Below are 144179 nucleotides of genomic sequence, written 5' to 3' on the forward strand. Positions count from 1 at the left end.
GCGTATGTGCGTGTTTGAGGGGGTCGTGTTTGGATCTGAGTGTGACAGTGTATACTTAGTCAGCCGGAGGATACTTAGATTGAGTGCGTACAGTCCTCTTTTTGGCGAGAGCGCACATATGTGTTTGTGCGAAGACCCGGTCCTATGTGGGTGTGTGTTTGATAAACTGTGAGAGCATGTGGGAGACTGTTTGTCTATTCATCTGGGTGAGAGCGGGAGAGAGAGAGCAGAATGAGGAGGTGGAGGAGATCTGCTATCCAGCCTCTATCTTCAAGTCAATCTGCTCACAGTAACACAAACCTCTTTATCTCTGCCTTAAACAGAAGGGAGGGAGACAGGCAGAGAGACAGACAGAGGGACAGACTCAAAATAAATGCTTTTAGAAGGAGGAAAAATACAGAGAGAAGGAGACAGAGATTCAATCAAACAGCCTTAAGAAGATCAAGCAGATAATCATATAAGAGGAGCGTGTTTTTAGCATTCGTCATTAAAGATGTTTGTTCTGTTGTAGTGAGCCACAATTGTTCTATTTAGAGGCCTCTTCTGGTTAGGTAGATAAAATACATGGCAGTACCTCTGTTATTTCAGTGCTTGTTATTTCCAATGTTACAATTGATTGGAATAGTAACAAAAAAAAAAAAGAAAAAAAGGATAACCGACTGGCTTTACTGCTACGGTGTCTTGCAGAACTATTTACGTCTCTAAATGTTTTTACAAATTGTGTCACATTCCAACCGCAAATTTTAATGCATTTTATTGAAGTTTTATGTTAGAGACTAAAACAAAGTTGTACATAATTGCAAAGTGTTAAACCATAAACCATGGTTTATTTATTTTTTCTTTTTTTGCAAGTAAAATTGTGTTGCAGCTTCCAACAGACTTTCCTTTAGATTCATCCGAACCACCATAAACATGATCTCCATATAGCTCCTTTCTCCACATTTTTCATCTCCTCCATTACTTGCAGCAAGACTGCAAATAGGTCTTTGTGTGTGCTTTTTTTTCCAACAGTGTTTTTCTTTAATCTATTTTTTCAGAAGGACCAAATTTACGGTGGACACAAGTGATAGTTGTTCCTGGGCAGTGGATCAATGCAACATGCAGTTTAAACTCTGATTTATATATATTTTTAACTTCACCAACGTGCATTGCTTCATCCCAATACAATACATGAAATTATAGATTGTAAAGTGAGAAACTTTTCAAAAGTTCCATCGGTGTAAATACTTTTTTAATGCCACTATTCGTTTCTTAGCCAATATATGGACTTCTGTTTTTTTTCCCCATGCATTTGCAGCAAACGAAAAGTCACACACATAAGCAGACACTTCCTCACATAACCATGACCGATGCCAAAGATAAGAATCATCTTCCAGGCCTGAAACAGGGAAAACCACACAGTTTTATCTCTGTCTTGACGAGTGTATGTCTGCCCGCAGAGCAAGCATGACCAGCCAAAATAAAAAATAAAAAAACAAAGGAGATGGAAAGCGATAAGAAAAAAGGAATCATTATAAACTCCTAATTGTAATTTAAAGACGAGTGGGCGGGGGGGTGGGTCATTCACCGCTCGGCTTTTGCATCCGACCGGATTAGGAGGACGGCCAGTGGGAGTTCTGCAGGCACAGAGATCACATCTGGTCACAGGGCGTTGTGTACGTGTTTATGTGTGGGTTCAAGGCAGACGTGGCCCCGGCCCGTTGTTGCAGTATCATGCCCCATTGGCTGATGTGTTGCTATGCTCATCTGTTGGTTCTCTCAGCCCCGATCAAACCTGTCACAATCTGAGTCACTGTGTCCGTAAGTGGGGAAAGATGCCTCTTACGATTACATCAATCACTTATCAGGCGCATCAATCAAGCCACGTCCACTGAGGGGCCACGTCTGGAAAGGGATCGGCCGTGTCATGTGCTTGTGAAGTGAATGGAAGACTGGGATGGAGGGGGCTTGAGGGGGTAGGGGGGAAACTGAACTAACCCATACGGCTGAAATCTCATTTTCTCCACGGCCTTGAGAGTGGAGCATGCCCAGTACTGATGTTTGTCATGTCTCCTCTCTCTGAGATGCTGCTGCAGTGCTTCCCAGCAAGCTTGGCACAGGCTTACCCATAGACATTTCTCTTATTGGACAGATTCGGCGCAGCAGCCTAGTAGATACCTCTCTCTCTCTCTCTCTCTCTCTCTCTCTGTGTTTCAGCATTGCACTTCCAGCTCTTCACTGCTCCCCTGTCTTTGCTTTTCTCGCTCTTCCTCTCGCTGTATTTCTCACACGTTATCTCCTATTTTGTCTCTTATCCTCACTCAGCCCTTTCTCCCCCCCCCCCTCTCTCTCTTTCTCTCTTACATACTCTCGCTGCTACCCTTAAGACTGTGGTTGCCATGGTGACAGCTTTGTGCTGCAGGAAACGTCAAAGAGCCGAATCCGCCCAGCATCACTTCCTCGTTTAACACATAAATTCTGCTTCATTGTTTCCTCCTTGCTGTGATTTCTGTAACATGACAAATAGCTGAACTTGAGTTGTATGATTTAATTTAAATTTATTCGTGCAGGTGTGAGTGTTGTCAGTGAGTCAGCAACTCTGAATTTGACATACCAGATCTCCACTCTTTCACCTTTAGATTTGGCACAATTGACCTTGGGGAAAAAAAAGAAACAAGTTCTTTCGACTCTCGGGTGTCACCGACATACATTTTTGTCTGGTCTTCCCCCGAGGGGGCGACACTCGCTTAGTCTACAAAGAATGCTCAGTGTTTTCCCCCAGGAACCTGGAACATGTGGAGGGGTGCTAAAAATGACTTCTTTTTTTTCAGATTGATTGATTGATTTAATTTTGGGTGATCAGAGTTCAGCTGAAACTTGCATGTGAAGCTTATCTTATCCACTGATCCAATATACCTCCATAAAGGTCTTGAAATTAGCCACTGTCCCCTTTTCCTCTCCCGTGACAGAGAGCTGGTCAATTCTGCGGGTGCACGTCACAGTCAACTGACTGTTGCCAACTTAGCAACTTTTTTTTGTTGCTATAATTAGACCAAAACAAAAAACAAAAGAAAATCTGTGTCAGCAGGTCAGACTTTTTAAATATCGTAATCAACCAGAAAACTGCAATCGGTCCATCCCTGCTTTCTTTTATTAGCAGCAGTCTGTAGAAAAACTGATTACTGTAAGACGTGACAGTCATTAATACAAATGAATATATTTCACAGTTGTTGAATGTCTTGAATATATGCACATATTCAACAGAGCAGTCCTAGTAAAAGGAAATAGAAAATGTCCTTTATTTCTCTGCAATGTGCTATATTGATATAATTTTTAATAGTCTCTCTCCATTTTTCAGTCTTTATTTACTGTATGTTTGTCTTCCAGCCGTTGTGTTGCTGTCCGGTCAGTTCTCATCTCCCTTCAACGCTCAGTCTGGAATTTCTCCCATTGAACTTGATTTCTCCAGTTGAATTTCAACCAAGCCAATTAGCAGACAGAAGAAGGAGTTGTGAACAATGTAAATGCAATGAACATGTGTAATGTAGGGGGATATTGCAATGACAACACAACATAATGGACAAGTTTCAGCTTGTTCATATATTTCAGTTTTGGAAATGAAAACAAAGTACCACCAGTACTACTCATCCCACGGGTTAGGAATCAGGGCTCTTGAAGTGAGGAAAAATCTAAAACTCAAACTACATATGAATAATCAGAATAATCAGTTCTCACAGAGTTGACTATAAACCGTGTGCTTTTTTTGTGTCTCCCGAAACCGTCACTAAAGCCAAATGAGCAGCTTTTTATCTCTGCAGTCAGACTGCCTGCATTTATGTTTTGCTACCACAGCATGGTTCAGTGCATGGCCAAGGAGGCAGATGCCTTATTAAAAAAGGTGAAAATCAGCAGGTGGGGCTTTTTCTGCCATATGATGTAGAGGTCTTTATCGTTCAGCTCTCAAATCCCTCAGTCACGCTTTTTACATTTCCCCCCCCCCTCTTTAATTTTTTTTTGTGTTAATTCCGTTTGATCTCTCTTTAATTTCTATCTCCTGCTGCGGTTTTACGCCCCTCTTCCCTCCTCCCTCACCACAGAGAATTAAACCTGCAGATGGGTGTTAAAAGCAAGTGCCATACGGTACTCCAACTCCCTCAACCCCCTCTGCAACCACCACCACCACAACCACCATCACCACACATGCAAGCACACCCATGTCCACTCTATTGGAGTAAAAGAAAGACAGAAAAAAAGTCCAGACAGATGTAAACAACAAAACCTAATGGCTGTTTAAAGCCATTATGTCGAAAAAGATAAACTCTCCTGGCTGTGAAAGGGCAGGAGTGCTGTTGAGCGGTATCAGTGTGATGATGTGCAGGTATGCTGCTGTTAGGAGTGAACTGCTCGGCTCCACAGTACAGGAAAGCTGTCTCTCTCTTTTTTTTTTTTCTGGGAGCAGCAAAAAGAGGGATTAGGAGGCAGGCAGAGATGGGTTCTGTGAGGCATTTATGGCAAGCGCACACAGTATCAATCAAAAGTTTGGACCTATTTTCTTCAGGCTTTATAAATATGATCCCCATAAAATCGTTTCATTAATACCGTTCCACATTTTTGCTGATTTTTTTTTGAAATAGTAACGGAAAATCTCACAATTTAATGATATATTATTTTATCTGAAAACTTTGTTTCACACTTTGTGCCTTTGTGATCTCAAAAAGCTCAGTCATAAAGTTGGGAGGAAGGGATCTCCAGTTTTATTGATTATCATTATCAAATTTCCAACTGTATTTAAAAATGGAAAAACCGTTATTTCTTTTTTGTTGCTGTTTTTCTGTGGGTTTTTAAAATAGTTCAACTCATTTTCAGTGACCAGATGCTCCAGTGTTTGTATCCTGGCCCGGGGTGTTTCTGCATTGAGTTTGCATGTTTTCCTCATGCATTCTCTCCAGATACTCGGCTTCCACCCACGGCCCGAAAATATGACTGTTAAGGGGCACTGTTATGTATTTTCCAGGCATTTAGTGCCAAGGAGAAGCTTTTGCAAATAGGCAGCACTTTGGATGAGCTGGCATTTACGAATGGCTGCCCTGGGAGATTCAAGTGTTTCTCAAATATCCATGAAATAATAAAAATATTGGAATTTGGAAATATTTCTGTTTGAAAAAAAAAAAAAAAAACTGACACAGTGTGATGCGAAAGGAGCACCACCCATTATTCTGACAAAGGTCACAGCTTTAGAAATAAAGTTGGCAGGTGGCTTTAAATCAAAGTACTGAGAGTGTAGAATGCATTTTTATTTTGAATCTTCGTGTCAATATGTGGATTCTGTGGAACCATGAGGATGCGCAGCTCTTGTGCATTCTCGTAATTCTGACCTCGCTTCATCTGCATTGTCTCATAAATTTGCTTCAAAACATGCTTACTATGTTGAAAACAACAGATGACAAACATTTCCACAGAAAAATCTCTTCCCAAATCTGCATACTGTCATCCTCAAAGGCATTTTTTTTTGTTTTTTTTTTGCAACTTGACGTCATGTGTGTTCACATAAACTGCGTGCCCACCCAGAAACGTGCAATCCTGGCTACAAGTCCCATCTTGTCAAACGGCAAGTGGAGGAAGTGAGCGTTGAGATTGGGAAGATAGGGCGTTACGAGGCGGCAGGAGCATATCCCCGTCACACCGCGGCCCCTGCCAGCTCTTACTCCGTCCTCCGTTGATAGATTAGATCATGGAGAACTACCACAGGAGGAGAGAGCAGAGGAAAGAGCAATTTGTTTTTCTGAACTCGGGGAAAAGCACTGCGTCGGAGCCGGTTGGTGTTTCAAACCTTGGCCTTGTTTTGACCCCTTTAGCCCATAGATAAGGATTATGCTACTGAGTGCAGTGACCTGTTAAGACATGACCCATGAGCTGCCCCTCTCAATCCCTGCCGATACCGCCTACTCGAAAGAAACGTCAAGAATCCTCCAAGGGCTTGACAGAGACAAACCCCGGGATGGCCCCACAGATGACTCATCGATGAGTTTCATTCAGAGTAACTGTTGTTGTTCTTGTGTTTCTTTTTGTCTAAAATCTTTTGGCACTTTTACCAGGGCATCGAATTGCAGGAAGCCTAATTTCAGGAAACCTTGCTTTAATATGTAGTGCCTTGTCAAAGTATTTACAACTCTAGAAGTTTTTCCACATTTTCTCATATTATAACTACAACTTATGCTTTTGGAGTTTTTATGGGAGTTTTTGTGTGATTGAGCCACACAAAGCAGGACATAATTCAACAGAGAAAGAAGGTGATGCAGGCTCACCATTTCTTTTCACAAATAAAAATCTGAAAAGTGTGACTTCACGTCGACTTTGGACCCGTTGTGGAGAAGCTTAAAGCAGGTTTCTAGTAACTTTCACCAAAGACAAAGTAGAAATGAGCTATGTTTTAATTTATAAAGGCAGTATAATTTCTACACCAGGGTTATAGATCAGGTTTTTTTAAAGTCATTTTTGGTCATTTATTGTGTACTTTTTGATGGGTTATGTGTTTTTATATCCTTTATATATATAAAAAAATATAGCATAATTTTTTTAAAACCTAACTCTAAATAAATAAAATGAAGTGGTATTGTTTGGTTTTGCTTCACTAGACTAATTGTACTTTGGAGGAATGTGGGCAAAAATGGCAGTTAACACATATTCATGTTTTAGAATTGCCTAGTCAAAGTCTGTGGCAAGAATTGTTGCTCAGTGGCTCCTCATCTAATCTGACTGATTACTCTATGAGCAAAGCTGATTGTGCCCTGGCCAGAAGAGGTGTATCGTACAAAGTACAAAGTACAAAGTATTGATTCGGAGGGGCCAAATACAAACATGCATGCCACACTTTTCAGATTTTTATTTGAAAACCAAAATTGGTTTTGTGAAGTATTATTCTTCCACTTCATAACTATTTTGCTATTAGTCTGCTATATAAATCTTAGTAAAGTATATTGAAGTCTGTGGTTGTAAGTGACACTGTAAAGAAATCTTTCCTTTTACAAGACACTGCGGTAGGTTGAAATAAGACTTGGAAGGAAGCCGTCACTGCTGCGGACACGTCAGATGGACCTGAGAGGAAAAGTTGTCCCTCTTTTATAGTGTCACCATACTGTCTTTTGGAGCCACGGATGTAATTGTCCTGATCGTCATCTTGGTCCTGTCTGCCTTTTATCCAAAGTGTCTCCTTTGCTCTGTTTTTTTTTTTTTTTTTCAATGTTCCAAACTGTCTAGACAAAACATCAAGGCTAATAACGCTTTTTAGATTCAAGAAAGATACAGAAAAATATCACAATATCAGTGTAAAACATGCTGTACCTGTTTTGCACTCTTATTGCCGCTTGGACAATAACGACAACTGGCCAGAGGCGTCAGTGAACAGAGAACCTCGGCGTGCTGAAACTTGCCCATCGTACCAGCGGAGGTACTGACAGATGAGCGAGGAGGTGAGGAAGTGCAATTTTGAGCAGCAGTCCTTCATAGATTGTGATCTGACATTCAGCACCTCGCACACGCATATCCGCAGAATCTGCGCTCCGCAAATCGGAACCAGCTGTGAGGCTGCTCTGGGACCCCGACATCATCCTGGCAAGGGCAGGTCGTCTGCAGGCTTATCTGGGTGGGGTGAACAGCGCTAAGAGGAGCGCGGGGGGATAACTTAACTGGTCTCATTTCGCTTTTCTTCTATGGGTCAGTAGAGGGGAGAAGATGCTGCCCAGGATGGCGAAACGGAGCTCTCCGGAAGCGCTGTTGTGAAGTTGAAGATTTATGATCAGATTCCTTGGGACACCCTCTCCATCTCTGTCTCCACGCACGGCTTCAGGGTCTAGAAGATTCAGTAATAGGAGGGTTGATTGCCATCATGCAATGGGAAATGCTTTTCTTGTTCCCACCCTCGTCCCTCCCTCTCTGTCAGAGTTGCTATCCTTGATCAGTGCAAGTCTATATAGGAGCAGAGAGACGCTCTCACAGCTTCAGAGTCTGGTGGTGCCCATTTGCCACACGTTTCCAAAAAGGACTACCATTTGACTGCAGCATGACAGAACCCAAGAAGAAAGACAGGAAAGGGAAAAAGAATGGGGGTAAGAGAGGACGAAAAGACAACGATCCCACGAGAGGTAAATAAAATTTAGTTTCTGTGTTACATGTTTAAACTTGTGTATGTTTACAGCAGAGAGGAACAGTGACGCAGAAATAGACTCGGACAAACAAAAGGGCAAGATTAGGATTGAATTACTGTATTAAGAAGGGGAAATTATAGCCTTGCTTTGTAAAAGTTGCAGCCAAGTTGTCACATGAACTTACCTTCCAGTAGCCAAAGACACACAGAGGCACTTGTTTTGGCAACTCTTTATTTCAGCAAAAATTATAGACCAAGTTCTAAAAGAAATTCAGATTTTAAAACGGCTGAACAGGAGAGTTTGAGCAGCCCACGTGTTTTATCCCCTATCACAGGGTATTAATTGAAAAGTAATGTCTGTGTGACAGCAAACCCTGCGTCATAATGTGCTGTTTGACAGGGTTAATATTTCAAAGGTTGCTAAAGTGTTTTCACTTCTCATTTTAATATTGAGTCTGCCGTGACTCATCCAGCATAAGAGTCGGCACTTTTCTTTTTTGTGCATGTGCCCTAAGCTGATTTTAGTTTTACAAAAAAAAAAAAAAAAGAAAAGAAAAAGAGCCTGGAGACCTGTTTGTATTTCACACACACACAAGAGGTAGAAATGTGGTTGCTCTGTAGTGAGTTCAACAAGCTGCAGCACGTCACTTTAGTTTGACCTCGGGTCATGGGGAGGCCCAGCCCCCTTTTTAGTGACACTTTAAGGACAATGGCTTGATTTTTACTGTAGTTTCTCCACATGTCATTCCTTGCTTGATCAGATACTGTCTCTTTGAGGGTTCATCTTGATAGACATTTTGTACCTGGTGATGTCACCCCCGTCAGCCTCCAGCAGATAAAGCCAGAGATTAAATGGGATGTTTTTCTCTAAATCCAACTTTTTTTCTGTCGCTCTTCTTTTTTTGTCTTCTTCTTCTTTTTTTTTTTTTTTTTAGCCTGCTAGATGTTTCAGTTTCCTTCCATTATGTAAGCCAACTACTGGTGATCTGGCTTGTTTTATTGTTTTAAACAAAGTGTTGAAATACTTGCTGGCTGTCGGGCTAGATTTGAGTGTAGCTTCTAAACTTGTGAAATACACAGCTTACAAAATTCATCCTTTTACACACAGCCTGAGAAAGGTCAATGAGTTTATGATCAAAGTGGTTTATTTTATGGAAGTCTTATCTTGCAAGAAAAAGTTACTTATGGCAAACCATCATTGGGTGTCCTTATAGGGGCCTATTGTTTAAAACAAAAAGTATGACAGGAAACACTTTTTCCAAAGCTCAATGACATTTCTTCAGCTCTTCATTAAACATCTGACTCTTGATTAAACATGGTAATTAAAGCTGAGTTATTTGGACAACCTTATTGGTGTTGGTTCACGAAAACTTCTATATGTCATTGCATGAGTAGCCACCTGGGGGCAGTATAGCGACCTTGTTGAACAATCTGGATGTCTTGTGCAAATGAAATGAAAAAAGAAAAAAAAAAAACAGTATTCGCGCAATGTATTTCCTTTCCCTGGTCTAAGTGCACCGCAGTCTGGACAATGCATGTTTATTCTGCTGCATCAAGTTCTCAAATAATAGTTTATCGAGACACATTTTGGTGCATAAGCATTGTGATTTTTTTTTTTCCGGTAAGTTGATGAACCTTAAAATAGCAATGTATAAGTGTGAATTCTAGCTGTGCATGGTGTAAGTAACAGGGCTTTCACATATCCGGATTCTTATAATTTTCTCATATTAGCGTTTCAATTTTTACCTAACTTTGTTGGAGAAAGGTCACAAGTCAGTTTGACTTCGTAGCGGAGCGCAATATTAAACATTAATCAAGTTTAGTTTTGATTATTTTACACGTCTTTGTTCTGTGAAATCACATCATATGGCACATGCCGTTTTAAGATTGCAGTATTAATGAAAACTGCATGCAACCCTTTGTGTTCTTTTTAATCTGACTTAAACAGCTCATGATTTATTTTAGCAGCTGGTTTAGGATGACAGCGAGACATAAAAATACCAATTAATTAGTAACTCCAACTTAGACTGGCACGATGAAGGTGTATAGCCTTCCTCCTCTGCAGTTAGCCCATGAACACTTTGGTCTTCAAAGTTGTTCAGGTTATGTGTAAAAAGTTATTTTACAAATAAACATAACTGTAATTTGACTGTGACTTATCTTACTTCTTACCTCTGAAAAGTAAGGCCATCATTCATTTCCTCCTTGTTTACTATTTTTGGTCTTATTCAAATTTTAAACTACATGTGCTCTTTATTTTCATAACAGCCCTTTTCACTATTGTGCTTGTGGTTTTATTTAATAATAATCTTGGAGTCTTGCTGGTAAAAGGTCAGAACGAGCCAAAACTAAGCCTGGTTTTCTTATTTGATCTAAAAAAAAAAAAAAAAGATATAAAGACATAGATGTAAAACATACCTATGTTAATTATTTACATGTAATTTTCACTTAATATATAAATAATAAAGTTTATTTATTGCCTTCTAAATTTCACACAAATTATACGTTATAATAGTTTCAAACCCGGTGGATCCCTTGCACTTTGCCCATTTAGCTCCTCTGGCAGTAGCAATTAGCAAACAACATGGTGGAACTGTGCATCTGCTGAGCTTATCATACAAAATACTCCTCAATCTGATGTTCCTCAGAACGTTGCAAACGTCAAAATGGCTCAACATTGTTGTGATAATGTCCTGAGAACATAAAGAGCAGGAACTTCTTAAAGAGATAGAGGCCAACTTCAAGGTGTCAAATTTCTCTTGTTATGTTTAATATATACATCATTTTTATAAGAGAAGGTAACTTGATTGTGGTATAAAATGGCCGAATGACTTTAAAATACATAATTCTGTCCCTTTAAGTAAAGTGAATAATTCAAATGAGGAATAATCCGACAGGATTAGAACATGCTCACATTCACAAACCATTATGCCTCTTTGATCGTTTCATACCTTTGTGGTTTTTGTTGTTTTGTAACCACATTTTTTGAGATACAAAATGTATTGAATATTGTTTAAGGCAAACAATACTGTGCTAGCTGGGGAACATCATTTCCAACTTTTATTATCAGTCATAAGAGAAAACATTCTCCTTAAGTGTGTTTTTAAGCATCACATGTGTTGTATTGTATTAGCACTTAAAGTGATATATTCGATCACTGATGATGGTTTTTGAAGATATATTGTTGTTAAGTTTACACTGGTGAAAGAGGATAATGTAAATGTACAAAATTTTGCTTATTGTAACCTGGGCTGGATTTTCACTGCTGAAAAAAAAAAATCGATATGAACAACTTGTGAAAATAAGCAGACTGAGTATGAATATGTGTAATTTTTTTTTATTTCATTCGTGGATTGTTGCTTTTCGTTAGTTCACACTATCTACTTTTAACTAATTAGTCAACAAGCTAGCTAAAACTAGCTAACTCATTAAAAAAATAACACGAGTTATCTATTTACTTCAGCCAATACTGCAGTGCTCAATTGAAGTTATATTTGAACAATTTTCCTTCACATGTTTCCAAATTGGCTAGCCACATGCTAAAGATGTAATTTCAGGATGACTTTTGCATAGATGCTGCGGTATGCGGCGTAATTTGAAGTTATACAATATGCTGTGTGGGCATGTGCATGTGTACACGTGCCTGTCTGAGTTAGGTGTGTCGACCCATAATTGTATGTAAACAGGAACGTTCTGCTGAAGCTGTCAGTCGGTGATCAAAGAGATCAATGTGGCGATGGGGGCGTCAGACAGGTTGGTCTTCTGTTTGTTTGGGTTTCTTTTTTTTTTTTCCTTTTTTGGTGAAAATCTTTTTTCACATTAATTTCAATACATCCTCTTACTGCAGGTGTTTCTTGAAGTAAACGCCCTTTCATTCAAGCTGATATCTTTGAACCAAAAAGTGTTGATGTGTGTCATTTTACGTCTGATCTGTTGTTACATGAGTATTTGCTGCCTCATCTATCTACTTTAACTAGTGAGGTAGCTGCAAAGCTGGTAGTTTTTAGAAAATGTCAATGGAAGGCCTTCATTTTTTAATACTAGTTAGTGGAAGAAAATTGCACCTCAGCAGAAGAAAAATTAAGCACCAACTGTAATGGATATCTTTGCAGTCTTCCTGACCTATATAAATACGCTGCTCCTGTTCGTGATGTTATAATTCATAATCGTGCACCTCCCACCTATCATATGTCAAGACAAAACACAACAAGTTTCTTTCTGCGTGGATGGGTTTGCGTGTGTAGCCAAGGATTGCAATAATTACTCAAGGAAGTAAGGACATGGCTGTTCATTTTGCGCTTGTTGCTTTTCATCATGTAGTAACAAATACTGCACCTTTAAATTTATGGTGGTGCTGTTTGAATTATTCAGCAACAAGTCAGTGGAGGCAGGAGGGATTGCTTCCAACTATTTCTCAGTGACCTTACATTTGTTTCTCACAAGAAGAGGATTCTCCACAAAGAAAACAAACCTAGTCCATCATTATGCCTTCACTCTGTGACACTTTCTAATTTGTTTTGATTTTTATTTATTCTTTCGAATGCCACTTAGGTGTGTTCATTAAAAGAGACGGAGGTTGAAATGTGTCCTATCAAAAAGTCTTTTTCAGGCTGATTTATGTGAAATATTCAGATTAATTCTGATCAAATCTTAACTTGAACAGACATTTTAGATAACAGCAGAATATGTAACATTTACTCCTTTTTCTTTATGACAATACATAATTCATATAGCGTCTGTTTTTAGCAGGATTTAAGTGTGACTACTGTCAACACTACCACACTGTCAGCAAAGACACGCTAATTGTAATTACACAAGGACTGGCAATATAGAGTTTAAATACAACGACAGAACATTATCACCACCCAAAGTTTAAAACAAAAGTGTAAATAATTATATAATTTCTTTCCAATCAACAAAGCAATAGCTTTTGCATTGCTGCTGCTAAATAATATTGAATATTACAGATAATGTTGTCTGTGACATTTATTATTTATTGACAAACCAGCTGAGGATGTTGACAGTCAGTTGTTTCATGTGTGACAATAATAAAAAAGAAATAAAGTTTTTCTTCAGTTGCAAGCACCCAAATAGTCAGTTGCAGGTAAAAACTGCAGATGATTTTAAAGGTGAGCTAGCCTGCAGTCTGCTTAACATACAAACTGCTGCAGAATTATGGAACAATATCTGTAAATTCAGAACAGCATTATCTTATGGTAGCAAGTAATGTGTGGCGTCCTTTAATTTCCAGTGCGTAACTTCCCAAGTAGCTGTGGCTTTCCCCCAGACTCCACCCACTCCAGAACTGCTTGCCAAAGTAATAACTAATGGTTTGTGAGCTGCTGGGTGGCCGGCACTGTTCTTTTTGGATCTGAAACGTCCTGAGTTGAAATTCTTTCCAGACTTTATTTTATTTTATTTTTTGTATGGCATTTGCATGAAATCTCTGTGGCATGGATACGTTTTCTCTGGGTACACCAGTTTCCTCCCAGTATCCAAAAACATTCATGTCTGGCTATTGGTCACAACCTCTTGCTGACTGATCACTTGAGCTGGGAACCAAACTGTTAGTTAAAATGAATACATTTAGTTACTTTTTGTGGTTTCCTGTCTGTAATTTATAATTCAAATTTGTAATGCACAACATAGAAACATTAATGTCAGGATTGACCGATGTTAGTCATATTTGAACTAATTGGTATTGGCCTCATAAGGAAAATGTGTAACAGTGCTGGTGATGCAGAGTAAGATTTGGACTGGTTTTTGACCATGTGCAATTTCCTGTGCAATATCACAGCAATATCAATGTCAGACCAAAATGGTATGTTGGTGCATCCCTAGTTATACTCCAAGTGAAGAACCTGGATTTCAGTCACTGAAGTAGATTATTAAATCTGATTTCAGTTTAAAGCCTGATAAACTGAGTTTCATGCAGACTGTTTCAACACCGCCGAGGTTTCAGCGAGGTAATATTGGCATCATGCAAGTGCAAACAAACAAAGATGTTTATCCCCTGAAAACATCAAGTAACCATATTCATTACCAGCTGAAGTTTGTGCCGACATGTTTTGAGTACTGTGGACCGTTGCAAACAGCACGTCAATAGTTATTTGAAATACAACGAGTGAAATGGTCTGATTCAATTAAACATCGTCCAACACGACTTGTCAAGATTTTTGGCTCCAAACAGCTTCTTATAAACAAATATAACTCGGCTGGCCTCTTTTTGATCTGAGATCACAAAGTGAAGGAGATTATTATTTAGCTTTTCCTGTTGACTTTTTCAGTTTTTATGGGGTGATTCATCTCTCTTTGGCATCATGAGTGAGGTGTTGAACACAGGGAGGGTTTTAAAGAGACAAACTAAAACTGTAGACTGAGAACTATGACTTTCAAGCAACAGTTCAGACCTTACAACCCCTCAACACATGATATATTCACATTCTCTGTTAAAACCTAGAATTGTCCTTTAGACACGAAGGACAATTGTCCATCATGTAACAAAAAATGTACTAGAGAAATGATGCATGTATAGTCTGATAATGTATGAATAGTTAGACAATTTATTGATTGTTAAGCTTGTCTACCTGGCTCAAACGTGCAAAAATCTCAACTAAGATGGTGTTGGCAATGAAGTATCCAATACAATTTTACTTCCAAAGGTTAGAAGTAGGTTTGCTGTTTGAATTTGTCCACAGCTGAAAAGTTTCAGTACAGGATTGATAGTAATTTGGGGGATCTCCGGATGGTAGGTAAAACAATCCCAAGAATGTACAAGGTCCTCACTTTGTAAAAGCAGATTTGGCTGGACGCTATTAAACTGATCTTTTTGAACAGATGTTGTGTTACAGTAACTAGTGTATGGCATCTGAGGAGCATTTCCACATGCAAACGGCATACCTCTGGCTGCCTTGCAATGCGGTTTGTCTTTTGACAACGTGCAGCGAGGTGACATAACACCGCAGTAATCAGGGATACTTTGTATGGGGGGGAAAAGGAAAAACACAAAGGCATGCCTTAGATTCCTTTCCTAAGCTCCTGGAAATGAAACAGAAATGTTAACTCGATAATAAGGGTAAGGCATTGTTAATATATCAAATAACTTTGTTTTTGAACAGCTATGTGGGCTGAGATCTCCAACTGTTACCCAAGGCATGAGCTGTTGACACGCCAGATAGGCTTCTATTCTCAAATTGGGTTTTTATAGTCCATGTCTGCAGCTGCCCCTGTGCTTCAAAAAGAGAGGAGCAGGCTGTTCTTGGGGCCACGGTTTATCATCACTCCTGCACAGTTTTTTCGTTGAGGATATGGAAAAGGACTTTGTGGTTACATTGACAACTGGTTTTCATCAAGAGTTGATCATAGCATAGTGCAGAAACCTTAAAGGTTATTTCAGACATTTTAAGAGTGAGGTTCTGCGACATTATTAACCGGGATTGTTCATTTATCTGCAGTATGAAGATATCGGTGAATAAATCCTCAAATTGGCAGAAGATTAGTAATTGACAGAATCTGATAATTTGTTTAAAAATGGAAAATGTTTACATCTATAGAATGTATTGCTAAATTAATGAATATTTACATTCTGCTTTTACAACTGTTATTATGTTTATCACTGCTGTCTCAGTTAAACAGCTTTCTATGCTAAAGATGGTTGACTTTATGTAGTTTGTTGTCTTCATATTACTATTTTAAGGTGACATTGTGTGAAGTTGTCACCATCAATTTTTTGTTTTTAAGATGTCTACAACACCTATAAAATTATCATTAAGATCCATCTTTGAAGACGCTGCATAAATTAGAGTCTTATTAACTATGTAAATTTTACTTACAGATTTAGATTGGAGTGATTTTAAGGATTAATGGAGTGTTAATCCGGTTAAATATGAAAAACCAGATATGAGAACAGAGGTACGTCCCACTAAAATAACATACCCTGTCTTGATAGAGTGGAGCACTGTGAAATCCACACCCTTGATCCCAATACTCATGCTTGATTCAAACTGGGAGGAGATTAAAACCAGCACTCGCACTTCAAAGACCTGATGTTTCACAAAATCCGTTTCATTTCATGACATTTATACCTGCGGAACATGTTTTTTTTTTTTTTTTTTTTTTTTTTTTTTTTAAATGGCCACATTGCCAGAAAGAAAATAGCATGAAAGCATCATCTAAGCTGTCTTGCTATCTTGGTGTTAATGGTTTTCATCTGTTGGAAGAGAGCATTTTCAGTCTGAGTTGTGTTAAGTTGCTAAAATACAGAATCTGTCTGATTACTTCTTAGCCCTCCACAACTTATTATGAGGGTCAATTTTCATCTTTCTACTATAAGGACGGGAATATTTTGATAATTCCACAGAACTTCACCTAAAAACCTTCACCTATTCTTTTATTTTGTTAGATATGTGTACAAGGGGGATTAATTTAATGATACTGATCAGCATCTGAAAGCTGAGCAGATGAAGCAGACCCTCCAGCACATCTGGCTAACTGGACTGATGAAAAGTAGAGTCCTGTGTTTCTGTTGCTTCTCTTGCCAAGGACAAATCTTTGCTAATTCTCTTGGCAAGGACAGACTCATGTCCAGACATTTTTTTTTCTTTTCCGTATAGTCGGTGCAACCTCATTCTTGCAGCTCCCTGACTGACGAGGCTTTCCTCAGGCAGTATGCACGGGTTCAGTCTGGCACAGTTCAGTGTGTATAGATATCATAAGCAGAGGTTCAGTTTCTCAGACTTGGGTCGGCTCACGCAGGCATTTCTAAGTTCTGCTCTCTGTGTTTTAAATATCTGCAGAAGACGGTGACTTTTGTAAGCTTTTCAAACTCCAGACATTTGCAGATGCTCTTACACAGTTACAGTGCGACTAATACAGTGCTGGTATATTCCTTTGGTGAGAGTAATGTAAAAATTAGGGGTGGGTCAGTAGGGTAGACCACAGGACGTTGAGCACTGTTTAACATCAGCTCCCATGTAGTGCATTAAATTGTTAAACGGCTAAAAATCTTTATGGCTCAGTATTAGACCTCGCTTCTAGCTATCAATAAACCTGAAGCACTTGCAGAGTTGATGTCAAATGGCAATATGTCGTATATGTTCAGCCCATATAATGTTATGACTTTGAGCAGATCTGCAGTTATGCTGTGCTGAATTAATGGGGGTTTTATATTTCCAAACTCTTGGGACTTCAAAATCTTGAAGCAATTCCTCGAGCAATTGCACCACCAATATCTATCTCGAGACCGAAAGCTCATTAAAGTTTCAAAGTGCTACATTACAAAAGTACATCTTGCCTTTTCCCTGCCTTGTTAGATTCTTTGTCTTTGTTTTCCCAAATGCTACAAATATCATCAGCCACATTTCCCAGATGCATGCTGTTTGTAGATGAAAGGCCCTTGTCTTAATGAAAACAGGATAATTTTAGTAACAAAGTGACCGCTATAAAGCTAAAAATGGCTATGTTTTCATTGATCTGCGTGCTATTTTGAATTTTTTGATTTGCAAACTGTTCTATTTTAAACAGAGGATGTGCTATCTTCATTAATATACCAGTCTTCCTTGGATATATCCAGGCTGGTTTGCATTTAAAGGTGTAATGCATATTACTTTTCAAACTTTGTGAATTACATTAAACACAAATACTTTTTGAAGCTTTTGCTGGGGTTTAAGTTTTTGCAGACCATGTTATTTGCATTATCAAATAACATGGTAATTTCTTTTATCAGGAATCAAAGAGCTTTTCTCTGGTACTGAAAGCAAAGAGATGCTTCTCTCGTTAATATTAGTGCTAAATGCAAAACATGAGACATACTTAGAAACTTATACACTGCTTTACAAAATATTTTATTCTCCTTAAACTTTTCTACATTTTGATATTACCCCTATTTCTACTAATTACTATCAGAACTCTCAATAATTACTTGTAGGACTTCTGAATGCCAAATGTGTTGGAAAAGCAACACTGTTGCCATAATAAACACACCACCTCCACAGTCAAATGAGGTGGTGGCAGCTTCATGCTGTAGGATTGCTTTTCCTCAGCAGGAGCAGAGAAACTGGTCAGAGTTTGGTTGATATGGATTGAGTTAAACACAAAAAAAAGCACAGCTGGTAAGATGTCACCCATAAGAGTTGCAGCTCTAATTGCAGTGACAGATGGTTCTATAAGTGTTGACACAGGAAGGTTGTAAACTTATGAATGTCTCACCTCTCAGATTTCTGTTTGTGAAAAGTTTTAATAACTCAGTAAAGTATTATCCAGGTGCCCTGGTCAGATCAAATCAAAACGGAAACGTTTGGTATACATGTAAAACGTATAACTGCGAACATGCCACCCGCACTATGAAATATGGTGGTGGCAGCATGATGCTGTGGTCATACTTGCCTTTTTGCAGGGACAAGTTCCCAGCAGCCCAGTGACCCCATCCAAACAAACAAAGTCTTCAGTGCAAATCCATGTGATAAAATGAACTCAGTCAGTATTTACTCAGGGGGCTAAACACAAATGTAAGCCTCACTTTTCAGATGCCGATCTACAAAACATTTAAAAGACAAGCATCATTTTCCTCTCAGCAATTATCTTTGTCTGTCATATGAAATATGTTGATATTTGTGGTTACAACAAGGCAAAATGGGAATAGCATAAGGGGATTAAATACTTTTGGAAAGCACAATAGTTCACTGTTGTAAGAGTTCCTGGCATTTACATTTGCAAAAGTCTCCCAGGTATGTGACCTCTCGAGAACTGATGATTTCTTCAAATCCAGTAGAAAATTATCATAATGGCTGTTTTGTCATAACTCACTTAAGTGTTTAAAATTTTCTCTGACGGAGGGGGAAAAAGTGTCTGAATACCTCTGTGAATGCTAACTGAACATTACCCTAAATCCATCACAACTGTCAACCTAAATCCACCAAAACGTCTTAAAAACTGCAACATCATTGGATTTGTTTTTTGTTTTTTTTTTTCCTCTTTTTTTTGGCTCTGCGCAGACATGTCTTCTTTTAATAGGTCAGTGAAGTAGGACAGTCTCTTAAAAACAGAGGGCAAGACGGGATAAATTTGGTGCAATGCTATTTCGGTGCCCAGTTGTTACCTGCATGAACTTCATTTTGCTTGTCATGGTTTGTTCGTCTTCATTCAAATGTCGTCTCAGGGAGGCAACTGCAGCGAGCAGCTGTAATTTTGCAGGACAGCACGGTGCGGATTGTGCATGAAATCGTGAATGTTACTCATGGTTATTGGAGGCGATGGAGGATGTGTGTGTGTGTACCAGGGGCCATCCCCGGGCTGACCCTTGCTCACCCCTTTTCTTACCCCACCTAAACATGTGTGCAGCTGTCTGCTGACATGTTGCTGTGTCCTTCGTACGTATTTCATGATTTATGTTGTGCGATCATCACAAATATGGTTATCATAGAACGAAAGCACAGAATGAGTGTTATGATTTAGCGTGTTTTCTTTTCGCTCTCACAAACACAACAGGCCAGTTTTACAATGTTATAACTTTTCTTATTTCCAGATTGACTTTAATTGTGCGTGATATTTGTGGTTGCATATTCTCCCTCCTCAGCTGGTGGATGTTTGCTAAATACTGCCTCAGGTGTTTTTGTAGCAGCAAAGCCAGAGTGAATATGAGCATGTTTATTAGTCCAAGGCGAAGTTGATGATGTCTCCAGTGACCACATCTGGAGGTCACCTGAGAGAGCTGTTGGCTCACTCCATTAAGAGGGGTTACTGGCTCAGCTCCTGTTTCTCCTCTCTCCCCCGTCTCGTTTTGTAGCAAACCATGATGCATAAACCAGAAATATGTTTTCTTTTTGTTACATTGCATTAACACTGAGGTTTTCTTTTTCTTCTTTTTATTCCATTTTAGTTGCTGCTCCAAAGATAAAACCAATCAAGAATCCCATTGTCGTTGGTGAGGGAAGGAAGCTTATAGTGAAGTGTGAGGCCACAGGAAAGCCTGCCCCAACCTACAGATGGTTTAAAGATGGTAATGAGCTGAATAGTCGAAAAGTCAAGCCCGGCAAGTGAGTACAAAGAATCGTTTTCTCGTAAGCCAAACACTGTCAAGAATGTTGTGCGTTGTCTAAAAATGATCTTCTTGTAGTCGGCCACCATCTAGTGAAGAACTTAGACAATGAAAGAATCAATACAATAGCCCATAGACTGTGATATTTCACTTTTTACACCACAGTTTAATCTGCAGTAACCTTCATATTTTTCGTTCATAGCTTCTGTTTATACACCAGTGGTGTTGCACCACCACCTACGTCCATTTCCGATTAAAAAAACTTTCAGCTTCTATGTAAATAGAAATAAGTGTGACAACAGCGTTTGCAAAATAGTGTTCTCATAAATGGCTAAGAGGTTTTTGAGATTGGAGCGTTATTTTTAAAACACTCATTGTCTTTGCTCTTGGTTCCTCCTAGGCCAACCATTAGCTTGAATCCATTAGCTTTGCTTAGCCTCTCTTGGACTAGCCATTCACTTCAGACTCAGCCTCTTAGATAAGTCTTTAGATTCAGATAATTAGTTTGACCCCTTTTTGATTAGCTGTTAGCTTCATTCTTTAAAACTAACTAATCTGGATTTATACAAAATAAAGAGCACCAGGCTAGTTATGCGCTAAAGGATGTTAGGACCTACTCTGAGGATTATGACTTAACCTCACTTCAACAATCCTGAACTATGTCTTTCAGACCACATTTTGCAGTTAGTTAAAGGCTGAGTAACTAGTTTAATTAGCTCGTACAAAGAAGTCTTACCAAGACTTAAATTAGTGTAGAGGCCATATAATGTTACTGTCGCCAGCATCTTTTTTTGTAATAAGCTTACATAACTAAGAGAAGCAGCTCAAAGCATTTAGCATAAAGATAAAGGAAGAAAGACAGCTTTTCATTGTGCTTAAATCCTGTAATTTCTCCTTTTTGACAAAGTGGCTAATGGTGAGCTGAAGTTAAACATACTCACTTTGAGGAGAAAATACCCAAAATAAGAGCTTATGTTGACAATATAATAGCAAAGTCTTTATTGATAGTAGAAATGTAAATAAGTTGAGCTGCAAAGGAACATGTTAGGTAACCTGGATGCCATACAGAAGCATCAGACGTTAGAGATGAGCGTGTGCCATGATCGCTCTTCGGCCTCTTTGTCTCTCCGTGTTCCCACTTGTTGTATTTCCATACCTTTTTTTTTCTTTTCCTCCCTGCCCTGATTCCCCTGACTCAGCTGCGCAAGTGTTGTCACCCGCAGGAAATCCTCCAGAGTCCAGATCACCAGAGCGAAACTGGAGGATTCTGGGAATTACACGTGTGTGGTGGAGAACACGCTGGGGAAGGACAACTCCACTGGCACCGTCAACGTACAAAGCAGTGAGTACCGACTCCCGAGCAACAGGCAGAGCAGCGCAGATGCGCTGGCGTTGTTGTTGTTGTTGTTGCGACTGTTCTCTTGCCAATTGAGAGATCTGACAGAGTCCTCTCAAACAGGCATGAAGGGATAGTAACAGGCATGGAGAGCAACTGTCCACACATGTGGTTTTGGCCTACTATTCAGTGGAAAGGCGCATTATAGTTGGCAGTGAGCAACAGTGAAATGTATCGGAAGGTTTGTCTGTTTCAAACAAGAACACCAACTAATTAAAATGGGAAGTTTCAAAAAGGAGTATGGGATAGAAGTTAATGGGATTGTTTGGTCGAGATTGATGTCTGTGAGTTACAGATTTTCGCAAAGCGCTGCATCAGATGAAAGAGTTTTGATAACAGCTGCTTCCATTTGGTGAGGTGGTGAGTTTGCCTTTGGTCCAAGAAGTGTCGGGAAAGTTCAAGGCTGCTCTTGGTAGCTTTTATTTTTATGTGGACTGGCCCAAAACAAACATAAGAGTTGAAGGAGTCTCACCTATAGATCTTCATCTGCTTCTTATCAAGAAAGAACATGATGGGTATTGGATGCAGACTGTTCAAAAAAAGATGCTGCATTGAACTTTCTGCGCAAGATGAAAACGTATCTGTACATGTTCTGGGAAATGCACAGAATATCCACATTGCCTTAGAAAATATCCATATTTATTCATTTTATAACTACAGACTTTATTGCGTTTTAATGGGATTTTCTCTGACGTGCATAATTATGAAGTTAAAACAAAATAGTCAAATCTAAAATATGTGGTAAACAATTTCATTCAGACTTGTTTACTTTGTTACCACTGAAGAATTCCCATGCAACAAATTGCGCATGCAATCAAGCTTTTGGACGCCTTCCGACTGTGGTTTTATGTCGGTCTAAATAAATTTTCTCTGAAGGGTTAAGTGGTTTGTTAGAAAACATTAGTGAAGATCAAGTAACACAAGATGGGTCAGAAAGAAATTTGTAGTTTGGGTAAAGCCATGTAGAAGACACAGCAAACATCTGGAAGAAGGTGTCGTCTAAAACTGAACTTTTTGACCTACAGGCATGGTTATGTATTACATATTGTTGATCTATTACATAAAATCCCAGTATTACACATCCAAGTCTTTGGCTGACTTTGGTTGACATTCCACACACCTAGAGATATAGCTGCTGGAAAAAAAGACGTAAAGCGACCGGGGGCTCTTGAGTTACACTTAGTGTCCTTGTAATCACTTTCAGGCTCAATATTCACTCCCCCTTCTTTCTTTACATTAGTCAAGGCCACCGTTTTAGAGCTTTTGTTTAGCGTTTGCAGTCTTAAGCTTGAGCTGCATTATTAGAGTATAGCTGCTCTTCTCAGAGAAAGAAAAGCGCCCATTGTGTTTGGGAAAAACAGAGAAGGCTTGATATCCAGCAAACAATTTTTGCAGAAAAGAAGCCATCCATCTTGTGTTTTTAAATCGGCTGCAGATTGCCTCTTTTATTTCTCTGACATCTAAAAAGCTTTAGCTGAGTTTTATGAGCGGATCATGTGACTCCTACTTTATGCGTACAGTGCGACACTCGGCTTTGTCCAGACACGGTGTCTTATTTCTCTTTCCCCAAATCAATGCAATATTTATGCATCCTTCTAAGACATACTGTGCTGACATTTATTAAATCTTAATGTCATACAGGTAAGTAACTGCACAACAACCATGTTTATTGGCAATTAAAACAAAATGGGTTGGATCATGCTCTGAAGCCTCAGAGGTTGGAGGATCCCTGGTGGCAGCACCTGCTTGTCTTCATATTGAGTGAAAGCTCAAGAGCATGTGATTGGTGGCCCATGAAACTCTATATATGATGACCTTAGCAGGCTGAAATCCTGGCGATGCAGAAATATCACAGAAAATCTAAAATTACAAAGCAGTGAGCATGTGGGCTTATTCCCACAGTAGCCATAATGGAGAAAACATGACAGAGCAGCATTATGCTGTGTTTTCACTTGCAGTGCAGACGATTTAAAACAAGTCGAACAGGATATCCTTACGTGTAGCGCAATGTATGATAAACAAGAGCTGGCAACTGGTAGAGCAGACGCCAAAACAAAGAAAACAATTATATTTCATCTTTCTTATTCACCATCTACAGCATATCTTTGTGTGAAAGCATCCCTGTGCTTTTCCATCTGTCAGCATGGACGTCGCTCAACGGCGGCAGAGCTGTCCTTCCTGTAGTGCGCCCGAGATCACTGGTTGTATGTCACGGTTTGGTTTGTTTGTGTCGGTTCACCGTTCCTTAAAAACATCCCATTGTACTCCAACAACACGCCCACTTCTGTCATGCTTCAGGGAAGAAGGCAAGACGGGGCGAATCGGGGGAGACACGTCTATAGGCAGGTCTGAAGACTTTGCTGAGATGTACGTTAATTATCCATAACATTATAACTACCCAGCAAATATTAAGACAGGCTCGCTTTTTGACTTTTAAGCATCACTGACTCGATGAGACAAGGACTCCATTAATCCTCTGAAGCTTTGTATTCGTCTCCAGCTCCCGTTTAGCCCGATTTCCTTAAATTGGAGTAAATCCAGCGTAGCCTAATGAAATCAGAAGTTATCTAATTCATAAATTAGATAACTTCAATTTGTGTATAGTAGTGAACAAATGCCATCAAGAAGACAAAGGAATGCAGCAAACTGATTAGTGATAATGTTCTGGTAGATGAATAAACAGTAGCCCAAGGTGTCGAGTCGACCGTATTCATGCGTATTAGTGGCCCAGTCAAGGTCTGCATTTAAATCCCACTGAGAATCTGTGCAAAAAATTACAATGTACAACAACAGGACTCTCCATTCAAAGTAATTTCTGTTTCTAGATGTATGAAACAGGTGGAGACGTACCTAAATGAAATGCAGCTACACATGCAGCGATATTACAAGGCTTTGACTTGGGGAGGTGAATACAAATGGACAACACTTTAAACCTTGCATCACCTAAGTGATCTACTTTGTGTTAGTCTGTCACATAAAATCTTGTTAAAACGCACTGACATTTCTGGTTGTAATATGAGATACTTAAGTACGTTTGTACGGCACTGTAGCATGAACTTTTTCAGTACTTCATTTACATTAGCTATGCTACTGAGTACAATAACGTGGGCCAATGGAGGCTTTGTTCAGCCTGTTGCCAGCTTTCATTTCTTAAACAAAAATCTTCTTCTTTCGATGGCTTTAGGTAAGCCCAGGCCTTCGCAGGCCGGAAACATCCCACAACAGCTGCAGATGTTGAGATGCTATGACTCAGCTCTTTAGGCATCAAATTTTGGCTGTTGCAAAAGTCTCCCCTGTAATCCTTAGCCATTTTTTTTTTCTGCTTTCAGCATATCATCTTCACGGACAAAATGTCCACAATGTGCCTAAACATATCTGTGGTTCTACTGTAACAAAACATTTCTTTTTCACTGTCTGCTTTCACAACGTTGTGGCTAAATATTGTATTTCTTCAAAAGAGGAATGTCGCTGCGATTACAACATGTGGTTGCGAGACTTGGGGCAGTTGTTTAGGGAAAATGACACATTGTCGTTAAAGCAAATTTGATCAAAGAAAGGTCTGTTGGAAGCTAAAAGCATGGATTTATTAAAGACGACACGTAATTGATTAAGGGAGTTTCTTTCCATCCTGTTGGGTCAGGAGAGAACCGGCTGTTGTGTTAAAGGGCTGCAGTGGAGCGCGCTTTCCTGCTGCAGTATGTTGCCAAAGCAGCATGTAGCTGCAGTATTATCTGTGTATGTGTGCCTTCAAGTGAGGGAGAGCAGAAGGAGGGAGGGGGGTGCAGATGTAGATGGACAGGGGGAGCAAAAGAAGAAGAAGAAGAACAGAGCGTGGATAAAGGGAGGGGGAAAACATGTAAAACGAGGGAATGCATGACAGAAAACAGACAAAGCTATTAGTAAGAGCAAGAGAGATATTTATTACTTGTGGAAGGAGAATAGCAGAGCAAGAAAAAAAAAGGGTGAAGAGGAGGAAGATGTGTTACAGTGCGGTTAGCGGTTGCAAGATTTTCTTTCTGCTGTATCTGATGTCTGCATTAGGGTGCAACAGTGTACCTCTTTTCAGAGTGTGATGTGTGTTTTAGCCAAACCTGAGCAAAAAGAAAATGTTAAAAATCTCCTTTGTTTTTTTTTGTTTTTTTTTTTCAATAAAAAAATAAATAAATAAAGAGAGAGAGATCACAGATCAATTTTAAAGCAGCTTGGTGCAGCAGCACCAGTTCGACTCGCAGCGTTACCTACAGTGTAGCACATGGCTGTGCCTGCATGCTGCCTGAAACCAGCACTCAGCTCCACCACATGGCGAATTCAGGCCACCACAACCTACTTCTGCAGAATGCACAGACTTCCTCAGACTAGCATTTGTGTGCGTTTTCACTTCCATATTTGATAGTTATTATAGAAATATATGTCCATAGATTTTTGCAAAGGTATTAGGCGGTAAAACAATACGCGTCTGGCACGGTGAACATGGCAAAAACATTTTTATCAGCGTGTCTGAGTAGCTCTGAAGGGTGATGACATCTCAGTTGCCTTAAAAAAAAAAATTCCAAAAGTGAAAGTGATAGTTGGATTTGGTGCAGAAGCTTCTAACTAAAAAAAACATATAAGACGTTTTCACTGATACAACACTTTACAGCTGGCCACTGTAACAATATTTGTGCAGCAAGACAAATGTAACCAAGTCTGCCTCGGACAAGAAAAACATGCCAGTTTTCCTCAGAGCGAACCCCATCTCAGCATTTGAAGGCATGCAGTATGCAGTGGCTTCATGCCAGCGGATGGAGTTTGCCAATAATATTGATTGATTGGACTTGTGTGGGGATTTTGCTCATGCCTCTCTGTTGGACGAGTGGAAGAGAAACATACAGTGATTAAGTGCCAGTTACTGAATATTCTACACAGATGGCTGAGATAAGGGTTTGAGTTTCTTTCTTTTTTTGTGTGCGTGTTTCATATTTAAAGGTACATTTATTCCGGATTTTCCCCAGTGGGCGGTCCACTGTGTTTTTGTATTAAAACATGTTAAATTGACATTAAATGTAAAATGTGAATTGGTAATTATACGTTGCTGGAAGTCATTGTTGACTCCCAATAGGCTAGTGGATCTAATACTGTTCACATTTGTAACAGACCCACTGCATATGTGAACTAAGTAGCTGATTTAGGCCCCCCAGACCTTCAGGGGCCCCACAAATGCTAACATTTTAACTCAAACCACATATATAGAATTTTAACATTTGTTTACTGAGAATGTCAACACTGTTAAATTTAATCTAATGATTTCAGCATAGATGAATTAAAAGAATTTAAATTTAAGATTTCACAAAAGATCTTTGTGAAAGTGTAAAGAATGTTTTTTTCGTAGTTAGATTAATTGTTGTTAAACTCACAGCATTGGTGAAAGCCTAATGCTGTGAGTTTAGTCTTTGAGTTTGAGCTCTGTTTGTTCACTAATTCATCTCAGTAAGTTACAATTATCACTGATTGCTTTTAAACTTGGCCAAAGCAAAGACGCATGCAATCTGGGGTCACTGGTCTATAAAATAAGCTATTTTAAGCAATTATTCTTTTTTTTTTTCCATAAAAACCAGCGATGCTTAGTCTGGCAGGGCCAAGTTGAGCCTGGCGACCCGCCAGGTTTATAATACATTGGATGAAACCTTGTTTATTCATTTGAAATGAGGTCCCTTATTATTATCAGTAGTTCCCTACCAGTAGTTTAGATGTCGTGTTTTAGTGAGTTTGTAGAAAATTGAACACATCCTCTAAGAGGTAGAAGACTAACAGCAAGTAAAATAAACTGTTATTTTAAAGTAGGAAGTTTATTTTCTATCTACTAAAGGTCTTTGATGTTATTTTTTAAATTGCTATTTGTTGCGATCCCAAACAGTAGGACTAAATAATCTTTGAGAGGTGTAATAGTACACTTTTACAGTTTGATATTGGTTCAAACTTTCTTTTCTCCAGTTGTGATTTTAAGGATTTTGCAAAAAAGGAAGACATTTGTTCTTTCACTCAAGGTCGCAAGGACACATTTCTTTCATATTTCACAAGAACTCACATTCAGAGACCCGGGGAAGTCCTCAAAAGTCCCTCCCACTGCAAAATTTGTCAGTCTAGTTACCACACCAACTTTAAACTTCTAACTAAATGTGATACTCAAATGTTGGGGAAGTGTAGATTTTTGAAAGTGTAGCAATACATCTCTTGAATAGGTAGCATTTTAGTTTGAAATCTTTGAACTGCTGAAACAAGACAAAACTCAGGTCTGACAACCTTTCAACATTTAAGCTCTCTAAAGATTGAATCGCTTTTCTTTAAAGTTTCTTTCATTAAACCGTGAAACACCAGACGCTGTTGTCAGAGTACATTAGAAATTTCCTTTCAGGTAAACGGAACGTTGTTTGTCCTCTCCAGACATCTCAGTAACAATTGCTGCCATTTAGCAAGTGCTGGCTTAAACTTCATCCACGACCCCCAGTGTAGACGCCCGGGGACCATTTGTTGTCCATGTGGTCTGACCTCTACCCTGTAATCAGTCTGGCATGGTGAGACCTGCTGGCCCTCTGCAGCGCGGTGTAGTATATCATCAACTGTTTTCTACAGGGCCAGCTTTGAGAGGCAGCAGCAGTCAGAGTTTGCTTGTTTCCACGTGGCTTCAGATTAAGGCCTCCATTTATCCTGCAGGCCGCCGTGTTGTGATAAGCGCTTGCGAGGCAGCCATGTGTCTGCAGGCTGCAGGTCACATCCTTGGGGGGTGCTGCACACAGCTCCACAGAGAGGCTGTGTGAGCGTCCAGGAATGTGTTGATGGAAATCACAGCTGAACATATGATTGCTCCAACCTCAGTAGTCATGCTGAGGCCCACTAGAAACAATTTGCACGCACCGGGACCCTCCTCTTTACCCCCAGTCACATACACACATAGATGTGCACATGTATGTTTTCCCTCTGCGTCCTGAAGTAATGATTAACTAATTCACAATGTCTTAATAGTTTTACGGTTGAGTGGAAGGAAGCTCTTTAGCGTCTTTTCCACGCCGCAGTTTGGTTTATTTGGCAAGCTCACTGTGTCATATAGCGTCACACGTCAGTAATATTTGAACTTTATTCGCGGGTTTATTGTTGAGATTCTGGAATGTTTTTGTGTAACATGATTAAAACCAAATACAGGAATAACTTTTGTCATCAAGCAAAACCAAAGCTGAATTTTTTTCCTGTTTTCTTCCAGTAAATCTGAAGATCTGTTTTACGTAAGCGAAACTGTAAGCACTTTGACTAGGATAAACAACAACTTCCTTCGTACCTACTATGTCACCCTTTAGCCTGCGTGCGTAAAACGAAACTTACTCACTTGTACCACGCAAACAACAAGATAAACTCGACTCCAGTGACGCTAAAGGATGTTAGTTGTGGCCTTGTCATAAGCCAGTCAATTGTATTGATCGCTGTGTGTAAGAAGAAGAAGAAGAAGCAGCAGCAGCAGCAGCTGGACCGCCTATATCTAAGAAGAGCAGCTCTTTGCATCTGCCAAATGATTTGTATTTACAGCCCACCAGAGGACACCTCGTCAGGCTCTGTGGACGAAGCTGCCGTGCTATTAGTCATACCCACTTTTTCCAAATAATCCTAACTCTTGAGTTCTGGATAAGAATTCCTGTTTGTGCCAGAATCCTAGGTCTTTTTCAGTTTTAGTCTATACACAGAGGCAGAATCCGGTCCAGGAGAGATGTTGTAATCTAACCGACAACATTGCAACAAAAAGATTGTTTTTACATGGGTCACTTTACCTTTAGAATCCTCCTGATTATCCTTACTTTGTTGAATAAATAGAAATGAATGGAACTGATCATAATCTGAGCATTTAGGACTAAAAATAACAAACGTCCAAAAGAACTTTTTTTTTACCATATTTAGTTTTCTGTGATTACCAAAGCAAGCTGCGTCAAAGATATCGTCCCTAGCATCAGCTGACTGGCCGAGGGTGTTTTGTTTCCGATAGAGTCATGACAGTTTGCACTTATCAGAGTTCAAGCCCTTTTTTTTTGTTCCCTCTCTCGAGATTCTCAAATCCAGCCGTTTCACCCACGCCGGCGTTTGTTTTTGTTTACCGTTTGGACCTTTCTGGAAATCTGGGCAGTTTCCAGAAGTGTGGGAGGATCGAGAGTAAGTGGAAAAATTTATGTTTTGAGCAGATGAACACCTCCAGTATTATAAGTACCAATCATGCACTGGAGCAACATCGCCGAGCTGGCAGGCTACAGATTTAAACTAAGGTGACTTGATATTAAACCTCAACCTTAAAAAAAATGCAAAGTCTTCAGAACTTCTCATACACATTAAACTTTTTCAATTTTTTTCACATTATGTCAAACTAATGCATTTTAGTGTGATTTTCTGTGACTGGGCAGCAAAGGCAGCGAAGACTGCGAAGTGAAAGAAAAATGTTTTTGAGTTTCTTTCTCTTTTTACAAATAAAGATCAAAAATAACACACTGTTTTATGTTTATGTACTCATCTGCCTCTACTCTAAATATTTCAAGCAAAACCCAGCACAACTGTTTACTTTCAGAAGTTATCCAAAAGTGGCAGAAAGCTAAAAGTTCACATCATCCTCATGGGGAAACATGGTGGTAGAAGGGTCACAATATAAAAGTGCTTTCTCTTCCTACTGTGTATAATGTTCCTTCTAGCTTAAGTGGAACACAATAGATAGACCTGCAACATAACCCAATAAAAACACAAACACAGGAGTTCAAAAACTCTGAATTGGGTTAAACCTCCTTCAAGGAATTGAAATATTTTCCATTTTTGTGCTTCTTCTTTGATGCTTTCCAGTTTACTCTGAGAAACAAATAGTAATGTTTGACTAATAAAACATAATTAAGCGCTTTAATGTGGCGTGTCCTCCTTCTGATCGCAGCCTTTTATATGCTGTATAAGCTAAAGAAGCATAATTGGACAAATAGAATAAAGCGGCTTCTAAATGTCTCCCTGAAACTTTTTGTTTTCTCTCTCAGCTCAGTCTCATCCGGTCATTTTGCCGTTCTAATGTTATAAATAATCAAAGCACGACTCATTTCAGAAGATATCCAGTAATCTCTGTGTGTTATTTGGGTCAGTTAAGCCATCAGTTTGAATGGATGAGGATACGGCTATGAATGCAGGAGGAAGCAGCTGTTACACTTGAAAAGCTGAGTGATGTGAGCAGGAGGTGACACAAGGTTTTCGCTGTGTGCAGGGGCTTTGTTAACCCTTCCAGTACTCCTGGACAGAATGTATCAGGGCCTTAATTTGATAGCATAATAAAAAAAATCCCTCTCAGCCCCCTCTCAGCTGTCCTGGTGGTCTTCTCGCTGCTGGTGACCCCAGCTGCGGCTGGCTGTGCTCTGGGTCCTGTTTTAACTTGCCAAATAACTAACAAACACAGCCGTGTTTGTTACTGTTTTCAAAGAGGAGAATTATGGCCTAAAATGTTTCGTTGCATCATAAAGGCTTGTTTGTACTGAGGCCGTAATAATTCGCAGTTGCTTGGATGTTTTGTGAACAGAGCAAGAACATTGAAAAGGGGCTTGCCAGAAAACTATTGTTCCCTCACATCAAACAAAATCGAGGCTCCTCCTGTTACCTTGCATTTTTCAGAACGGGGCCGTGACTAATTCTAGGTGTCTTTGTGCTTTTTAACGTTTTCCTTGTGCGCCAGGGGAACATATACTTACCATTCCATTGCTTAAAGCTCAGCAGTTCAGTGTTGTAGTTGAGTTGCCACAGATGTCTGTTATCCTAAACCTCCCATTACTCCATCACGCCGTTTCCGTTGGTGATTTGGCACCTGTACTCATCGTCACATCATGTTTGTGAGGGTGAGCAGGATTTTGTATGACTGGTGGGCACCTGTAAGTTTACGCCATCCACGTTTAAGTGTTAAGGCACCACTTGTGGATGAAACTGTGATACACTCACGGTGAAGTCGACGTGTAGTACACAGAGGCCCGAAAGCCTAACAAATACCCTTGCTACATGGCCTGTTTTTAGGGTGTAAGACAAGTGTAGGTGGTGTGTGTATGCTAGTATGTTTATAGGCATAAGAGGGCTGTACTCACACACGCGCGCACACACACATGCACACTCATAGACGGAAATACACATAGGCTATGTACAAATAGGCTGAGTGCTTTTTGGCTTTCGGGGAATAGCAGTGGGAAAATCTTTGGTCTGAACAGCTGGCCATTACAATAACTGTGAGTATGAGACCCAAATTTGGAGTAGGGGTTAAAGGGTTTCCTTTTAGCTCACTAAATCTACTTCTCCTCAGTGAAAAGAGCATCTCGCAAATAAACTGGCATTCCCCATTTATAATTAACTCCAAAATTACTGAAAGTTGATATCCGGATTTAAAGTGAAGTTTTAATGTTATCGACATATTTACAGGCTACTGACTGGAGGTAATATTTTTGAGTGACCCAGCTAGACCCACCACAGATAAATCGTGAAACCCAATAGAGCTCTGGTTTTTGATTTTTGGCAAGTGTGTAAATATTTTTGACAAGCCGTTTTTTTTAAAATAAATGCAATAAAAGTTTTAATTAAAAATCGAAATTAATTTTACATTTTTATAGTCTTTACAGAGATGTCAGAAATCTGCTTATAGGTTGAGACATTTTGTCATTTTGTCCTCATCATCAAGGCTTCTCTTTAGCAACACATTACCTCGTATGAGCAAGAAGACTGAATACTGAAAAATGAGTTGACCAAAGCTGCAGTGTGTAATTTTATTTTGACCAGTGCGTAGCTCCAACAAAAGTGTCCACTTCGCCTGTTACTTTTTACTTGAGTCACCTTCAGTTAACCTTGCTTAAGACTTAAAACGAAAAGTGTGGAGGCAAAAACATCCTCATCTTGCTGAGTGACACATTGTATTCTACACATGCTGAAGGAATTTCCACACAACTTCCCATTTGGCCTTTAAGTTCAAATGTGTCACCTTATGGCCGCAAATCTACTTTGTTGACATAACTATCAGAAGCTCTGCCTGTCGGGGGGCTTTGACCAAAGATGTTGGCAAATTTCGAGGATGGGCCTCGAGGTCAGTGGTTAGTCTAGATTTTACCTTTCCACATCGGTGAGTTAGTGTTTCAAATCTTTCCCAAAAGATTTCAAACACACTTCTTAGACTTCTTGCTCGGAAGATTTATTTCTCAACCAAAAAAAGATTCAAGGCTGTATTTTTTTCTTTTTTATATATTATTGTTTTTATATTTCAATATTTAACATGTGGCAAATAGTTTGAACAACAGAAAAGACCAAGCAGAGAGCAAAACTGCCTGGAACTGAGCTGCAGAAAACACAGTTTGGCCATTAGTTGCCTATTTCACTCAAACTGGTGTCCGACAGCAGCCATAACAGCGCCCAGCCACGCTTGTGTGTGTGTGTGTGTGTGTCGTGCCATTTCCCGCCCTGCCAAAGACTCACTTTGCTTCCTTGCAGTGCCTGAACAGCTGTTGTGCAATCACACACTGGGTTGCTCTTTGATTTCACTTCAGCGCTAAGACGATTGAGGCAGACAAGACCAGGCATATCAGCTATGTGACTGAAAAATGGCAATAGGAGACAAGAATATAAAAGAAGACGCACTGGTTGTGGTGGTCTTACTGACGAGTGGGTGGTAGATTAATGTTGCGGGCAGGCTCCATTTTGTTCATTTTCTAAACATTCCTGTTTTCATTTCAGAGGCGTTTGAATTGTGGATAATTTTCTATTGGAAAGAAGCTTTGAAGGAACTCTTATTCATAAAGGTTTTTTCCTTTTTTTTTTCTTTTTCGTGCATCACACCGAGAGTAAATAGTAATTTAATTCCTCTGGTTATTTGACATGAAATCTCCCTCGCTTGAAGGCACAGATGCTGGATGCAGCTATTGATTGGGTGTGGTTTAACTCTACGTTCGGTATTTGGTTTTTGTTAGTTTTGGCACGCTTTGATATTTTCCTTCTGATCGTGTCAACACACCATCTTTTCTCTTCCGTCGTCTTCCAAGCATTCAGTCTGTATCTTGCGCTTTCTTTTAAACTACCTTTTTATTTGTTACTGTTTTTTTTATTATTAATCTTACTTTGGCGACAGCTTTATCTCGGTCTCGGCTTCTGTCAACATTAGTTGTAATTCCGAATCTGGAAATAAAAACATGTTTTATGCGTCAGCGTTCATATTGCCACATAAAAATGTCAGTGCTCGCTAATATCTAAAGCACAAAGAGCCTTCATGTAACTTCTGCTTCATCTTTTGCTTTGTTTCATGTTTAATTTGTGTTCAGCTGGATAAACGGAGTCATTTTTTTCCCCCCTTTCTTTCATGCACTTTGTTTAAACCGCAGAACTTAAGCCCACAAACTTACATCTAAAACTCTCTGCACATCCTCTGCAACCACATCAGACCCAGCTGTCAGCGACTTTATATTCAACCAAAGGCACACTTCCCACTTTGGTCTTTTGTGCTGCCAACTTATCAAGTCCACTGTATTAAGCCCATTTAGAGAAGACAGCCTTTGCACAATAGCATAAAAGAACATGCAGCACGCAAAAGTGCAGCAAGAATGCTTGCAGCTTGAACTGAACCTAAGTTGAAAGATCCTGGTCCCAGCTGTAACAGGAGACATGTCAGACATTCTCTGCCAAGAAGTAAGGAGGTGAAGGGAGGTGAAGGGTGTGCGAGTCTGAAGAGGGGGGGGGCAATCTGATTTTTTTTTTTTTTTTCCCGGTTCATAAAAGTGAGTTGTGGAAAAGCATGTACGGGTGACAGAGATTACAGGTACCACCACCCTCTTTATTTATATGATTAATATCCTGTACTTGTGACATTTATAACGTTCTTCTGTCTGGTTTTCACAGCCCAACAAGGACATTTGTTTTTTTGTTTTAATTGTGACGGATATTTACTGGATCTCGCATCTATGTGTTTTTGCAGCACGAAGCCGAATGTCTTGAATGAAGGCCTGTGGACTGTTTCTCTTGCGACTGTGATTTACTCCTGAATCAGAGACAAGATTTATATGTTTTATCTTGACAACATTGCTTTTAGGAGCAAAAGTAAAAAAAAAAAGCCTTAACAAAGTCCAGATGGATGCTGGTCCAGCAGTGTTTAAATAACCGCCTTGACGTTCGCCCTACGCAGATTCAGATTCTGTCTCATGCTTTGAGATGCGTTTCTGTTCAACGGCGCGCCACAGAAGTAAAACAGATTAAGCAAAGCTGAAGAAAATTATCAACATTTGTCATGAATTAGCAGAACATGTGTATAGCTTTGCACCGTCGTCGGGCCAAACTGAAAACTGATTTCATTACACAATTCTGGATAAATGGGCTGAACTGTGAGGTGCAGTTCAGGGCTATGATTCGGTGCAAGCAGTTTTCTGTTTGCTGCATATGCAGAGGGTGCCTCAGGAGAAGGAAGAAGAAAAGAAAAAAAAAAAGAAACGTGCAAAAGGGACCTCTCTTTTCACTTTTACGATTTTCCTAGAATCCTTTGGAGAGCGTGGAGAGACAGGCATGTTTATGAAGGTTTCCAGATGGTCCGGCTTGCACCCCCAGCTTTTCCTTTTCAGTTCTTGGGCCATGAAGGATTAATCAAAGTCAGTGGCAAAAGCTGATGCCTAAACACTGTGGCTTTCACTAACCCAGGAGGAAACCTCTTCTCAGCTCTCTTCACATTCAAACCCCCGGGCTATACTGCTTTGGAAAACTGAGACGCGAGGTTAAGAAACCAAGCAAACTTATCAAAACCTTGGCTACATGAGTGCATATAAACAACACAGGGAAAAAAAAAATCCTCTTACTTCAACCCTCATCAACCCAGCAGCCAATCTCCTATTTGGGGTAAAAGGGAATTGTCCCCAACGTTCGGCCAAGAATTAATGAACTTACCTAAACTCTGGTCTCCTTGGCTTTCGAAGGTGCCTAAAGCGCAATATATGGAATGCAGCTGAACTATTTACTCTGCAAAACACAGATCGTTAAGAAAGTAGGAAGTTTAGATGCCAATGATTCAATGTGACTAGTTTCTACATCGTTGGGAGCTACATATAAAATAGTTGGATGTGAGAGGAAGCAACGTTAAAAGGGTGCATTTCCGTTCAGTTACTTGGGTTGGGATCTGACAAACAAGTTGAAGGTTTCAGAGGAAGTTCATTTTAAAACCTCAGAACTAAACCTCATAAAAAATACTTTAAAAAAAAATAAGGGTTCAGAGACATTTCTAAAGCAGTATTGTTTAATGTTCTTACTAGGTCACTTAAACAGTTCATCGCTATTGAGAACTAAAGGAACGCACGACTCAACAGAGCATTGGCTCTGCATCAGTCTGGATATTTTCGGAGGAAAACTTTACATTTTTTTTAAAGAATACATTTAACTCATAATCACCCAAATTCAATGACTCAATAAAGCTGTGACTTTGCATTACATTTGAACTATTTATATGTATAAATAGATTACACGGATAACCATACCTGATGCAGTTGTATGAAAATAGTGGAGTCAATCTGTAAGTTTAAAAAAAAATAATAAAAAATAAATTTTTGTAGGTGGCTCACTTTTTCTATATTAAAAATGGATCTAAACTGGGTGAACTTCAAACACCAGAAATAAATATGCACCTGATTTACCAAACACATTAAAAGTTGTATATTTTAGAATAAAACCTTCACTGCATTATGAGAAAATAATGTAAAGAATATCAAACCCACCATCGAGAATCGAGTGCTATTTATTAGCAGTGGCTGAATGAAAAGAATAAAGGAATGCAATGAGACTAAAGGTGTTGTAAGTAAAATATGTGCTTTCGCTGTGATTATTTTCATTTGCTTCATGTTCAGACATTATTTTGAGAAAGATTTAACCCACTTAAACCTAATCTTCCTCTCGAGACAAACACTCGTCTGATGTAAAACTGATGTGACTGAACGCAATTAAAGAAATCCAAACACACACACAAAAAAGAATAGCTACTCAACATTACAAACCCACACTGCGTCTATCTCGCAGGTTATGAATGTGTACGTAAGCCGAGTTTACGAAGCGTGAAAAATGAACCTCTTCTTTAAGCTGTGAACTGAACCATCACAACATATTGAAAATAAGTGAGCCGGTATAATACTTGAAAATGTATTTCCACACACTTACTGCCGGGAAATTTGTAGAAAAAGAAGAAAAAAAAAGTATGAATGAGCAACGGAGGAAAACAATATCTGTTATAATCACAGAAAAGAAATGCGCCGGCAGACCGGATGAATGTGCTGTGTTGTCAGAGTTTGCAACGACTCTGAAAGAATATTCAGTCTGTGAAGAAAATCTGGCGAAAATGTTCTGTCAAGTCACTGATTTAAGCGATTGTGTACGTTTTGCTGCATCACATTTACACGAGAGATGCTCTGGCGATGTGTCAATGTTAATCTCTAAACAATTCAATAAATACTTAGGCTTTATCGTGACGTTTAATCTCGAGCTAATATGTTGTTGAGCCTGAACAAACATCAGCACAAACAAATTAGAGCAGAAACACAAAGGGATGGTGTATAGGAAGACATGTGAGAAATCAGCAGCCTCATCTGTAGCATTTCTGCAGTCAGGTCTCACTAGGTCACTGATTAGTAGTAAGAAACTTTTTTTTTTTTTGTCTAAAGGGAATAAGAAAAACTGAAATGCTCAAACATATCCAAACTTTTTTTCTTTGATAAAGAGGGAAACTTGAGACTTTTTTTTTTTAACACTCTTATTTTGATTTTTATCGTTAGCCTAATTGTGAGCTTTCCAAGTGATTTAACTGCATAGGCTGCGAACAAATGTTGTAGTTCTTGTAATCTTATCATATTTTGTGGTGGTGTGACAAAAGAAAATGCGTCAAAAAAGAGAAAAAAAAAAGGCAGTTAGGGAGAAAAACAGCTTTGTTTATGACATGCAATACAGACAAATTGCAAAACATTAGTACCAGAGATGATTTTATTCCAAACATGTGCCCCCTTTTCAGTTGTGGTTGGATGAGACACGCTGGGTTGCATAACAATAAAAAAAAATAAAAAAAAAAGACCTTCATTTAATTAGGTAAGAGCCAGCAAATCGATCCGTTTATTTTTGCAGCTTGTTGCAAAATGTCGAAGCGAGTTATGGTATTTATACGTGTTTGTAGCCTGATAAAATCTCCTGCAGATGTGCAACTTGCACTGAAAAGTTTCCAGAGGATACTTAATGTGTATTAAGTTTTCCGAACTAAGTGGACGGACTTTTTTTTGAGCTTTCATCAGTGCTTCTGCAATCCACAGTGACAAAGCACTAAGGAGAATTTCTATCTGTGCATTAAATCCTTGCATAGATGCATCACTGAACCCTTAGATCTTTTACTGTCCAACGTGGTTCTTTTATTTCATGGTTATTTTCACAGAATTTCATATTTAGATATCTCTTAGTGCATGTGAGAAATACGCCTTTATTTTCGTCAAGCATCAGTTTTAAAGTTGTGCAAAAGTGGAGGGAGAAAAGAAAAAATGGATTTTTTTCCTGTGTAATCCCATAAACATTACATATAATAACATTAATTTTTATCGTTGCATTTAGTGAAAATGTGTACATACACCACTGAGAGGGCTGAAAAAATGTACGATATCCTAATTTTCATACACCTGTTGTTTCTATTTACACCTTTCACACACGTCGATCTATAATTATTTGTTAAAAGTCATAATTGATCAAATCAAGACTAACCACTGTCCTCATCTTCCAGTCATCAGCAGTTGTCTCACCAAAAGGCTCGTTAAGCTTGAATTTGACCTCGGTAGCTTTGAAGGCGCTCTGAGACTTCATACAGATCATCGACGCTCATTTATGCATTTATGAAAATATTGTTCGTAGAAAAGCTATTTCAACAGTTTAGGGGGGGGGGGGGGAGTTCTTGAATTGTCTAGGAAGGACTGCGTTTAGTTTTTTTTTTTTCCTTTTCATTTCACTGTTAGGAGGGTAAAGCCACGCTTCTGCTTCTTAGAAAAAGCCCTTGAAGACAAACAGATGGGATTTGTTGTTTGGCTAAATGAATCCTGTGTACTGAGTGTAGATGTGTGGGCTCCACCTGCAAGTACTCAGCTGGATGTCAACACAAGACCAACCTGCTGCTACGGCTGTTTAGCAGAGGTTCCCATTTTAAGGACGTTTGACGAAAAACCTGTTGGCTTCACTTTAGCCTCTGCTCTTCATTTTTACAATGTATTGATTTTGAACTTCGTGTTTAGATTTTAAATGATCAGCAAGTGAATCATAACCTACTTAATATCCAACTAATGTCTCTCACAGTGATCACCAGAATTAATGCCAACCAAAGAAAATGACTGAGTTGAGCAGTTTGTTTCTAATGCACTCCAGGTTTTTGTGTCTTGAAGAAATGCCTGTAATGTACCAAGCTGATTGGATTTGACAGGACTTGTCAACAAATATAGCTGAGCACGAAGAAGCATAAAAATGGAAATCAATCCCATGCTTATGTTATCTATTCCTTTAGAAATGCTCAGATGCTGCAGACATTAAGAAAACAGCACTAGTCTGTTTTAGACATGTTTAAACCATGTCTAAAAAGGCATATATATATATATATATATATATATACATATATATATATATATATATACACCCATTGTCTTATATCAATAAAGGATTGTTGCATGTCAGTCAAAAATCTTGCCACGTTTGAGTGGAATAAGTTCAATAAAGGATCACTGCACCAAACACGGCTGGTGTTATTTTACAGAAAATAATAGGGGGTGATGTTTATTCATCTGTGACCAAAGCAAGCTTGGCTGCTTTACCCACCCTCATCACATTTTAAAGTAAAACTTTCCCCATACTTTTAGCAGCTGATCTATTTTCCAAGAATTGTTATTCACTAAAAATAATAGACTTCAGCAGTTAAAATATTGCTACAAAAAAAGAAAAATCACAAACTACTTACACGAATGAATTGCAGAATATTATAATACATTATAGTGTTATAATGTACTATCTTGTCATTCTCATTATATTATAGCAGTACAAGTATAACAAACTCAACTAGTAATTGTTTTGGCAGACTGCTTGAGTAGATCCCACAGTCAGTTATAATCAGATGTAAGTTTCATTTTCCAAGCAAACAGTTTTCCTCTTTCTTGTAATCAACAAAAGCAGTATGGTACGCCTCTGTCAGGCAGCTGACTGGCAGTGTGCAGCATTATGACGGGAAGGAGCAACTCTCGAAGCGACTTCGAAACTTTATGAAAACTTTGTAACTCCCTCCCTCCCCGTGCTCTGCCCCATCCCAACATCCACAGCTGCTGCTCTGTTTAATGATTCACCCAGCTTGTTTTGCTGTCTTTCCACTAACACATTTTAGAGCCAAACCCCTAGGAAAGCTTTCCAAATTTAGCATTGGAGGGTGCGTGCAGTCCTTCGAGGTGTCTCAGTCCTTACCTGATCTTTTTATCAGGAGTTTTACCTGGCAGGACGCAAACCGAACGAGTCAGGTGAAAGTGAAGCTAGCTCCAATCTGCTGCCGAAGCTGAAAGTGTTTTCCCATGGAAGTGGCAGCGGATAATGCCGAGGGGTGTGCTGGTATGAAAATATTATTTTGTTTTGTTAAACCCTGGAATATGGGTGACAGTGAAGCTTAGGAGTTTAGACATGTAATCCAGCTGCAGCTGAGATGTTGGCCATGAATCACACATTAACTAATCTAATCAGATCAAACCTGCCGTAAACGTATACCTTGGTTTATTATTTGGGTGGATGTTTATTGGAGTTAAACCTGAGATTCTTTGAGTGTGGCCTGCTCTGCATTTTGAGAGTTGAGCAGAGACAACCTTACTGCTTTGCAAGGCAGTTGTACTTTTTAAATTTTCTTTTTTACAAAAGTTCTGTGTTTTCTGACTAGAAACAAGAGCATTGACTTAGTATAAGTTTGATTTACTTTGCTTACTAATACAAGAACAAACCTTTCTAGTTTTTTTTTTTTTTGTCAAAGCAAAACATCTCTACCTTCTTCTTGAAATAATAAAGAACGAGAAGCAAGAGTTGTGAAACCTCGCCGTGGAGGCAAACAGACCCAGAGGCCTCGCTGAAGAAATTCCTTGAGCGATTTCTTGTCACAGCACTTTGCACGGCATGAGTATCAGACTACAGATATGTTGGAGCTATTGACATTTTTTTTTTCTCGGTGCAAAGCATCAGTATCTCCACCAGCAAACTGCAGCATCGAACTTCAGGTACAATCACATGTCAGCATCTGATATGCGAAGCACAGCCCTCTCTCCTCAAGCCCAATCCTGCCATGTTTTACCTGTCCCCGTGTTTTGATAAGCAGACTTCATCCCAGGCATGTTATGTCAGCTCAGTCAGAGGAAGGGGGATTAAGTTCAGATGCATGACATTTTGGGCCATTCCAGCGAATTGAGTCAGTGCATAAACAACTCCTACGTTATGTCAGGGAAATATTTATATTTCTTCGTAGAAGCTTCTTGAGATAGTGTCAACACTGCTTAGAGACACAATTACATCTGAGGCTGAGCATCAAAGAGTCCCTTTGGAGATAAAAGTGTGGTTTATAAGTAAATCACAGAATACTTGTAGATATACAGGACTGTCACTCTGATAAAACTGTCCCAGAAGTGCATATTTAAAGAAATACTAAGCATGACCATTAATCATATCTTTTATTCATATTTTGACTTGGAGAGATTGCATTAGGGTAATCTTTTTGGTGACTATTAGGAAAAAGAATTCAGCTTCATAAATACAGCAGCCTTTATGCTTTTGTCACCACAAATAAACACGAGTTAAAAGCCTTAATATAAGTCGCAGTGGCATGAATTTTACTTCCCGGCGTTCAGTTTAATTAACTGATATCGCTGTTCTTGCTACCTCTACTATCAACAATGTTTTCCTTTTTGGCGCCTAACTCCACAGTACAGCCTCCCACACGCCACAGCTGCGTGCACACAGACTTGGCAGAGGTTTAACGTCGGCTGCCCGGCCTGACACCCCCGGGAAGGGAGGGGACTAGGTTGAATGCGAGAACCTCCAGGCCTACAACAAACCTGCTCTACCACCTGAGCCACTTGGCTCTTCTTCCATCTGCTCTAAAAATTATTGCAACTAAGCCAATTTTTTATTTCAAATCTATTCTTTTCTATTTGTCATGGTTGGTTGTAGCTTTTTTTTTTAACAGAATCACTCAGACATGTTAATAAGTTTATTGTACATGTTGTAAAATTCTGGTTTCTTTGTTATCTTTCAGGCGTGGATTGTACAATGAGCAACTTCTCTTGCAGCACCACGACAGAAAGGACAAAAGGAACAGGTGAGTACATGGAGTAATGTACAGCAAGTATGAAAATCTTTGGTTAATGAAGGACAGAAAGGTTAGACTGACAGGAACAAGAAGGTCGGCTTCGGAGGAGGATGCTCGTGGAGGTAAGTGTTCCAGGTTTGTTCTTCGAAACCCTCTTAGAACTTGGACGATTTACGAGGAAGTTACTTCAGAGAACGCAAAAGGAGAAACTCAGCTGGGTTTCTACAGGAAGACAAGTATACACAAAAGTATACTAGTAGACTAGTAACATAGAGGGCAACAGAACTGCATCATTCCCTTCCTGAGAAAAGAGCCAGGAAAAGCCATGGACCCCAGATCTGTGCTGGCGCCCTGCCTTTACAGATGCCTCTTGGTGGCTCAGAAGATCCAGATGGTGGAGAAACCGTGCAGCTGGTGATCATGGAGTCATCTCTGCTTGATTTTGGGCAAACAGAAGGTCGTGCTCTTAGCTTTGGAGAAAAAAGCAAATGGATAGCAATGGGACTGAGGTTGGATTTTATTAAGGCAAGTTGAATATCTTAGAATGGTACTTGAAGGGGAAGTCTTTTGCAGAAAACCATGCCTTCTGGCCGAGTTAATAATTTGGGTCTGGAGTTCTGTTATGCTTGTTAATTTTGTTCAGTGGTTCCTTGGAGAGGTGAAGTAGTTTAGTTCCACATCTTTCAGTCCATTTGCTGGTGAACTATATGTACGTTGGCGTGGGATTTATGTGCATCTTCAATCAATGGAAAACGTTGACTCCGTGAATAAGGATTAGAATTGGTTATGAACCTAATTGTGACTTCCATTTCCTGACTGAGTTGTTCGTTTTCACCATTACTTTGAGGATGGAAACCTGAACTAAGCATAACTTTTCCCATTGGGGGACACCATGAAATCTACACACATTTTGGACGAAAAGGTTGGTTATCTTGCTGCCGGATGGGAGTATTTTTCTTCTTGAGAAATGAACCAACAAGACTTGGAGAAGCAATTATTCATAGATAGGATTATTTTTGAAGAACCCAGTAAAACGTATCAAGACATCATTGACCAGGACTTGGAATACAGCAAGGGCATATCTGAGTTTGAAGCATGTCGCTGTCTGAGTTTCAGACATGCAAGTGAGGTGATAAGTTTTGTGGAGGTCTTTGTTGGAGAATGTAGTGGTGCAATGTACTGATCCGAATGCTGTGGAAATGAGAGGCAGTGATTTGGTTGAGACCGTGGTAATCAGTAGACTTGGGGAGCAATCTTTCTTTAAAGCAGACCTAATTTCAGATCTTGAAAACTTCAGATCTAATCTCAAGTTTTGAGAAACTTTATAATTATCAATTCATACCCAGTTTCCTTAGGACATAAATACAACGTGACACGGGTTGAAGGCTTTTCTCACATCTTTGCCAACATGTGTGGGGTTTCTGTGTTTATTAAACTGAATCATTTTTCATGTAAATATTTAAAGATCATTATTTATGGTCAAAATATGGACAAAACCTATGACAAATGGCCATGCTTAGTTCTTATTTAACTTTATACTTGTGATACATTTATTAAAAAAAAAGATTTTCGTAGAAAATACACTATTATTTCCTAAAGAACTCTTCCACGGTGTCTGGATCACATGACTTTTTGCGCATCTTTACAAGTTTTAACAATATTTCTTGCGGTCTGGGAATGCATGTGAAAAAGTCTTAACGTTGTCTTTTGTTTCTTTTTGTTCTTTTTTTTCTACTAGTAACCACAACGCTATCTCCAGGCTCAGGCCATGCCCGAAAATGCAATGACACAGAGAAGGCCTTCTGTGTGAATGGCGGCGACTGTTACTTCATCCCTGGTATAAATAAGATGTCCTGCAAGTGAGTTTTCTTCCTGGTGATATTGATATTCCCCGTTTTTATTGTCAGAGTTTGATCTTTACAAGATGTTTTGCTGTATAATAACATTCTTGCATCATATTAAAAATTGTTTTCATCGTTAGGTTGCAGTTTTCTTTCAGCAGCAGTAGTTACACATCAAAAAAAACAAAACTCAGTTCCTCTAATCTGCCACCTGTTGTGTATTTTAACGCTAATAATGGAGTGAGGCGGTGTGTGCTTACTCTTTTAAGTCTTGTTTAGTGTAGAGAAGGGCTGCACATTGAAAGCCCTTTTAAAATGTCATGAGTCACTGGTTTAGTAGTGAGCAAATATTTATGCCTGTTCGAGGCCCCCAATGAGATAAATACAATCATTGCTTACATTTGAGAGAAGGGATCAAGGCCAGTGTGCAAGGATGTGTTTAACTCTGTATCATTGCTTTTTAAGTGGAAAACGGGTTGACTTTTTCTAAGAAACAACCGGTTTTTTTTTTCCTCCCTCTGACGTTTAGATTTGAGTCTGTCTGATGCTTACGGTCAAGAAACATTAGTAAGGATGGTGTGTAGGAGAACATAAACAAGGAGTTTTCTGATTGTTTTCATCAGACATTTTTATTTTTCAGCAGCTGTTTACTCATTCAGGTGATCCTCAAATGTTTTCTCTAAACTTTAATACATTTTCTAATTTCAGGTTCTGAGTTGGTTAATCTTGGCTGGATGTCTTCTGATCTGTTGCAGCACCTTTAAAAAAAGAAAAAAGAAAAAAAAAAAACTACTCCAAAACTATTTGCTTATTCCATGATGAAGTTTTGCTGTCAAGCCTGTGATTTTAATTTAAGTTTTTGTTTAGATATATTTGCACAATGTGGCTAGATGCAAATGCATGCTTTTTATTTTCAGATTTTTAAGTAAAAATATATTCTATCAGATGCAATTTTACTTCCACTTCTCCAGTACCCAATATATTTGTTTACCACATAAAATGAAAAATAAATAAATAAAAAACACAAAAGCTTGTGGTTGTAAAGTCACAAACTATGAAATGATTCTAACAAGGCATTGTGTTTTTACTTGGAAAAAATTCAGATTTTTATTATTTCTAGTTCATGAACTGGTTAAATGAAAACAATATACAATCCAATGTGAGTTGCATGGAACATCTGTTTAAAATCCGAGAAAAACTATATGTCTTTTCTTCTGGTTAGATTCTTGAAAGAACAATGCAAACCGTTCCAAATTTTGACGAAAAGCAAAAACAGTCAGTGAATACGATATTGCTAGTTTGACTTTATAAAGTAGAAACTAATATCAGAAAACAAATTAATCTCCCTCCAAAGGTTGTCGGCCCTTACCGTGCAGATCTTTTCGGGAGCAAAAACTGTCACATAAGTTTGTCAGTCGGTTTGACGTGAAGTCGAAATATTAGCAAGGCTCTGCTGCCAAGTCGGCCAGAGGAAGAACGTCTAAACAACCAGCGAGGACACGGCTGCAACAGAAGTTTGATGGGCTGTGTACAAATCAGAGGCGGCCATAACTCAGCCGCTGCAGCTAATTCACTCACGGCCGGGGCATAGGTCCAGAAACGTTGGATAATGCAGGGAAGGCCTGCAGCAATTTGTTGTCCCACCGCCACTTCACTCGATACCGACCACGTTTCTCTTTGGTTATAACTGAGAGGCCAAACAATCAAGTAGACAAGTCTGTTTTTTTTTTTACACTCCTCTCCTTCTCATTGATGTGTAAGGTTTGAAAAAGTGAGGTTAATTAATAAACTAAATATATTTATGTCTAATCAGAGAGTTTTAAAATTGAATTTTTGAAAAGTGTGGCTGGCATTTTGTATTCATCTCCCTTTGCTCTAGTAAAGGTTTAGGTTAGGTTTCAGCCTCATGCCACATTTATGCTCTATTTGTAATCTATAAACGTGACACAGGAGGTTTTACTCTTAGGTTCAGCTCATTACAGTGAGCTTGACACAAATTAACACATTTGTACCATCAACTTTGTCTTCCTTTTTCTTCCAAAATATGTTTAAAATCTATTAGAACAAAAAAAAAATAACTGTACATATTTCTACCTCACTCTGGGACTGAAGTATCTGCAAACAGCAGATCCTTCCAGACAAGTCCAAACCCATGCTAATTTGCTTATTTCGTTCTGCATGTAACAAGTTTGGTTTTGGTCCCGTCCCAGAACACCGTTTCTGTTTTCTCTTCTAATTTTTTCTTAATTACTCAGCAGGTCTTTTTGTTTTTTTTCTAACTTTCAGCCAAGTTTCCTCAGCGTCGGATTGGCCAGTCTTTTGTTACTTGTCGGTAAAATGTTGGTGGCCCTTTGAGAGGCCCGCTGACTTATCCTAATGGGATTATAATGAGGAAGTATGGTCAACACCCTTGATCCTGGAGATAGTCTGTCTTCAGCTACAAAAACATTAAGCTACATGCTATCATCATAAACCATGTAAAATAAACAGTCCAATATTAGGAAGCATCTATGTTTTCACAAATTCCAGTGAGAAATTTAGAGTTTACTTTCGTCTGATTTGTTGTTACAATAATAAAACTCTCACATTTGCAGGTTGTGAGCACAGCTACTGGGATTCCAAGAGGCTTTACAAAGGAATACCTCATTAATCCATTTTCAGCTTTGTTGCACAGGTTTCCTCCGGTTGATTTATGGATGAAGACTTGCATGGGGATAAACGGGGGACTATCAGAAATCAGCTTTTGTTTAATAATAGCCATTTGTTGAGTATTTTGTAAAATATTTGTGTTTGTTTTATTGATATGCAGAGGCTCCAATAAGTATCCAGAGGCCCTTTTATATGTGTCGGGTTTTTGAGATGGAAAAAAAGTCAGACCATGATAATGTCACTATCAGGAAAAAAAGTTTAAATTGGCATTTTAGTTTTCTTGTAGGAAAAAAAGCCTCTATCCCTCACCTCTGACTGGGTTTTATTAATGTATACATTTTCTATAAATGTATCAAAAAGCACAAAACTTTAATTAAAGAGCATGAGTTTATATTTAGAAGAAATATGCTTTTCTTTTTTTTTAAATAATGTCACTTATTAGGTCTCAAAAGCCCGGCTTTAAAACTGGATATGATCTTGAGAGCCCTTCTTTTTATTTTTTCCCATACATGTTGTGACATGTTATGCTGCACAAATGAATGCCTTGAAATGTGAAAATGCACCCCACTCCCTGTGTTTTCCTTTTTTCATAACACATGTCTGCTCTTTCCCAGTTGTCTGGCCGGATTCTTCGGTCCTCGATGCTCGCAGAACGAGCCCCTGCGGTCGTACATGCCCTATCCTAATAAAAGTATGTCCACCTGATATTGAGCAGCTGAGAACAGAGATGCAGTTGTCCCTGGATTCTTCCAGTGGACTCCTGTCACCCCGACCGTCTCGCTCTTTCTCCTTCTCCTCCTCCCTCTTAGGTCAACTTCGCAATGAGCTGTGCACAGCACCATGCACACAGTGGTTTCGTCCATGGGGAACACTCTCCCTTTGCTGTCTATAGTTTTGCTGTTGTTCTAATTCTGTGTCTCTCTCCCTCTCTCCCACCCCTCCCCCTGATTTCCCCCCTTTTTTTTTCCATACACATGCTCTTCCTTTTCACTCCACTGTCCCTCTGTTTTCTTCCTTTTTTTTCCTCACTGATCTCCTCCCTCTGTTCCTTTGGCTTTCTTCCCATCAGGTGTCCAAATGACTTTACTGGTGATCGCTGTCAAACCTACGTTATGGCCAGTTTCTACCGTATGTCAACTTGTCTCTTCTGTCTCTGTGTCAGACTGTCCTCGTGTGATGCATGTGCGCTGGGTGTAGAGAGATTGCGCTCATTTCCTGTTCTTACCTAATAATTATATCTGTGTCTCCTTTGATGACTCATTCACAAGCTGGCACAGATTAGTAGAGCGTGTTTCTGTGGTTGGTCAGCATGTGATTCCATGTGTGTGTGTGTGTGTGTGTGCGCGCTTCTCCTGCAGCTCAAAGAGCTTTGCATGTGCTTTCCCGTGGTAGATTTGCCTGCGACCTGTTGTGAAGTGAAGTGATTTTGTTTTAGATGCTGCCCTGGAAGATAATTGTTTGCACATAATGAGCTGCATGTAACAACACCGGCAGGATAAACGCTAAAACACGCCTCTTTATGCAATCGGTCGCAGACATGCAAGAATGTGCAATATTACCCGAGACGGTGCATTAATGCAGAACCAGATCTGAACAAAACTTATCAATGAAAAGGCATGTGAGATTCTATGTTCAGCGTGTTTCAGCCTAGTGAAAGAGGGAAAACGCAGCATCTCTACTGCATTATGTCTCTCACAGAATTCCTTTGAATTTACGATTTTAATTAGCTGTATTGTCAGATGCAACATGAACCAACGTGACAGAACACTTCCCAATACTTGTTTAATTCTTGACTAATTGTACCTGCATGCATCTGAAAGCCAAGCATCGCATCCCTTCAAGCTGTGACAAGAAGCCCCCGCTCATTTCACTTTCCAGACCAGTTGATCGCATGCCGAGTTCCTCAATTACAGCCATGAGAAAATTAAAGGTTAGGGCTCCATCAATAAAAAAATACAGCTAGTTTTTGTATCTGCTAACATGCAGCACTTCAGGGGAAAAAAATGCAACAAAAAAGTGCTCATAATTGGAACAGCCCCATTGCACAAAGTGCCTTGCAAAAATATTCAACTCTTCTCATTTTGTCATGTCACATCTGCAAACATCAATGTAATTCATTGGAATTTTATGTGATAAATCAACAGGAAATAATGAAAAAGTGTGAAGTGGAGGGGGGGAAATTACACATTTTCACTTAAACAAAAACTGTAAGATGTTTCACACATTGGAAATGACGAATTTTAATATCTCAACTCTGCAACGTGACATTGGCAAAAACAGCCATCAACTGAAAGATTATCCCAAAATTATTGGAAGATCTGCTGAGGACTCTCCTGGATGGATCCTGCCCTCCAGGCGTTTTCCTATGAAAACAGTCTGGAGACGAACTTCTCCTTCAGTCTCTCTGCCTTTAAAGCCGCTGAAGTGCTTTCAAGTATCACAAAAGTATTCGACAACGTTAATAAGTGATGCTGCATTACTGTTACAAACCCATGCAGCTACAGAAAACATTCTTAAGTTTTCTACGACGATGAAAACAAGATTCCTTTCTGTTTTAAAAAAAATAAATAAATAAAATTACCTCCTGCTAATCCCATTGCATACTTGCAGTCACCATGTGTTTGCAAGATCATACAGTTTCAATTTAAAGTACACAGCAGTGAGTGCATCTGCTCTTGTTAATCTGCCTGCTGATTACAGAGACCCGTCTCTGCAGTCCACGTTACACAACTCGCATATGCCGTTTGTTGTATGTTGGCAAAGAATGAATTGCAAACATCCCATCTCTCCCCCCATTGTCTCTCTTCTCCATCCTAACTACAAGTAATTTCACCTCACACTAAGCAGCAATGCACTGCGGTGGAATTACTTGTCTTTTTGGCAAAGTATTGTTGTGTTTTTTCCCCCGACTCTCGCTCACTTTGGTGCAGCTGTTCGTCTGCGTCAAGGTCGGCGTCTATTTCCTGTTGCTGTGTAGTCGTATGGAGACGGGCCAGCCACTCTTTGCTTTGTTCCTTTGTACAACATCTTGTCAGCATAAAGAGAGACCAAAAAGATAAAAGACGAGTTGATATGAGTCTTAATAAAGTGATTTTATTCACACTTATTGAACACTTCCATGTTTGGTCGCATTGTAGCCACAAACTTTGCATGTGACTGTGGAATGGAAGCTGTTTTAGAAAAATAAAAAAAAAAGTTTAAAATTTCAATTTTAAGCAAAGATGGGAAGGGCATTGTTTTCAAACTTGTATCTGTAAAAGATTCTGATAACCATGCATCATGCTCCTTCCACATCGAAATGAGGGTGTTTCATATAAGAGCCCAATAAAACACACTACGTTAAAGTCTGTGATTGTAACAAGAGAAGATGTGACAAAGTTCTCTGGATATGACATTTTTGCAAGGCACAGTCAAAACATTTTAATTTTACCCTAAATTAAGGTTAAAAGAAAACATATTTGAAAGTGCATGAACAAAAAAACTCCCGTTTTGTGCCTACTGAGCCTTCTCACAGATGAAGGGTGCATCTCTCCTCATGAGATACAGCAGAGAAGGAGGACGGTTTCTTCTGCTCAGCCGTGAGGGCCTGAATTAATAAGGCATGTTGTCATGAGGACAGCTGGGACTCGCCTAAGCCCAAGTAAACCAACAGAGTTGCCAGAGTTATGGACTCGGCTAGTTGGTGCAACATCCCAGTGGCCTCGCGCTGCCAGAAAGCTTAGGCCCGGCAATAATTCAACGATATTATTCCAATATTGAGTACAGCTGTATTGAAGCAACCGCTGTTCTAACAGCAGCCCTTTAACTTGCCTGTTCATGTGATGGGTGTGTCGGGGAGCTGACAGTGTAGCAGTTCTGCACGGCAGAACAGTGAAAAGCACGGGTAATCTTCTGCATATGACACATATTTTCCCCAAACAGCAGCAATGAGGGTTACTATGCAACCGAAATTCAATTCCCATTCACACAGTTTGTTTATGTAACAACTTGAAACATCTCTGCAGAACGGAATTGTGAGAAATATAAAGCGGTGCCGCTTTCACTTGGTTGTACGACAAACGGTGCCTCGGAGAGTATTCAGGCAAAGTGAGATAACTAAAACTAAAAAAAAAAAAAAAAAAAAAAAGATGTGGCTCATTCTGTTAGGAGTTAATACAAGACGGTGGCACCATCATCCTGAGGGATGCTATTCTCAAAACGGTGTATTCTTTTCCTCCAACTTCACAATTATTCTCGATGTTGTGTTGATTTGTCCCTTAAAACACAATCAAACACATTAATGTTTGTGGTCGTGACAAAGTTAAAGATTGTTGGGTTGAGACGTGCAGCTACCAGAACACGCTTCACCTCTCCAAACTGAGAGCCCCACTCGTGAATGTGAAGTTAGCATTGTTGGTTTGTTTTGTGCGGTGTTGTATAGTTTAAGTTTAAAGTGTGTGCTGCACGCTTTTGTCTTGTCTTGCACAATTTCTGACATGTTTGTTGTTTCAGTTGGCTGTGTTGTCAAGTTACTTATCCGCCACTATGTACATGTATGCTCCGAGGTGCCACTGCCTTAATCTGCTCTCTTGTTTCTTGTTTTTGTTCTCGTTTCTCCTTCCATCTGTCAACCCTCTGCAATGGCAGAGCATCTTGGGATTGAATTTATGGGTATGAAACAATCCATTTTGACTCTCAGTCCTAGCCTAGCTCCCATAGTGTCCGTCAATGTGACATGCTTGTTGATTTGTAAAACACATCGTCCCCTCCCTTTTTTTTTTTTTTTTATTAACCAATCAACCTCTGGAGTGATCATAACTCATACGAATGACGAGCTCACATGTCCTCCGCCCGGCATCATTAACATGGATTCAAAACGTCCCTCCGTACATGTGATCAGAAGTTTCCACCTTATACTCACGACAGTTAGTTTTCCCTTTTAGAAGCTTGGATTTTAATTTCATTCATAACAAGCATGATGTCTCATGTTTGTCCCTACCCGATGATTTGACTCCGTTTTCAGTCCAAGTCGTTTTTCCTTCATCTCTATCTTTTTTTTTTCCTGACATGCCTTGTCTCACTTTTGATTTACATGTGATCTCCTCTATTTTTTTCATTGCAATACTCTGTTGTTAGCCCCGCAGAAATGCAATGTTGAAGTCTGAATCATGATATGTGTGTTCCTGGCTCAAATCCTCCGTTTTCTAATGCATGATATTTTAATGTTTGACAGCCTTCCCTTTCCTTTCTGTCAGCTTCTGTCTCTTTTTCATTGTTGGCTTTTGTCTTCTGACACTTTTTTTTTTCTTTTACCAGAAAAGAGCTTCAGTGTGAGATTTTAGAATAATGGCTGGAGGCATCCTTTCAGACATCGTGCAATTATACAAGTGCATTCACGCACTGGAACAGAGGAACACTGTGTTATTGCAGAAACACCAGTATCATTTCCTCTGTGTAAAGTCATTATCAGCAGATGACATGCACCGTGAAATATTTCCCACTTTACTCCTATAGATAAACTAACTTTATTTACGGTGCCATAAACTTCTCACAAATTGGCATGATGACGAACATGGCTGCCGGAGAATGAAAGACGGAGCCTCCTATGGGAGGAGATGTGAGAAATCTATCACATCACTTATCAAAGCCCCCCGTCAGCGCAGCATTTTCTGCCTCAGCCACGCCGCACTGGAGCTCTTTTTTTTGTTGTTCAAACACAAATCACTCTTCAAAATAATCATATTTAACTTTTAAATTAACTGGTTCCTATAATGTTGTGATAACATGTTTCGTTCCTTTCTAAATTCTTGAGTAGCTGTGTAGTTTTGTAAAGTTTAGCACTGCTACATGTATGATAGACATTTTAGATTTTATTGCCGCTTAGAGTATATTGTGTTTGTGTTGCTGGGAGGATGAAGATTTAGCCGACACAGGATTTAGATCTGGAAAGTACTTTGGGAAGCATCGCCTCCTTTGTGAAGCTAATTGTTTCCTGTCTTTTCTCTCTGTTGTCTCGTGGGTTTAATTTTGACAGAGGCAGAAGAACTCTACCAGAAAAGAGTCCTGACAATCACGGGTATCTGTGTGGCTCTGTTGGTGGTGGGCATCCTGTGTGTGGTTGCCTACTGTAAAACCAAGTAAGTTCTGCAGATGACATGTTAATGGGCCTATGTGTAATCTGTGTAATTCAGCCAATGGGTTTTAGTGAAAAGATTATAAAAGCTTATCATAGGATTAAGTTTATATTCTAAAGGATATATATCATCACTTTTTTTTCCTTCAGTAATGCACATGCTTACAACTGAAAATAATTGAAGATGGTTATATCTACTTTATGCTAAGAAATTGAGAAAAATGTTTTCTAGAAAAAAAAATATATCTGGCATTAGGCTGACTAGAATGCAATAGAAAGTAAAGACTTCATGTTTGACATGCCAAGAATTTTTTTTAATTTTTTTTTTTGACAAAATGTGTTTTTAAAGTAACCAGTCTGATTTGAAAAACAATGAGTAGGTCACTATAAACATTTTTTTTCATTTATGTCATACTAATAAGCTTTAAAATATAATATGATCCCTCTACTATGCAGTTTTATGAATAATTGGTTCTTTTGTTAAATTGCAAGCTTAACATAAAAAAAATAATAATAAAAAATCGTTCAACAGGAAACAAAGAAAGAAGATGCACAATCATATGCGACAGAACATGTGTCCCGAACATCCCAATCGTAACCTTGCTAACGGACCTAATCACCCAGGACCTGGCCCGGAGGAAATCCCTATGGTGGATGTGCGTTGCTATGACAACATAAACACGTCGAACCAAAGTTTTCTCTCTTTTGCACTTCTTAATCTTTTGATTCTATTTTCACAGTACATATCAAAGAATGTCCCTGCAACTGAGCGAGTCATACGGCCCGCGACAGAGCGATCGTTCCCAGCCAGTCACGCCTCTTCCAGATCTCACAACTCTTCCACACGGGCCCATTCATCAACTCAAAGGTAAGCAGTCATTATGTGTCACGCTGTGTGTGTGTCATGTTATGCCTTCTTGGACTGATGTGATGTACTGCAACAAAAATTCATCCTTTGTGACTAATTTTTGTTGGTCCACTCTTTCTCACTGTATTTCTGACTACTTGGGTTAGGTGTTATTTCAAATTTGTTTCGATAAAATCTTCTTACTGGCCTGTCTCTGTTGTGTGAGAGCCTTAGACTTTCTCTTGTCCCAGAGTCTCTGTTTGGAGACTTTTGTTGCCTGTAATCGTCACTAGGTGTCCTCGGTTTCCCTCGGGTTCTCTCAATCTGTTTCCTTCGTGTTGTCTTTCCACCCGTCGGCTGTTTCTGCCAAACTCTTTTCTCTGCTCTCCCAGCATCTCAACTCAGAGGAAGTCTGAATCGGGAAAAACAGAGGATGCTTTTCAGATTTCCATTTTTCACAATGTCCCTTTGATTTTTGGCGTTTTTGTGGTTTTCAGTTTGTTTGGTTAGTTGTTGCTCATCCTGCTTTGTTGAGATTTTGGCTAGTTTTGGTCAAATAAAGGTTTTCAGTTGTTTATCTGCCTATGCGTCAACATGCCATTCATGAAATAATTAATATGATGAAGTGTTTGCCAACATACAAAATGCATAAAGTGTTGAAATGATTATCTAATTTATTATAGAAAAAATGCCATCCAACCAGCTTGAAAAAATAAACTCTTGGATTATGCCAGACATTGATCCAAAACACACCAACACGCTATCAACTCAGTTTCTGACAGGGTAGGGAGAAAACAAGTTAAATGATGGTTTGGTGTTGGCCTAGTCAACACCCTGAGTTAAACAAGCTGTAAACAGGCAATCCTTGTTTGAAAATCTTCATTTTTTATCGAAGCAACAAGCTATTGTTTAGACGAGTGGGCCAAAATTCGCCCACAGCAATGTAAGACCGATTTCCATTTATGGTAACGTTTTCGTCCCAAATACATGAAATCACCATTTGAGAAATGACTTTCGTGTATATATTCTGGTTATCGATGTCTGAAATTTATGTGACAATCAAAAAACTGTGATTCATTTGTTGTGATTTAGGATAATATAAAACAAAATTGTTTACTTGGTTGGTGAATTCAATTGATTAGAAATATATTTTTTTAGACAATAATAAAATTGTGAGTTAAGCTTTTAATGTTCATAAGAGATAAAAATTTTTAAACTTTTAGAAAACACTACAGATAAATTTTTGCAGCGTTGAAATAAGCCCATCTTGTTTAGCCTACAGGAATATCACCACCATTAGTTTCTACTGGTCAGATCAACTGCAAGGGAGGAGATTACGAAATCAAATCTTTGGTTTTAACACACATGAATTAAACCGAAACACTTGCGCCTGTGCAAACAGTAAAACGGTTCCCTTTGTTCTCCAAAGACATTCTTCAGCGTCTACAAAGAGAGAGAAATATATCTCGGGGACACTTCAGGGTGTGTGTATGTTAACACCTATTTTATTTGACAGACATGAGGAACGGACATGGAGCCTGGAACGCTCTGAAAGTTTCCTCTCTGACTCGCCGGGAATGATGTCATCGTCCGTGGGGACCAGTAAATGCAGCAGTCCTGCGTGCATGGAAGCGCGGGCGCGGCGAGCTGCTCACTGTGGTTACACTGATCCCCATCGGCCGGGGCTGCGGTACGGGGACTCGTTCGACTCGCTGGGAGACTCTCCGCACAGCGACAGGTGGGAAAGCGAGGCCTGCCCGGCCGATTTGGCTCTCGGTCTGCAATAAACCCGCTGAAAAGTTTCCCCTCTCTGCTGGCTCCGGGTCCACCTCGAGAGGCCAGCGAGGGCAATCAGTGGAAACTGACACACAGCAGGCATGATGTTCAAATATGCAAAGGAAGGCAGAAGTTAGGAAAAGTGCTTATGTCAGTGGGAACTCTGCTCTTGCAGCTATAGGACCACTATTCCTTTTCTAATATGTTGCTCTTGAGGCTGTTTTTCACTTGCTGCTTTCGTTTTCTTTTTTTTTCTTCTTATTTTTCAGTAAGCCACGTGCCAGTCACAAAAGACGATAATTCTGCCATAAAAATAGATGAAGCTCAAGTTAGCACAAAGGGAAAACCTGACAAGGGAGGAAATTTGGCTTTCATCAACTCTGCTGTAGTCTATATTTATCCTGTGCATATTTCTTTATATTGTAGGCACCAAGATACCAATCTTCTTATGCAGCTCTGGGCATGACAGACAGTAACAGCCTTATCTTCTAAAACACCAGGCTAGTCGCCTTAGCATGAACGTTCTGCACAGCTGCTCATACACAATGGACTTTCTAAAGTATTATGCTTTCATGTCTGCCGTATACATTTTATTCAAAAAATCTGGTTTTTATGTACAGTAAGTCACTTTTTATGGTTTTTGCTGTAAGCTGAATTTAAATTTGCTAGCAGTGTCAATGACAAAAGAGCCAAGCAACAAAAAAGGCCCTCTTCTTCGCTATGTTCTGATGTCTGAAATTCTAGTGGGAAAATGTCCATTATTGCTTCCAAATGCAAATTTACAGCTGTTTGGCTGTACGTTTTCATCCAAGTATCTGACTTTTTGAAGAATCAGGTATCAGTAACATCAATGTATATATTTCAACTCTTTCCATATCTTGCAACCTGCCATGAAAACCTGATGCATGCACTTTTAAGGTATATCAAAGTTTTAAAACCTTGCGAGTTTCAAACAGTATGTTGTTGTTGTTTTTTTTTTTTTGTTTTTTTTTTATCTTTATATTACCAGGTAAAATGTTTGAGAATCATGTTTTAATCAGAAAGCCTGACTTGGCCAAGAGGCTGTTAAAGGAAAAGTGCAAAAACACACAAATAAATGGGAACAATATGGAACGGTCCTGTAAATCATTAAAATGGAATCAGGGTTACAAAGTAAAATAAATCATCTAAGAAGGAGGATAATGTGTATATGTTACTGTGACTTAAACTCTGTTTAATGGGATCCCAGAGAAAGTGCCAGAATGAGAAGAAGTTTTTGTTTTGTTTTTATGGAGCGTAGAATAATACAAGTCCTTCTCTTCTCTACGGACTGCTAGCTGGCTACATCACACCGGCCTAATTACACTTTAAATCTTTTAATCAAGTTACAGAAAAAATTTGTGACTGATCGCTAAATTGTTCCACTTTAACAATATTTATATTTTTTATTCCTGCCTAAAGCCATGATGCAAACGTTGCCGTAATCTGTTAACGAGGAAGATGATAAATGCTGGAGATTTATAATCTTCTTTTTTTCTAGCTACGAAAATTATTATAGACAAGAACTTTTATTTTTATACAATGCAGATCAATATAATATATGTGTATTATTGGATCCAACTGTTAGCAAAACAACAGCGATCAGGAAAAGCAAGGTCACTGGGGAGCTGTTTTGAGGCTGAGCAGGATCGTTTCCAATGAAGATGATTTCATCATCAACAAAAGTGGAGCCAGCTTGAGCAGCAAAGAGAAAATGAATCAGCCAACAACAGCATGTTTTGTCTTGAGTCAGTTGTAAATCGTAATTTAACAGATACTTGATGAGAGACGTTCTGCAGAAGGAAGTAGACTAATGGCCACCATGTATCCTAACTTGTTGATGTAAAACAAGTTGATGGAAAAGTACCTCCCACTCACTGTTCTAGTTTCTGCTCAACCTGACAATAAGGGTGTGATTTGTGCTCACTTTTCAAAATACCGTACGCTCCTCCTCCTCTGCTCTGTTCTTTGTCCTGCTCCAATCACCTGTAAATGTCTCTCTGTATTTTCAAACAGGTACGTGTCAGCCCTGACAACACCAGCCCGCCTGTCCCCGGTGGATTTCCATTACTCGTTGCCCCCCCAGGTGCCTACCTTCCAGATAACGTCCCCCAATGCCAGCCACGCCATGTCGCTTCCTCCTGCTGTCCACAACCCCTATCCTCCAGAGGATGACCAGCCGCTGCTGCGCCGCTACCAGGTGCCCCTCCATGACGCCCAGTGCCAGGAGCCCTACCGGCAGCAGCGCCGCACCTACCTAAAGAACAGCAGGGGCAGCCTGCCCTCCAGCCCCTACCGGCTGGCCGAGGAAGAAGACTACGAGACCACCCAGGAGTACCTCTCCTCTCGGGAGCAACCAAAGACAAGTGGGTCCAGTGAAACTGGTAGCCGGCGCTGGAGGAGATCCAGACTGAACGGCCACGTGGCCCCGCGTGGATACGAGGCGTCTCGGGACTATGGATCTCGAAGCTGCCTAACAGAAAGCGAGTCAGAGGAGGACGGTGAGAGCACTCCCTTTCTCAGTATGCAGAACATGAACGCCGAGCCCTCCACCATCTACAGGCCGGTGGACAGTCGGACTTCTCACTCATCAGGGTGGCACAGCGGGCGTGGCAACATGCATACAAGACTCACACAGTCGCGCTCCAAACCGGACAGTACGCCCCATTAAAGAGTGACGACGAACCAACGAAAAATCAACATAGTATAGACCTGCATCTATAAGAAATATTTTTATTTTATATAACTGACAGATATTCTAAACAAATGAAATATTTATTTTCATTTTAGCAAAAGTTGTCTACTAGTTAACAGCAAAGAATTTTTTATAGGGAAAACTCTATTTATATGTACATTTTGATTTACAGCATAAAAAAAGATGTGCCAGTTTTTTCACGTTAAAAAAAAAAAAAAAAAAAAATAGAGTAATATTGTGGTGCCTTTTGCTGTTTGCCGATGCCAGAGGGCCAGTGGAGGTTTTTGTAGCCTTTCTTATATGGACGCCTCATTTTTTATACACATTTATGTTCTTTTGTTCTGTCTGATTTTTTTTTTTCTGTCTCACTTTCTTTCCAAAAAAAAAGGCATTCGTTGAGAAGTCTGTCCCCACTGGAGCATAACCCCTTCCATGTCACGCAATATAAACCACTTCAACATAAAGTGTGTGTTTACATTAATATGATTCGTCCTGTAGGGTTTGGTGGTTCGGGGATGTAACAGAACGCCCGATAAACACAATGTAGAATATTTCTGACGTATGTGCCCTGAGAGAAGGAGAAAGAAGATGGGTTGAGTGCGGGTACAAATGAATCTGTGTGAGTGTAATGTCGCTTGCATGCTTTCGTGAATGTTGGGGCAATTATCATGTCGTGAGGTTAAGGAGATTAAGGATCTCAGGAGAGCTGCCACTGGCCCCTTCCCCTCTCCCTCCCTTTGTGTAGGTGGACAGGTAAGGCTGGGTTGTATTATGCAGGTCATTGCTTAATGATGTGTTTACAACTATCTGGCCCCAAGTCTTCCCTTATTCTGTCCTCTTGAAAACATCCTCGAACGAGGTCAACAAACGCCTAGCTGACGGGCACACAGGGGGCATACCGACGTAGGAGACCAAAACAAAAGATATCATCTGTTTTCGCTCAAAACGACTTCTCCTCCCACATCTCATTATCATTCTGTTTCCATTCTGTTTCTGTGGCTTGTTTTAAAGGCCACACAGTGTCTCAGGATTTCCACATAACCCCACCCCACACACCCACTTTCACCTCTCCCCACCCCTTTGAGTAAGGCCTACCTAAGACGACGGTTCTCGGAAGTTGAGGACCTGGAGGTAAACACGCAGTCTACCAGTCCCACGCAAAGAACAGGTGAAAGCGGCTCTGTTGAAGGAGAGTGAGCTGTGAAAACTATGGAGGATCATACAATGCAAAAATATGCAAACTTTACATTTTGCTGTTTGACTACATCATTTTCTAAGAGGTGACTGTAGTGTGTTGTGTGCGCAAAAAAAGAGAAAAACTGTAATGCCTGTAGAGTAGAATGAGAAAAACTGAGTTATTTTTGAAAGCCATTATGCAGACATCTATCCATTTCTTTTATCCATCCTTTACTTGCTCACAGAACAACTGTGTCCGTGACACAGGATTTAATTAGACCACTCCACGTCACACATAGGTTCCCAAATATTGTCTCGTCTAGTAGTACTGTGTACTGCTTTGTCTGTCTGACAGGTTTCATCATTTTGAATTTAATCTGTAAATGATCGTTTTTACCAAGGTGCTCATATATTAAGCGACGTCGGCCTCGTTTAAAGTAGAGATGTGCCAAGAATCAAACTCAGCTTGCCTGGAGACTGTTCAATCAAATACTCAAACTGACTTTGCAAAACTAAAGGAGGTGACATGTGGAGATGAGTGGGGTCAATAGAGCATTAATCTATTTTGTTAAACATTTCAGCTCTTTTCAGTTTTATTCTTTTTTCAAGCTAAACAGCATTTGCAGGAAATCCAGCGATCTGTCTTGTTGGCATGTCCCGTGCTATATGTTTTTTTTTTATAGCATGAGACGATGTGCGTGGTGAAGGTTTCGCCTTAAATATGCTCCTTACCTTGGTACACAGACCATCTGTAACCAGAAACCAGCTTTTACAAGTCAGGTGATGCTATGACTGACTTGCTTGATGAGTTAGAGGACATTGACCTCAAGTTGACCTCAATCCCCTTGATCCATTCATAAAACACATGGAGAGAATAAAATAGTTCTACCTATTTTCATTATCAATAAGAGTTTGAAAAGGAAGCCTAAGGAAGTATGTAGATGTAAGAAATTATATAAACTGAAACTATTTTTCCTTGTTGATTTGTTTTTTTTCATGCTGCAAAATTAAAGAGCAAGTATCACCCAGATGCTGGGGATTTTTCTCCCTCATTACCAACTTGTACTTTTGCACTTTACATAGTTTCTTACCCTTTTTATTAATTATAGGAAAGAGCCGTCAGGTACCGGACATCAGTTGGGGACTCTATTAGAATATTTATTATTTAAAGACAAATCATGCAAATTTTGGGCTATTATTCGACATCTTTTCAGACTCAAACATGAAAGCTTCTATAGGTTTTCTTTTTCTCAGTGAGCAGCATGTGCTTTATACGTCCTCCTTCCAAAACATCCAAAGGTCACCCAGTCCTCTCTCAGCAGTGTGTCCCAGCTGTAGACAAGATTAAGAGAACTTCATCCCATTTGTGTCCAGACAGTAATGGCTGTAATGTCCTTTTTTTTAACTTCTACATGGATTTAAAAAGAAAAAAAACCCTAAACAAATATAAATTTTAGCTCGTTTTTGTCACATCAGGATAAAGATCTAAAATTGTGACTTGTAAAGAAAGTTAATTTGTAATCTTGAACATCACTGGGATGCTTTTTACACACTTTTTGCTTTCCCAAAATGCCCTTTGCCTTTTCGAATGGCTGTTACAAATATACACACTTCTCCAATTGCATAAATGGCTACTTTGCTTAGTGAGGACCTGACAAAACAATGTTTTGCTACATTAGCAAAGAAGCTTAATGACTTGGAGTTGATTCCTGTTGATACCAGGACGGCCGAACACATTACAGAAAATATTCTCTGGATTTCAGAATCTTAAGGTAATGGTTCACATTGTCTTGGGAATACACACAGAGACTGGTGTTCATACCTATTAATGCTAAGAGCGCTGATCATGCCAAGTAGCCAACTAACAGAAAATGCTAAGTCCAGCTTTAAAAGGTAACGCCATCTCAATATCGACTCTCTATATGATGAAAACGCATAAAGGAAAAAATCTAATTAGAAAATCTCTTATCGGTGCATCTCTACTTTAAAGGGACATTGTAAGAAATTAAGCCAATGATCACATATCACAGCTGCTCCTTTTTTCTTTTCAAGAAAAACTGAACACTCAATTGTCTCGTGAATATTGATCCACAACTGTCAAAAAAAAACAAAAAAAACATTGATCTGCAATTTGGAAAATGCACAGAGGTATTGTTACAGACAGCGATTTCTGGTCACACCTCCATCACAGCTTCCAGATATTTCATCAGGTTTCTCACCTCTGGGTCGAGTTTTGTATGTCTGAATGAGATGAGAGACGACTCCACACCTCTAGTTTAAATGTGACACCCTCTTCACTTTACCGATCCTCTCACATAGTTGAAACGGTACCAGGCATGTCCTGTCAGTCTCTTCTTTTTTAATTTTTTTGTTCTATGATTCCCCCACCCATCCACACCCACACACGCACACACACACGCACACACACGAACACACACCTGACCCCGCCCCTCGCTTGAAATGTTTGAACACCTATCCTCTGCATGTCTTTGTGATCAAGGTTAGATGGGTGCATGGATACTGAAAAAAATAAATAAGGAAGAAAAATAAAGCAGCAGACAATTATTTTCGAGTCAGTGAAGGTGTATTTCATTTAACATTCAGCAATAAAAAGGAATCCTTACCCCCCCTCCATGTCATTCCTGAAATATGCTAGAAAAAAATAAGTTAAAAATGCGAGACTGTCATAGATTGTAAAATAAAGTAAAAAATGAATCCACCTGTTCATATGAAAAATAAATCTTTATTCATATCATTTTATGTTGCATTTATTTCTGAAGAGCGCTTTTCTTTCCTTTTGGCTCTCAGCCCGAAGGCTGAACTCTCTTTTGGCGTGTTGTTGCGCCTCTCAGGGGTGCACACATAAAACCTCAAGGTGAAAGAAAATCTGTTTAATATGGCGGTTGGGGCTTTATAAATTATAGTAAAAGGGTTGTAGTCTCAGATGCACAAAAACAAGAGCCAAATACCATAAATTTATTTTTAAAAGGTAAAGAATGTGCCTTCGGGCTCTTTAATAAATAATCAGACATAAATTGGCCTTTTAAATAAATATAAATTCTGACAATGGATATTTTTCATGTGCCTCATTGAAGAGATAAGGAAAATAAGTAAATAGAAGCTGTCTTCACCATTTTACTCTCTAATTTACCTATGTTAATGTCACTTAAGCCTTTAGCTGTCGTTAGCATAATGGATTGTTTTTTTTTGTTTTTTTTATCCATTATGCATTACTACAAAAGATCCACTAGATGGAGACAAAGCAAACATCAGTCTCAAGGGTACAACTGGTCTGTATGCGGAGACATTTGGGTTTTTGTTTAAAAACAAATGATTATTAGTATATTATTTTTAAAGTTCTGGATTTTTGCTGATTTGTTTTCATTTGGTTTCTTTTACACATTGATAAATGTGTTGGCCCTATTTAGGTTTACAGTGATGTAATGGCTCAACATAAAACGATATTTGGAGATTTAGGGCATGAATGGCACATTTTGTATTTCCAGAACTTAATTTATTTGAAATGATACAAACATGTGTTCTATTGCAATTATTACTTGTATGCAGTAATTTTCTCAACGTGGAATAATAACAACAACAAAAAAAAACACCAGAAAGATATGCCGTCATTGCCAGGAGATAAAAAAAGAGAATATGATCCCACACACAAAAACCATTTAAATTGACTGTCTCTCTAATAAAAATGACTGAAGGGTAAAAAAGGAGACCATTTATACTCCTTGAGCTTTTCATCCCTTGAATCCACTGAGTGCTCAATAAATTAATTGCGACTGCATGTGACCGACCAACACAGAAAGAGTTCTGGAGGACTTGCAGTGAGTTTTTCCTCAGTATGTAATCTGGGTGGTTGCGTTCTTATAATATGATAATTTACCTTCCATTTAACTAATTTTCTTCACATAAAATTCCATAAAGACACATTGCATGTGGCTGTAATGTGACAAAACTTGGACATTTTTATGTGTAAAGAGCACTCCATTTGAAGATTATGATTTTTTTTTAAATTAAATTTATTAGCCTTAGGAAAATGCCTTGCGAACATAAATAGTATTCAGAAAAAGTGATGGTATACTTCCAAGGTTCATCAGCTGAAAGTTGATTTAGCAAAGATGATGTTCCTAACTTTTGCATTCTTTGGTTTCTTCTGCTTTTCATCATTTCCATAGTTGTTTCAGTTCGGTTAAAAACGACTAAATTAAACGTTGACAGCTCTAGTAATATCTGAGTTTTAAAAAAATTAAAAAACAAACTCAGAAGTGGAGTATGTGTTCACTTTTATTGAAAAATACAAAGTGGTACATATAAAGCAGAACAAATTTACAAAAGCACCAATAAAGATACAGTCAGTCTTGAATTAATTCTACTCAGAGATTTGGGTTATAGACACGATTGTTGCAAAGAAGTCCTGAATTTCTCAAAGCTACTGTTTCACCAACAAACATACTGCGGGTCTGATTTTCTGATGCCTTCGGATTATTTTACTGACCTTTTGAAAACGACACTCTTTCTCCATTTTTCAGGATAAAACAACACAAAATAAACTTTGAAAATCACATATGCAGCTAAGAAGAAAACAAACCGTACAAACGCCATTATTTATTTTTGTGTCAGCACATTCACCGGGTTTATAGGCAGGGATTTCATGCAGCCTGTTTGAGGAGATCCACCTTAGTGTCCTGCAAGATCATTGTTTCCTTTATTGGCATTGGACACTTAGAGGTTTTTCCAGAACCCCTGAGGGAACAGAGAAGGAAAAACTGAATAAACCGCCCTTTCTCTGCATTTCAAAGTGTTTTTGCAAGACTAAGCCATTTCCTGTTTGTAATTTTCAACTTACCTGTCCTCCACATCCTGTATTGTGTCAGGGAGATGTGTGCCCAGTGTCTCTGGAAGAAAAACTGCAGCAAACCCTGAGAGAATTGGAGCTCCTCCGTAGATTAAACCTGGCAGCCAAGGTATGTGGTCCCCAGTGAGCTGAATCATTGGGGCCACCATAGCTCCCACGCGAGCCATCATGGACACCCAACCCATGCCACTTTGACTAAATGCGAAAATGAAATCAAAATGACACAATTAAAGCAGAATCAGTGGTCTAGATGCTGTGCAGTTAAAAATTAAATTATATTGCAGCCTTTAATTGGCATTTTGTCTAATCAAAGCCTGTCGGACATTCTTAAAGGAAGATGGTAGAAGTGCATGAATGCACGAGTTTAATATGATTAAACTAAATTTGAACATGGAATCAATTTTGTATGTTTGCAGTGTTCACACAGTTCCACTATAAAAATTTGGCAGAGAGGGCAGCTTTAAAAATGTAACAAAATCAGAAGGGGGAAATCTTTGACACTTAGCTCAAGATAAAATCACTTGCACTTTTTAAAGTTAGAGGCCAGGAAATGGCAGTATTAAGCAGCGAAAGGGTTCTCTGCAACATCTACAGCTCATGAGGGAGAACTAGTTGATTCAGAGCTAATTTTGGAACGATGGCACTATGAACGACACGGCTGAAAAGAAACTGTAAAAAAAAAAAAAAAATCCCATTAGCAGGTTGCTTCAAGTCAGAAGCGAAGTGTGGGAGAAGGTGCTCCGATCAGATGAGACCGAAAATAGACTATGTACAAAATGTTACGGAGGAAAAGTAACACTACACATGCCCGTTAACATACCATCCCCTGGTGGATTGAACTACATATAAAGGAATACTGAGAAGAAGAAAAAAACTGAGGCTTAAACAAACTGGGGCCAGAGGTTCACCTTCTGGCAGGACAACAGCGCTAAGCAAACAGTCAGAGCTGCAATCAAAAGATTTGCATCAATGAATGACCTGAATACAAATGCCCACTTCACAATTATGCCTTACTTTCTCTTTGTCTGTCCCATGAAATCTCAATAAAATACATCCAGATTTGTGGCTAGAACATGACAGTAATTTATCCAAGGAGTATTAATAATTTTGAAAGACTGTGTTACAAACACTCTGTGCATTTAACCAAATAACTCAGTTTCTTATGAGTATGGATGGAATTTCTTAGTGAAAAAATAAAAGATTTTGTAAAAAATGTGTGAATAAAAACCATGTAATGTCACAGACTTTATGTTCCAGAAAAAACAAATGCTGTGTAAATCTTATTTGACACATTGGCAGTCCACAGTAAGCACATACAAGCGGACGCATTAGCCTGCAGTCATTGGCACTCATCACCAACATCTGTTTGCAGAACCTGTTTGAACCTCAAGAGTATTTATCCTGGCCAAAGGTCACCTGGAGACTTCCCAAGGTCAACCTGAAACTCTTAGATCGTTCTTCTTTTTTTTGTCAAAACCTTTACAAACTCCTTGAATGCAGTTTTTTTTCCCCCTTTGGCACAAATTCCTGGTAGCATACTTAGCTGTTATGTGTCTGTAAGTGTTTCTCTGGTAATGTTTAAAAAGGACTCGGCTTCATGGTTATTGTAAATCTTGTTTTTGTTTTCCTTGATTGTTTGGAACATCTCATTGAGATTAATAAAAATAGTTCCACGAATGTTCAGTTTTCAATATTTTTATTTTTTTTACCAGATGAGCTGTTATTAAATGGGCAAAAATCTGTTTTCTTATTTAAGAAGATTTTTCAGTTAACGGTCTTACCAGTAATACTTATGAATCACTGCAGTGATATGAAAAATTCTCCACACCTTCAACAGCTCATAATTTGTCAACAGGCCCAACTGTTTGTGTTTTACTGGAATATATGTGATAGACCAATACAAAGTAGCCGTACAGTGGACCAGGTGTTTGCCAGGACCACAACCACTTCTGAATAGCTGGAATCTGCAAACACTTGACACCCGCTCTGAAAATGCTTCAACCTACCTATTTAATTAGCACTAGCACCAAATAACTCCTACTATGCATTAACAGGTTCTGTGGATACTGCCTTGGCCCTAGCACAGAAGCTAACATCCACAGTGTTTCTTATTTTCTCTCTTGGTAGTACAAGGAACATGAATGCTGCTGCTGAAAATGGCAGCTCTCAGCATGTCGAAAATACTCTAGAAAACACATCTGTGAATATGTGCATGTTCCATAATCAATTTGGGGTTACAGCCACGGCTCTAACCATGAATAGGTAGCACAAGCAGAAGAAAAAATAATGAATGGTTTTCCAATTTTATTCAAGTAAAAACTAACAAGTCTGGCTTGCATTTGAATTTACCCTTTTGCACTTGTTACATGCCTTTCATCCAAACTCTTTTGCAAAGAGCTTGAGCTGCTTTGCAAGAAAGAATCACTAATAGTTTCAGTCTGCAGTCGTGCACAGCTGACGGAGGCAGACCCCCGAAACAGTTGTAGCTGTAAATACCACAAAATGTCTCACTGCACAGATTTGTAGAGCCTCGATAGTTCTTTGGTTTTACGACCCTCCTTTAACACCACGCACCACTTTCCGTCCTCTTTCATTCTGTTTTGTGACACATAAAATCAGAGTAAAACACACTGAAACTTGTTGTGGCACGATGGAATCTGAAAGGTTCGAGGTGTACGGATACTTTTGGTCACACGTGAGAAAACGGTCACTTATTTAACTCAATCCCTCACTGTTTAGTCCAAGTTTGGATTGAATTGAACTTTGTGTAGCACTGTTAATCTGCAAACCTCCCCCCTCTGACCTGTGTCACTGATCACCTGTGCCAGTAAATAAACAGAGAAGCAAACATAATTCAGTGTGTTTTCACTACTACATCACAAACCTTATCGACTTTAAGCTTCATTTGTTTTTGTATTTTCATTACTTTCTTTCTCCTGAAATTGTTAAGTATATAAATATATGTTTTTTTTAATTGTTTGTATCAATTATCACATTTGTGTCTATAATCATACTTTAATTTAATCATGTTTTAACTGTGATGCTTTTTTTTTTTTTTTTGGTCAAGAAGTTTGCAAACTGAACAAAGTCACAGGTTACCAGGATTACACTCACATCAGAAAAAAATTAAGGAACACTGGTTTTCCTCAGGAGGAATCAGATTCAATAAATTCAATTTCCGTTTTTAAAACGTACCGGATGATAGTTGGGAAAAGTTCTCCAGAGTAAAGGTAGCAGCAGTTGAAGGATGCAGCCAGGCAGCCTTTGCCCACCACTGCCAGACAGGTTCGCACAGTCTGTTTGTCTAAAGAAAAATAAGACACATTACTAAATGTATAATAACTTTTCCCATTCCAGTAGATATAGAGCATGCAAAACAAAACAAAACAAAACAAAAAACCCCAATTATAATCAACTTGTTTTCGGGAGTTTTAGTTTATTTTATGCCTTCTCATACCATGATACTGCCACCACCGTGTTTTACAGTAGAACTGGTATATTCAGGCTCAAGCGCAATATAAGATTTCTAACACAATGCATTTTATTGCATTCACTGATGGTCAACAAGCTTGGGAGACCTTTGACTGGATTTACGTTGAGATTTAATTAACAAACCCTATACCCTATTTAATTAATAAACCCGATACCCTATTTACTAATTAAGCCACTTCTAAAGTCAGTCAGTTGCTGTCATAGTTTGAGTAAAAATATAAGCAAGCAACACTTTTTAGGTTTTAACTTGGAAAAAAAAAAGTTATACATTGTTCTTTCGTCCAATTCAAAAGTATGCTCTGTTTTGTGTTGGTCAGTCAATCATTGTCTCAAGAAACACTTTTCTGGTTGTAACGTAAAATCTAAAAGAAAAAAAAGTTCAATAAAATAGTACCAGCATAAGAAATGCGTTCCGTATTTACCATAAGGCACCAGTATGTTGATCAGAATTGTGACTCCGGCTGTGATCAGAGCGCCGCATTGTGACGGACGGCGTCCAATGAAACTCATACACACAGTGACAACAACTTTAGCGGGGATGTCGACCGCGCCGAAGATCACTTGTATCAAGTAGATGTTCACCCCAAATTTCTGGAGGTCCATAGCAAGGCCATAGTACGCAAAGCTGGTTGATAACCTGAGAGAGAGAACGAGAGAGAGAATGTCCTTTACTGCAGATTATTTAAAGATGGGTTTTGTTTGTGTCTTTTTATAGAAGAATCAGGATGTGTACCAGGTGGCACTGAGGCAGAAAGTCATGACGCGCATTCTGGGCGTGCGAAACAGATCAAGGGCAGAGTGGGGCCCCTGGGAGCACGACAGCTCTTTTTTCATAGATTCTTGCAGCATCTACGCATAAAGAAGAAATACTTTCAATGCACGTCCCATTCCTGAATTAAAAACACAACTCTATGAAAATGACACTGCCGTACTTTTACATTAATCTTTTCCCCTTCTTCATGGCGGCCATTAAACCTGGCCACACTTTTAAGCATCTTCACAGCCTGTTCGGGTTTATTGTTTATCGCCAACCATCTTGACGACTCATGAAACCACCTGAGAATATACACGTGTTTATTTTATTAGATGGTTTATGACGTTTACAGACGCTCCCAACATTTGAACGGTCCGTCCACTTGCACCTTTGTATTCGCCATCTTACCATGCAATGAGGAAGAACACATAGAAGGGCAACGACACAGCCAGGGTCAACCACCTCCAGTCCGTGATCAAGTAGGCGATGGCCGGCAGAAGCATCTGCCCCATGGTGTAGCAGTAGCCGGTTGCCGTCCCCGTGAAAGTCCGCACACGAGTCGGGATCCACTCCACAACTTCACGAGAAAGAATCAAAGAAAAACATTTTAGTTCTGGACAAACATCCATAAAAAGTCACATCAAAGTTATAGACTACAAGTGAGAATATAGAAAGAGGCAGATGAAGAGACAGACATAATTTCATTTCAGTTTATGCTAGTTAAAGATAGCCATTCAAAAATAAAATCAACATCAATAATGGTAATAAAAAAAATAACGTCTTGGTTATTATTGTTATTGCCTTCCACAGCTCGTCTGACGAGTTGTAGTCTAGACTACATTTTATCCCTTTAGCAAACAAATTCTTGTTTTTATGTTTTTGGCTGACTGCTTAATTACTGAGTGAGAAGGTGTTGAGTCCCAGGCCAGACAGAGCCATGCCACAGCCAAACCGGAACAGACAGAAGAGGGAGAAGGAAGGGGAGAAAGCAGCACACGTTCCCGAAACCGCCATCAGCAGGTTAGAGATCAGCAGGAGGATGCGGCGGCCATATCTAGGAGAGAAGAGTGATGTTTGGACTTTTTTTTTTAAAGGCACATTAAAGAAAAAGATTATTAGCATCAGATAGATTTGGAACTACTGATGAAACATTGGAGGATACCTGTCTGAAAGGCCTCCGAAGACAAGAGCCCCCACAAGCACACCGCCCATATAAATAGTTTGCCCCATTTGCTTTAAGGAGCGCAGGTCACACACCAAGTGCCACTGAAGAAAAGCAAAAAACAAACATGTAAGTGTCTCCTACAATCATCTCTGGCTTGATTAAAGCCCCCACGATCGCAATAAAGTCTGAAGAACGCGGCCCTACATCAGATATGATAGTGGAGGTCATATCCGTCATGTTGTAGGACCATCCATCAACACATCCCTCCAGGACGGCGCCATAATCCCTCTCTGTGGCAGAACTACCATTCTGAGCCAGGAGGTGCCACTGTGGAGCAACGTATCGCTGGCAACTCTGTGGTTTCCCTGCTTCATTCAGTGGCACCGTGATCTGCAGAATCTCCTCCGGGCTCAGCTGAGTCCGAGACATGTTGGAATGTGAGCTGCAGTGATGAGGCGGCACCATGGCCACAAAGTTCTGCAGCAGGTTGTGACTGGCCATCAAGAAGACTGGGGTGCAGAGGAGAATCACATGGAGGACCTGGAAGCGACCCGTGCTGCCGACCTGTTCGAGGAGGTCAGCGAAGGCCATCCTTCTGCACAACCACAGTATTGATATTAAAATTCTGCGGCATTAACAAACTTACAGTAGATGAATGAAAAAAAAAAGCAAGCGCTCTGTAACTATCTGACATCAAAGTGTTACATGATAAGAAATGGAACAAACTTACCTGATTGATCACGCTTTGTTTGTAAGGAAAAATTCCTAAAAAAATAATTAAAAAAAAAAAAGCTTTCTGATATTTAATGCACAAAAACTAAGTTTAACCTAAAATCCCCATATAAGTCCTTAAAAATGTTGGGGGGAAAAAGGGCACAACAGAGAAATAACTAGCTTTGTCACTGCACCATATTTAAATCCATAAACGGCTCTGAAATTCCTCTACTTCTTCTCAACCTTAGGAATTAGCAGCTTTCTGTTTGAGCACCGAGCTAAAAGTACAGAGTCCTTGCTGCACAGGTCTTGTTGAAAGATCTGAAAGAACTCCAGCATCAGTCCCACCTCAGCTCTTTGCCCTCTTTGCACTGAGAAACACTCACTGCCCTTTAGTGGTTACTTAATATGAATGACTGAGTGCGTGTGTGTGTGTGCGTGTGCTTGCGTGTGTGCGTGTGTGTGTGTGTGTGTGTGTGTCAAAGAGAGAAAAAGAGAGAGAGGCACACGTGCATACACATGAGATCAATCAGGAAATGTTTTTCTTTGCTATTTTTTGCAGACGTTTCTGATTAGCGTACCAAGAAGTTAGCAGGATTAAAGATAAACAATAAGAAAGAAAAGAGGTAATAAGTGAGGGAACAATGAGTGAGTCATTGCCATAAGTTGCAAAATACGTTGATCAATATTCAACAATTTAAATGCCCTTTAACACTACGAACCTTTTCTCCTTCTCCCTAACGCCTCGTGTTATAACACTGTAAATAAGTTACTGCGCTTTGCGTTGCAGTCTAAATAATATAGGAGAAAATGACTGGAAATAACATAAAAAAAAAAAAAATCTAATAATTATATTTTCAAGGTGAAAAGATATTAGGCTTGATCCGATTGTAACTTAAATAGGAGCTACTTTAGCTTTGTTAGATTCCTGCTGATTAGTTTTGAGGAATGTTTTCTCTTATGTAATAATCAGCATGAGACGTCGGAGCGAATGAAGCTGCAGGTGCACCGGGGCTAAACAAGAAAATCTAAGTTTTTTCAGCTGTCTGACTCAGAAACCGACTGGAGCTGCTAGATTTTTCCTTCTTCAGCATATTTCTTTTTTTTTTTTAATCAATTTATTTAAAATTGGATTCAAGGTAAAACCGTATCATGCGGTGCTTTGTAAAAAATAGCTTTTTACTCTGTTCCATTTTGGAAAACTTTAACATGTCTTTTAGGGGATGGGTTGTGAGAAAAGCAGCACAAAGTGTTGCATAACTGTGGACGGGATTTATTTTTTTCTTGTTTTTCATCACCGTTTATCAAATAAATAAAAATCAGACTAATGCAGCTGGCATTTGTGTCCATGCAACAGGACAGTTCGATCTCAGTATAAATACTGTGGCTCAGTGAAAAAAAAATATGAAAAATTATGTAGATTTGATATGAATTTGGGGTTCTTTTTTATATATAAAAAGTAAAACAGAAATATCTTTACTTTTGTTTCATTTTTACAAATAAAAAACTGGAAAAGAGCCCTCTCTTTTCCATTTCACATACTTGAGATATTATTTAATGAATATGTCCATTAAAAAAAAAAAAACACAAGCAGAAGAGAGAGAAGCAGGAGATGTTAAACGTCCTGCTTTCATCTCTTACTTAGTTATTTTCCTTAATCTCACATTATTCAAAGAATAGTTAGCAGAGAAATCATCCATAAATTATAATATAAAACTCTGGAGAAAACTTTGAATACAGTCTTAATGTTTTACACAAGATGTGTCAACACGTTTGGCAGCTTTCTGTGTTCAAGGTTGAATGACTAACCAGACGCGGCAGAATATGCAGATTATTTATCTGATCCTAGAGGTGAACAGGTGATGTTTCTGTGATGTTATAGCAAGGCAGAAAGCAATAAAGCTTCTCTCATCAAAATAATAACAATAAACAAATGTTTTTTTTTTGTTGTTTTTTTGTTTTAAAGCATGAACATCAGAGAATCAACTACAGAGGAAGATTTGTGGGATGATTTTTGCTTGAGTTGAGCAGGGCTATTCCATTAGGTCCACTTTACATGTCACTGTGTTGCATAAAACCAGTTCAGAATATGCTTTCCCATTGCAAAAGTATTCACAACCCAAGTACCTGCTCACATTTTGTTACCATGCAACCAGAAACATCTGGTTGCATGGTAATGATGAACCAACACAAATACAATTTTATCGTAAAAGAAAAACCAACCAGTAATCTGGATTACCATACAGGAAGTCTGTTGGTTAAAATATTTTCTATACCTACTTATTTCTTGCAGGATGCCTCCTGGCAATGGTGATCCTAACGTTCAAGTGAAGTCTGATCTCATCACTGTTCAGTAGAAATGGCTGGCTGAGAATAATCAAGAAGCCCGTCTTAAGGATTAAACAAACCAAGTCACAATTTTTGACTCAATTATTGGTTAAAGTTATACAACTTTTGTCGCATCCTCAAGAGCCCAGCATTTAGCTTAAACAAATAAATCAGGAGAAATCAGCAAGACTCCTTGCTGAGGACGCCTTGCGAGCAATTCAAGTACCTCAACTTTACCTCTAGATATGAAAATCCCAGTTTATTTTGCTCCACATCATGGTGAAAACATAATGAGTTGATGGCAACTAAAGTTTCCCCAGCAAGCATCATGTTACTCTGTGGTTTTGCAGCGTTTTAACAAGCTACACCAAACAGAAAAAGCTGTCTTCTTGTAAAAACAGATAAGTATTATCTTATAAATACAGCTGCCAGATAAACTTGCTGTGGTATTTGTTGATGTGAACTTATTTACTGAACATTCTCCTCTAAAGTTATTAGTCCTTCTTATATCAGAAGAGTCTGACTCTGTTGAAGAGGGCGGCGGGGGCGAGCAGACTTATTTCTTGGATTGAAAGACTGACTTATTGAGCGAGACACATTTCATTTTTTTTTTCTAAACAAGAGACCGTTTTCTGTCTCTGTCATATATTGATCAAAGCGAGTCTCAAGCATTTCATTTACACCTCAGGAAAGTCTGTCACCGGGCATAATATCGCTCCTCAAAGACAGAGCTACAAAGTGAGCCAATTACAGTCAGTCACTCCTCGAGAGGAGCATATTTACAGACCCACAGATCAAAACTTTGCAAGGTAGGAACAAAACACAAGTGGAAATCCTGTTTAAGTTCATTATATGTCTACTGTGAAGCTTGTACCGTGAGATTTATGCTTGATCCTTGAACTCAGAGGTAAGCCCAAAAAGCAACAAGTTGTCTTACAGTTTACTGCAACACTAAAACCAGGCTATAGAAGCCAAAATTGATAAATGTGACATAACACGTGTATCCTTTCATCCTCTCATCAAGTCCGTTAATGGTTCTTTTCAAGATTAAACACACAACCCTGATCTTTTGTCACTGTGCAAGGAGAGCTTGTTGAATAGAAATGTGTGAATCATCCACTTAAGGTCAAGCTCCAACATGGTTAGGAAATGACACAGCTTTTTTTTATTGGTGTCAGATGTATATAAAACTATCAACTAGCAACTAAAAGAAGAAAAGTGAAAAATCATTTTTAAATGATTATTCATTCTCAAATTAAAACATGAATTAATTGCAATTAACAGCAATTTGTGGAAGACTGAAGAGACCTCCACGCATGACACCCATTTGAGGAAAATCAAGAAATCATTGACAACGTAGCAGGTTAAAAGGGCTCAGAAAGCAGAACATAAAGGCATTGATACTGATATATCAGCTTGGAAATGGTTACAAAAACATTTCTAAAACTTTGAGACTCCAGTGCACCACAGTGAGCGTCACAAATAGAGAAAATATGGAACAAACATTTTCAAAAGTGGTCTGCATACCAAAATTACTCCAAGAGCTCATCAATGACTCATCCAAGAGGTCGCCGTGTAACCAGTAGATTGACAACTAAAACACTCAGACCTCTCTTGTTGGTTAATGGCTTTTGAGAGCGCCGTAGATGTTAGCTGCTCCAGTGTGTGTTGCTTTGACAAAAAGTGGTTGTCAAAATTTAGCATCTGCAGCAGGATACTATTCAGCTTCTTTCGTGGGTTTGTCCACATCACTTCCAGGCATTAACTACTCACTTGGTTTGTTTTTTCTGCTTCCTTAGATGTCCTATCTACTTGTTGACATTTCTGGAGACATTGTGGTCAAACTGGCACAACAGGGCCTCTCGATGTTAATGTTCACTTCTTTCAAATCTTGCTTCACCATTTGCTGCTGCAGCTTCCTTCAACCTCATTTATTTCTTATTATCCATGAATTCTGAAAATCTTCGCAAAATCAAGTGACACGGTTGAATCCTCTCTGGTTAGTTCAAATAGACTTCAAACTTGATATTTGATGACCTTGAGTTTCATTGATTCTTTGTGTGCGGTTCTTTCTCTGAGGATTACCGAGAAAAGTTTCTGTCTCTTTAGTAAAAGAGGGCTTAACTCTGCAGGTTGTGACTGATGACACACTCATGACACATTTTGAACCCACATATTACAGAGGTTTTATTTATTTGCTGTTTTTCAGCTACTTGTACAATTTTTAATTTAGAGCGCACTGCCTCACAAAAGTATTCCTAACCTTTAAACCTTTTCACCTGTTGTCACAAAGCAACCTCAAACCTCCACGTATTCATTATGAGATAAAAATGTTAAAAGTGTGGCATCCCTTTGTATTCTGCAGCTGCAAATGTTTCTGAATAAGCCCCCAATACTTTAAATATCAAGACACTGAAATAGTTCAAATTAAGTCAAATTGGATGGAAAGTGTCTATCAGCAGTGAATCTCAGTTGGCTGTACGTCTAGTCTTGATATAATGTGCTAGCAGATAAAAGACTTTGCAAAGAGAGGGATTCTTCTCTAAATCTAAATGTTGTTCAGCATATGCTGGCAAATTAGACCCATTTAAATTCAACATCCAGTTAGTAGTCCAGGTCATGACCTCATTATCAAACTTAAAAAATAAATATTCAATAACTGCTCTGACAGGCCACACATCCTACTTGACTGGACAGAGGAGCCGGTTTATCGTAGCAGAGGTTCTTTTTTTTATGCTGCTGTTGAGATTCGTGGTTTTTTATTTAACTTTCTGAGTACATCTGTCGCGCTGGAGCAAATGTTATCAGGAAGAGCCTGTGATAACAGCTCGCATTACGATTAACTGCTTCTGGCTGCATCCCTCCGCTGGAGTGCTGCCCTCACAAGCAAAAGTGCCAAAGTCCTGTCTCCTTGTAAACTGGGTCTCGTGCTAATGTTGACACAGAGGTTTGCTATGGGGCAACAGCCTTATCAGACACCCATATCCCTGCTTTTGTGCTGCCCTATTTAACTGTGGCACATATTGTCCTTTTATGTATTTATTTTGCAATGCCAGCTCATGTTGAATGTTGGACTTTTGTCCAAAACAACCCATCCTGAACTCGTTCATATCTTGACTGTTTTGGCAGCTGCAATATTTATTTTCACAGCAGCTGATATGGTTTTACTAGGGCATTAACAAGTGCATTTTGTGGTACCTTTATGGAAATACCCGTTATATCCATTAACGTTAATGAAGGGAAGTAAAAATTATTAAAATGTTAAAATGTAAAATCTGCAGTTCTGTGGGAAAAGAACTGACCCCCTTGCTTTGCTTTTTTGCAAGAGTGAAATGTTTAAAATCATCAAACAGATGTGTGTCAAAGGAAGCACTAAAAGCAGTTTTCAAAGGAGGATTAAATTTTTTAGGCAACAAAACACGGCCCGATGTGAAAAACGTTATCTTTCCTTGACCAAACATACATTAATTTAGATGACGCCAGCAAGTTCGTTCAGATAGGTAAAGCTCATCCTGAGCTTACTTAATACTGGATCTTTCTCACAATCTCTAACTGTACTCTTAAGTTCATGAGCTACCACTGGCCGCTTTGTTACCTTCAGCCCATCTGCCTCCCCTGCACCTGCATGGACTCTGAAGTCAGAGACCCTTTCTTAATTTTCTGAAATGTGGAAGAGATAGTCAGGGTGTTTACATGCACTTATCACTGATATGTTGAAGAGCATGCTCATGGTGTAAAGAGACTGGAGCTAATAATCATTTTATTTCAAGTTTACATGCAAGCTGTGATTATGCTAATTTTTCCACAGCTAAGTGCAGGATCACCAATTACATAAAGACCTGATTACTGCTAGACGCGTAGAATCAAGAAGCCACATAAATGGAAACCATCAGACATCATTAAGAGTGCTGAAAGATCATAAAGAAAGGTCATGGCACAAAGTAAAGAAATTCAAGAACAAACCCACTTTTTATGTAGAGCAATATACAGATTTGTTTTCATTATTAAAGGATGTTAAAGACATTTTTTATTTTCTTAGTAAAGATCTGATTTTAAAAACATTATATAATGTGAAAATGTTAAGTGTAAATATAAGGAAAAACTGTTGTTTTTTTATTACTTGTAATAAGATTGACATGATTGAAGGGGTTAAGGTTTAAAGAAGCAGTAAAGAGAGTATGGTGACATCTAGTGGCCTAGGTACACATTGCAACCACCCCAACACTTTCCCAATGAAGCACAGCATCACTTTTTTCATCCAATAGGTGAATTTCTAAATAAAAAAAGCACAGTACACCTATTTATTAGTCAGATTTGCATAGAAATACATAAAATAATGCTTATTCCTAACATGATTTTTATTTAGTAGACATTTTCTCTGTAGTTATTTTTCTTAAGCAAATGTGATTACATCCCAAAATTGTTATTATCCGTGTTTCTGTGTATTTATTTTACGGTTTTTCTGTGTTCAGTTTCTGTCCCGAGTCTCTGTTTCTGCGTCTTCCCCGTTGATTGCTTCCCAGGTGTGTCCAATTACCTGATTACCCCTGTGTGTATTTAAGTCCACCTGTTGTCTCTTGTCGGGCCCTCGTCTTTGTCAGCGTAAGTCTGTCCGTCGTCACAATAGAACTGGTTAAGTCCTGTGTGTGCTATTCTCTCTGCCTGCCTGCATTGGACTGTTTTGAGCTTCTCCTTATTAAATCATCATCTTCATCATCATCATCTGGGTCTCAGCGTTCATCCTCACCACCACAACCATACAAATCATGACAAAAATATATATTGAAAATAACATTTAAGGTGGAAAATCATGTCTGACATCCATAATAAAGTTCATATGGCCCAGCAATAGCGTTTTAGGTAAGTAAAGTCTCAGAAAGGGAAGTTGTTAAAACAAATTTTATTTAGAATGAATCTGAATGGATATATAACAGAACCTTTTTAATAATACAAAAAAATCACCAAAAAAATGTACAAAGCCCACCACAAAGCTCTTTCAGTCCACGTTACATCAGATACATATCAACTCCTACATCTCCAAAGAAACTGTAACAGTTTTCCTTGGCCAGCATGTAACCTGGATAAGCAATAATGGAGGTAAGGAGAAATGTAAACTCTCTGAGGTTTGAATGTGCTGTGGATGCGAGCTTGTAGGGGCTTCTTGCCTGACATTACAGAGCCAACAATAGCGGTTCAGCAGGTGTCAGAGCCTGGGTGAGAAACTGTGTGTGTGTTGGCTGTCATAAGGAGAGTTTATTGCTTATCGTCAGGGGCAGGCAGTTTCTCAAGCGTGGGCTCCATGCCCCAGATCTCACGCGCGTACTGGGCAATGGTGCGGTCACTGGAGAACTTGCCACATCCAGCAATGTTGTAGATCACCTTCTTGGTCCATTCCTTGGGGTTCTGTTATAAGATGAAAATAACAAGTAGGCAATAGAAGCAGTCACTTTTGTTTCCCCTCTATTAAGACTACACTAACAGTGCACTAACAGGACTAACCCTAAGCTAGACAGTTAGAAATAATGACTTATTTTTAATTTATACCTTGTACAAAGCATTGACTTTCTCCTGGCATTTAATGTAGTCTTCATAGTCAGCAAAGACCTTGAACCTGAGAAGAAAACATGAAAAACTTAACAAATAAAACGCAGACAATACAAAGGTAAGGTTACAGAGATCAGAGATCTTGATGTCTGATTCCAAATTCCTAGATTCAATGCCAACTTTTATTTAAATTTTTTATTTAAAATGCTTACACTAGTCAGACCTGGCAAGCAATAGAAATTCATCAAGGACCGATCCAGTGTGCTCTACCACCTGCACAACCAGGCAGCCTGTTTGTCAATAATGTTCCTATATATGTAAATATACACAAATGCTAGGTTGCTTGTACCTGTCGTGATGCATCAGCATATTGACGATTTCCTTAAACAGGTCTGGCTGCTTTGGGCTGAAGAAGCCACCGGCGATCTGGTCAATGGCCTGTTTCAGCTCAGGCAGCCGGTTGTAATACTCCTCAGCATGGTATCTAAGCAGGATGGAAAATAAAAATGAAAAACATTGACTAAAGCGCAAGCTTATCTCTGTGGTAACAAGCTCTTTCATCGGCGCAGCTACAAAACCGCTCCGTGTTCTCTACAGTCCCACCTTTTAATGTACAAAACCCTCATTATGCGAGTCTTTGAGCAAAGGAAAAGGAAAAGATTATTATTAAAACCAGTGGAACGGCTCAGAGCAGCTGGACTGTCAGAGCGTGTGGAGCTCACTGCGGTGATTTTAAAAGGTCTTGACAGTTGGCCTCTCTCGGAGGTATTTCCCCAAATGGATCTGATAATGATACTCCGATGGCACAAGTAAAAAGAAAAGGATAAACCTCTCTGTACTCCGTCTAAGTCTTCCTGTAAGGAATTCTATAATTTTTCAGAACCAGTAAAAGATTTTCCTCTCCTCTTGATTGCACATGAAAAGACGGAAGGTGTGGTTCACTCCTTACCCTTTCTTGTCGAGTGCATCGACGTCATCTACTCTCATGCCAAAGATGAAAAGATTGTCTTCCCCAGCTTCCTCTGCCATCTCAACGTTAGCTCCATCCATGGTGCCAATGGTCAGGGCTCCGTTAAGCATGAACTTCATGTTGCCGGTGCCGGAGGCCTCAGTGCCGGCTGTGGAGATCTGCTCTGACAAGTCTGATGCTGGAATAGCTGCAAGATGGCAAAAGAAGGATGCTGATCTCTGCAGTAAGCGCTTCAAATTAGTGTTTTACTCTCAGCGTACAGTGGGTTCTTACCTTTCTCTGCCAGTGTGACTCTGTAGTTCTCCAAAAAGATTACCTTCAGGCGATCTCCAACCACAGGATCGTGGTTGATGATCTCGCCAATTGCTGTGATTAGACGAATGATCATCTTGGCTGTGTGGTATCCAGGAGCGGCCTGCGAGTTGAGTTCAGTTAAAGATCTGGTGACATATGTTGTCAAAGTGTAATTCCTTTTATTTTTATACAAACCTTTCCTCCAATCATGACTGTCCTTGGAGTCCACTGCTTGTTTGGCTCTCTCTTAATGCCTGGTAAGAATAGCAACAAAATTAACTTAACAACCTAAAACTACAGAACAAAAAAAAAATAAATATTGAATTTACTATGTAAATAAGGTTGTAAACTTAAAAGATGAGCTGGAAGGAACCATCTAAATCTTGACTTTTAAAAAGTACAGCTGTCCAACACAGTAAAAATGTTTAAAGGGTATCCTAACTCTATTGAGAAGATTAATGTATAAAGTAATTATAAATATAAAATCCGTTTTCACTCTCTTCAGAATCTTTTAGATATACCTAATTAAAAAAAATCGGAGTAATTTGGAGTTATTTTCCACTGAAAAATCCATGAATACTGAACCACAAGTAGCTGGGAGTCAACTGTAGCCCCAACACAAATACAGAAATGAAGGATCCTTTTGAATGAGAGCTAGAAGGACTCCAAAAAACAAAAGACAAAGTCATGTGTCCTTCTATTTAAGCACCTTGTATGTTTTATGTCCTGGATAACTGATAATAGACGCCAGAAATCTCAGAAGTTGTTACAGAAAAAAATACAAAGAGCTAAAGGGCCTCAACAGTGGGAGGTTTTACACAATAAAGTAGATGTAGAGCCAGAGGCAGCTAAACGAGGACTTACGGTTGTAGTAAGTGATGATGTGGAGACAGTTGAGCAGCTGCCTCTTGTATTCGTGGATTCTCTTGACTTGGACGTCAAACATGGAGTTGGGATTGATCTTCACCTTGTAATGCTCCTCCAAGTGCACAGCGAACTTCAGCTTGTTCTCCTACAGGATCAAAGCATTTGTTTTTGTTTATAGAGAAAAAAAAAATTTACTTCAGCTTCTGCCACTGTAAACAGATTCATTATGCAAATGCGGTTAAAGCAATTACCGGAGACAAACAATACACGAAACACAAACGCGGGAAAAATGCCAATGAAAACTCATAAAATGTCATGTCACCTCTCTACGCTGATTGCTGCCTGTCACAGGCTGGGTGGGCTGGGGGCCAAGGATGTATTCATTATAATTGCTTTTTAATTACACAGAGAGTTAGAAGTAATGAAACTGGGACACGCCTGTGATGTATAGAGGAGCGATATCCAGATGGAGCTTGGGAATGCCTGGGAATTATGTTTGTACTTGAAAAGCCAGTAGCTGTTTCTATGTGTGAAGGACATGATTTTGGTGCTAACAGCCTGTGACTACGCAAACATTTTTTTATATGTTGTCATAATCCAACCACAAGCTTTAAATACTTTTATTGGGATTTTATGTGATCAACCAACTAAAAGGCCCGTGGTAATACTGGAGGAGCAACATGACATCGATTCATTGTGCACCCCACAAACAGCTTTGACAGAAAAGAGAAGACGTCCATTGTTGCTGTGACCTTCAGGATAGGGAAGCTGACCACAGTTGATAGAAAGACGAGCAAAGGCAAATACAAATCAATCCTGGGGAAAAACCAACAACAAAACAAAACAAAAAAAACGACGTGGGAAAGCAGAACAATGACTCTAAACGTGCAGCCAGAGCTGCTGCAATGGAACGGTTTGGACCAATGTATATTCTGAAGTTAGACTACTCAAAGTCCAGACTAAAATCTAGCTGATAGTATTTGACAACAATTGAACATTGATGTTCAAACGCGTTTTCCATCTAATCTGAGTGAGATTGAGCTAATTTGCGGCGAAAACCCAGAAGAGAGATTCCTCAAAGATCAGCAGCTGTAACTGCATCAGAAGGAGGACACGCAAAGTATTGAGTCAAAAACACTGAAAACAAACCAATAGCACATTTATCAGATACATATTGGTGAAATCAACAAACCGTTGGGATAAAATGTGCAAATGGTCAGAGTATATGGTAACATTATCAAGGCATTGTAATTAAATTTAAGCCAATGTTGAAAGCACTGTGTGAACTTGAAAGGTGAAAACAAACAATATGTGAAATCTTGCAGAAACCCATTTTCTTTCACATAGCTGCTGAAAAAGATACCAAGATCAGCAGTGTGCTCTATTTTTGTGCTGCTAATTAAACCGCTGTGTGCCCCGAGGAATGTTGCTACTAAGGTGAGGGAAGTATTTGCTTTTTAAATTTTACTTTTGCTGGGTTAGTAAACAGTTGATGAATCACAAACTCAAGCACATACGGCTAAATAGTCCACTGTTCACCTGTTTCACTTTGGCAACATCCCGAATAAATGCCTCATCATCCACGAAATCCCGGAGACGCTGCAGCTGGTCCAGATCGCGAATGAAGTCCTCCCCAATCCTCTGATGAGCAACAAAACGACACCAAGTCAGCCCATACTGTCAAGTGGTTCACTCTGCCTGATGACCTAAATATTAGCGTGGCTTTGTTTATGCCATCTGACCTCAGCAATGATCTCTGCCAGTCCGGGGTTGCACATGACCAGCCAGCGGCGAGGGGTGATGCCATTGGTCTTGTTTTGGAACTTGTGTGGCTCCATTTCATAGAAATCCTTAAAGCTGGCGGGAAAAGAAAACTTTAGATACATCTGCACACAGCTGCTTGACATTCATTATGTAGTTATATTATTTACCACAGAAGTCCCTAATAAAGCATTCAGGACACCTGGAAGGTTCTCCCTCATTATTTGCAAAACAGCTCAGGGGAAGTCTGTTTATTTGATTTTTTTATATTTCTTTTAGCCATTCTGTTGTATCTCAGCAGTACGATTGGTTCTTTTTCTTGGTAGTGATTAAAACTGATCCTAATCTGAAGTGTTTTGCTGCCTTAAATGCAATCTTAAAATATTGTCCCATATTTAACTCTATTGATCACATCAAACCTAAACAGCTGCCACCACCATGTTTCATGTGGAGATAGTGATAAATGAAGATAAACAGAGCAGCCCACTCTGCTTGTGTCTTTTTCCATCTACTACTACTTGTCACAAAGTATCCCACATAAAACATTGTTGTTTGCCCTAATATGATTAAATGAGAAAGTAAGTAAAACAGAGACATATGCTTTTTCAAGGGACTGTAGTTCTAATTTAATTACTGGTAAAAAAAAAAAAAAAAAAAAAAGTTTTTGGCTACTTACATTGTAGCTTTTAGGATGTCAGAGTGGATTCTGGCCACACCATTGACAGCGTGAGAACCAACTATGCACAAATGGGCCATGTTGACCCTCTTCTGCCCTCCTTCCTCAATCAGCGACATCCGACGAAGACGATCAACATCTCCTGGAAACGCGGCGGCAACTTTCTGCAAAATCAAAAGGAATTCCTGATTTTAGAAAGAATTAAAAACACATCTTTTGCTTGTTACATCAAAGCTGGTCTTTGTCTGTACACAAAAGGTCACGCCATACATTTAAAATACAAGCTAGCAGCATCATGACCATTTCTATCAGTGTGAGAGTAGATGAAAGCTTTCACATGAAAGCTTTCTCTTTTTTTATCGCGCAGCTCTGCCCACCACTTCATATTTTTGTCTTGTTTCAGAAGAGATGTGGGAGTTTTTTCTGACAGATGTTGAAAATAAAACTCAAGATACATTTATTTATTTATTTTTTGCTTTTTGGGCTTTCACATTCTAGAAGATGTTCATCTTTAAAACAGCCATTTTGGCACAGAAAGTCACCGCTGCACATTGTGTTAAATAAATTCTCTTTTTTTAAAAAAGGTTTTGCTAGCTCTAGTGGCCTTTATTTGAAAGTAGTTTGACAGGAAAGAGGGCAAAGACATGCGGAAAATGTCACCAGGCCGGGAATCAAACCTGCGACCATCGCCACAAGGACCAAGGCCCAAGGCCTCACTACATGGGTTGTGCTTTGCCCCTGCGCCAAATAAATACTCATTTAATTATTTTCTAATCTTGTTATTGTTTATTGTTAATGTAGGAGATTAGATATAATTTAATTTCTTCATAATTTTATTTTCAACTATGCTGAGTATACCCTGTAAAGATTAAGCAATAGTCTTAATCACTGAATAGGGTTTGGATGCAACACATTGCTGTCTGTACAGATGTTGCAGTTTGCAGCACCAACCTCCAGGTGGCGTCGGTTGATCTCATAGATGATTTCCAGGTGACGGGGCAGCAGATGGGAAAACAGGTCTACTGGCCAGCGCTCCAGAGCTTCAGGAAGGACAGTGTGGTTGGTGTAGGCACAGGTCCTAACACAAATGTCCCAGGCCTGAACATCAGCCACAGGAAGCAATGGTTAAACATCTTTGTTTTGTCTAATATCAATAAAATCATATACTGTAGTTTCTTGAATGATGTGATCATACAGGGGTTTTCCCAATCATTTACAATGCAGCCAAAATTATATGTTGTTTTAGTAATTCAATTTAAAGAGTGAAACTCATATTTTACATTAATATGAGTTTCACAAAGTGATGCTAAAGAAGCAGTGGGCCTATGAAAAATTGAGTGAAAGGAAAACTGTAGCAAAGAAGTGCATAAACTACAGGGATTATTGTTACTATGACTGAGAATGGGAAAGTCTAAATCTCATTAAAGAATTTGAAGGAGATTTACAAGATGTGAATTGAGGCTAGAATTACTTCCTTGTGGTGTTTCAAACATGTTTTCCTACTTTTTTAATTAAGATTCAAAGTAAATAAAACCCCAAAATTCTGCTTAATAGATTTTTTTATATCACATAGAACTAATTAAAAAAGTATTTGCAGCACAAAAAACACATCCAGAAAAAAACACATCCAACGTAATTTCAAATTATGCTCACAATAAACTTTTGTGTCTCACCCTCTTTGTAATCCATTACCAACACAAACAGACACACATCACTCTGTTCGTAATCTGTTATATCCAGTCTTATGAATTGAATAATTTACCTTTTCATTGATTTACAACTTTGTTTAGATATACTTGTGCCTGGTACCAGCGAAGAGCTTTAGGGAAATAAAGAAAACGGGACATTTACCGTTTCCCAATTGAGTTTTTCACTATCAACGAGGACCCTCATCAGCTCCGGAATAGCCATCGCAGGGTGGGTGTCATTTAGCTGGATTGCAACCTGCATGTGCAGAACATTTGGTCAGTGTAGAGCATGCACAGAATGCCAGTAACAAACATAAAAACCATTGTAGGTGCTGTTCATGCCAACTAATACTTAATATGATCAATAAACACACACAATACCTGCTCAACACACTGATAGAAAGTCTTTCATGCAGACATTTGACAGAAGTGACTTTGTCAAAGTTTTCCCATTGTACCTTGTCAGGCAGTTTGCTGAAGTCTGTGCGAGTGACCTCCCTGGAGCCAAACTTTGAGACCTTGAAGCGGCGGATGATGTCTTGCAGGGTGGCAGACACCACAAAGTATTCCTGCTTCAGACGGAGCTCCTTCCCTTCAAAGAACTGGACACAAAGACACCGTTTTGTTCTGGAGTCAAATTTCAAAGTTATTTTTATTCATTAAATTGGTACTTTCATTCAAAACATGTTTTTTATATAATTATAATTAAGGCCTTGACTCAAAAGGAAGTAGGTATTTGTACAGGTTTGTTGCTGTTGTTGTGCTCTTATCTCTTGTAGATCTACATTAGTGTGTGTGTGGTTTTTTTTTTTTTTTTACAGTTCATTAAGTGGTTTCACATCCATTCATCCACACCCAGACATCCTTCTCCACTAGTCCATTCCAGTGAGTCCCAATACGGTCCCAGGTTATAAGGAATATATAGTGCCTACAGCAAAAAAAAAAAAGGCTTCCAGATCAGATATCCATAAATATCTCTGCTGACTCCTTTCAATGCAGAAGAGCAGTACCTCTACTCTAAATAAAGTAGTACCGCATTCAGTTTCTGAGTGTCAATGAATGTTGCCACACAACCAGGCTAAACAAAGAAAGCTGATATCAGAAGCTTGTGTCTGGAATAGTGTTCCTTGAGTCACAAACAATATTTCATGACCATAAGCTTTGATGTATTAAAAGCCATCAATGTTTTGTTTATATTAAAAATAAAAAAAGTGTGGCATACATTTATATCCTCCATCCTTCCCCATATGCACACACACATACACACACACCTCACCCATCAAACAAATACTCTGTAGAACCAGATGTTGTCATGGTAAAAGCTGCATATCTTTTGATGTGTGTATCTTCTAGTTTTGCACATCCACACACAGACTTTTTTTAGCCACACTTGCTTTCAAAATATCTCAAGCTCAGTCAGATTCGATCTAAACCTTCTCACTGTAGCTTTGTCCGAATGTCTACCGTTGTTCTGATGGAAGGTGAACCACTGCCTCAGTTTCAATTGGTTTTCAACCACTGGCAGGTATTTTTTCAGACTAAAAAGACATCCTGATAATATATATGAACAAATATTGTTACATCTTAATCCGAAAAAGCATATTGTGCTGCAAAAAGCTCTGTCTCAGTTCACTAAACATTTGTGATTTCACAGCTGCAGTGGCTGACCATCCCAACGTCTGCTCTCACTTGCACAGACATAAATTACTAAGCTCTTCCTGACTTATAGCTCAAACCAGACTTCTGTCTCCTGGTGTAAATTCTTATTCTTGGGCTTTCAGAAAGCAGAGGTCAGGCCTTAAGTCAGACACTAGACACTAGAAGACTCCTTGGACAGGGGACTGTGATTGAACTGAAGACAAAACACATTCGTTGTCATGTCAGGTGGCTCCAGTCTCCAGGTTAATCACACAACAGCCAAACTTTCTTATCCTCTCACTAAATATACTGTGCAGTGAAAAATCAGATGACTAACCTGTTTTCCATGATTTGAGTCCATGTTAACAAACACCAAAATAATTATGTTATTATTTAAAGGGACAATATTATATATTTTCCAGCCATTTTATAGGACAATAAAATAACCTCAAAGTCTTATAAAAATGCTGTATATTTCAAATATGACTTAAAAGATATTTGACTTTGTAATTTAACACCCTGAAATTGGGCCTCTGTTTTTTTAAAATCTCCTGTTCTTTCTGAAACTCTGCTTTCAGGGAGTCATCACATTATCCATGCTTACCACATGGTGAGGTGACTTTTTATGTTGGAAATGTTTTTTTTTTTTTTATCACAAACTGGTCCTCTCTCTTAGTGTCCAACTATTTAAATTTCAGGCTCATCTGTAGAAACATTTTCTTTACATTTTCTGCGGCAAACTTCAATCTGGCCTTCATCTTCAGTTTTCGTTTTTGTTCTTTGGGAGCAGAACCTCCTCGCAAACCTGCCTTGAAATTTAAACTTGTGCAGTCTCTTTCTCGCTGTACAGACATTCACTTAAATATTAATAAGGGTCTGTTGTAGGTTCGGTGAGAAAAGGTTTTTGGAGACTTTTAGAATTTTGCAGTCGGCTGGACGAGCTTTCCAGGAGGGCCAGACCTTGGCATGTTTGCTGTTGAAAGTTGCCGTCTTGTAGACTACTTTCAGTCCAGTGCAATGAGTAATTTCAGACTCTGGAGACTTTCTAAAATCCCTTACCAGACACAAAAGGTTTTGCAATCTTTTTTTTGAAGGCTGATATTAAATCTTCATATTTACAAATGTGTCAGAAAAACACACAGAGTGTCCTAAATGTTGGGTCAGTGGCTCCAGTTCTTGTGGATTAGAAGGTAATATAGTTTTTCTTACATTATCATTGGGGTAAAGCACACGGGAGATGTTCTCAGCCAAGTTCCTGTCCAAAACAGCCTGAATGTAGCCACCAACATTGACTATAAAGAGAAAATAAAACACAAACTTATTTTATTAAGCAAGATCTGGAATTAGAGAATGTATTAAAAAGTGTCACTAAAGTCAGACACGTACAGTCTTTGAGGTTAAACTCGCAAGGAGCCTTCGCAGACCACAGCCTCATGGTGTTCACAATGTTGTTTCTGTAGCCGGGTACCGGCGTGTCATATGGCAGAGCCAGCACAACCTATCGGTGGCATGAAGGGACAGAATTGTATTGTATGTCAGTAGGGTCCCATCTGAACAAGATTTTAATCTTTGTTACTTCAGATTATACTTTCACCTGGGTGTCCACCCATTTCACACCGTCGGGCTGATGCTCAGTTCTGCCATAGAAGTGAACCGGACGCATGTACTCCGGTCGAGCCTTCTCCCAGGGGTTGCCATAGCGCAGCCAGTCATCGGCCTCCTCCACCTGAGAAGCGGCAGACAGGACAAATGCACGAGTAAGATCACAGGCAAAAATTTATCTTCCACGCGATTTATGGTTAAAGAAAAAATAAAAAAAGAATTACTGCTAACTGCAGTGCCTTGTAAAATTTTTCCTACTCCTTGAACTTTTGATATCATCCAATGTTTCAACATTAAGGTTTTGCATATTTTTTTTATGATTGTATGAGATACAGTAGCAAGAAATTAGACATGATTATTATACCCACAGTTAAACAGTACCATGTTTTATGATTGATGACAAGGTACAGGGTGAGCTGCAAAACCGTTTAAAGTCACATTTTCATCTCATTTGCCCAGAAACTTTTCTTAAACATGCTTTGTGGATGGTTGGTGACAAAGTGCATATTTTTCTAGCTTTCTTTTAGCAATTTTGTGAATCAGTATAAAGAGCATGATGGACGCCATGACTATGAATTGTCCTGTTAACAGATTTTTCCACATTTCCCCCAGGGCTCAGTTAAGAGGAATGAACACAATATATCTGCAAAACACTGTATTAACATTCACTCTTTTTTTTTCTATACCTGCCATCCATTGACGATTCTTTGATTAAAGATGCCAAATTCATAGCGAATGCCGTAGCCATATGCAGCCAGGCCCAATGAAGCCATTGAGTCCAGGAAACAGGCTAAACAAACAAAAGCATGTACAAATGTATTCATGGAAAACAAGAGTGATAATTTTCATCTCATGCAAAGTGCAACAAAATAAAAGACGTACCAGCAAGACGACCCAGGCCTCCGTTACCCAAACCAGCATCTTCCTCCATGTCCTCCAAGTCCTCCATGTCCAAACCCAACTACACAGAATGGGCAGAAGAAGAGGGAATTTGGCGGAAGCTGCTCCTTTATGCACTCTTTGGAAACAGAATTTCACTCTCGTAAGAGGATTAAATTAAGCTGCTTTGTCTCACCTGGTACATGGCCTCATCACAGGCGTTCTCCAGCGCGAGGTTCACCATGGTGTTTTGGAGCGTGCGGCCCATGTAGAACTCCAGAGAGATGTAGTACACACGCTGCAGATTGGACACAAAGAAAGACGAAATCCTGTCACCTTCAATAAACCGAACAAATGAATAAAAAGGCGTTAAGAGGTTTCATCTGTGCCACTGTTATAACAGTGAAACCTCCTCCCAGCTGGATGGATGGTTGTGGTGGTTCTACATGCATTCTTGTTAAAATGCCAGGTCTGTATGCAAAAGCAAATGAGAGGAAGAAAATCTAGCATTGTTTCAACGTCTTCTCCATCAATAGAATTCACTGTGTAATGTCAAAAGAAAAATACATTAATAATAAAATTAGGGCAATTGACTGATTAAATATGTGTGCACAACTTAAACTGATATTTTACTAGGGCAACTTGAGGTCAAATTTCACTATTGGGTTTTTATCTCAAATTAGTAAAATTTTCCAGTCTAATTTGACAAAGTTCTCTGCGCAATTGCAATCCTTGGTAAAAACAAACAAAACATTTTTTTCCCTCTCATTAAAGCTGCAGTGTGTGACGTTTACGCAAAAAAGGTTGCATATTTATTACAACTGCTAACTGCTACTATATCCTGATAGTATAATACCAGACAGATAATGTGAAAAATCGAGCTCCTCTGTCTTCTCCCTGTGTTCCTACTGCCATCGGCAGAAATACACCACTCGGTCAACACCAACCAATCAGAGACATGAGGAGGGTTTTAGCACTGTCAATCATGCTCGTGTACACACTGCTCACACCCTCCTCCTAGATCTCTGTTATGCTACAGCTCCTTTCCTGCTTTTCCCTCATTTGAATGCACAGGCTAGTTAGCATGGCCATGATGACAGCGGAAGATAATTTTTTCTGAAACCGTAAGTTGTTTCTCCGCGATTAGCACAGCTGCAGTAAACCGGCAATCTTGATCGGTACATACACTAGCATGATTAACAGTGCTGAGAACTTCCTCCTGGCTCTGATGGGTTGTTTCTGATCCATCGGTATATTGATGGTAGTAGGACCACAAGGAGGAAGGAGAGGAGCTTGTTGTTTTTCCCAGATTATCTGTTTCATGTTATGCAGTCATAACATAGTGACAGTTTGACCAAATATGTAATAAACATATTTTTATAAAAGATACCAACTGCCGGGTTGAACAACTTATCCATGCTTGAACTCTCAGTGGTGCTTGAATTCATCAGCCCTTAACACATTCTCCAAGAAGGCTTTAACAGGTATCGTCAAATCCAGGCCTCGGGGCCCGATGTCCTGCACGTTTTTGATGTGTTTCTGCTTTAACACACCTCAGTCAAATAATGAGATCATTAGTAGGACTCTGGAGAACTTGACTGCATGGAGGAGGTGATTCAGCCATTCAGCTATGTTGGACTGTGAACACATCTAAAACCCGCAGGGCACCGGACACCGAGGCCTGAACCTGAAGACCTCTGGTTTAGGAGATTTTAGCCAGGCCTGGGTGGTTTCTTTGAAGGAATAATATTATTTTAATACCCCACTTATTAGTCTACACACATGGAGAATGCAGAACATTGCTGTCATATGTAGAATACAACTAGTTCACGCTTGAAATTTTCCTTCAGTGTTGCTCTCTGACCCTTGACTGCCTCCCTGACCACTGCAGTCTCATCCTTTTAAGCAGTTGCTGAAAAGGTTCGGTTTCTATTATATTCCTCTTGATCCATAGATCAAATTATTGATAACTTTCTACACTGTTGGCATATGTAAAATGCTAAATGATGTAAAATGATCATATATATATATATATATATATATATATATATATATATATATATATATATATATATATATATATATATATATATATATGTTCTTTTTTACCATTTTCTGCTCTGTAATGATGGGAAAGAATAACATCAAGAAAATCTTACTTGTGCAGCTTATCTTTATTTCAGGTTAACCCAAGGATCCTTGAAATATTCCACCTGTGAACTCGATTCTGAATCTGAGCTCAAACAAAACATGAGCTCAAGGATGTGCATACTAATAAAGCCATGATATTACTGCTCTTTATTCTTATATATTTCCTCTAATAAAGTTGTTTTGAGTTTAACTGTGACGTTATTTGTGGGAAAAGTTTTTTAAATCCTTTATCAAAGTCTAATTTTCTTACCTGAAACAGGGGTTTGCACCCTTTTAAGAGTCTCTGGATTTGGCACTGAAACTATAAACTTGTGAAATCATATTCCAAATGTCAAAATAACGCCCACACCTTTCTTAAAAAAACACCAAAAAACAAACTTCAGGGTTTTATGATTTAGTTTCATGGTTGGGAGAGCTTATAAATGTGCCACCTGAGACAGTGTTTAGCCTTTGCCATTTAGATGTTGTTGTTCGCCCCCCCTTTCCTCTGACATGGAAGGGCACACACAGGCAGAGTAGGGAAGGAAGAGGACCAGGGAAGGGAGAGAGAGGGGGGGACTAGGGGGACAGATTGCTTTGGGTATTACATAACATCCAACATTTTGGGCCCGGTAAAAAATAGCTCCTGTAGAGGTCGTTGTAAAGGTCAGCCAGAACCTGATAACCTTTAATTGTGGAGTTCAAGTCCTGGTAGACAGAGACGGTACAGATAGATGTTTAAAAACGACGGTGAGGGGAAATGACAGGGGCTCCATTTAGAGTAGTGCTGAGGATTCATTAAATTATACTACACGTTCCTATCTGGTTTTAATTCTTTTACTCTACTGATCAACCCTGTTTTCTCCAAGAATGCAATCAGTATTAAGAGAATGGATAACGGAGATCCACACCTTATTTTAGCGTGGATGACCTTCCTCTCTATGCTTTCCAGTTAGACCAGCATGTTATCCACCTTTGACCTTTCGGTTCAGAGCTCAACCCTAACATGCCACTCTGCTTCTGATTGTGCTGTTGTAGCCCACTGACCTCTGAGCAAACATTTCCATACAATCACCAGGATGTTTCTTGAAAGCATGGCCTCAGCACATGCTGTTGAAAAGCGGGTCTCCCTCGTCCAGCTTTGTTTGGTAGGTTTATTAATGAGCCTCCAAAGAACATATTATCACACAACGTAAGAGGAGACGGAGCCGACTTTCTCCCTCCTTCTCAACCCTCCGCTTGTAATTACACACGATTCCGGCTGACATTTCTAAGTGCAAATGGTGCAGCTTGCAGTTTTATTGTTCTGTTCAAGTGAGCCACAGCCTTATGGTTCCTCTAAGGTTCCCAGCTGTAGCTGCTGCTTAATGACTGAGTGGCTGCTGGCATAAAGCTTTAATATAACTGCATTACAACAAGCGGGCTTTGGACGTCCTTGGATCTCACACACTCACACGACCTGAGCGAGGAGGAGGAGGAGGAGGAGGAGGAGTACGTGTTGGTGGTCAGATGGGACAGGAACAGAAGGTCATGGGTGAGTTTAGTGTTTCAACACACTATAAGCAATGGGGGCATACCAGCAGAGTGCTAAGAATCCCCTACCCCAAAGAAGTCTAAATGTCATGGCTGACATACACTGGCATCAGTATGTTAAAACTGTGCTTGGTATTACTATCCTGGGGTCAAAGGAAGAGTTCATACAATTATGTAATATTTATATAAAAAATACTAGTTCATCGCTGCTTGCAGGCTGGTAAAATCTAAAATCTTTACTGTACAAGAAACAGCATTTGGGCATTTTAAACTACAGCAGACAGTTCACATTGTTATATTACTGTACAGTACAAGCAATACTTGTTGCTTTATGCGACGTAAGCAGCAGCAGGGCTGGTGGTGTGTTCACTGGTTCTAGACTTAACACAATTGTTACAGCCTAGGTATGGCATGACTGTTAATTTTAATCAAATACTGTGACATTTTGTTACAAATTGATGTTTTCATACAATATAAGATATGGTGATATTTTAGGTATGACTCAAGGCTGACAAGGGGATAATGTTTATTATGCATGTTTAGTCTTTTCTTATAGGGATGGCCCAAACAGGGCCAGTAATTAGCAAAGTAAGTATGACTCCACTGCAATCTGTGTTTGTAATCAAAGCCTGCTTTGTGCAGGCAGGGCCCCAAAGCTGCCTTTTGACTTTTACCTTCTCTGATGCTGGACACGAAATTGGAGTCAACTAAAGATTTCCCTCCTTTTTTATAGCATTTATTGAACAATACTGATGAACTTTTCATCTATTTAGGCCTTGCATTAAATAATTTAGAAAACCGAGTGCAGATAATTTTAGCACTTAATATCTTTTTTGAAAATTACGCTATTTAAGAACTTCAACAATGTTTTTTTTTTTTTTTAATTAAGAACTTCAACAATGTTTTTTTTTTTTTAATTAACTGATGGGCAGACTTTGAGGGTGGCACACCAGAACCAAAACCTATACCAGAATTTCAGTATTTTTATCATGCTGGGGAATGAGAACCAGCATGATAAACCAGGAACCAGGATAAACTGCCTTACCATAAGGTCAAATAAGTAAATAAATTATGCCATTTAATGAAGCTTGCACTATGCTTCCTTTAATTAATGTAATAGACTTGATCAGGGAGAGCAAAACTGGTGGGTGTGGCTTTTTTTCTTGGTGCCATTGCCTTTTTGAATCCCATCACCGTTACATAAAAACGGGTAACACTTTATTTGAAGGGGTGTGCATAAGACTGACATGACACTGTCAAAAACATGAAGGAGTCTCTATGAATGTTTATGACAGTTGTCATGAAGTGTCATTCGGTAAATAATGACACTTTTAATGCAAAGTTGCTCTAAAAGTTGCATTGAAAGTCCATTCAATGCAACTTTAATGCAAAGGTACCACCTTTGCATTAATCATAATTTACAAAATCATGCAAAGTTGGGACTTTTAATGCAACATTTAGAGCAACTTTGCATTAAAAGTGTCATTATTTACCGAATGACACTTCATGACAACAGTCATAAACATTCATAAAGACTTCTTCATGTTCATGACGGGTGTTATGTCATGTTTTTGACAGTGTCATGTCAGTCTTATGCACACCCCTTCAAATAAAGTGTTACCTAAAAACGTTAAAATCCAAAATATTTGCATATAATGATTGTGGTCATTGTTCACGATATAGGTGTGGGCATTTTAATTTAATCTCACAAAAACAATCTTTCACTGCCTTTTTGCCATAATAGTTAGAGAAGTGGCTCTGCTTTTGAACTCTTACTGTTTATTTATTTATTTTTTATAAATTGCATACAGGCTTACATTTAGTGCTGCACTGAGTGTAACTTACTTTGGGATCTTTCTCATAGTAGTACTGCTGGGTTCTGATCCACCTGCCCACCAAGTGGTCTCGCACCGTGTGAGCGAGAGCAAAGTAGTAATCCCTTTTGTTGGCGACATTCCTGTCCTTCACCAGCGTGAAGTGGAGATGTCTGTTGAAGTTCTGCTTCAGATCTGCGACGTTCTCGACACCGGCAAGACCCCTCACTGAAATCTGTTTCTTCCTGTCATGGTCGGACAGAGGCTTGGACATGTTGGCAGCTCAGCTCTCCGAGGTGGGCAGAGATGTAAACAAAAAAAACAAAGGTCAGAGACGCAACTGGAGAAGCAGCCAACTCCGCAGGCAGAGGACGAGCATTTTATAGACACGGGTATGAATATTAAGCAACAGGCGGAGTGGCCTCTGAGTATTGGGTATAAAGGCGAGGGGAGGAGAGAACATGCTGAGGCAGAAGACATCACTGTCGGACTCATGAATAACCAAGGAGGGGCTGTTTGGGACCACGGAGGTTTCCCTGGCAGAAAGACAGAACCCCCCATAACATGACAGTATCATTTACAGGATGCATAAACATTCTAAACAAAGTGAAGGTTTTCATAAATGTTGCATTCAGTCAGTACATACAGTTCCATGCAGAGGTATCCATATACATAAGTATTTATACATTTTATCAAGCTATAGTCCCAAAACACAACATATTTTGCCACAGAACAACACAAAGTACCATATAATTCAAATTTGAAGAAAATGAATTAACAGTTTTCAGAGGTTGAAGAGGTCTAAAATGTGAAACTTGAAGTTGTATTTTGCATTTACGTTAACAACCCCAAATATAATCTTGGTATGAATTGGCCTTAGAGGGTTTTTTTGAAGAACATGTCAATCAGAAACATCATGAACACAGGAGAGAGGTCAGGAATAAAGGTATGGAAAGGTCAAGTGAGTCCAAACTGTAACTTTTTGGCCAACTTACACTGTATCTGTACAGTGATATTTGGTGATAACAACATGCCGTGGGAATCCTGCTCTTTAGCAGTCTTTGTAGTCTTGTGACTACAAGAGACTACAAATATCACTACTTTAGCAGCACGCTGTGTTTCTGTCTAGAAAAGCTGCGTTATTAAATCATTTTATTTAAATAAACATAAGATTTTCAAAGCTGTCTAATTTAGACCTTTTCAGCAATTGTGGATTACTTGTTCTTGGGAATTTAGTAAAGCAATGCAAACTGTTTGTTTTTCTATACCAAGATAAAACCAATTTTACTACACTAGATGGCACTTCAGCTGTAATTTCATCTATTCACACTACAAACAATGTCTCATTTCTGCGCAGGCTTGGTCTTGCACATCCTTGTCGTGCTACTGTATTATTACACAATGCCACAGTAAGTAGTGAGTGATCGATGCAACGTGTGTGTTTAAATCATATCTGTTCAGCAGCCCAGAGCCACGTCAGGCACAAAATTAGCAGCAGCAAAGCAACTAAGACCCACTCTATTCTCAGTTATCACTCTGGCGCGTACACTATCATAAAGTCTTGACCTTCTATAAATAGTTACTCTGACCCAGTCCCAAAGGCCATGATATTTGAAAGGCGTATCTTGTTAATGTCAGCGAGAGCCGGCAGAAAAAAACTAGTATATTACTATCAGTCGGACGGCAATAGCAGTAGTTTCCTCAGCTGGTCTCAGTGGGACGCAGTGCTGCATGATTATAATTTCTCCCGTAAAGAGGCGTTCAACCTCTGGACTGAAATTGGATAAAAGCTGGTTGAGAGAGTGAATCCTACTTTGCACTTTGCAAGTGCGTTGAATTGCTCAGCACTTTGAATAAATGTTGACAGGAAAAGTATGAGGAATAAAATTACCATGTCTCGGCACCTATTTCTCCAGTCTGTCTCAAGATGCAAACAAGAAAAAGAGAGAGAGAAAAAAAAAGATCCCGCTGTCAACCATTACACCACTCAGACAGAAGCTAAATAGAAATCAAGCCGCAGGTGGCTGAGGTGCAGTGCTGCAGAATCTTTAGAATCAGAGCAATATTTTGAATTTAGTCAGTGCAGGAATGCCATTTCTATTATGTTCCTGGATGCCAAACGACCCGCAGGACAGGAGAACAACCGCAGAGCAAGTGACAAAGATTGAAGCTGGCATGCCCCTGATTTGTCCAGTATGATGAACGAATTATGCTCTTACATGTCTACTGGGTGTTCAGTCAAAATGTGTGTCGAGCATTTCACAACCAAGCTAAATGAGCACACAGGCTAATGAAGACAGAAATGAATAATTATACAGTCTTAGGAGCCCTGTTTCCAGCAATATCATGAATTCCTTGAGCTAGACTCTTTCCTCTTTCCCCATTTCTCCAATATTAATAAGACACAGAGCAATTCGCAGAGCAGTTTCTTCCACACAAGTCAGATAAAGCGGATTGTTTCTACAGTAACAGAAAATGTCTAGAAAATCTCCAAGTTTGCCAAATGCTTTCACAAAACAGCAAGTTTCAAGGTTAGATTTAAGAGATGTGACGTGTGTGAGTTTAGAGGAAAGAGAGCTCCATCAAATGTGGGCTCTAATAGTGAAAACCCAAACGCCCCGGCAGTAACAAACTGTGACCTTGGTAAGGCCAGCAGGGAGCTTTTGTGGATATAAGCAGCAACAGGGTGTACAACATATCGATAACCATGTTAGGGACAAGGTCATTTCAAGTTCAGAAAGTAAACGGAGAAATTTTTAAATGAGAGTGTTAAGTAAGGAAAGCACTGAGGTAGTTTTTCCTCCATGTTAGTCTCAGAAATGGATTTAACTGCTGCATTTTGTCCCAGATCAGGAGGTGAAGGGAACTGCGATAGCGACTTGAATTTATGATGTGCAGACTTGTCTTGAACATAAATTTGAACTGACAACATTTGCATGTTTTATTTGTCTTCATATACGTTAGAGCAATTTCCTAGCTGATGGCTGGACAATCCTTCAGGATTTTTCATCATTTGGAAATTTAATTTACTTTAGTTATCCCTTTACTTTGTTGATGATCAAGAAAAATTATGATAATGTGACAACAAACCAAAAACACAAGGCGTATCCGTAAGAGAGAAAATACTTTATCAAGGCACTTTACAAGCTTCATTCAAGTAAAATGTCACACCGTCTAATACAGAGATGCCCAAGTCCAGTCCTCAAGTCCTCACACCTGAATCAAATGGCTGAGTTCCCTCATCAGCACGTCATTCAGCTCAGCAGCAGCCTGGAAACGAGTCATTCGTTTGATTCAGGTGTGTAAGAGAAGGGATGCTTTGAAAGACTGCAGGATAGAAGCTCTTTGGTGCTGAACGCCAGCATCCCTGCTCTAATGCATAACATCAGTCATCTCTGTTTATTAAAGTTTTATTAAACCAAGATTAATCACAGCAGTTGCAATAATTAATTCAAACTCTGTCGTTTTGGCTCTTTGATCCAATAAAATCTGGCAAAAAAAACACTTTAGGTAAAGACAAAAGTCACAGAGTTGAGTCAGTCCTTATCTCAACACCAACCTTCCTGCTTCTAAATTTGCTTCCTTGATAAGAAACACTTGAGCCTGTTGGATCGTCGCTCAAGACACACCCCGGAAAATCTGCATGTCTACTGAGACTAAATAAACACAGCTAGACTATGTTTACTATTTCAGTGAGTTCTGAAGCATATTGTTTGCACTGGGTTTTATTTAGTGGGATCAAACTAAACAGGGCTGAAGTCTAAAGTACAAGACAGTACTTAGATCTTTATTCCAATTTAAAAACAATATATCGATTTGGTGATGCTTGGTGTCAGTATTTTTTTTATATTTTCATTTTGTTTTGTTCTAATTTTGGTTAGTTTTTCTGCTCCATGTGTTCTGAAAAAGTAATTCCCCAGGCAGATAACCTCCAGTGCACAGTAGGTTTAACCTTTTATTTTATTAAAGACACTGTTCAACATGACTGAGTATAAATCCTGCTTGAAAGAGGATCCCACAATAAGTTATATTATTTTCTCCCCTTTTCACAATTGTGCTTAGCTATGCACTACCCCACCTTTGTGTATCACATAACATCCCAATAAAAATACAAAGTTTTATAGGTGTAGCATAAAAAATGTAAATCAGTTAAGTAGGTTATAGCTTTACAAGTTGCTCAATGAAAGCAAATCAGTTGCTTCACCTTGCATACAAACAGAGATGTGCAGCGAGTGGACAAAAAGCAGTGCTCAGCCTGCTTAGTGCAACAGAGACGAGCTCCTAAGCAAAGATGACAGAACACTTAATGAAAAATGTTGAACGATAAAAGAATCAGTTATCTGGGAAAGCAACCTACTCAAAATGTGACCCTGTACCATTTACAGCATCTGCTGTATCCACAGCATATGGATTTATATGGATGAAAATTTCTGTTTATATAAACAAAGCAGTTTAACTGACATTTATTTTAGACTTCATGGCTACTTCCAGTAGTTAAAACAACTGCCTACTTCTCATAAAGTGTATATATATATATATATATATATATATATATATATATATATATATATATATATGGTTGTCTTTCACAATTTAGAGTCAATATTTGCTTTCCATCTTTTATGTTTTTTTTTTTGATGGATGCAAACAATTTATATTTCACATGCAAACAAAAAGTAAACAAAAAAAACATTGCCTGACATTTAAAAAGAAACATCTGCAGAAAGGTTTTGCTGACATTATTTATGGATCATGTTGTTTTGTTGTTGTTGCTCCATTCTATGATGTAAACTTCAGGGAAGATTTAATTTCCTTTTTTTTTTTTGCATTTGTAGGACGAAAAGCTGCTTCGCAACAAACCCACCACTCCTTCTCCTTACACTGCTGCAAACATGTCTGAAAGCTGTCATACAAAATGATGTGCTACATTTGCAGGTGTAATATTTGTCTCGCACTTCAATGTCATAAACACGATGTTTCTCCATAACCTTTCACAAGCTTTCAGGTCATGCGTTGGCTTCCTTTTCTTTTTGCTTCTATTTTTCTCCTATTTGTCTCATATTCTTGCCTTCGGCTGGTTGTTGAATCCTTTCATGATGAAGGAAGGATTTACATCTTTTATTTCCACAATATTAGATCAGAGATGTTATGGGACCAAAAAGATGAAAGGATTAAAAAATTAAAAATGACAGTAACAAAAATCTGGTGAAGAAAGGAAAGTCTGTGCTTCTCGCACACACTAGCGCAATCAAAGCATCTCATTTTGTATTTTCAGCTCATGGTTTTATAGTTGTCCACATTCTACATTACAACAATGCAGGACAAGACAGGACTCCTGTATAGAAATTGCATACAAGAGCAAAACAGCCAGATGATTTGTTCTTAAAACCTCATGTCACACAGGAACATCAACAATGTTACACACAGTTAGCTGTTTCCCTTCTTTAGCTGAAGGGAAGCTCCATCTTTGTTTACATCTCACCAAAACTGAGATGTAAATTTTATTAGCACTTTGGGATTTGCTATTGTATGTTTCTGTGTGAAATGTTAATTCATTCCTGAGGTTTAAGCAAAATAACTTTTCTTTGTATGTGGGAAAAAAATGTTGTTGTATTTTTTGCTGCAAACTATGTTTGCAAAACTAGTTCTAGAGGTTTTGCCACAATATAACACTTTACAACCACAACCTACAATTTATTTCACTGGAATTCTGTCTGATACATAAACTTTATAATAGATCTACATAAAGTTGAGTATAGCTGTGAGATGAAAGGAAAATAATGCAAGGCTTTCAAAAACAAATTCACAAATAAAACCTGAAAATTCTGTCTTGCATTTTTATTTTTTCTTCTTCCACTCTGATACCCCTAAATCAAATCCAATACAACCCACTGGCCAAATGGCCTCATCAGTAAACAGAGTACACCTATTTGTAATTTCAAATATTTTGTTCTAAGAGCTCAATGTTTGTCAGAGAGTATTACTGGATGGTTCCATCCACACAACCTGTTTTTCATCTCCTGCTGCGCTTGCTTTCCCTAAGTGGGCATGGATGCTCTGCTGTGGTGTCTGCACACCCTATCCATATCTTCTCATCAGGCAGGTGATATAAGTGCATCAACCTCATGGTCACCTCTTAGATGCTGTTTTTGCTGCTGATCTCTAACTAGAATCTCCCACACAAACACCCAGAACTCCTCTGCAACTCTTTACCACAAGTATTTATATGAATTCCTTGGTCCTTATTCTCAAAGAATTATGAGACTAAAGGTTGCTCCTGATGTCATTTTAGGAAAATTCAAATAATTTCTAAACAACCACTGAGTGTCTTAAGCGGGGACACTCAGTTGCAAAGAGATTGTCAGGAAAGCTATTGTAAATAAAATGGATAGAACTGTGCCAGCAATAGATGACATTGTAAAATATGATGAGATGTCCTGACAAATCACAGTTATGATGATGTAAATACTCATTTACATCATGATGTAAATGATTATTTACATCTACATGTAAATAATGTAGTTATTTACATTTACATGTTGATGCCGTTATTTATTTTTTGCTTTGTCAGTTTCATCTGTGATTAATTCAATTTAGCATAGTTTCATCATCATGACACACTTATCCAGCCTATATTCAAATATTGTTAAATTTCTATCAACTGTTTGGGGCACATTTGTCTTATTTTGTTTTGTGTATCAACCAATCACAGTCAAAACTAGGCCTTAGTGATCTATTTCAGAAAGGCTCAAGAAGAAAAAGCTACCATATCTTATTTTTTAAGACCGTGCAAAGTACGTGATAGGATATGACATTTGTCTATGCTTCTTACCAGTTGGTGGCGGTAGGGCTCCATTAAATTTACCAATCGTCACAAAGAAGTTGAAGAAGAAGAACCAATCCTCCCCGGAAGCAGCGTCACACCTAGCAACGGGATCGCCACCTAGCAACGGGATCGCTCACGTCTCCTTATTAAGATGGAAATTTCTGTTGCATCGTCGCCCAGTTGCTCTCAACTACTGACTCTTCAACTACGTTGACACTGCAAGTCTTATTTTTTGTGAAATCTGACTTTGTTTTTCTTTATGCGTGGTCGTTCACATTTCTAAATATATGCGACTTGCATGTGAACTGCAAACGATCTGTGTCCCGCATGCGCAGTAGAGGGCGCAATAACGTCATCCATAGAAAGCGTGCTGGTTTTGCCAACCACCGTAAAAAAAAAAAAAAAAAAAAAAAAGAAGAAGAAGAAAGTGCTCAGTGTTTGCGTAAGTAGCCGTGGATGCTAATGGTGGAGCTTATCTTACGATTTTGAAGTTGTTGTTCGACCGGAGCCAGCACATTAACTTAATTCTCAATAGTTGTTAATTTTCTTCCCTCGTGCGTGAAGAGCTCAAAAATAGTGACGTTTGTCACGTTCAGGTCGGATCAGTGGGATCTGGCTGTACAGACTCGGGTCACATTTGAAAAGATCAGATATGTATCGCATTTAGAACCACATGCTCTGGTTTGCATTAGAACAAATCCCATCTGTGTTGTTCAGACTGTTATCAGATATAGGTCACATTAAGGAAAAAAAGAAGAGAAATCGGATTTGGGTTTTTTCACTTAGGCTGCAGTGTGAATGTAGCCTTAAATTAGGACTTTTTGGGTCAAGATAGGAACTCAGAATCGTTCAGAATTCGAGCTGTGGTTTCCCTCCATTGTCCTCAGCAAATGCTCACCTCTAGTCACTGAGCATTCTGTGCCTCAACCTGCAAAGTGCCTTCTGGACACAAACCTGGACTAACACACCAGGTTTGCAACAAATACTGTAAGCATTTGTTGCAACCATTCGAGATCAATCAGCACTTCACCCTTCTGTCCATAAATAGGAACAATTTAGGCAATTTTCTAATCAACAACTCAGATTGTATTTACCTTTGGCCTGTGCTAACTCTGCTCTTCCTCTTACAAGAAAAATCAACATGACATCATAACCTATACAAGTCAAAAATAAATCTTTTAAACATATCGTGAAGACCATGGAACACACAAAGTACCGCAGGGATAAAGCTGTGCTTAAGGCAGGGTTGGGTGACTCTGGAGGTGTTGTCTAGATCTGGTAGAAGAATGTGTCAGCAAGACAGCTGTGGACTCGGTTTACAAATCTGACCTTCAGTGGCAAGAAGAAAGCAATCAAACTCTTTGACCTACATGCAGAAAGCACAATCTGTGATAGACATGTCACCCTGCCACCACCACAAAACCTGTTGGTGGTAGCATTATGATGTGAGGATGATATTCTCTGGCAGAGCAATTGAAGACAGTCAAATGTTATGAGCAGATGGATGGAGCTAAAAATAAACATATAAAAGAAAACCTGTTAAGGGCAGCAAAACGTTTAGAACTGGTTTACTATCCAGTTGGGCAATAACCTGAAACGCACAACCAGAAATGCAGTGAATGCTTTAGCTATATTCATGTGCCAGAATGGCTCGGTCAAAGTCTAGTACTGCCACTCCGAATGAGTTAGAGCTAATTTGCAAAGGTGAGAAATGCCTCTAAACTCCTGCAATTACGGTAAAATATTCACTCAGAGGAGCGTATTACACAAGTAAGTCGTGCTGTTCTTATCTTTAAAGAAAAATTAAAAAATCTTGCATTATTTTACCATCACATAAATGCTCTCAGTCGCACATGAGGTTGTAACACTTCAACTTGTATACAAGCTTGAGGGGAAATCAATATATTTGTAAAACATTTTTTCTCTGGTGGCAAATTGCAGAACATTTCATCTAGATGGGCTTGTGTTGCAGCATGTTTAACTTGGGTCAAAGGCTTTATTTTGTCTGTGATATCCTCGACGGTTTGGATGGATGGAGAGCAGTAGGAATACTGTCACCTGCTGGTGCATAAGTTAATCTCACAATGAAAGCCAGGTTTTGCTCTGTAGCAGACTGTGGAGCAGCACCAGCAGCTGCACCTGTTAGAAGTGAGCATTATCAACTAATTACATTTACAAATTAACACAGCGATGTAGAGTAATCACCATCTACAGATGTTCTCCCTTATTTGTACATGTGTGGTTTAAGTTCATCCAGTTTCTAACAGAAATAACATTTTTTTTCCTGTAACAATAAAAATATACAGATTATAGTTAAAATTCATGAATTAATTTGGTTTATCTGACTTTTGCGTTACATTGTCATTCCTCTGATGCTTTTTCCATCTTGTAGTTGGTAATTGTTTCTTTCATGTTTCTGTTTTTATATGTTTTTGTCTAGATATATTCCCCCATGTTTCCCAGAAGCGTTTACATTCATTCACCAGCCACTTTATAGGTGCACCTGTTCAGTTGCTTGTTAACACATATAACAAACTATCCACTTAGCGTGGTAGCAAGTAATTGTATTTAAGCGTCTATATGTGGTGAACACAACTTGCTGAAGTTTAAACATAGCATCAGAAAGGGAAGAAACAGGATTTAGGTGTCTTTGGATGTGGCTGGGTTGTTTGGTCCCACAACAGCTGCTGTGGGTATTACAGGAGCTGCTGATCTGCTGGCATTTAACACGCAACCAGCTCACGTTTACAGAGAATGGCCTGAAAAACAAATTGTGCAGATAAAAGCACCTGCTTGATGTAAGCGTTCAGAGAAGAATTAGCAGTCTGGTTCAAGATGTTAGAATAGCAACAGTAACTCAAATTGCTACTCATTATAACTAAGGTATGCAGAATGCCATCTCTGAACATGCAACATGAAGGTGTGTGCTCAGGAATATTTCAGAAACCTTAAGTGGTGTGAGTAAGCAAAGTTTTCCTATGACACAGTTCTCTTGGTACCTGTGTTTATGCTGCCCTATCATTTTTATCAACTGTTCTTAGGCTAGTTACTCAGACTCACTGTTTTTACACCAGTAATCACCTCTCAATAATCACCTTCACTGCTGATTTTTTTCCTGTTTTCTTCCTGCCCCTTGTTGCTCCCGTGTGTGCTCCTAGAGCTATTGTTTTTGTCTCTCCCATATTTGGATTTCCTTGCTGCACAAATTCTTCACAATAAGCTTTTCGGTTCTATTCCTATTAAAGTACCGCTGTGTACAGTATGCCAAAGCTTCTTCCCTACATTGTCCTTATCAAAAAATCAAAACATAACTGTACTGACACAAACTTTCAAATTTGAGGGAGTGTTTCCTGAGCATCGGCAAAATTTAAACCTTTGTGTGGGAAATGTGTGGGAAAATTCACATTTTTAAATTTACTGAACCAGAGTTCTTGATCAGTGCTCCAGAGGTTTATTTGGACTGGTTGATTCACATTCCTAATACATCTACTTAGCTTTAGACTAACGTTCACACTGCAGATCTTAATACTGAATTCCGATTTTTTTATTTTTTATTTTATTTGTGTGAAATCGGATTTTTGTTTGTTCTTTTTCGTATTCGTTCACAACTTACAAATATGCGACTCTCGCATGAACTGCAAACGACTTAGTGTCCCGCATGCGCAGCAGAGAGCGTGCTCTGTGTTATGCTAACTCAGGGTTCGCGGAGGTAAACTTAGATGCTAATGGTGGAGTATATCTTACGATTTTGAAGTTGTCTGATCTGAGACAGCAAATTAACAACTTAATAATCATTATCGTCCGCCATGGTGGTTGTTCTTTTTTTTTCCCAGAATAGTGACGTTTGTCGAGTATCAATGACGTTTAGGTCGGATGGGATGAACGAGACCTGGCCAGATTCTGGTCACGTTTGAAAAGATCTGTACGTATAGGATGTAGTGGCCTGCGTCGCATTCAAAAACATCCGATCGGTGTTATTTCAACTGTCATGAAAAGGTCAGATACAGGTTGCATTTAAGGCAAAAAAAAAAAAAAAAAAAAATCGGATTTGGGTCATTCAGGCTGCTGTGTGAACATAGCTTTATATCAACTTTGATTTCCAGAGAAGGTTTTAGGAGCCACAAACTCATAGGACAGTTATTTATTTTTTGTTTTGTCAGTTTCATCTGTTTGTTTTGTTTGTTATTTTTTTTAGATACCGTATTTTCCGCACTATAAGACGCACCTAAAAACCTTCAATTTCCTCAAAAGCCGACAGTGCGCCTTATAATCCGGTGCGCCTTATATATGGACCAATATTGAGCCACAACAGGTCCAGCAACGGACCTTACCACAGGGGCCGCGTTTCATTGGCTAATGCCCATTTTAGGTCACAGTGCAGCTACCACGTGCGTGACCGTCTCACAAACACAAGCTACAGTAGTAAACACATGCTAATGTACATTGTGGACCATCAAAACCATGAATGCCGACTTACCCAGCCTTGCAAGAACAATAGGCATCAGTGATCTTGTCCACAGCTATATTTATGCTGAGGGTGTGAGGATCTGCTGTTTTCCTCATCTATCGGTAGCTTTTAGCTGTGACGCGCACAATGTTGGAGGCATCCAGTGGCTCAAACACCTTGATGTCGTCCAAAAAAGATGACATGAACTTGTTGGTTCCCCTGTCCATTGTCGTGGCTGATATGTTGTGAAAATCCGGCAGAAATGCTACGCTAATTAACTCAGATCGAAATGAAAGACGTCATGTTTACACAGACATGCAGTAGGCTGCTTACGTAGTTGGTCCACTACGGTAAGCAGCCGCCAACTTCTTTTTCCCCGTAGAAGAAGTAGTGCGCGGTGCATGCTGGGATAGTTGTCAGAACACTGGTTTGTTAATAAAGTTTGATAATACATTTAAAGGGGGGGAGGGGCAGGGGAAGAGAGACAGAGACTGCAGCGGCAGCGTGTCGGTTGGTCTGTGTTACCCAGAAAGCAGTTGGGCATAATATCGCAACACCAACACCGTGAGTGAAACAACGACTGGGCCAGCCTACTATATAAAGTACTCGGGGACCATTTCTTTATTAATGTGGATGTGTAATAATAGAGTATGAAGCGTCTATTCTATGCGCCTTATAATGCGGTGCGCCTAATGTATGAAAAAAGTCCTAAAATAGGCCATTCATTGAAGGTGCGCCTTATAATCCGGTGCGCCTTATAGTGCGGAAAATACGGTAATTAATAGAGACACTGCTGCAGATGTTCTTTCCTTTGCAGGTGTTCTGCTCTGCTCTAGTGTGGGGGGGGGGGGTAAGTTTTAAGGAGTATCCAGCCTTGTGAGACCAAAGTGACAATTGTCTACATACTTTGCACGAAGTTGAACTGTTCCCAGTGTGAATTGGAATTCCTCACAGCTGCTCTTTGTCATTGATTGTGTTTGTGGTGTTCTAAGCATCTTCAGACCATTACCTCCAGGATGAACTGGAGCAGTTAACAACTCAGTGTGAAGCAGAAGAGGGTCAAATCCTTGGAGTTTGGAGCCATGATTCCCAACATCAAAAAGATGGATTTCTCTCTCCAGGTAGGAATTATTCTCAACTTTTGTCGTAATGTATTATTGTAGAGGACAAAAAATGTAAAAACAACAAACCTGAATTCCTGAGAGTGTAGTTAAGGATGATTTATTAACAAAATGCAACAAGAAACCAGCATGTGGACTACAGTATTATCTAATATTGTGTTACTATTGTTTCATCAATAGTCATTTAATAAGGATCATGAGATCCCAGACCCAAGTAGATGAAAAATCTTTCAAAAACATTCTCACAATAGACATCCGATTCTGCAACTTCGGTTACAAGTTGCCTACATTTCTTTTTCTGTGCCACGTTCCAATCAGAGTCTCATTGACAGCAATATTACAATCTTTCTTTTTATAAAATGTAATTTTACAAAAATCAAAATGTATCTCTTACTCTGAATTAATTTGACATGAAACTAGAATGTATGCTCTTCATGGTCAAAATATTTCTTTCACCTCTTATAACGATTACCTATATTTTTTTGGATTTAGGATTATTTTCAGAATTAAAAATACATGTACCTTTTTGCTTTGAAAAGTGTGCTCGCTGGAAAAGTAACTTGTCATAGAGAGTGATTTGGGAATGAATGACAGGCAAGATTTATGAAAGACCTTGAAAATGTGGCTGCCAAGCTGAACGCAGCAGTCACTAATTGTATCATTCACACCTGGGATTTTCTGACTGAAGTGACAAAATACTGTCAGTGAAAGTAATTATTGATTTTCTGACTTTCTCCATGATATTTCATATTTTGACAAGCAATACTGATGCAACAACCGTCATGAGATCAACAATCGACCTGTTATACGTTTATTATTTGATGCTTTTAGGTCATTAGGCAGTCACCTCTGGCGTCTCCGCTTCCTTGTTTTCTTGCACCTCGCCTCTCATATCAGTAAGCTATCTGTTTAGAGTTCAGTCTTGACTATACAAGCCACAAAAGCCTTGTAAGCTGTTGTCTGAGTGTTCTTTGTTCTTGTTCTGCGTCTGAATCCCAGATAGAATGCTCAATAACGTGCGTGCTATACTTAAGTCCTGAGGGCTTTCTCCTAATATGGGCCTTTCAATATTTTATTGCAAAAAGTAGCTCTCTGCACCGCAGATAAGCACCCCTATTTCCTCAACGAGGCCGCAGAGCTTCACTCTGTCTTACATTGGAACAAAAATCAATAATTGGCCCAGACAGGGCACTAAAACACATACGCACACACATATCTGTTTGGTAAAGTGTTTTTGAGGTAGAAATTACACAGATGTTCCAAAAACAAAAGCGCTGGTTTCAAAAAAATACTCCAACACTGGAACAGCAGCTGTGTGATTAAAGCTAACTGTGACATGGTGTGGTAAAGCAAAGCACCCATTCTGTCGAGTTTGTTCCTTGCTACATTGTTGATATTCTACTTGGCAGCTTTGGTTACAATTACACAACATTTTTGCTTTTAAACGGCATCGTAATAAAATCTGCTTTTGTGCCAGTAAGCAGCATAAAGCACATAGAGTGATGAGGCACAATAAAATGCCTAAAACTGTATAGATCCCAAAACAACCGCAGCACCCTCCACAATTGTTTACACTCCTGGTAAAGATGTGTGAAAGGCATTAAGCTGGATTCATCTGTTATTGCAGCATGATTTCACGCAGCACAAAAAAAGTAGGTTTTTTTTCTAAACAGTGAGGTTTTAGAGCCTTTTAATACCTCCCTCCTCTGTGCAGGCTTTTAAGATTAACTAGGATGTTCTACCAGCATTGATTGACACATTTCAAGGTATTTTAATGAACATTTTATTTGTTGCTCTTATTAGTATTATTATTTGTACATGTAATCTCTTCCAACCTCAAACTTTAATCTATCTTAATGGGATTTTATATGACAGACCAAAACTAAGTGCGTAATTGAGGAGTGGAAGTTAAATGATATTTTTTAATTTTTTTTGCACATCTGTAAATCCAATCCAGAGCAAACATTTTCTTTTATTAGACACTTGATTTCACTTGATTAACAAATGTATGGCACATTCTTCATATCTACCTCATTTTACAATTATGCACTACTTTGTGTTCATCTATAATTTTGCAAGGCACTTTTTTGACAAATCTGGGCAAGTAGCTGCTTTTTTTAATAGCCATTTTCTAACTGAGTCATGTACATCTGGCTTCTCTGAATAGCATGTTCTCATGTGTTTCCTGTTTTGAAGGGTAGCTAAAAGAACTGGACCTCTTTTCCATATTTACTTACTAAGTACCTTAAAATACACAATAAAAAGTAAAGTTACATTCAATTGTTAAGATGCAACAATTGGTTTTTATATATATTTATATATAAAATTAAAGTGGATTTTTCTTAATGAAATTACTTGAAGGTTGTATTTTACTAGATTGTCCAGAAATTATTCTACTGCAGTAAAATAAGATCATTTAAAAAGCTTTTTTTTTCTCATATAGTTGCCAATGAATTTGGATGGTATTATAGTGCTATAGTTTTGGAAAAGTAGACATGGGTGGGTTACAACAGTATTTGTTATGCTGGATGCTGGCAGCAGATCTACTCTGGTAAAACCTGTAGATGCTTGGGATCAGTAAAGCTGCTTAAGCACCAATTGCTTTTTTTCATTATCTCTTGAGCTGTTTGTGACGTCGCAGTCGGTATTGAGGTGCCACGGGGAACAACTTACATCAGCAAGCAATATCTTGGCCTGAAATTATGGCACTGATTATCCTATTTGCTATTAAACAGTACATTTCAACTTCAATGCTACAACTAGATCTTTGGCGGCAAAACATTGCATTGTCGATCATTTATTTGTGATATTTATCAGTGACTTCAACATCTTTGTCGATCTTTACTGGAACACATTTTGAGAAAGTAGTTAACCTTCGTCATCCGAAAGATTTTGAACACCAGTTGTAAAATCCTGAGGAGTTCCTGAGGAGGACTGAAACTAGCATTCTAAGGATAAGAAGACAGAAAATTGATACCACTTCTGGTTTCTGTGCTAAACAAGGCCAGAAACTATGCAGGGGTGTCTAACCTCTGAAGTTTGAGCGTTCAAACAGGCCTTTGAAACAGTCACACCTCTGAAGTGGACTTTGTTTGAAATTCACCGCACATTTCCACTATGTGACTGACAGGCAAATGTGTTGTGGAGACTGTTCTTTTTATTCAGAACCAATTGGTGGACTTTGCTGAGGTTTTCCTGTACCATATTTCTGTCAAAGTATTGTTATGACTTTTGGCTCTTTTAATACAAGAACATAAAAGCTTGAAAACAATAACAGATTTGCATATTATAATTTATAATCCACAAAACTGTCTCTTTGTTGCTATTCTACAGGGTCCAAATGCATTACCATGTCTGACCAGTTACCATCCTGGTCAGAAGTTTACATACATTCACCATTGTTGTGACTGTAAAAAAATAATTTGGAGCTTTTAATTATCCAATTGATCTGTTTTTAAGGTGACAAAACAGTTTTTTTGATGTGTTTTGGGATCATTGTCCTATTGGAAAATTCAGTTGTATGCAGGCTTCAACTATCCAGCCTAAACTGTCAACCCCGATAAAAGGAAATCACCTGGCTGCTGAGAGACCATTGCATACATTTAACTCTTTTCTAAAACTTTGACATTTGCAGCTGCCCACATGAACAAGCTGAATAGTTCCAGGTGAGGGTTTTTATTCGGCTGCTGTCCCTACTGAGGTTTCCAGAACCACAATGATCCCAGACATATATGTTTGCAACTAGTTAAAGGAAATTTATCTAAAATTAGCGGGGTTTATGTATATTTTTTTAATCTGCGTGTAGCAAACAAATGGTTTCAATTGCAATAACTGCATGCTTAGCCCAAGCTGCATACCTAAATTTGAGTTTTTTGTGGCGCCTACTCAGACATTACTATTAAGTGCTGCTCACTTCCTCACTTGGACCGAATTGTTTAGCAGGCAAAAATAAGATTTTTGAGCATTTATTATTTATATATCGCCCTCAGATTCAAGATTGCTTTGACTTTTATCCGGAAGTAAAGTCTTCGACGTACCTCGGCTCTCTGGAACAGGCTTTTAGAGGTTTGCTCGTCTGAGTCAACTGTCACTGATATGTCAAATAGTCTACACTCCCAGACAGAGCTGGTGCAAGGCACACGATATGAAATTTGACTTTTCAAAACAACGACGTGCTTAAAATTTCTCATAGCAAAAACAAATGCTTTTAGCGTTCCATCTGGTTCCCTGATAGCTGTAACCTTTTGAGTGTAGGCTCAAAATGGAAAAGCATCAACATTTTCACACAGCTGAGATGAAAATGAAGTGCTAGAAAGGACAGCTTGCACCTTCATAGAGTACAATTTAACCACAAAGGACTCTACAAATTAAAACAGACAATTTAAACGTCTCAATTTGAAAAAAGAAAAAAAAAAAACGCTCTTTAAAAAAAAAAAAAAAGCAAGTTTTTGAAGTGCTTGCTTAACATTTTGGCTTTGCCGGCAGAGCATCTCGGGGTTAACCTCTGAAAACGACACCAAGCTGTCACTGAAACAAGTTATTTTGATGGACTAACCATTGTTGAGAGCTGCTGTCAGCTCGAGTAACTTTGTCTTTCTTTCCCTTCTCTTTTCTCCCTTCTACTCTTGTTTTAAAGCGAGCACCTCCCCATCACTTTGCTGTCTTCACTCTGATAAAGCAAAGATGTATTACTTGTGAATCCAAAACTGCTATTTAAGTCTCTTTAATTTATGATTTAGGCACACAGTTTTGTGATCTGTGTTTATAAATACTGCTGATGTGGATTGTCTATGTATAACAAATGTGCTAAAGTGTCATAAATTGAAGGTTCAAGGGAAAAAATAAATAAATTCAATGAATGCCTGTGTGGCAAGAATTTTTTTTTGTACCTAATAGTGTATACAGTAAATTTAATTTTCATTAAAAATGTGCATATTTTTAAAAGCAAGCTAACACCCTGTCCACAAGGGAAAGGTTTTATTTAATTTTTAAATGTATTTTTAATTGGTTGTCACTGTTTTCAGAATGTTTCATCTAGACAGAAATGCAGAGAATGGCCCAAAACATTTTTTTTGTTTACGCCCCCAGACCAATAAGTTGGATTATGAAATTGTTATAAAAAAGGATTCAGCTTGGCTTTTAGCTGAAAGGAATGATTTATTACCAATTCATGTTTTCATAAGCTAGAAATTCATAATTTCTAACTTGGTGTCTATGGATTTTAACAACTATTAAAGTCTATATGTATGGACTGCTATTGTACTTCTGTTAAGACTTCAGTAATTGAATTTCTACTTTATTCATCAAATGTTATGCTTCCTGTATCGTTAGTCTTTAAGATTTTATCATTTACCACTGCATTTCAATGTTCACTAGATTCTATGCTGGTAATTTTTCACTACATGATTATTTCCTCAGTTAATCTATATGTGATTTTTCTTTTTTCTTTTTTTGTTTGTTTATTTTGCTTGGCTGTTAGGCATATTTCAATAAACACTTCTATCTAATTTTACCCTATATAAATGCCCATGCATGTGATTCTGACTGTTTCTTTACCTTCATAGTTACAGTTCTGTCACAGCAATGACACCAGTGTAATGTAAAGTTGCTTTAATTTCTGATTACCTTTTAATAATTTGTGCTTTACAGTTTCGGGATTGTGTTAACATGTATTTGTATGAGGACTTTTATACCAACTTTCTTGTCTGTTTGAAATGTAATTTATTTGTGTAGAACCTGCCGAAAAAAAACACATGAATGTAACAATTCTGGATGGGCAGATTTTTATCCTTTGACTTGCTGAGAGGTTCATAGGAGTTGGGTTGTAAGGTCCACAGAGGGCTGACAAGTGTGAACCTGGAGGCATTCTGTGGAAGGTACTGTGGAGCAAGATGTTCCACAGTTTGTCCTGCTACGTCAAAGCGGGACATTTGAGTATGTCCCGCTTTGAAACGTCAGGGTTTCATCTCCTCATTTTGCAAATAATGTGTTTCCGTTGGTATTTTCAATCCACTACTTTCAACACACAAAGAGCTCTGATATCTGAGGGAAGGTTGAGACATTGATTATATATTACAAAAGTAATAGTGGTCATGTTTATTAATATACATCGACGGCTTGAAGTACAGACGCTGCTCTGGTGCATCGTGTCAGTAGTTTAGGCATCAATTCGGTATACCTCTTAGCCGTCTCCCTAGGAGGTTTTCCCAGAATGTCCCACTGAGAGGGAAACCTCAGAGTAGACCTGGAATCTGCTGTGCAGTTCTCAAAACCATGTGGAGAGAGAGAAGGACAGAGTTTGTAATCATCCAAAAATGTGGATGAAATTGCTTGGGTTAGAAATGCATCCATTATAATTCTGCTGCTTTCTTTGAGTCTAAGAGCCTGGTCCCTGGTGAAGTTAAAGTCAGAAATATTTATTTTTCTAAACCTCACATTCCTCATGTCATCCCTGCATATAATGTGAAAGGCAAGATCCAATGACGACTGAAGAACTTTGTATGCATTTGTCAGTGAGTAGCGTAAATTAGAGTGACTGAGAGGAAATGAATGTAATTGATGCTGATCTGTTGAAAATAAAATCATTTCGCAACAAATAAATTTCCCTTGAGTCGTAAGGATTTTCCTGAGTGAAATTCCCAATTAGGCAGTGCTGCTGTTGTAGGAACTGCATGGGGATCTATTGAGTTTAATGTGAAATAAAAAGGTTTTCATTTTTATGTCATGATAAGCCAATTGAAACCAGATAAAAAATCAGCCGAGTATGAAAATGGCTTAAATTTCATCTAGAGATTGCAGACCCCCGGTGCACGCAAAACAGAATCCGACGCTTGTAAAGAGGCAAAATATGCTTGAAATTTTATTTAGCAAATGTACAGAATTTAAACCCGGATCACTGCCGGGATTGAGTTTTACCATTTGACTAGGAAAGAAATGTCATCTATTTTAGCATATGAAATCTTAAAAAGAGACTAACTAAAATCTGATGAGTATGAACTGCAATTTGCATCTACCTACATGGACAAATCAAATCTCTTGAGGACGAAGGATTTTTATGGTTGGATAAAACAGTGGGTGACTTTTTTTTTCTTTTCTTTTTGCCCTGAGGACATGAATCACAGATACAGGAGTTAAGGTGAGGCTTCAGAATCCAAGAAAAGCGATCCAACTCTCATGCTGAGGCGTCTGTTGCTTGTGGAGCTCCTGCGTTATGCAAAGTGAATGGTAAAATGAATTATTGCTACCTTCTGATTCCTAAACTTCAGCACAAATTAGCTGTTTGATAGTTGAAAGTTGGGTAAGAAAATTATCCCAATCATAATGAATAAAGTGACATTAGGCTTACTAAAAATGTACATGCAATTAAAAAGAGACATTTGTGATCATCAGTAATGTCTAGTGTGTTACCAGCTGAAATACAGATGTTTTAGGGTTTTTTAAAATAGTAATCTAACTGGAAGCAGTTAAATGTTAGCTTTCGCCTTTTTAATGGATGAATAAAAAGTTATCCACCAAAATACGCAATAAGTGAGTAAAAAGTGGTGAGCGGCTTGCACCTTGCTCAAGGGCACTTTAGCAGGATGAGAGGGGGACGTGGGGGCCTGATGGAGGGAGAGGAAACGGGAAACATGAGATGCCTCCTGTATCATGATACCTGATCATGGCAAATTAAAATACACCCGCTCACAAAGCAGAGGTTGCGATCCCGCGAGGTATATTTATACGCAGTTTAATCCTCCATGGCAACGTTGATGTTATAGTTTTGATGGGGGTTCAGGATTGGTCAACAGCAGCTGACCGCGCCCTCAACCCTTATAAGCTACCTACTAAACTATTACCATCAAGTGTCGGGGGAGAGGGGGATGACGGCTCTGCTGCTGCTGCTGCTGCTGCTGCCCTCAGTGCGGCGGAGGAGAGAAAGCATCTTTGTCTGCACAGAGCAGCTCTGCTGGGCTTCCCTGCCTGTCTGCTTTCATCTACACAGCAACATTTAAAGATAAGGGAGATTCTTTCTGAAAACGGGGTTCGCGGATTCATCTGCCGCATTCGTCTCTGCTGAAATTTTCGGACTTTTCCTCCCCGTTTCCTTCTCTCTTCATCTCCCCCTCTCTCTCTCTCTCCATTGTGCTTTCCGGGTTTTTTTTTTTTGTGTGTGTGTGTGTTTCTTCTGTTACCTTGCTGGAATAATCCAACCCTCCCCTCTGTATCCATGTGTCGGATCGCTGGATGATGCACAGGTAAATGACACCGCGCACCTCCTACACACAAACGACCTTACGGACGGAGGTAATTGCTTTTTTTAAAACATGCCGCAGCGGAAAGCCACGTTATACACGCCGTGTATTTGTGTTTATAGCTGTGAGGCTGTGCTTCTTCTTTTTTTTTTCTTCTTCTTCTCTTTCTTTCTTCCTCCTATGTCAGTGATTTGTTTTCTGTTTCAATTCGGGGGCTTCTCATTTACTTCTTCTTCGGGGTGTCTTTTGGAGATCTCAGTCTCTATGCAGGTAAAGGTGATCTGATTTCTTTCAGATTTTTGCATATATTTCCAGTCAGCTCAGCTGGGTGGAAGAGGACAGAGGTATGGCTTCAAAATCCCAGCACGGTTTTGCGGATGAGGTCGCCTAATTGCGTGCCGGAAGACATGCCCCGTGGTTGGGGCTGTACATGCACCACATACTGTGGGGGCTTTTCCTTTGAATGCATACAGAAAACTGGCATGATTTCAACAGATCCCACGTACCTGGCTGACTGGTGAAGATGCTAAATATTTTATGGGAAGGAGGGGGGAGAAAAAAAAAAGAAAAAAAGTGAAGTTGAGGTGGTCTTTGAGTCATGCAGCAGGCAGGGCCCTTGTCTGTAAAATGCTCGAGGTAGCCTATTTATTATCGAGGGGGATTTTGTGTTATGTGCCAGAGGACCAGCTAGTTTAAATAATAATAAAAAAAAACAGAAGGAATGAGAGAGGGAACAGGGTGGAACAGTTGCAGCCAGTTCAGCTCTAAATATGATAACATTTGGGAAAAGTTGCTATTCCTTCCAGCGTTTATGGTTGCAAAAATCAAATTGTGTGGTTTGCATTTTAGGAGGTTGTTGTGGTTCAAATTACAGCTTGTTCTCCATCTTCTTCGAAATACATTTGCTTTATTTAATTCTCGGTTCTAATTTACAACCCCGCACATCATAACTAGATTATTGTGACTGAGCAGAGGGAAACAGCTTATTTAATCACCACCTATTGTTTATGGGAAGGCACAAATTGTCATGGTGCACTATTTGGATGTTACTTTCCTCCTCACTGGTGTTTGTTTTTATTTTGTGAATATTTTTTTTTTTTCATACAACAGTAGTGACTCTGATCACAGCTTGATGTTTCCCCCTTAATAATTAGATTAATTTATCCAGAAACTGAGGGGAGGTGCCCAAGGGGGCTGCTGCCGCTCTTCTCAAAAGGAGTGTGGCTGCCCTCCTTGCACCTCCTGCAAACCAATTTGCTTTGCAAATTCAGCTCCACCTGTGATCTGATGCATACTGTTACTTGTCTTCGTCAGGTCGGAACAAAACATCCAGCTCAAGACATTAGGCAATAAACGAAGTTGGGTTCACAAGAACACAACGAGCTTTTTTTAAAGATATTATTAAGCAATAGTATTTCTGGTAAAAAAAAAAAAATCCTCACTTTATATATTATTTATACAAATAGAGTAATCTCATAGTATTTGAAGAATCTCTAATCTAGGTTGGACATTGAAAATGCTCCTTTTTGTGTTTTCACAAATAGAGCAAATATTTAATTAATGTCAAACTTAAATCTCTCCAGTGAAGAATTACCCACTTTTAGTTTTTTTCAGTTCAAGTATTTTGGCTTTTCAACTAGAGATGATTAAATCAAAGATCAGCCCTAAAGCAGATGCTAACTTTAGGATATTTAGCAGCTAATAGTTATCCAGTCGCTGTATACTAACATTGTGTAAATGTAAACTGTATTTCTCTGTTGGACTCTCCTTCAGTGTCTTTGGAAAATAGAGTTGTCGGTCAGCACAATGTAGAGTTTTTATTTTCCACCGAGTCAATATAACACAACATCTGGTTACATCCCTAAATTGTTGACTCCAAATCAAATCAGAAACAGTTAAGATCAATTTAATCCTATACAAACTGTGTAATGGACCTTTAATTTAACACCCATAGGAAGCTCCGAAGCAGATGGGAAACATTGCGTCATTAGTGGCTGATGGCTTTGCACACACTGTAGTCTCACAGTGCTTGCAAATCATTTGTGTCTTGTCTATAAGTCTTTTAATGTTTCTATACTGTGCATCCAAATGCTACCTGACCCACAGCCAGAAAGCTTTTGTCCCAAACAGAATTCTTTTTTAGTCGACTCTGGCAACAAGTAAACTCAAGAACTACATCCTAGCTTACAAAAAAAAACAAAAAACAAAATAAATAAAATCTATCCCACCATAAACACAAGAGGTTTGTCAAGGTTCAGCAAAGTTTTAAACAGTTAATGCATTTTTCAGTGCTGCCCCACCTGTTGCTGCGCATTGATGGTCAGCTGACACCCTGATGCTTTTCAGACACATAAGGCAAAGCTGATCTGGAAATATTTCCAGATGCTGCATACTTTTTCCAGTTGTGAAAAGTATAGAGTATCATTGTGCCTAAGCTTCAAAACAACGATAAATATTATAATATTGCAACCAATATGTTTTACTATTTCAGCAGTAACAGGAATAATTGTTGGTTTTCTGTTTTACATAACTATAAAATCGTTTTACACATTTTTGGTCAACAGTACCGTACCATTAGATTGTCCTGCCTGCCCAGGCCTACTAGTACTGGGCTCAAGCTTAAAGTACTGACCTTCATATCATATTCATAATAGTAGCTCACACATATCTCACTAGATAAGGCACATCCTATAACAGCAACTACTAGATTGCGCTTTGTCAGACTTTGTCTCGCTTTGATGAGAAATATCATGGCGTTTTAGTAGTGCAAGGACCTCAGGTTTCATTGAATAGAATGACCAAAATAAATGATTTTGCAAAGAAAGAAAAGGGTGAGCGACCTCCAATATGTGACCCACATGTGTAGCCACTTTACCATGCAATCTGCCACCACCTCACCTTAAGACAGCACATTTTTTTCCCCTCCACACTTTTAAATCCCAAAAGCTGGAGCGGACATACTTGAATAGTGCTGGTCGAAAATATGTTGTTTGGTTTCCTAAACAAAAACTGCATGGGGGAAAAAAAGGAAATCATGGGTTATACTCATTCAAAATGAGGAATTGCTAAGATCATAGTTACAGATTTTGGTGAGCTTTAGTTGCATTCAGATTCTTAATGGATTTACCAATCTTATAGCTTAGTACTACAATTCTGATTTTTAAATCAAATTTCAGCTTCACTTTTACTCAATGTGTTATAGCCAGGATTTCTCCCTTTACTCAGTTGCTATATTTTGGAGGGGGAGGAGCTTTCAGGGCCACACTTTCCACACTCGTGTGGCTACGTTCTGACTCACAAGGCATCTGCTTTCATTACTGCCTCCAATAAAATGTGAGTTTGGGAAGGGTTGGGAGTTTAAGAGGGAAATTGTGTTGCTGCTACCATCACAGTAACTTATCTAATACCAAGTCATTGGAATTATTTTTTAAAATAATTTTGTAATATTTTTTTTTTCCAAAGCTATTAGAATGTGGCAGATCACATAACTTCACTTTTATTTGGTTGAGCCGTTTTTCTCCTGAAGGTATTTCTTGTCTATTGGAATGAAACAGAAATGCAGAATCAAGAAATAACATAAAGCACCAGCCAGAACGCAGCGAGAGATGGGTGACTTGACCAAGGAGACTGCTTGAAATAACAAGAGGGCAAAGTTGACGTGGTGTGCGTGGATGTTTGTGCGTTTTTCATACATGTGTGTCACAGCTCAATGGCTTCAGCGTGCATTCTGGGGAAGCGGAAGGTTACAGATATTGTGTGGCATTGCAAATCGTGTCGCTTCCTCTTTATCATACCCCATCAAGGTCATACCCACAGACTGAAAGTGGTGGCCCTGGCCTTTTCCACTCCTGGCTCTGGCAGAGGAACGGGGCCCGCGGACCACTGTTGCTTCTAATCAGGGCTGACGCGTGACTCAGTTGCATGCCAGCTGCAGAGCCAAACAGGGATTATGTCCCTGGATGATGAAGACAAAAAAACAAAGGTCACTGTTGAGATCTTTGTCTCACTACACCTTCGGGGAGCTCGAGTTATTTCATCATTTGTGTGCTATTTTCTAATGAACTTTGCTCCACAGAATGGAACAAATAGTAGAAATAAAAAGAAATCTTTTACCCAGTACAAGTCATATAGCCAGAGGGCTGTATAGTTAGAGTTGTGACACCAGCAGCATAGTGTTGGTTAAATTACAATCTGGGTCATTGTGCCACTTGTTTCAAAGGGTAGAAACAAAGATTTAAAACATTGTTATGCACAGCCGAAAATCACAGGGGACGGACCCCCTGCCCTCTTTTCTGGGAAAACTGGAGCGTGATGCCACAAAGTATTTCACTGTAATTGTAACTATATCATTTTAAACCATTCATTATGCATGTTAGATGCATGTGGTAATTACAAAACAAGTCCTTTCAGAACTTTGAATGTTTTTTTTTTGTTTGTTTTTTTTTTCCCTCTCCTACGCCTCAAAATGCTATATATGTTACAGCCCACTCAACTGACTGGAAGCGTGTCAGATGCTGCTGAGAACTAGTAAACAGATTTTTTATTTAGTAGTAGTAGTTAAAACAGGGCAGGATTAAAAAAAAAATAAAAACTTTTCCCAGGCAGAATAAAATGTGCACTTTGCCTTACCTTGCACTAGACATATAACAAAAAAGTCTAACTTATGAGACAAAACATGTAAAGAAGATGCATGAAATTGGACTTGAGAAAACATGAGATGATGAGTATTTTTGTTGAAACAAAGAATCCATTTTTTTTTTTTACAAACATTTGTGTTGAATAGTCCAGCCCAAATTTGGCTTGCGTATTCTTTTGCACCTATCTAATCTAGGGTGCTCCTATTGTATCAAAAACTACCTGTAATGCTTCCTTCTGTGTTTTTATAAATAGACTAAAGGTTTCATGTCTATTTTAAAGAATCTCTCTTCAAAGTTGAAATATCCAGTTCAGGTCTGAAAAGCCTAGTTGTTTTTGATTTTGAACTAAAGCTGACCAAATGCAGTCCACACTAATTAAACACACTGAAACATGCAAATGTGAAACAGATGCTAACTTAACAGTGAGCTAGTTGTGGTTTTCTTACTGTGAGTTGTCTATCATCCTGTCACAGTGTCCCCCCCCCTCTCTACTTTCATTTGAAATTTGTCCTTTATGCATGTTAAATGTGTGGAAATTACTGATGCAAAACGTGTCCTTTGAAAGCTTTGAAATTTCATATTGCTCTCCTATACTTCGCAATCATCAGGTGCAATATCTTACAACCCACTCACCTGACTTGGAAGGTAATTATTGCTTAAAAGTCAGCATCAGGCATTTTTAGTTTATTTATTTATTCATTTTTGCACATTTCCCACTCAGAATAGACAAATGCTTTGCATTTAGTTTTCTCCATCAATGCTCCATTTGGGATATAATAATACATTCAGCTCACAGTGCATGACATTACACTACTCACAAGAACTTGACAAGATGAGACTTAAGTAATTTTTTTTTTTTTTTTTTAACAAATACAGTAAAGATTTCAGAAATTATTTAATGTGTAGAAAAGAGTATATTTAATATTTCAGTCCATGCTTTGCTTATTGCAATTTATATTCCTTTCTAACTGTAAGGTGATCCCGGTGCTGAACAAAAATATGTTCTGTTTTCACAAACACGATAAAGATTTTCTAAATGTAAGACTGTTTTCAAAAATGGTTCCCAAATATTTTTGCTTGCCCACAAAATGGGAATGAAAGTGACTTGTCACTGTGATTATTAGCCGAGTACGTGAAGCCAAGCATCGCGTGAAGTCAGTTAAAAAGATCTACGACGACAAATCAAACATCATCCAACATTCTTTATCTATAACTGATGTAAGAGCATAAATATTTTTAACATGACCATTTTCTTCCTATTTTTGTTTGGGTTTCTGAAGAGAATCTGTTTAGTGTGCAATTATCCATGTCTGTCTTTCACAGTCTTTTTAGATTTTAATCTTTAGTTGATCTTTAATTCCACGCAGCACTTTGAGTTGCTTTTAGTATGAAGCGTGCTCTATAAATTTCAAATGGGTTGATTGATTTATTGATCAAACACTCAGTCAGCCTCAGATTCATCAGCAACTGGTCATTCGAAGCTTAGCTGCTAATGATGCTAAAGTTAGCATCTGCTTCCAATGTTTAACCCGAAGCAGAATATTTTCAGATTTTTTATTTTTTAGTTCTTTTGGAACCGAGTAGCATTTTGTTTTCAGTTAAAACCTTTATTTATTCCATCAACACAATATCTTGTGTGACCTCTGATCATACCTCTGCCTTGCGCCAGCTCCTTATCGCAAACTGTAAAATGTCAGCTGGGAATCAGTTGAGATCAATTCAATCCTATGCAAGTGTTTATCTGATACACCTTAGTTAAGCTCAAAAGTCAGGCTTTAACACCACAATGCTTTTAATTGAATCATTTTTTTACACCCTGTACCCTCCAGAATGCCTGACAAAAGCAGTGAACCATGCTGTTGAGGCCCAAACAGGGGCCTTTTGAAACATGAAGAAAAATAATAACTTATTTGCATATGCAGCAGCTACTGATTTTAAAAGCCTGATTGGTCCTGCCATATATCTGTGAAATAATTGACGGTAAAATTGCCTGTGATTTTCACCACAGGTGGTACAGTAGGTGGAAAGGAACGAAAGGCGGTCTGTAATTTTCCGTAAGCACAATGCTACTTAGGATTCATCAAAGGTTGTCAGCGGAGTCTGTCATACTTAGGAGACACGGTGACAAAAATGTCTCTTGAAAAGCTCAGCTGTTGTTCATTAAGTATGTGCATGACAAAAATGTACCCGGTCAGATTTTTCCCCGACATCTTGCACTCAGAATGGAGAGACATTTATATGTGTTACGTGTTTTTTTTTCTGTCATAATTTTTTAATAACACAGATGCTGTTAGGTTGAAGTTTTTTTTTTTTTTAAATAAACCACATAATTTACATAGGGATAACATGAGAAACATGTTGCATGTGGAACCTAAAGTTTTATTTCCCTTCATTCTGGAAATTTTACTCTATTCTATTTTGCTTAACTTAACAAATACATTTCTTCCTACCCCATCGAGCAGCTAAATTTTGTAACTGATGGACTCCTGAGGTTGACACCACAGACTCCAATCAGCTCCAGTCTTGATTAAGAGGCTATTGTAGGCCAGTAAAGTTAAAAAAAAACAAAGTAATATAAGTGCTCATTATCACCCTTTTTAACTTTGTGATCTGCTATAATCTTACTAAAATATCATAGAGTAATGGGTTTCTGAGAGTGCTGATTGAAGGGGATATTTATTCACTGTTGAACTGAAGACGTGGTTAAACAAAGTGGCTTCATCTTGCAGTGCCATTCAGGTATCTTTTGCACATTCAAAAAGTGTTGCATTACATTGCAGATGTAGGAATTTTTAAGCCCATCCATCTTCGTGACAGAATGAGTAAAAGGAGGCTGAAGCTGCACTGTTAAGCGAAAGGTGCCTAGGCAGCATAATCGGTGCCCTTAGTGAAATAAAACACAACATCACTTTGTCAAGACATACGTTGTGCCGTTAAGAGTGCTCAAAAAAACAGCAATCCTACAAGGACCAAATCTGCTGCTGGAAGGAAAAGGATTTGAGTCTGCAAGAATAAAAACTAACGCAGTTATAGTATTGCTTTGAATTAGTATTTTTTTTTGGTCTAGAGAAATGGTCTTGGTTTTCCTGATATCAAAATTAAGGATGAAGTGTTCAGTTGGCTACCAGAAGCAGATGATCTTCAGCTTGACTGACTTGATTGCTAACTGTTAAATATGCAATTTAAAATGAGTTACAGAAAGTATGAGATGTAAGAAGGTGCTAATGAGAAAAAAATGCTATGGAGTTTGTTTGTTACTGATTGTATTTCTCAGCTCTGGATTTCCTTTGTATCTATGACTTAAATAGTTAATCTTTTCAAATGTAATTAGTTATGATTTGAGGCCTAGCGAAGAAAATGTGCTTGTCCTGTGCACTTTTGTGTTTTAAGTCATGATTAACTGCAGAAAAAAAAACAACAATTAGCGGTTTTAGGGCAGGTCATTTTTTTTTACTCCCTACAGCTCAGACCAGACTAACTCCTCCCTGTGTTTCTAGTCAGGTGTGTCCAAAGTCAGTCCTGAAGGGCCCGTATCCTGCATGTTTTACTTCTCTTCCTGGTGGTAGTTACTTCCTCCTCAGCATGTCAGTGTTCTGCAGAGGCCTGCTAACGAGCCATCATTTGAATCAGGTGTGCTGAACCAGGGAGAAAACCTGCAGGATACTGACCTTTTTAGGCTGACTTTGGACACCCCTGTTTTAAGCATTCTCAAACATTCTCTCAGATAATGTAAAGCTGAAAAGTACAAATATATTTCTCCTTTCATGCCGATGTAATGTCGTTTTTGATTAACGCACCACAGCATGGAAAGTAAGCGAGAAGGTAGATGGTATTTGGAGGGATTTGGAGATGTCTCCTGGGCTGCATTGAAAGTAGTTTGCATCCCCGATGATATTTGATGAAGTGTAAAAGCTCTTGCACAAAACAACCATGTTGTTGTAGTAGGGCTGAAACGATTCCTCGAATGATTCGAGTACCTCGATTACTAAAATTCCGAGGAAAATTTACCTGCCTCGAAGCTTCGTTAATTTATGTTTTATTAGTTAGCGCACCGTGTTCTGGCCGGGACTTCATTTGCGTTGCGCGGAGCTCTCACTTCCGCCTCTGAGTTGTTGACAAAAGCTAAGTCTCAGCGGCATAAAGTCCAATCTTCAAGATTGGCCCGTGGGGATTTTATTGATTGATGATAATGCCCGACTTTTTTTAATCGTTTTTGGGGAACCAATAAGCATCCTTAAAATGACTGGGGGAATGCCTGGAGTACGGCAGCATTTCTCCTCCGGGGCTGCTGGTTGAAAGCGAACGGCGGGAAGAGCGCTGAGGTGAGCGGATAGCCTGAACAGGGCGGGCGGCTAAGTAGCTGATGCTTACCGTGTAAATGTAGCTATACCGACGAACCGCACAATAAATTTCATATCCCGGTTTGAAGAAACGGGTGGCGGAGCGCATCGTACATGGCTGGTAGATGAGTTTCTGAGTGTGACCAGTGAAGGTGTCGTAAATATCCCGTATTGATTCCCCCCGTGTTCGTCCCCCGGTCTAACGGTTCGTCAGTCTGCTGGTCTATTTCCTCCCCTCCATCTTACGTTCGTTCATTCGCCCTCTCCTCCCACTCCAGGCGACATTTCCCGTATTTTCAAACCCAAAGCGTGGCAAGGTGAGTTTAATTAATCTATTAAACTCACTGAAGATGAATACATAAACTAAAAGCTGGATTGTAGACATTTTTTATAAGCATATTTGTGAGCCTGCCTCTTTGTTATTAAATTCAATATAATTTCAGATTTTTCTATAACTTTTCTTCTGGTTAACTTAGAAAGTGAGCTATTATTGTTACAGGTTAGTTTTCTAAACTACAAAAAAGCAACTGTTAGGGATGCTCAAATATGAAAAATTGGACTGATATTGATATCTGATAGTAACACCGGTATTATGCCAGATTTACCAATATTTCATTTTATAATTTTTTTTATCCGATTACTCGATTAATCGTAAGAATAATCGATAGATTACTCGATTACTAAAATATTCGTTTACAACAGCCCTATGTTGTAGTTGTGGGTTGGTATTGTCATAGCAGTTGTTATTAAAGATTAAAACTCTATTGTGACCACAGCTTGTGGTCACAATACTGCAGCCTGTATTATTTGTGGTATTCACTTGGATTTCACTTTGGTTTGAAATCCAAAGTGTACCTCACCAAGACTTATGTACAAAATGGCAACCTGTGCTGTGCATTGTAAAGGCCCCTCACATACATTGTCAGATGCTGCTGATAAACTTATGCAATAAATATTGTTTTCCTCTTCCACAAAATGGGTGGAGCTGCTAGTTAAGGTGCAGAAACCAGGCATATTGTGAAGAAATATGTTAATGCAGGTATGATGCTTCTGGCTATAGCATCCTGACAAAATTGGTAAAAAGTACACCAGGATCTTCCTTTTTTTTTTTTTTTTTTTTTTTCAAATTAAACTGTTATCTAAATTTTTTGCCTTCACACTTGGATCTCTGGACAGTCTTGGACAACCATGAAGGGGACGGTACTGGCTTCCTGATTGTTTATGTGGGCATTTTGACTTCGGGCCTATTTGCGTTAAGAGCAGCACTAAGAACTGATGAAACACCGGTTCGGTTTTGCATTGAAATATTTTAAAACGCTACTCAAGAGGTAGTGGTGAGGGTTGAGTCTCAACCAGGTGAATATGAAAGCTTGTGAATTAAAAGAAATGTGGATTTTATTCTGTCTGTTTGTTCTCAGTGAGAAATTGGAATCTGCCAAAATCTTAATTGATAGGTCAAGGCGTTATAAGTATAAAATGCTGCTGTTGGTGCATCTCTAATCATGATGAGATTGTGCGTGTTCATCTGATCATAAAAAGCTAAACGGCAGTCAAGTGTTCCAAATTACAGAGTGTAATTAACTGTAAGGAGCCACACATTCGCAAGGATGCTTTTCAGATTTCTGTATTGTTTATGGTATACAACAATCTGAAGCTTTTAGTTTTGCAAACGACATATTTTGGGTATAACGCCGACAACTGGAAAGACTTACTGCATTATTCAAAGGCCAGCTTTAAAGAAACGTGCGCATAAGCCTCTTTCTTCTTGAAAGATGAAAACAATGATGACATGGGGAAGGTTAAACATTCACCTTGGCTGACAGAGCGTGATTATGTATTATCTGCATCACCTCAGCAACCCGTGGCTCTGAATTAAGAAAAAAAAAAAAAATGGACTACATTTTGGTTCGCTGAAATCTTTTGATTGAACTTGCATCAGATTTGTTGTCAGAAACTCCTGGTAGGGCCACAGAGGTTTTGCACAATCTTAGTTGCAAATCGCTCAATGGATCTTTCTCTTTCATACCAGCATTACTGTCACCAGCAGGGGAATTCATCTTCTCAAGGCAATATCCACACGGCTCTCACATGGGGAGGCGTGAAGGAGTTCACAATGAATGTGTTGGAAACCTGGGCAGTCTTGTAAAATTGCACCGGTACGTTGGAGGTAGAGTCCTGTGAGCTTTTAATTTTTTTTTTTTTTCTCCCCTCTCTTATCATGTGAGAACAGGGCATAGGGCAGATTTACGTGGATTCAGTTGATCAGTGAGTGGCAGGCGGGTTGCGAAGCGAAAGATTCTTAGCAGCTGTCTGGCTGTCCATCCATCACGCTGCACTAAGGCGCGCCAGTCACACTTAGATGACCAGCAGACTGCAGAATGGGGGATGCTGTGGTAAACACTGGTACAGTCGTTTATTTCAATTCAAGCTGTGTCTTCTGGCATCTCTCATGGGGAGCGGATTCTCACTAATTTGTTACAGTATGCAGCGGAAATCTTGCCTAATGCTGCATTGCAAAGTCAGTCTTTTCCTTGCCTGCGGCTGCTTCATCTATAAAGGTGTCTGTCTCATGTGTCCTATCTGTGCGAGGGAGCTTTATGCCGTATCAATGTCAGCTTTCATTGGGTCTTAGTGGAGCTTTCTGATTCAGGCAAAAGGAGCCGTTACCTAAGATCAACCTAGGCCTTTCTTTTGCTTAGCCGCCGAAGTGGAAAGAGGAGTCGTGGGTTTGTGTGCGAGTCTGTGTACATGTGTGAAAAGAAAAGGCTCAGCGAGCAGGATCCCCGCTTTGCTTCCGCTCAGGGTTTTTGTCTGGTGGCATCCTCCTCAGGATGAGATGTGACAGCGCTGGATGATCTAATCATGGATGTCATGGCATAGCTGCTTATTAACTGAGATTTCAAGGGCAAACATTTCCATCATTAGTAGCTAGTATACTGTATAAATGGCTCCATGAGCAAGTGGTGCAGTGGTGATTGCTTCTGGTAATGTCACAGTATGTGGTGGTGGAGAGGAGCTTGTCTCATTACATTTTTTTTATTTTTTGCACATATATATGAAGAGCTTATCTATACTGGATACAAGTGGTTGTATCCAGTATACAACCATTTGTATTTTCAGAGAAATTTTAAGTCCTCTGAGGTTCAGAATTACAGAGGATGTAAAATATATGCTCATTCATGTTAACTAAAGCATTTAAAAATGTTACATTTTAATTTTAGTCGAGTGCTGTCATGAAGATTATTAATGCACATCAAATATGTTGGTCAACTTTATTATGGTTCAAAAGCAGCTCTAGAAAGGTGACTTTTTAGCCTAGATATAAAGGAACTCAGTGTTTTGGCTGTTTCGCAGTTTTCTGGAAGCTTGTTCCAGATTTGTGGTGCATAGAAGCTGAATGCTGCTTCTCCATGCTTGGTTCTGGTTGTGGGGATGCAGAGCAGACCAGAACCAGAAGACCTGAGAGGTTCGGAAGGTTGATACAACAACAACAGATATTTAATGTATTTTTCTGCTAAGCTGTGACGTGATTTATAAACTAACATGACTATTTTGAAGTCTATTCTCTGAGCTACAGGGAGCCTGTGGAAGGACTTTAGAACTAGCGTGAGGTTCTCTATCTTCCTGGTTTTAGTGAGAACACGAGCAGCAGCATTCTGGATCTGCTGCTGATGTTGTGTAATTGATTTTTTTTATTTATTTTTGGCGGACCTGTGAGGACACTGTTGCAGTAATCAATTTAACTCAAGATAAACACGTAGACAACTTTCTCTAGATCTTGCTGGGACATTAGACTTTAATCCTGGAAATGTTCTTCAGACGACAGAATGCTGACTTTGTAACTGCACATGTTAAATAAGATTGAATACACATTCTCCATCATTTACACTAGAGTCTCGTTTAAAGGTCAGTGGCGATAATTGACTTTTACTGACATTTTCTTATTTGCATCTCTAAGCACCATCCATTTAACACGCCCCTTTAAAATTTGTGGGAAGACGAGAAGAAAACTGGTCGCTGGTGTTGCTAAGAGGCCTACGTTTATGTTTAAAGTGCTGGCTGTGTGCACTGCATGTGACTGGACAGAAGACTAATAATAAAAACAGCCAGTCATAGCAAAGTCTCTGTAAGCATGTGTGAAAATGGAATATAGTGCGATCAAACTACGTTTGGCACAAACCTACACTGCACATCACCAAAAGAGCCCCGGCCTGAAATGAAGCGTAGTGGTGGCGGCAACACTGAAGCTTTGTTTAGCCCAATTCAACAAGAGAATAGTTTATTTCTGTCACATTTCAAAGACAGGATTTCATTTCCCTGTCCTTAAGTAGCATTGCTTGAATAGAAGATAAGGCAGTAAAAGTTAGCAGACTGAATTGCTTTATAATGCAAATTTGTGTGCATCAGTTTGAGCAGAGAAGTTTGAGTCAGACTTGTGAAATTGCATTTCAAAATACTCCATTGTTACTACTGTGGTGAATTTTCCATCGCAGCTTTGCCTAAGTTGTCCCACCTGTCTCTGAGATTTGCGGAAGAAATCCTCTGGCAGCAGCACAGAGACATTTTATGCCTGGAGCACATAGTGTCTGTCTTACATGAGAAACAAAATCGTACACGTCAAGTGACGGAGTGTCTCTGTGCACTGGACACCGAACCATTAGCTGTAAGCTTCTGCCCATATTATCCACTGACAGAATCCACCTATATTATTTGGTGACGCTCCAAGTGATGTCACCGGCTCGGTTGTTGCCAGGCTACAACCACAACGTCCAGATACAGTCATTGTGATCCATAGAGATTTGAAGCACACCTCTACCGTTGCCACACATCCAGCTTTCCTTCCGTTTGCTCAGAACATGCCATATCATTATTTTCACAGTGTAATCAATCAATCAATCAATCAAATTTTATTTGTATAGCACATTTCAGCAACAAGGCATTTCAAAGTGCTTTACATAATTAAAATAAAAACAGTGAGAAAATAAAAACAGTGAGAAAGAGAAATAAAAAGACATTAAAGTAAAGATAAAGAGATTTAATACAAAATTAAATAAAATAAGAAATAAAAACATTATCCACATGAGGACTTGCCCTTATGGTGTCTCCTCCAAAATAAGAGGCTCTACAAGCCTTTCCTTCTGTAGGACTTTAGTCAAACCGCCATTTGACAAGGACTCAAAACTTTAAAACTTCTTTAGTCAAACCGCCATTTGACAAGGACTCAAAACTTTAAAACTTCTTTAGTCAAACCGCCATTTGACAAGGACTCAAAACTTTAAAACTTCTTTAGTCAAACCGCCATTTGACAAGGACTCAAACCTTTAAAACGTCTTTACATAAAGAGATAAAAACAAAGATAAAAAGTAAAAATAAAAACATTAAAAACATCAAAAACATTGAAGACATCAAAACCCACACTCTAATCCTAATTTAGCCATAAGCAACTCTAAACAGGTGGGTTTTAAGTTGAGATTTAAAGGCACCCAGTGTTTCAGCTGTTTTACAGTTTTCTGGAAGTTTATTCCAAATTTGTGGTGCATAGAAACTGAATGCTGCTTCTCCTCATTTGGTTCTGGTTCTGGGGATGCAGAGCAGACCAGAACCAGAAGATCTGAAGGGTCTAGATGGTTGGTACAGCAATAACAGATCTTTAATGTATTGTGGTGCTAAACCGTTCAGTGATTTATAAACTAACAACAGTATTTTAAAGTCTATTCTCTGAGCTACAGGGAGCCAGTGTAGGGACTTTAAAACCGGTGTTATGTGCTCCATCTTCCTGGTTTTAGTGAGAACGCGAGCAGCAGCGTTCTGGATCAGCTGCAGCTGTTGATTGATTTATTGGTCAGACCTGTGAAGACGCTGTTGCAGTAATCAATGCGGCTGAAGATAAATGCATGGATGAGTTTCTCTAGATCGCGCTGAGACATTAGTCCTCTAATCCTGGAGATGTTCTTAAGGTGATAGAAGGCCGACTTTGTGACTGTCTTAACGTGGCTCTGAAGGTTCAGGTCAGAGTCCATCACTACTCCCAGGTTTCGGGCGTGATCGCTGGTTTTTAGTTGTTTAGTTATGTAACAGATCCCTACACTAATAAAATGTATTAAAATGGGCAACAAAGGTAATTAACTTGCCAGAATAGCAACCAAAAGCAACCAGTTTAAATAAACTTTGCTAATTTTGATGAAAGTAGATGTCAAGAATCCAGCCAAAGTCATGCCACGGCCTTTCTGACAGTTCCAAAAGTGACATTTGCACGGATGTATGTGAAGATTTGAGCCTGTAATATTCCCATAAAATTCACATTCATTTAAAAGTCAAAGGTCACATAGTATACCGAAATCGGATACGAACCAAAGGTGTGTGAACACCCATCCTGTGACAGTTTGACATGGAGGGGTGCTAACATGTTGGCAGTGAAAACAGTCTCGGTTCACATTTTCATTTCCATGCGTCTCACCGGAACATAACACCCTCACTAATGCAGCTCCTTACCTTCTGTTGTTTGAAGGCAGCCTGGATTTATTTCTCAGATTTGTCTCAGGCGAGAAGCTTTTCTCGAAACATTAGGAAGGGTGGAAGATTACTGTGTATTAACAGAATATCAAAATCATTTATGATGTTATGACATTGATTGGCTAAATTCAGTCAAGCCCTAAATTATTCATAGGCATTCAGAGTTTGGTTTAAAGTAATCTTTTAAGTTTACCAGCATGTTTCTTCTGATTTAAAATAGTAGTAAAGTTTTGGGTTAGTGTCAGTGCTGGATCACCTATGGAGGGAGCATAAGATTAAGGTCATGACAAATATCTGAAACTCATTTCCAACTATAAATCATTCAAGTTCCAGATAACTTTATGCAAAAAGCTATACCCCCCCCCCAAAAAACGATTATTATACTGATAGAGAAGAGTGTGATTTTTAAATTTTAATTTGTGGATAGATATCTATGTCTCAAAATTGAACCTTTGCACTTTCATTGTCTTATTTCTTATGAGAGACACACTTCTTGGTTAACTTGAAGTTCATTTTTTACTTCAAAAGCCCTGAATGTATTCTGAAAGAACAGATAATTTTGTTCCATCTCCAAGGGATGTAAGAACAAAATGACATCATTCTGTTCTTGCAGATTATCTTGACACATTTTAAGGGGAGAACATTTTTCTCTTGTGGTGTCTGAGATAATATTAAGTAACTGATCAGCAGTGTTACTACGCAGACAAATAGGAGCGACCTATGAGGACTTCCCAGGAGTTCTGCACAAGTATCGATAGCAAACTGTTGCTAAAAGCTGTTGTAATTCTTGATCAATTTATATACTTAAAGACTTTGGGTGTTTTCACATCTGATAGTCTGCTAGACTCTGTTAGATCGGGACCAAAATTGCAACATTTGTTCCATTCTCAGCTGACGTGGTTCACATTCACACTGTTACAAACCAAACGCTTTGAGCAACCTGTTTACCTTCTCACCTGTGGTGCCGCTACACCAAAAACCAGTGGCAGAAAGCACTCAACAAACACCCAAGAACAACACAATTTCCTTCTTCACAAAATGTAAACGGTGGCGTGACATCAGATTTTCATGGTTGTAGAATTTCTCTTTTGTCTTTAGCAACAGACCTCGAGGCATTTCTCCAATCAACACTATACACTAATTTGTTTTGATTGCATTTACCAAGAATGCCATGGGCTAAAGTCTGCTTCTGTCTTGTGGGGTAGTCTCTGGTCCGCTTGGCATTCACATATGCATTCGAACAACACCACTTCAACTAAGACCTAGGTTTTTAGGCGAACCAGAATTCACTGTTTTGGTCCGGCATCAGTTTGGTCACACCTCCCCAAACGACCCAGACTTTCTAGGCAAATTAACTTGCGTTAGATTAAAGCTGACTAAAGTTCAGAGGGCCGGTCTGAATGTTTATGCTTAAAAGTCATATGTTAATATTTTTTTTCTATTAAAGCTTTTATATAAATCAATATTTCTAAAATATTTAATCCTGTCAAGAATCCCAATGTGTTTTTTAAAATTTATTGTAGCAGCCATATGCCTTTTTTGTCTCATTCTTCATCTGCTTTCTTTTAGGTTAGAGTTATTAACACTATTTTTTATTTTTTATTTTTTTTTACTTTGAATTCAAAATTGTGCTCCTTTGGTCACCTGACACCATTGCATTTGGCTGGGTCAGAGATGAGTCTCTTTAACCATAGACATAATATAAGGATAGACCCCACATTGGCTTCTCCGGCGCAGGAAATACGGCGGCCATCTTGGAGCGGTACACCCTCGTACTTTGCTGAACCAAAACAGCAGAAGATGCCTCAGTTCTGCTCGGCTTATTCGTGTTTAAATCTAAGAACTGTTGGTGTCAGGGCCCGGGGGATAACATTTCACAAGTAAGAATGACATATTATTGTTAGTATGTTGTGAATGTAATATTACTGTACTGTATTTATGCCCACCAGCGAAATGACAGCAAATGTTAGCTATCGGTCTTCAGCCGGAGATTTGATGACAGGAATATGTTTCAAACAGGCCTACTCACAATTTCAATAGCTATGGTTAATTATCATCATCAACAAATCTTAATAAAATTTGGAGTTTTATGTTCTTTGAAATATGAAGATCAAAAATAGTGAGTGTAACATTTTTCTGAATGCTCAGCTTAAGAAGGCAACAAGGCTCCTTAGTTTCAACCGTTACCTTTTTTTTTGCTTTGTTATAACAGTTATGTGCAGATCAGCCAGTACAAATAACTTCAGTATATGAATAAAATAACATGGACCTCATTTAGACAATGTTTTTGTGTACACACTCCCAGATATCACGTTTTTGTTTCAAAGGTTTCCAAAAGATAAAGAGATGAGGATGGTTTGCAGAAAGGCAGCACCAGAAAAAAGCTCTGCAAAACTGTCCTATTTCAAGGCTATTAGATTGTGTAAAAATGTAATGAACATGTAAATATTGTTGTAACAACAGATAAGTATGTATGTATGTATGCGTATATATATAAGATTATCTGAATATATATATATATATATATATATATATATATATATATATATATATATATATATATATAAAAGATTATCTGAATATATACATAACGTGTGTGTGAATAAATTGCATCTGGTTGTATCTTGCAAAACATTCCACCAAAATTATTTAAACATGCTAAACTATATGTTCCTATAAATGCAGTTTTAATAGCTGTATGCCTAAAATTTAAGTGACAATGTGATTACTGTTCAGCGTGTTATGATCTAAATGCGCTGACACTTTATTGTGCCTGCCAAATATATAACGCTGAGTACACCGCTCCAAGATGGCCGCCCTAAATCTCGTCAGCTCCAATAGGCGAGAGTTAAAGGATATATATATATCCTTTATATATATATCAGCCATACTAATAAGACTGTATTTCTTCCTTGCTAAAGTTAACATCTAACTGCTTGTATCAGCACTTTTTTTTTGGAGCCAGGACTGCGTTTGGTCTTTTGTAGTTCAAATCTAAAACGCTTACAGCAGTGAAACCTGAACCGATTCATCCTATACTGAACAGAGATTCTTTCAAACACACATTAAGACATATGAAATCTTTGCTTTGAGAACAAAAAAGGGTGTGTTTTAGGGCTGTTGTAAACGAATATTTTAGTAATCGAGTAATCTATCGATTATTCTTACGATTAATCGAGTAATCGGATAAAAAAATATATAAAATGAAATATTGGTAAATCTGGCATAATACCGGTGTTACTATCAGATATCAATATCAGTCCAATTTTTCATATTTGAGCATCCCTAACAGTTGCTTTTTTGTAGTTTAGAAAACTAACCTGTAACAATAATAGCTCACTTTCTAAGTTAACCAGAAGAAAAGTTATAGAAAAATCTGAAATTATATTGAATTTAATAACAAAGAGGCAGGCTCACAAATATGCTTATAAAAATTTCTACAATCCAGTTTTTAGTTTATGTATTCATCTTCAGTGAGTTTAATAGATTAATTAAGCTCACCTTGCCACCCAACCTGTCACGCTTTGGGTTTGAAAATACGGGAAATGCCGCCTGGAGTGGGAGGAGAGGGCGAATGAACGAACATGGGGTGGAGGGGAGGAAATAGACCAGCGGACTGACGAACCGTTAGACCGGGGAACGAACACGGGGGGAAGCAATACGGGATATTTACGACACCTTCACTGGTCACACTCAGAAACTCATCTACCAGCCATGTACGATGCGCTCCGCCACCCGTTTCTTCAGACCGGGATATGAAATGTATTGTGCGGTTCGTCGGTAAAGCTACATTTACACGGTAAGCATCAGCTACTCAGCCGCCCGCCCTGCTCAGTCTATCCGCTCACCTCAGCGCTCTTCCCGCCGTTCGCTTTCAACCAGCAGCCCCGGAGGAGAAATACTGCCGTACTCCAGGCATCCCCCAGTCATTTTAAGGATGCTTATTGGTTCCCCAAAAACGATAAAAAGTCGGGCATTATCATCAATCAATAAAATCCCCACAGGCCAGTCTTGAAGATTGGACTTTATGCCGCTGAGACTTAGCTTTTGTCAACAACTCAGAGGCGGAAGTGAGAGCTCCGCGCAACGCAAATGAAGTCCCGGCCGGAACACGGTGCGCTAACTAATAAAACATAAATTAACGAAGCTTCGAGGCAGGTAAATTTTCCTCGAGGAATTTTAGTAATCGAGGTACTCGAATCATTCGAGGAATCGTTTCAGCCCTAGTGTGTTTTTTTGTTTCAAAACGTCTTCTGTCATTCTCATGAAACCAACATCAGACGTGGTTTTGTGCAGTTAGCTTGATGTAGCATCACACCCCGACAAAATAGCACTTCATACCTCCATACTCATTCTCACACGCATCATGCCTGCCATATGCTGAAGTGGGTGTCAAGCAGAGAATTTTAGTCTTCACTAAGCTCACTAAAACAAATATTTCTCTTCAGACACGGTCGTGTTCCGATTCCCTCTTACCCACACCGTCAAATGTTAATGGAGGAATTTCATCTTGATGGTGTGCCAGGACAAAAATCTGTCTAATGATGCTTGGGAGGGTTTCGTGCCTGAGCCGAGCCTCTGTTAACTCAACCTCCACCTCAGTGTGTGATAAGGGTGGTGCTCTGATCCTGCTGGGTTGGACACAGACAGCGAGGCAGGCTCATTTGCAACGTGCAGGCGAACAAGCTGCACGATGCCTGCCGTGTTGTCGTTTAAATCACTTTTTTCTTCTTGCTGTGGGTATCCAACCAAATGCCATTTCTGAGGAAGGTTTTTCAAACGCCACAGTTACAGCTATGCAGGGAGCAGATGTGCGTGCATTGTGTCATTACTACGCCTACAATACATTTACATTCACTTAATGAGGGCATTGTGCGCAGTACCATGTTTATGCTTGTAGCGAGTGTTACGTATTTAGTTACCTAATTACCTGGCTTGCTGGTTTGTGAAAGTGTCAGCTGTTATAATGTCTTGTACCACAGAGAAAATGGAAGCCTGTGTTCTGTTGACATGAGCTCGGCATGTACGGCCTGTGCAGGATTCCACTGAGCTGACAGAACCTTTAAACTGGATGTTCCGCCTGACACAAGATCTGCTTATATTTATCCAACTCGCATCGAGGAGTGCTGTAAAAAAAACCACAGATTTTTTTTTTTTTTTTTTGGTGTGTGTGTATTTGTGTCTAAATGTGTCAGCGCTTCCTCTGTGAGACAAATTGGCAGTATGTGAGGAAAAATACAGGAGCATGATCACAGATTCTCAGAAAATGGTTGACATGATCGTTTACAGTTAAAGTCAATATTCTAGCCTGCGCTTTCTGTATAGTTGAGATAAAAAATGTGGTAGCAAATATCGGTCACTCCATGAGGTCTTCTGTTTCTTTAAATGGCACAAAATTCAGAATAGGAGCAGGTTACATGCCAAACAATCAGCTGAAAAGTGCATGTTTGGCAGTGAAACTGATTTTGGTGTTGGGTGGGAGACAGGTTGAGATGTTTCTTAAGCTTGCTACTGAACTAAAAAGCATTTTAAAAATCCAGTTGATGCAGGAAAAGCACAAATATGAGACAGAAATTGTTTTTATGACTATATTGACAGCTTTATAATAATAATAAGTCACTATAATAAAAAAACAATCATAAATCTTTTGAACCGAATATCAAATGTTTTATTCTCCCAAGCCATTTTTATTTACCCGAAATCCCAATGCTGCATCACAAAGCAAAAGTTCAGTGCTTTGAAAAGGGCTTTTGCTATTTTGTGTCTTGCTGAGAGTTAGATGAGACAACTGATAACGCGTCCGTGTCTGGACAGCAGATATGAAGAGACTGCCAGCAGCTAGCCAACTTATCTTCCCACAAAAAGGAAAAATAGTGGGAACATAGCTGCACCGCGTTTGTTCAAAGGTAACAAAAAATGTGCACACCGCCAACTCTAATGCACCTCCTACTGACATGTTATATTGAAGATGGACAAAAGGTGCAAAAACTAAAACTGAATTGGATTTTACAGGGATCAGTGGGGATTTCTGGAATGTGCTGGTGGTGATCAGTAAAAAGTAGATTTCCTCTATAACTTTGCTTCAACCTCACAGCCTCTTTTATTTCTGGTGCTGGTACATGTAAATGTGTCCACATGCCACATTTTCCTGCTGTTGGGATTTGTGATAGGAGAAAAAAAAAATGGGTTTTGATTTTATTTTGACTCCAAAAACAGTGAATTTGACAAAAAGAAATATTATGAGGAGTTTTTGGCCACAAGTGCAATAAACGTAATGTTTTTCTAAAGCTTGACAAATTAAGAGGAAGAATACATATTTAAATATCAAACTAAATAATTGTGATTTTTTTTAAACATACTTTCCTATTTGCCTAATTAATATTTAATGTTACCTCCTTGGTGAGTGCACTTATGTAAGTAGAAGACGCAAGCTAAAGGATATAAAAGCTGAAAAATATATATTTCACTCCTACATTCTAACTGCTCACCAGCACTTAAATGTTTAATCCATTACTATGTCAGTGAATTTCTTTCCAAATTCACTGATAAGTGTTCAGATAATTTTCCTCTTCAATTCTTTGATTGCTGTTCCCTCATAATTGGATAATTTCAAATGCATTTCAGCTCCAAGTCTGAAAAGCCCCTTACTTTGCTTCTTACTGGCTGAAAAGTTTCAAATCGTTCATATTTACAAAAAATTATGCGTCTATTTTGACATATAATTTAAGGAAGCAAGAGGACAAAAAAGTAACTATGAAAAGAAAAACATCCATAGAGCGTAATGTACAAACAAGATGTATCAAATAACTAGTGTTAGTAAAAGATTTAATGAACTTACTAATAAACATGTTTCAGAAATAAAACTTAATAAAAAAAGAAATGGTGTTATAATTTGGGATTTTTATTGATGAAGGGATAAGTGAAGCTGGAAGGGATTTTCTCCAGCTCGTATTATTTATTTCTGTTTGTACCGACTGTAAAACTTCCAATGTCCACCACAACATAATCTATACGTTGATGTACCAAATGATTCTCTGTGTGAATTAAAATCTGTGGATGATGGCTATCTGTGAGGCATCGTGTGTTTTATGGTGATGGATCTATAGAGGTTAAAATTTTTATTGTCTTTGTGCTGATATTGAACTCTCCTTTTATTTCTCATATTGACATTGTCAAAGGATGTAGTTACACTTGGGGAGAGTTTTGTGGCCACAGAAATACCCATTTTGTGTCCTCATATATAGAATACAGATTTCGAAAACATTTTTTGAAAGAATGACTTAAAGAAAAACTTTGAAAAGTGAGCACACCGTACCATGTTTTACTCACTGCTCGCATCTCAATAAAACATTTTTTAAAGGTAAAACATGTTTTAAAAATACTTATCCTTTTCTAAATGCATCAAAATAGTAGATATGTTTCTTATGTTCCTGCTTATTTAGATTTTTTGTTGCAAAAAATAAAAAATAAAAGCAGCTGCGCGTGAAGCATCAGTCGTCTGTGCTTTAGAGCTTAACTCTCTCCCATCAATCTTTTTCTGAAGCAAGGTGCATTCTCAGCAATGGAGAGCAAAAGAAAGACAAATACTAGATCCCTTGTATCTGTAATTAAAGTTTTAAGTTACACCAGGCACTATGGGTAAGTGCAGGCCCATCATAAAAGATTAAGTTACTCCAATGAAGCTGGCTCCAAAAAAAGACTGAGTACTGAGGAAAAGGCAAAAGGAATAAAATGTAAGATTCATAAAGCTGGAGGAAGATGAGAGAGTGTTGTTTGCAACGTGACATACATTAGAAGATGGGACACTGACATGCACTGTGGAAAATGTGGATCTTTGCTATCGAGAACAACACAGATATAAAAACAGCACGCAGGTATTTACTGAGCAAATTACAGCACGCAACATGGGTTTATGTGACAAAAGTAATGCGGGAGGAGAGAGATCGTCTTAGTGTCTAATGCACTTTCTTATGGGGAAAACTGCTGAACAATTAACTCCAAATTATAAAAACATTATCGCTAGCGCACTGTTACTGCCGATAATTTTTTTAAAAAAAGGAGCCGTGTGGAAGAAATTGTAGCAGTAACTAAATGCATACGCTTGCTCATTAACCTTCTTTTGATAAAGTGACCGTTTTCCTGTCTCGCCAAGACTTTGTGCAGTATCTTTTCCTTAGAATGCTCCTTTCAGACATAAAAAATGCAGCCATCAAGGGACCGAAATGCAAATAATTGATGCCGTCCTCTGGCTCTGGAAGGTTGAAATGGTAAACAATGGCTGAAAATGTCCTCATATTTAGTGTCTAGGTTAAGCTTGAGCAAAAAGTTTAAGAAGAAATGATTGTCAAAAAAATGCACTTGGTTTTTAATGTGACAGAAAAATGGAGTTCAGTCATAAAATATTAGCTTTCTCCAACATTTAGGATGTAGACTTCAAATAAAGCAGCAAATAGTGAAATATATTCAGGGTTATTAATTTCTGTTGTTTGAAGAGGTATCCTTCTCAGCGGAAAACTCTGTCAATGCAGTGGGGAATATGTGGAAAAAAGCACTAGGAAAACAAACAGTCTTTTCTAATTACGGCTCGACACACGTCACAAAATAAAAACAAACAAGACTGATGGCAAATATTGCAATTTTTCTTGCTGACCTGACTGAGTGCCTGGATGAATAGAGCTGCGTAAACCTTGAATTCTCCACACAGAAGTAAAAACATGGCTGAAATTCTTAATTTATTGAAAATGTAGTCATGTTCAAGGTATCATGTATACGACAGAGGAGAAAACAAAATGAAATGTTTTTACTAAAGAGCGCAATATCGACTCAACAGATTTCTTTTTTTATTTTATGTTTGTAACATGCATTTGACATATCTGAATTAAAATTAGATTTTTATGACCCAATATATGCTTTCTTATATGCTTTCTTATATTGTCTCAGTAAATTTTGCACAAATTAAAAAAGAGCTAGTGAAACATTTTAAGATTGTGAATTGCTTTGCATTCGTGTCTTAGCAAAGCCTCACATAAGCACTGGCACCCTAAATCTGTTTCATGGCAGACATTTTGACATGTCTTAGCAGGAAATAGACTGGTCCGCTAATTAATTAGAGGTTGATTGCCAAGGATTACTGGGGCACTAAAAAGAACCAAGCCATCATTCATGTCACTCAGTAAATCTGTGCTCTGAAAGGGCAAAACATCTTCTGTGGAAACCAAGCGTGTTTTAGAGTCTGATTTTATAGCAGTTCATCTAAACTTTCTGTCAAAGTGCACCTTGTTGTTGTTTGTTTCTCTGAGTTTATTTTAGTTTTACAACTCATTTACTTTAGAGCTGTAGAAAAACTTGCACCTTGTTTTTGCAAGATCTTTTTCTCCTTTTGTGCTGCCTTCACTTTAAGGAGCACATCTGCTGTGGAAATTGTCCTTGAACACAATTGACCGTATGGGTTATTGTTCAGTCAGGGATCGTTTACGTTGAGAAAACATGTGAACTGAATCGGCCTTGTTCAAATCTACACCTTATGGCCTGACCAAAGGGTGGCCTGTAATGATTTTGTTTTTTCAAAAACAGTCACATTGCTTACTGAAATATTAAAATTAGCATGTTGACATATCTAAAAAAACACATCATTTTTACAGTATGTGTCTCTGAATGTAATCAAGTGAAGCAAAACATCACCAGTAATGTCACATACTGTATATTAAGTGATTGTGTTGCTTATGATGCGCCCCATTTTGTTTGTCATTTTCTATGAACTTTCTAAGATTTACTGAGAGAACCCTGTTTTTCTTTTGGATAGACCATCTTGGGCTGAAAGGTCTATGCTACATATGTAGTTTGATCGCCTTGACACTGTCAAATAATTAAAATATAAAAAAAAAAAATAAGTGCAGCTTCCCCATCACGTTAGACACACATTTGGTGTGCTAAAGTGAATCTTCACTAGTACAGACAGAGCGTCTGCATATCTTATCATGACATGAAAATATGTTATTGAGGTATTATTGTCATTTACAAAACACAATATTTTTTTCATCTGAATGTCGTGTGTCATAGTGTTGACGCTGATGCTGCAAAATGTTCCAACATGTCCACAAAAATCTGTTCCCACCTTGGTTAGCTTGAGTTCACAGCTTATGCTGCTCTATTGGATGTTCAGAAATACAATGATGGTGCCACATTTACTACATACTTTGAAGTTCTCGACACAGAATTGCAAAAACAAATGCCAGGCAGATATTCAGTACTGTGATGGAAGTGTAATATTGAGGTAAACTAACCAGGATGCAACTGTTCCTTACTTCAAACGAAGCTTTGAGTGTCAAATTTAAATGCTAAGATAGTAGCTATAAAACTGACACTATTAATCTACTTGTTACATCAGCTGGATGGCACTTCTTGACAAGACAGACCTCCCTTTGACAAGCATACTTATGTTTTAATATCTCATGATCTCATGCCACAGGATCTCATCACATCCCTAATAAATGCTTTTTAACTTGACAGGAATTGCGTAGTGGTGACATTGATTAGTTCTCAGTGGAACATGCTTGTGAATGTAGATCTTATTTAAATAAAATAAGAGGTTTATGAAACAAACGTAGCTCTTCAAAATCTGATCTTCTGACTTAATGCTGACTAATTGTGTTTCCATATTTAGTTATAGTGTTCAGGATCTTTAAAAGTATTTGAATTTCTCTTTGAAGATTTGAATTTCTCCTTTTCTGCACTGGAGAAACGGCGTCTTGCGCCTGTGCAAACAATGCTTCATTTTTACAACATTACACTTTATCACATCTTTGTGTACAGAACTTTACACAATGACAGAACGTTGATGTAAAGTCAAATGACATAAGAGGATAAATTCCCTCACAGTTGAAAGGAAGAAAGTCCTTGTGACAGCTGGCGGAGATCCGCCATGGACTCACTGACACAATCAGACACGGGAGGAATTTGTTGTAACAAAGGCAGCCTCAGCTCGCTGAGGCCGCCTGTAAGCAGAGTGAAAAGCTTCAGCCAGGCCAGACTGAGGTAGCAGCTTGTTAGAGCGACCCCACACAGCTGAGCAACCTTCTGTGGCTCGTCCTGGCTGCTGCAGGGTGGAGGACGGGTGCAGTCCTTGTGACTTTGCTGTAGCTCCCCAGGCATTATCAGTGCCTGAGTGACAAGTCCCCCCTCCCCGCCTCCGCCCCTGCCGCCTTTTGCTCGCTCCCATTTGTATGCACATCCTATTTATAAACTTTCACTTTAGCACAGCAGATTTTGCACTTACATATTTAAGGTTGATGAATATTCATTAGTGTTATGATAGTCATCCTCGGAACTTTGCATAAATGTCCAAATATCTGTGACAGCGGCTTGCAAATATTCGTTTTTGACATGAGAGAAAGCTCAGGTTTAGATTGGTGTGGATCCCAAAGAGTTAGGATATTCTTCTAGATGTAGAAAAATTATGACACAAACACTGCATATCTTGGAATCATAAGCATATACCGAGCTGTAGAAGAAAATAGATAACATTATTTTGTTGTTCTTTCTCACTTTGGTATTTTCATTTTGAGTGCAGGATTCCTTATTTTCAATTTAAGATGCACTGAGAAAAATCTCTGCGCTCTCGCTCAGGTCCACTTGGCTTGCTTCCAAATGCACTTTTCAGCATTTCTGCTCTCAGATTTGAAACCTCTGGCACAAGTATTTCCATCACCTGTGTGCTACTCCTTGTGCTCAAAATGTCTCTGAGGTTTCTCTTGTCTCCTCGTGGATTATTTTTGCCCTTGCAAATCTGCCTAGTAACGATTTAAGCCAATAGAACGTCAGTGTGTGACTGTAACATCACGGCTTCTTTGTGGAGTTCTTGTTTTACTGTCACTCTAGCCAAACTAGCTATGCAAATATAAAAGTATTTTGACTAAGTCAACATTTAATATTCAAGATTGAGAATTGAGAGACCAATAAAGGGGAATCTCTGTGCTAGAGGGATATCTGTACGCAAGCAACAATGTTGTGCTTTTGTGGTTTGAAATTAGAAGTCTCCCATAGTTTGCGCCCCATCCTTGGAAGCAGACAGGCCTGTGATCTGCCACTTTTGCTGGTAATTCAGGTCAGATTTACAGCATCAAAGAGGTTCGCTTTGATTAAAACGTGTGTGTATATATCTGCTTTGGTTTTTACCAGGAGGTCATTTAGTTCAGTACTTCAAATGCATGAAATTTATATGGTTTGCACGGTTCTTATGAAACTAGTGGGGAAAAGGGTATTTTAAAGAGTTCTTAGTGTTTTCCTGGGTGTAGACTGTGCATACCGATGCATGATAGACTTACAGGTTTGTAGAGCGTGAAAATCTTCCGGTTCCAGCCCTTTTTGTCTGCCATGCAACAGCACTTCCCAGCATGCTGACCTAGTTGATTTTTCATAGTCTGATTGAGGCTCCACTTGTTAGAAAATGTTTTATCCTTTATTTTATTTCTTAAACAACTTTCCTTGCTCAGTTTTGCCACAGAGGATAGAAATTGATGAGGCTGTTGGTGGAAAGAAAATTCTTGTGCAAATGAAAGCACAAGAATTTAGTTGAATTTAGTTTAGGTTTAGTTGAAGAAATCACTCTCATTGTTACGCTCTGTCATTAACATACCAGCAAGAAGATGCATACATGATTCACTTTAGAGAGGAAACCAAAAAACAAAAAGAAAAAAAAAACATTTGTGACTCAGTGGCTCTCCATTTGGCAAAAAAAATAAATAAATAAATAAAAAAAATAAAAAGATAGCTTGGCTGACGGATGAAGTGTGAAGACAGCACAGGTTATCAGACGTCCATAAATGCTTAAATTGAAATCTACTTCCTTTTTTTGTTTCTGGTTTTACCCCTACTTCTAAAAGCTTCTTCGGCTCTGAACATGGATTGGCAGTACCAGGTTTATACAGGTCTGTTGATTCAAATGATTTGACTGTGTAAAAAGCCTTAAAGTAAACTACGTAGGCCTATACAATAAAATAAATAGCTATATCAAGTGAAATTGCAAAGGATGGCTTAGGTGCAACGTCTGGTAGGCTTCTCTGTGTCGGAAGGTGCGGTGAGAGGTAGTGAGGAAGAGGCTGTAGACCCAGGTTGAAATGAAGAAATAATGATTAAATACAGGCGGCACAGATGAGCAGACACAAAAATGCTCAGCTCTGGTAGCAACTGATTTAACCAAAAGACAGACTTGACGGCAAACAAGATGAGAACCCGACAAAGAACAAGGAACATAGGTGGGTTTAAATACACGGGGAGACAATCAGGAGTCAGGAGTTAGCACAGAGAAAAAAGCTAAACCTTACACTCAGTTATATATTTGGAGAGTTGGATGGTCTTGTTTGCCTTTGGTCCTGAAATAGTGCATACATTTTACTGATCAACATGCTGCAGAGTGATGAAGATCATCACTCTGCGGTGGTTGTAAACATAAATGTGTGCCAAGAAAACACCACAACTATGTCATCTTACCACCACCAGCCTAAAACATTGATACAAGGCAGGATTGATCCAGGTCTTCATGTTTTCTGTCCCATTTTCTGACTCAACTATCTGAAGGTCACAGCTAAAATCAAGATTAATTGGACCAGCCAACATTTTTCCAATATGCTTTTCTCCAGTCATGGGGAGCCTCTGCGACTTGTAGCCTCAGCTTCCTGTTTTTAGCTGACAGCAGTGGCGCCCTTTCTGTTAATGTTTAATTCCCACCATGTTAAACCAGCCTGCCTCTTCTCCCCTGGCACCATTAAGGGATTTTTGTTCACATAACTGCCACACACTGTGTATTCTTTTTCCTTTTTTTGACTATTCTTTGTAAACTCAAGAGCTTGTTGGAGGCCTGTCTGGCACCAACCACCATGTGACGTTCAGACATTTAAATCCTCTTTTTTTTTCTGAGTATTAAGTTTTATTCAGCTCGTCACAATGACCAAAGGTTTTGAGTTGCTGCCTTGTAATTTGGCTGATTTGCTGTTAAGTAGGAATTGTTCAGTGAGGGTTTGTCAGGGGTGAGAGTAGAGTCGAGTACCCAAAAATTTTACTCGCGCAAGAGAAGCATTATTTCAGAATATTTTTACTTATGTAAAAATGGAGCCATCCAAGAAATTACTCGAGAGTAATATGGTATTTGGTGAAAAGGCTATTGAGTAACTGAATAAAACAATCATTTCATATTTCAAAATTACATGATCAGATGGACCTAAATGTAATGTTATGTGGAAATTTTACTAACAACAAAAATAAGCATAATTCATATAAGTAACATAAATACAAAATAACAAAGTCAGGCAGAAGAAACATGTTTTCC

At 38.8% G+C, this 144179-nt stretch overlaps 3 protein-coding genes across 7 annotated transcripts; 1 reads left to right on the plus strand and 2 right to left on the minus strand.

The window, feature by feature from the left end:
* Positions 1-6948: 6948 nt before the first annotated feature.
* nrg2a (neuregulin 2a) lies at positions 6949-61777 on the plus strand. 5 transcript variants are annotated; one of them, XM_014993343.2, is made up of 12 exons: positions 6949-8120; positions 19998-20154; positions 21380-21498; positions 41855-41917; positions 43647-43767; positions 47468-47526; positions 51025-51048; positions 52412-52514; positions 53043-53166; positions 53251-53378; positions 54874-55095; positions 57168-61777. In XM_014993343.2, the coding sequence occupies exons 1-12, from the start codon at positions 8039-8041 to the stop codon at positions 57820-57822; spliced, it is 1857 nt and encodes a 618-aa protein (XP_014848829.2). In that variant the 5' UTR covers positions 6949-8038; the 3' UTR covers positions 57823-61777. The 5 variants fall into 5 exon arrangements, with proteins under 5 accessions (XP_014848829.2, XP_087868795.1, XP_087868796.1 ...); XM_088012669.1 differs by lacking the exon at positions 51025-51048; XM_088012670.1 differs by lacking the exon at positions 41855-41917 and having other exon boundaries at positions 6951-8120.
* Positions 61778-63300: 1523 nt separating this feature from the next.
* On the minus strand, positions 63301-70472 carry slc22a6l (solute carrier family 22 member 6, like). The gene is made up of 10 exons (XM_088012671.1): positions 69505-70472; positions 69298-69401; positions 69035-69189; positions 68544-68712; positions 68314-68437; positions 68115-68230; positions 67804-68018; positions 67085-67193; positions 63881-64084; positions 63301-63777 (listed from the first exon to the last, which is right to left on the minus strand). Exons 1-10 carry the CDS (start codon positions 69889-69891, stop codon positions 63684-63686), a joined length of 1677 nt encoding a protein of 558 aa, XP_087868797.1. The 5' UTR covers positions 69892-70472; the 3' UTR covers positions 63301-63683.
* A 6755-nt stretch (positions 70473-77227) lies between these two features.
* Positions 77228-94083, minus strand: pygma (phosphorylase, glycogen, muscle A). Its single transcript, XM_014993320.2, has 20 exons — positions 93770-94083; positions 88458-88559; positions 88265-88343; positions 88069-88172; positions 87375-87506; positions 87167-87278; positions 86990-87072; positions 84601-84744; positions 84306-84398; positions 83406-83552; positions 82455-82618; positions 81760-81874; positions 81557-81658; positions 80015-80162; positions 79346-79404; positions 79130-79271; positions 78836-79043; positions 78236-78370; positions 77887-77953; positions 77228-77745 (listed from the first exon to the last, which is right to left on the minus strand). Exons 1-20 carry the CDS (start codon positions 94010-94012, stop codon positions 77596-77598), a joined length of 2529 nt encoding a protein of 842 aa, XP_014848806.2. The 5' UTR covers positions 94013-94083; the 3' UTR covers positions 77228-77595.
* Positions 94084-144179: the final 50096 nt, after the last annotated feature.

The sequence above is a fragment of the Poecilia mexicana genome, unplaced genomic scaffold (assembly GCF_051168715.1).
Source record: "Poecilia mexicana isolate PSO_F unplaced genomic scaffold, ASM5116871v1 scaffold_14, whole genome shotgun sequence".
NCBI lineage: Eukaryota > Metazoa > Chordata > Actinopteri > Cyprinodontiformes > Poeciliidae > Poecilia > Poecilia mexicana.

What these genes read in the sequence shown, in the direction of transcription:
- nrg2a (XM_014993343.2), top strand. Translation starts at nt 8,039, where the DNA reads ATGACAGAACCCAAGAAGAAAGACAGGAAAGGGAAAAAGAATGGGGGT. An exon ending in CGAAAAGTCAAGCCCGGCAA is followed by an intron (nt 20,155 to 21,379) that starts GTGAGTACAAAG and finishes TGTCACCCGCAG; the next exon opens with GAAATCCTCCAGAGTCCAGA. An exon ending in GCCCATTCATCAACTCAAAG is followed by an intron (nt 53,379 to 54,873) that starts GTAAGCAGTCAT and finishes TTTATTTGACAG; the next exon opens with ACATGAGGAACGGACATGGA.
- slc22a6l (XM_088012671.1), bottom strand. Translation starts at nt 69,891, where the DNA reads ATGGCCTTCGCTGACCTCCTCGAACAGGTCGGCAGCACGGGTCGCTTC. An exon ending in TTCGGAGGCCTTTCAGACAG is followed by an intron (nt 69,190 to 69,297) that starts GTATCCTCCAAT and finishes CTTCTCTCCTAG; the next exon opens with ATATGGCCGCCGCATCCTCC. An exon ending in CAACATACTGGTGCCTTATG is followed by an intron (nt 67,194 to 67,803) that starts GTAAATACGGAA and finishes ATTTTTCTTTAG; the next exon opens with ACAAACAGACTGTGCGAACC.
- pygma (XM_014993320.2), bottom strand. Translation starts at nt 94,012, where the DNA reads ATGTCCAAGCCTCTGTCCGACCATGACAGGAAGAAACAGATTTCAGTG. An exon ending in TGGCAGAGATCATTGCTGAG is followed by an intron (nt 81,659 to 81,759) that starts GTCAGATGGCAT and finishes GTTGCTCATCAG; the next exon opens with AGGATTGGGGAGGACTTCAT. An exon ending in CATCATCACTTACTACAACC is followed by an intron (nt 79,405 to 80,014) that starts GTAAGTCCTCGT and finishes TATTCTTACCAG; the next exon opens with GCATTAAGAGAGAGCCAAAC.